At 36.0% G+C, this 140,925-nt stretch overlaps 4 protein-coding genes across 4 annotated transcripts; 2 read left to right on the forward strand and 2 right to left on the reverse strand.

Moving 5' to 3' along the window:
* Window positions 1–12,049: 12,049 nt before the first annotated feature.
* On the forward strand, window positions 12,050–13,519 carry LOC125236587. The gene has a single exon (XM_048143445.1). It carries the CDS (start codon window positions 12,242–12,244, stop codon window positions 12,560–12,562), a length of 321 nt encoding a protein of 106 aa, XP_047999402.1. The 5' UTR covers window positions 12,050–12,241; the 3' UTR covers window positions 12,563–13,519.
* A 4,715-nt stretch (window positions 13,520–18,234) lies between these two features.
* LOC125236240 (aldo-keto reductase AKR2E4-like) lies at window positions 18,235–28,623 on the forward strand. The gene is made up of 7 exons (XM_048142926.1): window positions 18,235–18,261; window positions 18,932–19,015; window positions 19,809–19,973; window positions 21,196–21,312; window positions 21,999–22,166; window positions 27,189–27,389; window positions 27,869–28,623. The coding sequence occupies exons 1-7, from the start codon at window positions 18,250–18,252 to the stop codon at window positions 28,055–28,057; spliced, it is 936 nt and encodes a 311-aa protein (XP_047998883.1). The 5' UTR covers window positions 18,235–18,249; the 3' UTR covers window positions 28,058–28,623.
* Window positions 28,624–29,103: 480 nt separating this feature from the next.
* LOC125236239 (alpha-tocopherol transfer protein) lies at window positions 29,104–69,781 on the reverse strand. The gene is made up of 8 exons (XM_048142924.1): window positions 69,701–69,781; window positions 46,442–46,600; window positions 34,052–34,214; window positions 32,072–32,130; window positions 30,904–31,100; window positions 30,362–30,472; window positions 30,021–30,123; window positions 29,104–29,667 (listed from the first exon to the last, which is right to left on the reverse strand). The coding sequence occupies exons 2-8, from the start codon at window positions 46,593–46,595 to the stop codon at window positions 29,516–29,518; spliced, it is 939 nt and encodes a 312-aa protein (XP_047998881.1). The 5' UTR covers window positions 46,596–46,600; window positions 69,701–69,781; the 3' UTR covers window positions 29,104–29,515.
* A 3,137-nt stretch (window positions 69,782–72,918) lies between these two features.
* LOC125236767 lies at window positions 72,919–115,963 on the reverse strand. The gene is given in 17 exon segments (XM_048143692.1): window positions 72,919–74,070; window positions 75,387–75,489; window positions 76,065–76,175; window positions 77,212–77,408; window positions 78,323–78,381; window positions 79,064–79,223; window positions 81,223–81,371; window positions 85,621–85,792; window positions 93,174–93,323; window positions 98,036–98,098; window positions 98,101–98,137; window positions 100,448–100,558; window positions 101,290–101,486; window positions 101,842–101,900; window positions 103,551–103,710; window positions 104,281–104,433; window positions 115,801–115,963. Coding segments are annotated over 16 exon segments (2,019 nt in total). The 5' UTR covers window positions 104,420–104,433; window positions 115,801–115,963; the 3' UTR covers window positions 72,919–73,918.
* Between the last annotated feature and the right edge of the window lie 24,962 nt (window positions 115,964–140,925).

Below are 140,925 nucleotides of genomic sequence, written 5' to 3' on the forward strand. Positions count from 1 at the left end.
ATTCATATCTTACAGTAAAGATAACTGTAATTTTGTTCAACTTGAAATATTTTCAACTTTTTTAAGGTCATTGACTCATAGTTTTGAAATAAAAATATAATACCTATATAAAGTTGAATAAAAGCATTGCCTCTAATTTGAGGTTTTGACAAGATAAAAAATACAAAAGTCATTACGTGTGCTGATTAAATTTGACATTTTCCCTTGGATCTAGTGATGGGGTCCATGAGGAATGGACCCCATCACTAGAACTCGATCTTGTCATAAATGTGAATTGAAAACTCAACATGCTTAAAAAACATAACGAAGACAATTATACCTGTAGCTGTAGAGTTCCGTTCTGATCATCATCAGCAGTTTCACTTCATCAAATGCCACTATTTAAGCTCTTGATTCTCTGATAAAAATACATGTGTCAATTTAAGTGTGCCGTTCAAATTTAAAGAGTTTCCTTGATTCCGTCTGGACTCTTATATACTCCAGTAATGTTACTGCCTAATCTGTCCCCTCCCAATTTGTACATAAATTAAACAATAAATAAAAAGGTGCTATAGGTACAAAAGCATGCAAAATTAAACAAAAATTACAACGGCAGTCTTCTGCGCCTGCAAAGCCACGGTCAAAAGCTAGTAGATAATAAAAAATAAGTTATAAGACCAAAATAAGATATTCTTAGACTGTGTCATGTGTCATGTGTTGCCCACCTCTTAGACAACGATAAAGCAAAAAGGATCGAGTAATAGAGAGTTACCTACTGTCAAAGTAAGATGTGTAATCACAGTGCATAGACTGCCATCTCTCGACACAGGCTTAAAACTTTTGAACCTCAGTTTTGACCTTAAACAAAGGATACTATAGACTAGACAGCCAAATAATAATACCACTACCTAACGAGATGGTCACATACAAATTATAATAAGAGTGACAGAGAGCAAAATGTTATTGTTTGTCTTTGTCATAGTTTCACTTTTCCGCCGCTGCCACAAACGAGTTGGTGGCAAACAATAACCCTTTACCGCATATTATTCCACATTTGGCCGTTATAAATTCTACTCTACTGACAACTGTTATAGTTCAAATTTGAACAAATATTGTATACGTCACATGCGGTAAGGGATATGTACGTGACGTCAAGCTTATTATCCGCCCAGATTACGTAGGTTGTTTATGGTAAACTGTTAGCCATTTTTAAAGTACTTCTTAATTTCGCTCCATTATTCTATATCTGTCCCTTACGGGTGTACGCTTACGTCAAATCTATAGTATTCTTCATCTGAGGTTTTGACAATTTGGCCCATGTTGTTAGCTTGATATGTGTTCAAATGTGAAATATTAATATTGGCGCCATCTAGCCGAGCGTTCCCCAAAGGTGTAACGCCATCTAGGCCACCGTACCTTTTCCTATATGGTTCTGAGGTACGTTTTTTTCTTAGGCTGTCTATGCGGAGTTACATATTATTATGTCTTTGATAATATATGATATTTAAATACTAAACTAGGCTAGATGGCGCTAATAAATAAGAGAGATAAATAGCTACAAAACAAATATTATCGTGAGCGTTTGTGCATTTGGCTACGCAGCCTGATTAGAATTATTATTTATCGAACTGTATGTGTATCTTGCGTATTTTTGCTATTTGAATTCAGAAGGCACTTGTCACACATACCTAAGTTCAGTTTTGAAATAGATTCGAGAAAAACATTAATAATACTTTCAACTAAAAGTATTATAAAAGGTTATCTCCAAAGATATGACATTCGAATTCAGGTTAAAGTCATCGAAGTGCAGATAAATAATATGAGCCTTTTGGTAAGACCTACGCTTCACTGCTCGTTTAACTATAAAGGAGCGATAATTTTTTGAACATTGTATAACTAGCTTTATTAATAGTGTGTGAACCTGCCTTAGAAATCTATATTATTTGTGGTCATGGTTCGTTAATATTTCTTGTAAGTGGGTAGCTTTTGCACATTTTAATTTTTCCTCAGTCACCCGTTGACCACGAACGCTGTAAATTAAGAGTTCGAAACGTCGGGATGTATTTTAAATTCATTATACGCGATTTAATCCGTTTCCATAGTTTTATTTCATGAGTAACTATCGCGGTAACCGAAGACAATATTATAAAGGAGCGTTTCAGTCGGGGTCACACCCACAATCCACACTAATATTATAAATGGGAAAGTGTGTGTGTCTGTTTATTTGTCCGTATTTCACGTGAATTGACGTGATTTTTAAATGGAGATAGTTGAAGGGATGGAGAGTGACATAGACTACTTTTTGTCTCTTTCTAACGCGAGCGAAGACGCGGGCAAAAGCTAATACAACATAAAAGGTGCAACCACAAACACTATCTGAAAATATAGTTGATTACCAGCAACTTTTACTATAACAACAGCTCTAAAATTTAGTTAGCTTGATATGTGTTAAAATGACAAATATTAATATTAGCGCCATCTAGCCGAGCGTTCCCCGAAGGTGTAAAGCCATCTACCCCACCTTACCTTTTTCTGTAGGGCTTTGAGGTACGTTTTTTTTAGACTTTATCCATCTGTCTATACGGAGTTACGTATGTCTTTGGTTATACTGAACATATTTCTTTTCACCTCACTAGCTCGGAATGGACTTTTTTATTCTTTAAAAACAGATCGCAAAATCGCAATTTATCCACAAGAGTGCAAAGAATATTTGAAATCCGAACGTGTTATTAGTTACTTTTTTAACACTTTCGAAACCGGGCTCTACGCGGCGCTACGACATTTTCGCTACATACGGGGAAACCCATGTAATCGGCTACGCTTCTACGAGCGGTGTACCCGACAGTCGGGTTCTTGGTAGCGAAAGTGTTAAATATAATTTCTTGTAAAGGCATGTCCCAGACAGGACAATTTTCTCCCTGTGCTTAAATTGGTGTGTGTGTGGATTGAGTGAGCACCTTCCGAAAATAAAAAAAAATATGCTGATCATTTAGTAAAAGTTCTAAAACAATTGTAAAACGAATCTCTGAATTTGTAAAAAGATAAATCAAAAGATACAGCCATTAACATGTGCTCACTCAGTTCTCACAAACTACCAACGAAAACAGTGAATATATTCATTTAACATATAATATTTATATACTAACATTTAGTAAAAAATAGGCCAACCTACCTCTATAAATATTAGATCACCTAGTGACGTATTAAATTTTTTACAAATAGTTTCTTATGCTCACTCAATCCACACACTTTTGAAAAGCCGAATTTTGATGAAAAACATAAGATTTAGACCGCTATTATATGTGTATAGTTTAGTAAAAGTGAAATGGGAATTTGTAAAATACAAAACGAACCACTAACGTGTCAGGTTTTTTTATAATAAATTTTTGTAAGTGCTCACTCAGTCCACACGTTTTGAGAAAGTTAAAAATGTAAATATCTTACGATTTGTAGCACCTAAGACACTCGAAAGTACTTCAACATTTAGTAAAAATTTTTACTAAATATCCACCATCTAATATTTTATATTCGTTGTCTGGTTTTAAAGATATTCAGACATAACTTTTCTCATACAAATGTATCAAGTAGGGTGACCACACTATGTCGGCTCCTGATTTTCCCCACCTTCCCATTGTCATATTGAGATTGGGGAGTTTCGTTCAATTTTGATAATAGTTTACCGGATTTGTAAGTGGGAGCGAGAAAAGAATAACTATTTCTCGCTCCCACTTACAAATCCGGTACGCTCATCTGTTAGCGCGATTAGATTACCAGGTTCTGGTTTCTTACTAGTGAAGTATTATATTCTTTGTTTCTTACCAATTATCATTCATGTCCTTTTTAATGCATGCATGTCGATATGGTTATTATCCTGACGTCGATAAAAATTACACAATACACATCATCACTAGGCCAAGAACATAACCTAAAAACAGTTTGCAGATGGATAATTAATATGGTATTAGTTTAATATTATCAAAATTGAACGAACGAAACTCCCCAATCTCAATATGACAATGGGAAGGTGGGGAAAATCAGGAGCCGACATAGTGTAGTCACCCTACTTGATACATTTGTATGAGAAAAGTTATGTCTGAATATCTTTAAAACCAGACAACGAATATAAAATATTAGATGGTGGATATTTAGTAAAAATTTTTACTAAATGTTGAAGTACTTTCGAGTGTCTTAGGTGCTACAAATCGTAAGATATTTACATTTTTAACTTTCTCAAAACGTGTGGACTGAGTGAGCACTTACAAAAATTTATTATAAAAAAACCTGACACGTTAGTGGTTCGTTTTGTATTTTACAAATTCCCATTTCACTTTTACTAAACTATACACATATAATAGCGGTCTAAATCTTATGTTTTTCATCAAAATTCGGCTTTTCAAAAGTGTGTGGATTGAGTGAGCATAAGAAACTATTTGTAAAAAATTTAATACGTCACTAGGTGATCTAATATTTATAGAGGTAGGTTGGCCTATTTTTTACTAAATGTTAGTATATAAATATTATAATATGTTAAATGAATATATTCACTGTTTTCGTTGGTAGTTTGTGAGAACTGAGTGAGCACATGTTAATGGCTGTATCTTTTGATTTATCTTTTTACAAATTCAGAGATTCGTTTTACAATTGTTTTAGAACTTTTACTAAATGATCAGCATATTTTTTTTTATTTTCGGAAGGTGCTCACTCAATCCACATACACACCTTAAATTGTCTTAACAAATCTTGTGATGCGAACGTAAAAATAATTTCATATCGAATTAAGAATCAAGAAGAAAAATCTATTTGGGTGCGTTCCGTTTCACGCGTTTTGAGATTGCAATGTTACTTAAGGTGCGTTCTGAATAAGTACAATGGAAGGGTCAAAAATACAATTTCTTCTACGATTTCAAGTGTTTTACGGTAAAATCACATAAAAACCCGTCCGGTCCGTACCATAATGTAATGTTAAGCCTGCCATTGAAACTAAAAGGACAATGGGCATTTTGTATGCACTCATGGGACACCGCCCTACAACAGTGCCCATTCTCCTTTACATCCTGTAAGTATATAATTTAGGGTACGTTCCATTATCAAAAACGCAACCGTTGCGTCCTACATAATTATAACACTTTCTCTGGCAGGCCGATACCGATTCGGAATCGACAAGTGGATCGAATGCATCGATTAGAAATCAAGGGCTTGCCTTTTGGGGAATCGATTAATTCGACATTTGAACTCTTCCCACGTTCCGTGGCGCATCATAGCTATTTCTCTCTCTATCGTTCTTTCACACGACGACAGAGTCAGTTGGCTATTGTCCGCCACGTAGCGTCAACGATTGTGGTTTTGGCTACAGACCCTGTGCCTTTTAGATAATCGGTTAATTTGACATTTGAATGCAACTCTTTGATTGATCGTTGAATTTTTATCGATAAAAGTTTTGCGTGTAATGAATATTATTATTTTAATATATACAGGATAGCAAAGATACTGTTAAGACGATTAGTCATACATGTATAAATTGTTCATTAATAGTTTCAATTAAATTATTAGCAGTGTTTGTTATAAACTTATAAAATTCAATTGACTAAATCTATTTACACGTTGTTAAAACATTATCTAGTAGCCTAAGCTACCCAATTACCTATTTATTAAGAACAAAAACCGATTTCATTTACATAATGAAAGCTTAAGGTAACGAACCCAATCATGGACAGTTTAAGAAAAAAATTCGCCTGTTTTTGATATTTCACTGATAAATGTAAAAATTCTACCACTAAGCGTGTTAAATCTTGAATGTCCTATCCTTCTTTTACATTTCAAGCGTATTGCAGAATAGATACTCCTGTTGGTTTCTTTATAGTTAACAAATTAAAACTAGGTATTTTTTCTCCAATTATGGACGGCAGTTCTCCAGTAATGGATCCCCCATTATGGACAGTGAAATAAATTTAAAATTTTACTTTTAAAGCCAACTGATACTCAATCAGTCAATCTTATATACCATAAATAAAATTAGTTTATGTTATTTTAACATAGGATTGTTTCTTGTAAATTTTGGTTTTGTAAATAAATTGTTCCTTGTCCATTATAGGAGATACGCAGTTTTTCGGTTCCAGTAATGGACACTCGCAAAATAACGCTGTTTCTTTATATCTTTGGAGCAACAAACTAGTATGTTTTATACCTTATTTCATGCTTAATTCACTAAGTAAAACTCATTCAAGTTTACACCGAGTACTATTTTTTAATTATTTTATACATGAACTCAACTCTCTTAGCAACATTACTAAGAATTCGTCATGATATTTTTTTCAGTAAACTGGTGGTGGTGGTGGTGTCGCCAAATCCTTCAGAAATAACCGAATTAATTGAAAATTCAAAATGAAACAGCTCTACAACTCTAGTTTATGGTACATTGCCGTCAGTTTTTAGAAACTAATTTAAGATACTTATTTTTAAGGATTCGTGTTTTTTTGTCCATAATGGCATCACCGTCCATTATTGGGTATTTTACATTATATTAAAATGTAGTAAATAAAATTGTCAAAAACATCCCAAAATGAAAATATTCAGAAAGGTTTTTACGAAAGCGACTGCCATCTGACCTTTCAAGCGATGGGTAACTTATATGTACTGTAACTATAGGCTTTATTGGGATTAGTCCGATTTTCTTGATAAAATTACATTTCCCATATAAGTTCCGAAGAACTCATTGATACGAGCCGAGGTTTGAACCCGCGACCTCCGGATTTAAAGTCGCACACGCTTACCGCTAGGCCACCGGCGCTTCGTTGTTATCGTAATAGCTATCTCTATCTAGCAATGCACGGACGAGAAGTTTCCAAAGTTGCAGAACTTTCCTCATGAGAATTTTCGGTAACTTCTGAGAATGTTCTCGAGAACGAGAATTTATCAGAATACTTAGTAACTTCGTAGTTTATACCATGATTTCGTCGTCCTCAGAAAGTCAAGACGTAGTCCCGTGGTAGTGCGCTGGCTTCGTATGCCGATGTTCTCAGGTTCGATCCTGACAGCGATCTTTTTTTTTTTTTTTTTGACATGACCAAAGATCATGACAGGCATCAAGAAATAATAGTTCGGTACCTAATTTAAAAAAGTCAGGACTAAAACTGTGAAGTCTGAAAGTCGAAATGTTCCCTGAAATATAGTGAGAATTTAAGCAACTTATTGGTAACTTAATATCACTTGTCAACAAAATAGATAACTCTAATAGACAATATTATATGTATAATAACATATAGTTTTATATTATGCCCATTTAAACTTTATTTCAAGTATATTCTCTCGTTTAAACAATAAATTTCATGTTGCAGGAATGTTCTGCAAATATTCTCAAGAATGTTTCCGCTTTTTGGGAATGTTCTGCAATTTCTACATTACTATCTCTATCGCTTTTACGTGTTGGCGCGATAGTGCCTGATTGCGTTTCGTCTACGATTGTCATTTCGGCTATGCTAGCTGGCCTCTTATACATAGAGTATATTGAATATAGTATGGTATAGAGTCATGTCATCAGTCAAGATTTTCGAATGCAGCGCCATCTCGAATGGCGCAGTCAGTAGTGACCCTGCCTGCTGCGCCGCGGTCCCGGGTTCGAATCCCGGTAAGGGCATTTATTTGTGTGATGAGCACAGATATTTGTTCCTGAGTCATGGATGTTTTCTATGTATATAAGTATTTATATATTATATATATCGTTGTCTGAGTACCCACAACACAAGCCTTCTTGAGCTTACCGTGGGGCTCAGTCAATCTGTGTAAGAATGTCCTATAACATTTATTTATTTATTTATTTATTTATCTATTATTAAGTTACAACAACTTTCCATGTGACTGTCCATAAAAGCATGTTGACCCTTTAAACATGGAACGCCAACGCCACATATTTATGGCGGGATTTTTAAATAGGTTTGATGTACTCATTCATCAACCAGTGACATACATAACTATTTCTAAACGGACTTATTTGCCAAAAAAGATAACAATAACAACATTAACAATTTTTAATTACATATAATTAACCATAGAATGTCGTTCGCTAGTTTGCAGATGGTACAGCGACATCTAGCGAACAATTTGAACATCAAAAAATACTTATATATTTTACGACAACAAGTCGTTACCCAGTTTGCGGGGGTAACAGTGTCATCTAGCGAACAACTTGCACTACGGCATATAATTGTTTTTCACGCCCTCTATCGCTAAATTTCCTAAACATATCCTAAGTACAGCGGATTTATAATGAATTTTATAATATGTATTATAAATTCAATAAGCGCAATTTTATTTTAATATGTTTTCATAGTTTTATTTCATGAGTAACTATCTAACCGAAGATAATATCAAGCAACTGATGTTCTTGTAAAAATTGCTATCCGTTTCGTGTTAATCAGCAATTAAACGATATTTATTAAAGAATTTCACTACTTAATGTTTAATTATGATCATTTTATTAACCATTTAGAGCATGCGTATCATTATTTATGTTTAATACACGTAATTATGATAAGTTGATAAGAATGATAAGTGATCACAACCCACTTTCGAGTAAACATTTTCTTTAGCTACCCAGGTATTCTAGATTAATTGAGATTGTGATCGCACTATTTAATTGTGAGAAAGATATTTAATTAGGCTATCGTCAACTTAATAATTTTGTTTTAAAAATAACTACTGTGAATATTCGATAAGATGTAGCCCTTAAAATTGTTCTATTCCATTTGTATTTTTTTTCCGATTTTTTCCATTTTAAAATTTTGATTACCCTCGAAAATTTTGATTACAACGATTTCTTAGTACCAGAGAACAATTTGAGGGGGGAAGACATAGACCATTTTAACTTTGATAAAATAAGCAACACCCTAATATTCGGCCTTACTATGTTTTTCATTGTCTCCCGATTGTTTCTATAATTTTGAACAACATTTTTAAAGCTATTGGTTATTCGTCTTTTTTTATCTACTTGTTATTTGTTGTTGATTTCACCTTCCGTAGATTAAGGTTAAAACACTTAAAATAACATAACGATGCAGTAGGTACTAGCTCAACCCACAAACTGCTTTCGTAATTACCATACCTTCAAATGGTCTTTACATATATTGTCATTGCCAACTTTCACCTATCACTGTGATAAGCGTAGTAAATAGATAATGATGATTGTACAGTCAATCAATCTGAATCCTAGGCCACTGAAGAACCCTTTCACAGTAAAAGTTAAAGTGACTGCGAGTGAGTGAGTGTAGTGAAATAAAGCACGGTGTCAAAACGACAGGGTTCTAGAGTGGCCGAGGATTACAATTGGTTGACTGTACTGTACCAATAATGTTATAATTTTTTTTTAATTATAAACTGGCCAGTGATTGACCTTAGTCGCACCTGATGGAAAGTGACGGCAAGGCCGAGGTTGTAGCTCACTGGTTCAGTAATCCAGAAAAGTTTATATGGTGGTCAGTAATATACTGTTAAAATCTTTCGGGTTATTCAGGCCCACTGTGTATTGTAGCTGCCAAACTCACAAATTTTAATATCGGAACCTCTAGTGCCTGTTCCAATATTTGTGAGAGCTTTGGCAGCTTCGATATATCTGGTGGCGACTGTATGGTGCATTGGTGTGATTTTGAAAGTCACATAAAAATCACCATTATTTCCATCACATCAAGATTCGGGTTTCGAAATTACCCGAGCATTTCGTGCTTCGATATTATCCCAATGCACCTATATGTTGTTCTTAACCGTGGATACTAAATAATGTACTAATGTCAAGCCCAATAATCTGGCTCAGCGCGAAGGCACGCAACGCTTGATCACCCATCGAAAGTGGATTTATGAAAATCCGATGTTTCCAGATTTTTTGTCAGCGTATTAGCAAGTGAGATCATTTCACCGTGTCTGACACTTTCTTCGTTAACATTGTTTTTAAATTGATACTAAAGTAATATTGTCTTCGGTTACCGCGATAGTTAATCATGAAATAAAACTATGGAAACGGATTAAATCGCGTTTAATGAATTTATAATTCATCCTGATATTTCGAACACTTTACAGCGTTCGTGGTCAACGGGTGACTGAGGAAAAATTACAATGTGCAAAAGCTACCCACATACAAGAAATATTAACAAACCATGACCACAAATAATATAGATTTTCGGGATGAATTATAAATTCATTATAAGCGATTTAATCCGTATCCATAGTTTTATTTCATGATACTAAAGTCTTTTTTTAATCGACTTCAATTTTTCCAAGAACAATCCAAGCGTAGCGTAAACTCGCCTCATTCGGTGACACGCCTAATTCGGTGATACAAGCTTTGAAGCACTATTCCGAAAGACGGTTTTTGGTTGTTTCACCGAATTAGGCTGGCGTGTCACCGAATGAGGCAAGTTTACCCTAAGTCCGTTTTCACATTATCCGATCCGATATCGGATGTCGGAAGGATTTCAATGGAAAAAATCCAGGATGGCGCCTGTAATGTAAGGGATATCGGTCCCACATCCTACATCGGATCGGATAATGTGAAAACGCACTAAGGAAGGTTATGTTTATTCTTTGCGAAGCTTAGATTTTCTGGTAAAATCAAATTATTATAGGATTAATCTTTTATTAAATAAAATACTTAATTGTAGATTAAACATACCATTAAACCTGTCACTGCAATGTCACATTTTCGATTTCTTTCAACCCCTTTTTGCCAAGAGTGGCACTGAAGCTTTAGTAGTTTCATGTGCTCTGCTTACCCCTTCATGGGATGCAGGCGTGATATGTATGTATGTACATACCATTAAAACTAAAGTTAAATATAAAAATTAATAAAACTACATAACAAACTATACCTACATACATATAAAAATACTTAGGTACATACCTACAGTAATTACCTAGTTACAAAGAAAATACCCCTTCCAGTAGGTCTGCTTGCGGCATGGACACCATGACACTGGCGGCGTTACCTTATATAGGTATTTTGTTTGGAAGAAATTACTATGCGTTTGTCTTCTATTTTTTTCTGATGAGGAGACCTAATAAACAATAAGAAACTTAAAAATGTTTCCAGGCATATGGATTTGTGTCTTGAAAACTAACAATGTACCTATGAGTTCTTGACACTTTCTTCAATAGCTAATACAATGCAATGATTGAAGTGTGTACCGTGTACCAGTCAAAAGTTTTGTATTTAGTTCCGAAAATCACATTAAAACAATAGCTAGTTTTATTAAGAACTCAACTTACAATGAGTATGTTATATTGCGTTCAAAGTGGTACACTCATGGCGTATCTTCTTGATGTCTCGGCAGGTTGCAGTAGGTCACAGTCAAGTCACGCCCGTGATCAAGGCCATGTTGAGACAACGAAATGGTAGAAATCATTATACTTATTCTTTAGAAAAGCCTTCATACTTTATAATAGAAACCGTGAGAATAATGTGTAGATATATACTTTATTGTGTAGATATTGTTAATAATTAAAGATAAGTAAGTATCTATGTATGTATAACTTGGTGATCAAAATAAATTGCAATAGAGGTCAGAGGGACAGTAATGCAGGAAAAATTAAAAAATGGATGTTTGTGTTAATATTGTTTAGGTAATATTATTTTGATTGCGTGATTGGGGCCTTGATAAACTATTAAAAAAAATCGAAAAAAAATTGATTTTTTTACGTCGTTAAAATATTTATTTTTAGTAAGTATAAGGGATTGTTGCCTAGGTACGTAATTTTACAGCGAAGAAATTATCAGTTTTGGAATATAATATAAATCACATTCTTTGTCACTGTACAAATTAGTGGAGTTGGAGAAAACATTCTTGCCCGTACATTCCTACGCAATGGGAAAGTAAAAGTAACGCATCGCTCATCGAAATTTAGTAAAAAAGAATACAAACATTGACAGGCGGACAATATTGACCGTCGGCTTCGCAAAGAGAAACGAAAGAGAAAGAGTACAAAAAGTAACCAATCGTTTACTCGTCTCATGTACATAGATAACGGTAAGCGTTTCTTTTTGCGATCGCACGTTTTGACGACAGTTATCCATACATATTGGCGGAGCTGACACACAATGGTTGCGCGGGCGCCGGCACGCGAACACACGACGCAAAAGTCATTCCGTTAGTCGGCTACTGAGACGGCTTCACTTTCCATCAAGCATCTCGGTCAACGAAAAAAATCGAAATATTACGAGTCTTATCTTTGAACGCATCGCAACTTGACGTTTGTTTCGGCGGGAAAATTTTCAACAAATATGAAAGGATTAATAATTCTTTTAACCCTGTGCTTGGTGTTTACATCCTGTGAAATGAAAAAGAAAAAAGTGAGGGATTATCCAACGGAGAAGCAGTTGACATTGCAAAGAAAGGAAACGACGCCAGTGGACTTCACGAGGCTACTGGTGATGAGAGTTGTGTATGGTGTGGCGAAGATGATGGGCTTCCAAGAGCAAGTTGGTGACGTGTTGAACGGTGCTTTAGTTCCACCGGGTGCCGACGATGATGACGATGATGACGATCTGTTTGGTGATGACGACGATGAAGGCGGTATCTTTGGTGGTGATGACGATTACTAGTAATTTGGAAAAGCAGTTTTTATGCATTTGATTACTGTGGTTATAGTCAACAAACATTAAGTACTATACTTATATTGACCGAGATATAGACCGTGAATACTATTTTGTTTTTTGTCAAACTTAAAACATTAAAGTTATTTGTTTCAAAAGTGCTAATATTGATGCCCGGTCAAGCAAAAGATTTGTAAGTATAGCGAACTCCGAGCGTTGCGAGTGGTTAGAAAAGTGGAATCTTGATTGTGTGTTAAGTAAACGTATAATAACGTATGATGTGTTAAATAAAATATACTATATCACTAGAAAAAAAAATGAAACATTGTCACCGAGTGAACACAACATTGTTTACCACAACAACACAAAAAAAATATTAACTGTAAAACACGAAACTAAATAAAATTCATCAATTTAACAGACATTCATGATTCCAAATCTTCATTAAAATGTCAATTGAATTAACCAGCTTAGGACATCAAGTAAAATTTGCATGAAATTACTTTCGACTCTTGTGGATAAAATGAAGCGTTCTCAGCGGTTTTCGAAGTATCAAGAAACCCTTTTCCGGTTGGTCTGGTGAAAACATTGTTTAAATATATAATTGTATAACAAATAACTATTTATTTTACAGGATTTTTTTTTTTTTTTGAAAACGTAGTAACTGTACCTACGTTTTACACACAAAAATGATTGCGTCTTTTTTATAATCATTTACTTACAATTACCTCATAGTTATAGTATTTATTTTTATGAGGAAACCGAATTATTTTAACAGCGTAATCCTCATCATATTAGAAGAGTGAAATATCATATAAACTTTTCTTGATTTGTGCCTAGAATGTGCCTATACATATTTCATGAGTATAATATAAATATAATTTGAATCTTCATCATAATTAGAATCAGGATTTTGAATCTTCATCATAATTTGAATCAGCATTTTGAATCTTCATCATAATTGGTGTCACGTGCGCGTTGCCGACCCATTAGAAACTTGTACACTCCTTTTTTGAAGAACCCCATACTGTAGTTCATCGGGAATACCTCGACAGGGAGCTCATTCCACAGCCGGAGCGTTCGTGGGAGGAAATTCCTCTGAAACCGCACGGTGCGCGACCATTTAGGTTGCAAGGTGTGTGGATGAGCGCCCTGTCGATGGCGAGCGGTGCGATGATGAAAAGTGTCCGTTGGCATCATGTCAAACAGTTCTTCAGAACACAACCCATTGTACAGGCGATAGAACACACATAAGGAGGCGAAGTCCCTCCTTAGACTTAAGGGTTCAATACCGCCTGTGAGTTGTATTAAAAGAAAGTAATTGATCACTAAAATGTATCGAAATCGATGTAAGTACTTAAATCATATATATAATATGATCATGTATATACCTAGAGCACGAAATTATTTTTATAAGTACGAGTAATACCATATCATAGATATGTTTGTAGCTATAGATTTACTATAGCAAATCTTATTGTAAGTGGCATTTATTTTATACCAAAACAAGACATGCATTTATAATTTTATTGGTTATTTATAACTTGTATATAGAATTAAGATACGTTACCTTGTTACAATTATGTCTAAGTTGTTGTGTACCTGTTAGTTAATCTTATTTATTTAATAAACAATTTAGAGAATTTTACAATGTGTATTGAATTTTATAGATCATTCATCGATGAGTAACTTATAACCCAATATTTTACGATTAAGTACCTAAAGGCAACTTCATATCTTATTTAAATATTTTAATGCAATATCTTCATACATCTTCGTTGATACCTACTTAGATAAATATTGCCTTTTCTACATATACCTTTTAGTAGGAGGTAGGGCATAGCGAATTATATTCCGCTTTGTGTGGTAGGGTAGGGTACAGCACAGCGGATATCATCTCGTTTGAATCTATAGCAGAGCCCAACTCTGGGGAAGTACCTCCGCCTTACAGAAGACCACAGCCAAATAGCACTAGACCCAATTCATAGTGTTGTGTTCCTGCCGATGCCGGTGAGTAAGGCTGCCAGAGCTCAACGAGGGTGCGGTGTGCTGGTGACGGAATGACCTACGGATCTAATTTGTTCCGTCTATTGTCCTTTGAGTCGTCGGCAACCCAAACCCTTCTAGGAGCTTGTATAAGGTACAGCGGGGAAAATATCGACTGGGGGGCAATTGTAACTGATCCATTTTTTCCATTATTACACTATGATGTTGAGTTCTACATGTATCCACTGAACACGCCTACCATATATAACCGGTGGACACTCTATTTAATAATGCAAACGTTATATAACATGGAAAAAATGGACCAGTTACATTTGCCCCCCAGTCAAGATTTGTCCTGCTGCTGTACCTTACTCTTTTTTGCTGTGTACTTAACACAGCAAAAATGAGTGTGCAAGTTTCTAATGGGTTGACAACGCGCAGTTGACACTCCTTGTGTTGCAGGCGTCCATAGGTGACGGTGACCGCTTTCGAGATATGTAGTCATATAGTCATTTTTTTCTTAGGGACATAATACTCGAACGTCAGTATTTGCCAGCCATTTCCAGGGTTGGAACAAGCTTGCATGATCTTGGCAGAGACCAGGTTTGGTAGGTATGTCATAATTAGAGAGCGGATTCCAAGTAGCGATTTAAATAATTAATATGGATATGAGTGCAATTTTTTTAAATACATGTCATGTGGTTTATAATAAGGTATTTTATTCTATTATTATAACATCGCAAAACGCAATCTGAGCTGAATAGTTACATTAAATTAATGTTATTTTTGCAACAATGTTCTGTGAGCATTGTGGAAGCGAATTATTTTCATTTTTCTATGTTTTGTCAGTCATCATTAAAGATTTTACTGTGCAAATCAATGTGCAGAAGAAATATTAAAGAAAAGACCTTAAATGAACTATTAAAAAAAATCAACATACAGTTTTTTATCATAGTTTTTGCTCAGTATTCACAAAAGCATCCAGAAAAGGTTTTACTTTTATGTTCCGATACATTTTTTTTTGCATGTAGAAAAAATAATAAATTATGCCAGTCATATTCATATTAATATTATTTAAATCGCTACTTGGAATCCGCTCCCTAGTCAAAATACTCATAATTATTAATGAAAATTGGTTGGTATTAATGATGACATTTTAGTAGGTAAGTACTTTGCTTTTGAATGATTTTTTGATATCAAGCAGAGACTGCTGTCACTGAAATTCCCTCTGCATTTTGGGAAGTCATAGAAAAAACAGCACAACTCTTGTAGAACTCTGACTTAACTGACTAGTTAGGCCCACTTGAAAAAATCATTTTACTCGGTGTTAGTGGGCTGTCATCTGTCAAATTCCATACAAAATGGTGCGTTAACCCTCGGGTTAACCCTCCATTTTCTCCATTTCGGCCCTTAGTCAGACTGGCTGGACCGGTCCGGTCGCGGGTTCGAGTCCTGCCGCAGGTGTTAATTTTTTAATTTTTTTCTTCATCTTTTGAATAATTCTACAAGAAAGACAAACATTTCTCACACCAAACTAACTTGAAATACCTACTATTGACCCTAGCAAATAAACAATTGATAGTGTGTGAATATGATATTAGAGCATGCATGATATGATATTATGCATGGAATCAGAGTATTTTCCTCTGTGTATGTGTCTCATACCATGTTATTCTTGTAGCGATTACATTATTCCACCTAAACCTGTTTGACTTGAATGTAAAGTTTTTGTCTTATTTACACATTGCGATCCATAATGAGTAATAAACAATTTAATTGATCTCAGATTTGATTTGAAGAGAATGATATCACCTTTTTGTTTTCTCTCTGCACCATTTGTATTGAATCTCTGTTTGGCCCTATGGTTGACTGGTAGAGAATGCCTTTTGGCATTAAGTCCGCCATTTGTACATTTTTGTATATTTTGTGCAATAAAGTTTAAATAAATAAATAAATGATATGGCTCATGTAACATAGGAACCACTTTTTTATTTTTAGTGGCCAGTGCTCGTGCTATTTTGAATATTACAACACAGTTAAAGTTCAATACATCACAAAATTTATCGTAATTGCACTTATACCGATTTTATTTAAAGCTTTTTGGCGACATTATTTTTACACATACTTGTGAGGATACAGAAAATCGTGTAAATACCGGTCTCATATTAAGATAAGATAAGATAAGATAAGATGCTTTATTTGTTAAACATGAACAAAATTAAAATTTAGATGTTATGTACAGGGTAGTCCTTCATGATATGCCTCTTGGCGTACAAATGCTTATTCTACATTGGCTATTGGCTCATAAAGTTACGAAATACATTATGTTATCCTTCGCATACATACCTAGTCCATGTGTAATTTATCATCTATATCTATCTATACGTATCTATATAAACAGTAACTTTCATTTGATGAAGCAATTACAAATTATAAGCACATGGGATTCCCTATAATTAGGACTCAATTATTGTCGACATCATAACTAATTATTCTACCGGTTTGAATTTATATATAGTCGTGGACGTATCTATGTACCATCAAGCCTAGGTACAAGACGCACCAGCCTTAGACGTTTTATCAAACGCTTTGTTTCTTTATCAAACCGTTTGAAGTTTTTATATAAAAATTATTGACGTATCGTAAACTGTGGCCAACAATTTTTGTCACAAGACGCACCAATCGTATGGTCGTTGCTTTATCACACTTCCATATAGTCTTAGTCGTGGACGTATCGCAAATAATATCCTGTTTGATTTATGTAAAATCGTGGACGTATCGTGAACTGTGACCAAGTATTTTGAATAAGGTGCACACATCCGTCGTTGCTTCATCAAACTACCTGATGATATACTTAATCTGAGTCGTGGAGGCGCAAACAATATCCCACTGGTTTGATGTAAAATCGTGGACGTATCGTGAACTGTGACCAAGGATCTTGGTCAAGACGCACCCGTAAGGTCGTCGCTTCATCACATGTAGTCTGAGACCATCTTTGCGCGCAAAATGATCTCGGGTCTCGTGTTGTTTGTGGCCATTGGGACGCTAAACGTGAGTTTTTTATCTATTGATTAAACTGTAAAAAAAAACTTATGTAATTTATCTGCGATTTTAGGTCACTAATTTCATAGTGGTTAAAGTTACATTCTGGTGTGTACTATTTTTTGTAGATTTTCCTTAAACAATTTGTAACTTACTTTCGCATTCCAAAAGGAGACAATGTCAGATTTGGCTTGAATTTGATTGTTTTAAAAAACATATTTAAAATGTGACCACCAACAATATTCCTTACTTGAATAAATTTTTCCCCTATTGGATTCATATTTTGTATTCCTTAGACTTGATTTATGAAACTACTTATAGTTTAGTAAGTACTTACTTAATTATTTCATATCAAAGTAAAAGATGGCCCAAGTTAGACAGCTGGAAATTCCCGGAGCTTCCAACGCTTAATTTTTTCTGTAGAAAAATAAGATGATGCACCGGTATTGTGAAAAAATCACCGGAAGCTTTGGTTTATGTGAGTCATATTTAATTCAAGATACATGAATCAACAGGTAAATCACAATTGTTATTTATTCTCAGCTTGACCAAGTTAATTTTGCACGCAATAATCATAAAGAAAAATATCAAAGCTGAGACGCTTGTGTTTGCAACCTGATGATGTTTCTATGGCCCCAACAATAAATTTATGTAATCTATGTGTTGTAATGGGACGACAGGTTAGACCATCTACCTTTTTAAGTTTTTCGGGAACAGTATCATCATCACCAATGATTTTAAGGAAATATTCCACGAACAGCCACGTTTCCCAAGAATTCCATGCGTAGGGGCCGACGTTTTTTTGAGTTTCGAACGCCGTGAGACTCAAAAATCGGCCCCCAGGTATCGAATTATTATTCGGCTTAGGACTTTTCATGGCATACCGTGGTTCTAAAATCCGTGGAGTCGCCATATGAACAATTTTCAAAGTCAAACTCAAAGTCCAACAGTATGATGTCACATTAAATAAAAATATTATACACACTGTCACATCGTCACTGAGTTCATTTTAATTGAACGTAGTTGATTTTATCTTAATAGTAATTTTTTGGTATTATTATATAGGATTATGATAAAATTTACTAATAAATAACTTTATTAGTTAATATTAACTACGTTCGATTAAAATTAACTAGGTAACGTTGTGACAGTATGTATAAATAGTTATATTTAATATGACATCATACTGTTGGACTTTGACTTTAGACTTCGAAAATTTTTCATATGTCGACTCCACGGATTTTAGAACCACGGTATGCCATAAAAAGTCCTAAGCCTAATTATTATATACCTACTTATTTGCGTTTTTAAAAACATGAGCAACTGTCGTGCATCTATTCTCAATTCCAGGCTGCCTCAGCGGTGCTGGCTCCAGTAAAAGTGCTGAACGATGGCAATAAGATGCCAATGCTTGCACTTGGGACGCATAATTCAGTAAGTATATTTAACTAGCTTTTGCCCGCGGCTTCGCTCGCGTTAGAAAGAGACAAAACGTAGCCTATGTCACTCTCCGTCCCTTCAACTATCTCCACCTAAAAAAATCACATCGATTCGTCGCTCCGTTTTGCCGTGAAAGACGGACAAACAAACTTAGTATGGATTATTAATTTATCGTTTTCTTGTGATTTACTGACACTCGTATAACCAATAATCGAAAAATCTCAATAATTGAACACCTAAAACTCGCTCGGTGGGTTCACTATTCATATTCGTAGTACGACTACTCCACAAAATGGGAACAGTGGTATTTACTAAATCACAGACCTTACTTCAAAATTGGTTCAATTGTCCTTCACTATAATTGTACTCAATATTTTTTGTCTTATTTAATCCTTTGGAGTGCTACTGCAAGACATTGGCTAAGATATACTTGGTTTTCACAAGCGCTGGTGGCCTAGCGGTAAACGCGTGCGACTTTCGATCCGGAGGTTGCGAGTTCGAATCTCGGCTCGTATAAATGAGTTTCGGAACTTATGTGCGAAATGTCATTTGATATTTGCCAGTCGCTTTTCGGTGAAGGAAAAAACATTGTGAGGAAACCGAGCTAATCCCAATAAGGTCTAGTTACCCTTGGTTGGAAGGTCAGATGGCAGTCGCTTTCGTAAAACTAGTGCCTACGCCAAACCGTGAGATTAGTTGTCAAAGCGGACCCCAGGCTCCCATGAGCCGTGGCAAATTCCGGGACAACGCAAGGAGGAGGATGATTGATGACACTTGGTTTTCACAGACTAAAGAAGCAGCGGTTACAGCAACTATCTCAGCCATCGAGCTTGGTTACCGGCACATTGATACTTCAGTCATCTACGAGAATGAGGAGCAAATAGGCAGAGCCATCGCTGATGTGGTGAAGCGAGGGATTGTGAAGAGAGAGGATCTTTTTATTACAACCAAGGTATTTAGAGGGTTATTAAGAATACTTTAGTTTTTAAAGTTGGATGAACGGTGAACAGGGTGTGCAGCCGAATGGCACAAACGCTCACGAAACGCTCATGAAACGAACCGCTAGCCGATTGGCACAAACGCTCATGAAACGAACCGCTAGCCGATTGGCACAAACGCTCACGAAACGCTCATGAAACGAAACTAGATATCTATCTCTATCGCTCTTGCCTATTGGCGCGACAGAGCCAGACTACCTTTCGCGGCGTTTCGTTTTCGTTTCGCGTCGGAGAAATGCCATTCGGCCAGATGATGTTTTTCGGACAAAACTGAGGAGTGAGGGTGTGGCGGATCAGGTTTGTATTTATTTGGTTATTAATAAATTATACACATATGACTAAAATATTCAGGAGTAGAAAAATATTATGTCACCTCCCGTCTAGACGATTCTAAAATTAATCATTAATTACGTGTGTTCTTTATTCAATTTCAACCTAGACTTTAAATAATAGTAATCAGTAATCACATAATGTTAGACTTTTTAACAAGATGGGGTTATAATAAGCAAATAAAACATTTAAGGGGAATTTTAAGAAGATAAACACATTTTGGTATCTACTTATTAGAAATAATTAAGTTTTCATTTGTCGGCTATGCAGTTTTCCAACCAGTTAGCAGATAGTTAAATATCGACAGAAAATGTAACTATTGTCAGCAGCGAATTATGTATAGGAGGTAGGGCATAGCGAATGATATTCCGCTTTGTGTGGTAGGGCACAGCATAGCGGATATCATCTCGCTCGAATCTAGAGCAGAGCCCAACTGGGGTAGCACCTCCGCCTTACAGGACCGCAGCCAAATAGCGCTAGACCCTACTCATAGTGTTGTGTTCCGGCCGGTGAGTAAGACTGCCAGAGTTCAACGAGGGTGCGTTGTGCTGGTGACGAAAGGACCTACGTACGGAACTAATTTGTTCCGTCTATTGTCCTTTGAGCGGTCGGCAACCCGAACCCTCCTTAGAACTTGTACACTCCTTTTTGCTATGTACTTAACACAGCAAAAGGGAGTGTACAAGATTCTAGTGGGTTGGCAACGCGCATGTGACACTCTTGAGTTGCAGGCGTCCACAGGTTACGGTGACCGCTTTCCATCAGGCGGACAGTATGCTTGTTTGCCACCGACGTATTATAAAAAAAATTAAGGAGAGGACTGATTTTATTTATTTATTATTCTAGCTTTGGAATGACAAGCACTCCAGAGAAGACGTAGTTCCAGCGTTAAAAGAAGCTTTGGCAAGGCTCAACTTGACTTATGCAGACTTATACCTCATACATTTCCCCATTGGTGAAAAGGTTCGTTTATTTCCTAATCCACATCACTTTTTTTTCAGTATACATACATACAATCACGCCTGTATCCCATAAAGGGGTAGGCAGAACACATGAAACTACTAAAGCTTCAGTGCCACTCTTGGCAAATAAGGGGTTGAAAGAAAACGAAACTGTGACAGTATACATCCTAAATACAAAGAATGGACGACATAAGTAGTTAATCGTTACATTTTTGGACAAACCATAATGTTATTTATTTAGCAACAGCGACTACTGATTGCAGAATTGTTTTTTTCGGTACAACTAAATACAACTCATTACCTACGTCTCATAAACTTTACATACTGAATTGACAACTATACGTCTCGATTGATAGAGACGACAACCCCTTTAGTTATCTCATGCATTCTTGACATAGGTAACCTATTCTTCCTCTTACCTACCTAATCTTCTTCAGCCATGCTTCCAATTTTATCACTTATCCACGTGGATAAGACATCTGTCACTCTCACACTGACATACTTGCTAAAGCGTGACAGACGTCTTATCCACGTGGATAAGTGATAAAATTAGAAGCATGATACGCCGGCTGGATCTAAAAATCAAATATAAGATTAATGAATATACTAACCATAACTTTCATATTCATATATTTAGGCTAATGATAAACTGGCGGATATAGACTACCTTGAAACATGGATGGGCATGCTAATGATAAACTGGCGGATATAGACTACCTTGAAACATGGATGGGCATGGAGGACGCGAAAAAGCTAGGGCTGGCTAAATCCATCGGAGTGTCCAACTTCAACCGCGAGCAGATAGACAGGATCATCGCCAACAGCCACACGATACCTGCGGTGAACCAGATAGAGGTACTACTAATGAGGTTATGGAAGATAGTGAAAACTTAGTACTCACTTTCTTTGGATAGGTCAAAAGATATCGAAAACATTGATATATGATTTAATGTACCTTTTGGATATTTGATGGAATGCTCTGTTTTAACTATCCTATTTTTTTTGTAAAGGACAGGGATTAACTGTTTGTAAAGGACAGGGATTAACTGGTTTATATAAGTACATAACAGATTGTGTAAAAATATTTTCCAAAAGCTTTGCTAAGTGAGCTGGGCCAAGAGTAGGTGATGAGCCGTGTCTCATGCTTTTTATTCTGTTCTTCGTTCTTCTATGTAAATGAGGAGGCACACTGACATTTTACCCCGCCAGGCGGCGCCTATGCAAGAGTCTAGGCATGTCACTGTCATTCATATGTGTGAGAGAGAGAAAAAAATAATAATTATCAGCTTCTCGCTCTCACGTCTCACGGACTAATAGGGTGGCGCCATCTGTCGTATCCTTTGAGTGTTCCTCCTCATTACATGCCTATTTCTACATAAGTAATATTTTAGGTAGATTAAAAACAGACGTTTCCCACGGATAATAAAGTCTAAAGTAATTTAAAAAATTACATATTTATTTTAGGCATGCGATTTGACAGTCGTCGAAAAGAGTATATACTTGTCAGTACATACATCTATCTCACGTTTTTCTCTTCTACCATTTGACAGATCTCCGTCATATTGTGAAATGTATTCTTCCATTCTTCAGAATCGTTGAAGCAACGCTTGTTACAAACACGCGAAAGCTATGCAAAGTCTAATTTCGACCCATATGTCACGGCCAGGTATAGCCCCGGCGATTATCGTTAGACTTACAAGCCACAGGTCACAAGTTCAAATCTCAGTCGTCGCATACGTTTTTACAGCTTTTTTAATTCATTTTTTAAGGTTTTATTTATATTATAAGTTGATGAGTACAAGCTACTGCAATGACATTAAATACAAGGACGCACAATTCATAACAAAAATGTTTTAAAAATCTGGGTCTAAATTGCATTTATAACATTCTTGTTGATGCTAATAACGTTAACTTCTTATCTGCTTAGGAAAAAAATCGTTCATGCCATAACCAACATAGTGTATAAAGACCTAAGTATCAAAATTGCAAATGGAACTGCGACACACTAAAAACTCTTTATCAAAATACCTTTTGTCATAATATGCTCAAATGACTTAAATGTCAAAATGAATTGCGAACGAATATTAAACGAATGGAGCCGCTACCAATATATAATAAGTATGTAGGTATTAGATATTTCCAATTTATTCCATAAATAGAAATACCTAAATTATACCGGTTCGATCAAAAAAAAAATTTTGAAAATCGGTCCACGATTCTCGGAGATATCGAATAACATACATACAAAAAAAAATAAAAAAAATAAAAATAAAAAAAAACATTCAGTCGAATTGAGAACCTCCTCCTTTTTTGAAGTCGGTTAAAAAGGCCGCAATTTTACTTCTTCATTACATAAACTTTAAAATACCCTACTGTATCATCTTTATCTTGGTCACTTGTACTCATAGATTTAGAATTATTAAACTAGATTGTTTAGTTAGGTCAAAAAGTGTGTCCACATGAGAGGTAATTGTTTGGGCTGGTGTCCCTCTCGCACTTGCTGACAATGTCAACATTATTCAGTGACGTCATCACTGTCATAAATTGGGGATACCAGTCAATTTTCAAAGTTACTACTAAATCTACTAACACCCAATTGAAAGTATTTTTTAATTATACAAATCTTTGATTTACTGGCATCAAAATAATCACATTATAATTATTTTCAAATTTTTTGAAATATATCGAAACCCTAGTTTGAATATAACATTAAAATAAAATAAGAATTTATAAAGTCAGGTAATATACAGATAAAAATACTACTAATATGGGAACCTCATTAACACTGGCAACACGTGCGAGAGGGACACCAGCCCAAACAATGCCCTCTCATGTGGACCGTTGTCGCTAGTCTGATACGATCGACTTTCTGTTTCAGTAATAAGGTTTAATTTCGTATGGCAAAAAATGTGATTGAGCTGTCCCCTGTAAAGGTCTTTGCTTGTACTACGTTTATTACAATAAATGTATGTAATGTATGTATGTGTAAATTTCCTGACATGACATATCTTGTTGTCACAAAGAAAAATTTACAGGGCTTCCAAGAATCTCGAGCTGGAAGGATACAAATTAAAATATTTTCTATGAAAATAATTAAATTCGACAGCAGACAACCCAAATTTTAATCGGATTTATTTATTATAGGCATTTGTTTTAAATTAAATACCAGTGGCTCTGATCTGATAGTGGGATATTCTTTAAAATTTATTTTCAAAAGGAGATTTAATGTTGGTAATGCCATTCAAATAATATTAGAAGTGTCTACGCGAGTGTCCGAATTTAATTATAGGATAGCACATATTGAAAGTACTGTAATATGGGTACAGAAGCCTGCCTATTGAAATATAAAATACATAGCAAAAAGTATAGAAAGAACCTACTACTTTTAGACTTTTTATTTACACTACATACCGACCATACAACTGACTCTAATTAATCTTGGTTTTCAAAAGTGTAAAATGTAGACCTAAGTGCGTTTTCGCATTATCCGATCCGATATCGGATGTCGGACCGATATCCCATACATTACAGGCGGAATCTTGGATTCATCTATTGATATCCTTCCGACATCCGTTATCGGATCGGATAATGTGAAAACGGTCTAATAGCGACTCAATTAGTTTTTGTTCCTTGACGGTCATTAAGTTGAACTAATAAAATTATTTATTTAAATCTATACAATTACAACGAGTATTATAATGTATTATACATTCATTTTGTAATGTAATCCAACGAAATAACTTATAGAAATATATTCTACCCTTTTTGCTTGTTTTCCGATTACTATTTAGCCAATTTTTCATTGAGTCATACCATGGACTTTCAATAGGGACTGAGCTCACACTTTTTTTGCCATAATAAATTGAACTTTATCACCGGTGCAGAAAAACGTTCTTATTAGGATAGTAAAGGTGTATCCACATGAGAGGGTCAAAGTTGGGGCTGGTGTCCCTATCGCACGTGTTACCAGTGTTAAAGAGATTACTATAGTAGTAGTGTTTTTACCTGTATGATAACTAAGTTAATAAACTTCTTAAATTATTTTTGTATTATATCGAGGCAAGGATATTAATACCTTGTAGCGAATTGGTAAGTCATTATTATGAAGCCATAAAACCAAAGATTTGCGCAATTAAAAAAAACCTTTAGTTTGGTATTAGTAGATTTGGTAGTAACTTTGAATATTGACTGGTATCCCCAAATAATGACAGTGATGACGTCATTCAAATAATTTTGACAGTGGCAATAAGTGCGAGAGGGACACCAGCCCCAACTTTACCCTCTCATGTGGACACACTTTTTGGCCTAACAACTCAATCTAGCTTAATAATATATAAATCTATGAGTCATACCGGACAACTGTCACTGTACATTTGTAATCCTTATTACAAGGGCATAACGTCTAGCGATGGTTAGCTAAGACAGAGTATTGCGGTTGCGGGGAGGAACGATGTTGAACCTTAGGTTACCTTCAATCAATACTAATACTGAAATACAGTTTTCGACCTTATTGCATTACATGTGTCTAATAACATTTTAAAATGGCTAGAGAATTAAATATCTTGACTGTACCTAAATTACTCACAGCATTAAATAAAATGTTATATACAACAAAAAAAAACAATATTTTAAATAAAGGGGGTAAAAAGGCGGTAAAAGAAAAATAAAATAAAAATAAAAACCAAAAAAAGTTCATTTCGACTGCCGGGGATCGAACCCACGACATCAGGACCGTCCGTCATTTTACATTACGCTAGTACAACCTGAGCTATTTAAGCGATAGTAGTGGCGACGAAATATATTATTATACCATGATGTAATGAAAATGCGGTTGAACACATGAGTCACTTTTGAAATAATGCAGGAAATTACATCGTCAATGGTAGAGAGTTTGTAGGTAAGAAGAACATGAAAATACTTATTTCAGTACGTACGTATGTGGTTTTAGCGCTTCTTGGCGAGCATTTAAAGGTGGATTAATTTTTATTCTTCTTTATTATGATCCTAACGAAAAGTCTGTTCCAATTTTTTTGCTTATGTAATTTTTGCCGTGAATGTTATTCCGAGCTAGTAAAATATTGAACATCCGTCTTGTTTTTGGGGTGGTTTCAGTTTTCATAGTGTTTCAACACATAATGTATATACAAAACAACCATAACTTCACTTGTCCTTTTATTGCTTGTGTCATAACTGATTTAATTAGTCCGCTTTTTGCTACTACGAAGTATCATTCACAAAAATAGGTGGTTTCTTAATGTGTTATAAAGGTCATAAATTAAAGTAGTCGAATTTAAAACAAAAGTCCTGATTCCATTTTCGCCTGATTTTTAGTGAATTAAAATATATTTTTTTTAATTCTATTATACGTTTTTTGTCACAAATTTTGGTGGCTTAACTAAAAAAACTATTTCAAATTACCAAAGTTAATTTTTGGTGACATAAAAAGTACTGTTATAGAATTAAGTTATTTTCCCAGTAGTAGCAAGACCGGATGGTTCCTAGGCTACTAACGATAACTATCGAGCATCACAATTTGGTTTGTGTGGAGAAACATTCTTCAAATTACATTAAATTTGTAAATAAAAGATGTACAAAATAAATATTGTCCTCTTAGGGTGCCTTTCCACTAGAGATGCGCTATGTGTTTGATATCCACCAATCAGCTTAGTTGAACCCGTTCCCACTAGCGCTACGCTAATCGGTTCGACTACACATCCACGTAGCGCAATCTCTGGTTGAAACGAACCCTTAGAAAGGAGCCTAGTAAAAAGGCCATTTTTCTGAACCCCCTGTTGATCATAATTACTCTAGGTACTTACAAATCCTTTAATGCATTTTCAGAAACGTTACTCAAAAATAATTCCTTTCAATTCGCAGGTGAGTCCATCTCTGACGCAAGAATCATTAGTATCCTACTGCCAGAAGAAAGGAATCGTGGTCATGGCCCACAGCCCATTCGGCTTCATGGTGGACCGAGAGTCTCTGGAGTCCCCACCTCCTGCAGCTGATGACCCGGTGCTGACGAAGATAGGGAAGAAATATGGAAAGACTACGTTCCAAGTGGTGCTGCGGTATTTGGTAAGTCCATTTCCGTTCAGTTAGTTTTATTTTCCAATTCCACATCATTTGCATTCTGATACTTGAGTAGTTTACTTATCTACCTACTTACATTTGTGTTACAAAATATTGTTGACTTTGACGTTAATTAACAATTGGTCTACAATACTTCATCATATGCTGCATGACCATTAATCTACAATTGGTCTACAATACTTCACCATTGTAAATGTTTGATGATTAATAACTTTTCTGTGTCAAAGATATTTGTGCGTTTTGCTCGGTTTTTTTATTTTTTCATTTTAAGACTTCCAACGCTACTCGAGGTAGACCAAACTTAGAACTTTGTATGTCACATATAGTAGTGATCAGAAGAACTATGAAAAATTTCCTACCATCGGAAACGAGAGGGAATTTCTCACCACCCTTTTCGAAAGCTAGGTACTCTTTATTTACCTATAGTTAATTTAAATTAAACTATTTACAAATTTTATTTAAAGGTTGATCGTGGAACAGCTCCTGTGCCCAAATCATCAGACAGGAATCGCCAAAAGCAGAATATCGACATTTACGATTTCAAACTGACAGAAGAAGAGATTGCAGCTATCAACAAATTTAACAGCAATACCCGAGTTATCAAGGGTGTATTCTGGTTCGATCACCCGTATTACCCTTTTAATAAAGATTAGATTAACTGATGTGAAATAAGTAGGAATAAATATTAACCAGGCGCATATGAATTAAACATATTTTCAAACTCGTTAACCCTTAAATGTATAGTGATGTATATATGCATCATGCATTTTTGACTCTATTGGCAGCATGTCAGAATTCAAATTTAAATAAATCTTTGTCAAGGTCATGCATTTAAGGGTTAATACTGTACTTTGTGATCCTTTGTGTACCAATATCTATAGAATCAGCACCATATTCGTAGTAAATGTAACGAAAAATTAGATTTTAATTTTTGATTTTTGAGTTAAACATACTATATCAGTATTTCTTGCATCATAATTATGATGCTTAATGCATCATAATTATAATGATTAACCAAAGTGTTAATAGAGTTTTGCATTGAGTTACTCAAATCGGTACTTTATTAAATATTAAGATATCGGAAATAAAACACAAGAGTAGGTACTCAAAATAGTAGGTTCCTCATTAAAATATTTGTCAATTAATTGTATTATTCTAGATTTCCCCATTTGTAATTTTAACTTAAATTACTTATAACATTATAATTATAAAATACCTATTATTTTGTTTTCATAAACGTAGTTTATCATTAATCTTATCACATTCTACGACAATTTCTGCAAGTCCACTTAAATATCACATATTGTGTGATACAGAGCTACTGCAACCCAAATGCAATTTGTATGGCAATTTAGCAGTTTTCATACAGTTTTAGTACAAGTTCCAATACAGTACGCCAATTTCAAAGTTACCATACTAAATTGACATTTATGTACCTACTATTAGGTAACCTATAAAACAACGTAAACAAATAGTTACAACATTTCTGCGTTAACCAACCATACAAAAACCAAGCGGAGAGTGACCTATCTCTAACCTTCTTATTTGGTTAGTGTTTGTTTTCAGCATGATCCTTTTGAGGGTAGATTTTGTTTACATTTATTTTAACCACACCAACTGGTAAATGCTCAATTTGCTATTCGAAAACAGATCGCAAAATTGCATTTTATCCACAAGAGTGCAAAGTAATTTCATACAAATTTTAACTTGATGTCTTCAGCTGGCTGGTAGATCATAAATATTGAATAAAGTGATGGATTTGATTTAGTTTGGCGTTTTATAGTCGGTATTTTATTCGTGTTGGTGTGGTGAAAAATTTTGTGTTTCACTCGGTGGCAAAGTTTGTTTAACCTTCGTGCCTTGAAACCCTCGCAACGCTCACCGTTCAATATTGGAATCTTTCGCTTACTTGGGTATCAATATTGGCACGTGCGGTTAAACAACAATTTTGCCCCCTTGTACCTAAAACAAATAACTATTAAATACCTAAACAATCTAAACGTACATATTAAAGATGCGTTTTGGGCTTCAATGCGTCTGCACCAGCCCTTATGACCTTGACAAGTGACTTTTTGTTTCCATTGTATTGTTCAAAAGGTTAAAAGTAAATATTAATCTATAGACAGTTGTCTGAAAGTCCCATCAATGCCGAAGAGTTCATCATAGTTGGTCGGCCGTCCTGGTCGGAGTGCCTCGTTCGCTTTTATTGACTCTTGCGCAGCGAACCAGTCACGATACTCTTCTATCTTAAAGCGCCATTGCTCTGGAAGGATAAATGGTGATAGACTTTAAATCTACTTGACCATACGAGTGTACCAACGGTGATACTTGTATGTTTTTATGTGAGCATGGAGCAAAAGGCATCTGCAGTACAAATATTTGGGTTTCTTACCTTTTAAATGACAAGAGAGAATCATCGTGAATCTTATGAAATAATGAAATTTTGGGTGGTCTTCATCTGACTTTGGGAATTGATATTTTGTCCGAATACATTAGTGTTACTGTAAGCATTAGCGGAAGTCTCCGTTCCACCTTCAGCAAAAGTTCTTTGGAGTAATCCGAATTCTACAGTTAGTATTCTGGAACTGATTCTTTTGAAATGTTGAATGTACTCACCATGCAGATCGTCCATGCTGGGACCTTTGCCACCATATTCAGTTGGCAGCATGTCCAGAGGGATGTGTTTGCCGAGCTCTTTCAAACCTTTGTGGACATATATCTGTAATGCAACAGAATTGGTTTCTATTTAATATTCGAAACACGTAGTTTAATGAAAAACGGGGCTTCTCCAAGACCACGACGTGGGCCGAGTCGGGAATTGAACTTTGTTTAATAAGATTCTTTGACCAAAAGCCAAAGCAAATATGTCATACGAGTGTCATGTCCATTGCCCATAGGTTTTCTGTGACTATAGTAACATATTTTTCGCTATGCCTACAAGTGTACATAAATCTTACCCTTTTCCTGATTTTCTCTTTGAGGAAGGGTTTGATAAAGTTGACAAAGCGTTCAACGATTGACGATGTGTTGATGATATGGACTTCTTTCAGCTTAACTGGATAGGCTTCCTGAAAAAAGTACATCATTTCATTATTAGCTAGTAAGAAATGTATAACATAAAACATATAACAAAATAAATGTTATTCTTCCAGTACATTCTTTACGCTCCGCGCACACGGATGCAACAGTTGCACGGCGACATTTTTTGTCTCTGTCGTCGTCTCTGTCGGCCCTTAGATATCTTACATAGATGTAATCGTACATACATACTTATTGGCGCAGAATGAGTCTTGGCCTCCGACACGAGTGCACGCCAATTATCTCGATCCTTAGCAACGTCCCTCCAGTTGTGTGCTTGGAGATCGTGCAGATCCGCTTCAACGGCATCACCCCAACGATATCTAGGTCGTCCACTTGGCCTCCGTCCTACTAAGAGACCTAGGTAGGTATGCCCTTTTCGCGCCACGATTATCCTCCAAAACGTGGATAGAAATCTTACCTGAACACAAATCAGGAATTTCTTGATAACGCTAGGAGATAGTCTAGCCAGCAGACTAGGTCCCAAGACACTGGCGTCTATTATGTACACGTCTCCAGCCACTCCTACTTTCTCCTCCGTCAGTCGGATGTCTCCAATCATGAGGGCCAGTTTCAGAACGTCTGTGATCTGCTTGGAATCGAGGTTGGGATGGGTGCCTGGAATTATTTAGATAAAGGTTAATAATTTAATGAATGAATGAATGAATATTTTTATTTCGTGTAACCATGGACACATATGTTATTAGTAGGACTTACAAACTAAGGGGTTAGTGCATACAATCTTAAATTTAAAACAACACAACACTCATTGATTGGGGAATGCAATCCCTCGCAGTGCGCTAAATAGGGACAGTCAACCCTGCCCGCTATCATTTGTAGGATGCTGTTGGGGCTGACGCGCACCCTGCGCACCAGGGATGCTGCACGCGCACGCTTGGTTGTATAGAAACAGTCTACGCGCGCCGCTGTGAACATCCCCGATGCGCTACAGAAACGAGGCAGCCCCATCAACACCCGAAACGCATTATTGTACTGGACCTTAAGAGCCCTGTATGCCCGTTGCGTATACGACGCCCACAAATTGCAGGTATAGAGGGAAGTGCAAAACGCTCTAAACAATGTGACCCTCACCTCAGAGCACCTAGCAAATCTGCGGGCGATCATATTTGCCCGGACAGACAGGGCCCTTCGTTCTCGCTCCATGTCCATGTCGTCTTAATATATAATATATTTAACAAACAGTGACGCGCTTTATGATATATGTTTCAAATGTGTTTAGACTCTTGAAAACTTTTTTTAGAAAAAAAAATCTCATAATGACAGATGCCATACAAAGTTTGTTTTAAGTTTAGAATAGTTTAGGTGTTTCAAAATTGGAGGCTTAATTGGAGACCAGTAGCACCGATTGAAGATGATTGCTTGATAAAAAAGTGAAGTTGTTTCTTATGCATATTCGAATATAGTATTTCTATGATTTAAACTTCATAATTACTTATAGTTATACTTTAGATGTTGTTAATATATTTCTCGACCCGTTTAACAAAATATGCTGATGTTAATAAATATGCCTTAAATAATGATCTGAAAAGGAGATTATTTCAAAAAGCAAGGTTTTGATGTATGCTTACCTCTGATTAGTGTGACTCTTCTTCCATTCTCTGTTAACCCTGGAAGTGGTGGGCCTTGTCTGTAATGTACAATTTTGAAATTAAATTTATTAAGTACCTACGTTTCTTCCTACTTAACTCAATATATTGATTTACATTAATAAGTTTTACTGGTGCCCAATATACGATTGGTTGCTGAGATTGGGCGCCGGTTGAGGGACAGAGGGGTCGACTCCGGGCTGGATCTTATCTGGTTCAACAAATATCCCTTGCCATTCAGCGTGGAAACGCAGCTGGCATATTTGGGACTTTTTAGCCAGGGAACAATTCGGGGGTAGTCCTTGGCGGGATTAATTCTAATATCATTTTTCTCTATATAGGTATAATTTTAAGTTCCTGTGTGGTGACGGGTTAAGAATTTCACCACCCCCTTTCTACCCGTGGGTGTCGTAGAAGGCGACTATGGGATATGGGTTAAATTGTGGCGTAGGCGAGAGGCTGGCAACCTGTCACTGCAATGTCACAGTTTCGTTTTCTTTCAACCCCTTATTTGCCAAGAGTGGCACTGAACCTTTAGTAGTTTCATGTGTTCTGCCTACCCCTTTATGGGATACAGGCGTGATTGTATGTATGTGTTGTATGTATGTATGTAATTTTAAGTTCATTATTACTAGAAAACTAAGACTAAACTTAAAAGCTAGCTAATATCTAAAATAGACCCTTGACGCATTGTACCAAGGATGCTGACGACATTTCCTCGCTGTATCGCAATTTTGATAGGTTGTGCGAGGAAGTCGCAAGCTCTTAGGTCACCAGTTACCTCAACCAGACGCTTCGCGATTTCAGTAAACAACTTGTTCGCGCTGGGACCCCATGGACCTAGAGTTTTTACGCCAAAAGGTACAAAATGGTACTCTTTGCCTTGCCAAGGCTACTTATACTTAAGATTTTCATTAAAAAAACCGCGAAACACATTTAAAAAACTTTCATAAAAATGATGGCATTATTACCAGGAAAAATTGCAGAAGTTACAAGCAAATATTATCTTCATTATCAAAGAGATAATACGTATACTCTAAAATTTTAATTTAAGACGAGTAATGTAAGTAAACCTCTATACGCGAGGCTCCACAGTAAATATTGGCGAACGTGGCTTGACCACTGGCCTTGATCAAAGGTCAATTCCGAATTTATCTTCCGATAGCAATAAGTACTATGAATATTACGGTGTTATAATCATAGTTCATCTTTAAAATACCAATTCATTTATTAAGTAGCAGTAATGTTGCAGCATACGCATTGTATGGCGTGTAAAAAGAAGAACATTAAAAAGTTATCAAGGTATAACAGTCGCAAAAGTGTCGAACTGTTAGCGTTAATTTGTAGCTACAGATATCTCTCTTGACGACTGGTCTGGCTCAGTCGGTAGTGACCCTGTCTGCTAAGCCGCGGTCCTGGGTTCGAATCCTGGTAAGGGCATTTATTTGTGTGATGAGCACAGATATTTGTTCCTGAGTCATGGATGTTTTCTGGGCCACCAAAGGAATGATATGAATGCTATTTTCCGTGACGCTATCGACTAACATATCAAAAAATAACGCGACAGTGTGACAAAGAAATCATTTTGCAACAAAAACTCTGCCACATCCGCAATCTCTGATTAAGTTTAATTGTTAATAATTACAATTATAATAATCATGATTTTTCCGTGATGCGGATGAGAAGGGTTGCACAATATCCCGGTTATTAAGACCTTGATTTAAGTTAAGATTATTAGGTTTTTTATACTTAATGCATTGTCATTATCATTATAATGGTTAGGTACATATGACACTCTATTTAATAGTTATAAAAACAATTTGAAATAGCCCCCAGTCAGAATTTCCCTGGTACATCCGGTAGACTAAGCCTATTGTAGACTTATACCTACACAAATTATTCTTTGCTACAGACTTGTGGCCAAGAGTAAGCCCATTTGTAATAATAAAATAAAATACTCACATTTTCGTATCAAAAACACTTCTAAGGGCCGGTTTAGTGATGTCCCTCTCAGTGAAGAATTCAGGGCAAGCGGCTCGCATGGTGAAGTACATGTCCAGTTTTCGCTTGCACTTCTCCAGGGAGTAACTGCTGCCGCGAAGGAAGTTGAGGAGACATTGGTAATCTGGAAAAACATAAATTTATTTTTTTTACTAGAGAAAATTTCAATAGGAAAACTTTGACGAAAAATGATTTGATAAACATATTAAGTTCATCAAATCATTATCCTATGTAATTTAATTTTAAATCGAATTTTAAAACATTACAGAATGCAAGTAGGTATATTCGGTCACCGGGTACGTCAACCAAACCTTTCGCGATTTTTGCCAAAAACAAATGACCGCTGCCGCCTGAGACCATAATTCTGGATGTGGAGTTTTTTTTAAGACGCTACGGGAGCGAAAATGCTAAAATGGAAAGGAGTCCCCCTTTCAATTTGGGAATATTATCGAAAAAAAATCCATTAAGGTTAAAATATATTACAAAATATTGTGAAAAAATCTTTAAAATCGAGGTTCCGCTCTCGACTGTTTCCTCCTTCAAAACTCATTTAAACCAAATTTGAGAATCTGAATAACAATGAAATAATCTGTGTCGGACCGTTTACATTTTTTGGCTAATTGTTACCGTCGTTACCGATCTTGAGTATCACACATGAAAAAGGCCGTTTTTAGAAATATTTGATTGGCTCTAGCGTTTTTAACACGCTTTTATTAGGTCGTCGTGTATGTAACTATGTATGTAATGGAATCTAAGGAAGCTAATTTAACCATCTTCCAGGAGTCGTAGCGTAATGAAAATTGGCAGATATATGTAGTTCCGATGACAATACAATAATATGGTACTGTTGAGCTGATCTGATGATGGAGTCGGAAGATATGAACTGGAACTACATGATGGAACATCGTATCATAGCCGTTTTTGGGTTTCTTAGAAAAGTCTTGTAATGAACTTTGACTACAATTAGGTTTCAAGGTCTGATGATGAAGCCGAAAGATATGAACTGGAACTACATGATGGAACATCGTATCATAGCTGTTTTTGGGTTTCTTAGAAAAGTCTTGTAATGAACTTTGACTACGATTAGGTTTCAAGGTCTGATGATGGAGCCGGAAGATATGAACTGGAACTACATGATGGAACATCGTATCATAGCTGTTTTTGGGCTTCTTAGGAAAGTCTTGTAATGAACTTTGACTACAATTAGGTTTCAAGGTCTGATGATGGAGCCGGAAGATATGAGCTGGAACTACATGATGGAACATCGTATCATAGCTATTTTTGGGCTTCTTAGAAAAGTCTTGTAATGAACTTTGACTACGATTAGGTTTCAAGGTCTGATGATGAAGCCGGAAGATATGAACTGGAACTACATGATGGAACATCGTATCATAGCTGTTTTTGGGTTTCTTAGAAAAGTCTTGTAATGAACTTTGACTACGATTAGGTTTCAAGGTCTCCCGCATAAAAGAAAGATTAACGTAGTATTTAAAATAAGTTGGGTTAGCGTTTTCTTGTGACCTTTCAGAGCAAACAAAGGGGGGCTCGAGAGGCGAAGCCCCCCGCATAAAAGAAAGATCAACGTTGTATTTAAAATAAGTTGGGTTAAGGTTTTCTTGTGATCCTTAAGAGTAAAGAAAAGGGGGCTCGGGGGCGAAGCCCCCGCATGAAAGAAAGATCAACGTAGTATTTAGAATAAGTTGGGTTAGCGTTTTCTTGTGACCTTTAAGAGCAAATAAAGGGGGGCTCGGGGGGCGAAGCCCCCCGCATGAAAGAAAGATCAACGTAGTATTTAGAATAAGTTGGGTTAGCGTTTTCTTGTGACGTTTAAGAGCAAACAAAGGGGGGCTCGGGGGGCCCCCCGTATGAAAGAAAGATCAACATAGTATTTAAGATAAGTTGGGTTAGCGTTTTCTTGTGACCTTTAAGAGCAAACAAAGGGGGGCTCGGGGGCGAAGCCCCCGCATAAAAGAAAGATAAACGTTGTAATTAAAATAAGTTGGGTTAGGGTTTTCTTGTTACCCTTAAGAGTAACGAAAAGGGGGCTCGGGAGGCGAAGCCCCCGCATAAAAGAAAGATTAACGTAGTATTTAAAATAAGTTGGGTTAGCGTTTTCTTGTGACCTTTCAGAGCAAACAAAGGGGGCTCGGGAGGCGAAGCCCCCGCATAAAAGAAAGATCAACGTTGTATTTAAAATAAGTTGGGTTAAGGTTTTCTTGTGATCCTTAAGAGTAAAGAAAAGGGGGCTCGGGGGCGAAGCCCCCGCATGAAAGAAAGATCAACGTAGTATTTAGAATAAGTTGGGTTAGCGTTTTCTTGTGACCTTTCTGAGCAAACAAAGGGGGGCTCGGGGGGCGAAGCCCCCCGCATGAAAGAAAGATCAACGTAGTATTTAGAATAAGTTGGGTTAGCGTTTTCTTGTGACGTTTAAGAGCAAACAAAGGGGGGGCTCGGGGGGCGAAGCCCCCGCATGAAAGAAAGATCAACGTAGTATTTAAGATAAGTTGGGTTAGCGTTTTCTTGTGACCTTTAAGAGCAAACAAAGGGGGGCTCGGGGGGCGAAGCCCCCCGCATAAAAGAAAGATCAAAGTTGTATTTAAAATAAGTTGGGTTAAGGTTTTCTTGTGATCCTTAAGAGTAAAGAAAAGGAGGGCTCGGGGGGCGAAGCCCCCCGCATGAAAGAAAAATCAACGTAGTATTTAGAATAAGTTGGGTTAGCGTTTTCTTGTGACCTTTAAGAGCAAACATAGGGGGGCTCGGGGGGCGAAGCCCCCGCATGAAAGAAAGATCAACGGAGTATTTAAGATAAGTTAGGTTAGCGTTTTCTTGTGACCTTTAAGAGCAAACAAAGGGGAGCTCGGGGGGCGAAGCCCCCCGCATAAAAGAAAGATTAACGTAGTATTTAAATTAAGTTGGGTTAGCGTTTTCTTGTGACCTTTCAGAGCAAACAAAGGGGGCTCGGGGGCGAAGCCCCCGCATGAAAAAAGATCAACGTAGTTATTAAGATAAGTTGGGTTAGCGTTTTCTTGTGACCTTTAAGAGCAAACAAAGGGGGCTCGGGGGCGAAGCCCCCGCATAAAAGAAAGATAAACGTTATATTTAAAATAAGTTGGGTTAGGGTTTTCTTGTTACCCTTAAGAGTAACGAAAAGGGGGCTCGGGGGCGAAGCCCCCGCATAAAAGAAAAATCAACGTAGTATTTAGAATAAGTTGGGTTAGCGTTTTCTTGTGACCTTTAAGAGCAAACATAGGGGGGCTCGGGGGCGAAGCCCCGCATGAAAGAAAGATCAACGTAGTATTTAAGATAAGTTAGGTTAGCGTTTTCTTGTGACCTTTAAGAGCAAACAAAGGGGAGCTCGGGGGACGAAGCCCCCCGCATAAAAGAAAGATTAACGTAGTATTTAAATTAAGTTGGGTTAGCGTTTTCTTGTGACCTTTCTGTGCAAACAAAGGGGGGCTCGGGGGGCGAACCCCCCGCATAAAAGAAAGATCAAAGTTGTATTTAAAATAAGTTGGGTTAAGGTTTTCTTGTGATCCTTAAGAGTAAAGAAAAGGAGGGCTAAGAGGGGGCGAAGCCCCCGCATGAAAGAAAAATCAACGTAGTATTTAGAATAAGTTGGGTTAGCGTTTTCTTGTGACCTTTAAGAGCAAACATAGGGGGGCTCGGGGGGCGAAGCCCCCCGCATGAAAGAAAGATCAACGGAGTATTTAAGATAAGTTAGGTTAGCGTTTTCTTGTGACCTTTAAGAGCAAACAAAGGGGAGCTCGGGGGGCGAAGCCCCCCGCATAAAAGAAAGATTAACGTAGTATTTAAATTAAGTTGGGTTAGCGTTTTCTTGTGACCTTTCAGAGCAAACAAAGGGGGGCTCGGGGGGCGAAGCCCCCGCATGAAAGAAAGATCAACGTAGTTATTAAGATAAGTTGGGTTAGCGTTTTCTTGTGACCTTTAAGAGCAAACAAAGGGGGCTCGGGGGCGAAGCCCCCGCATAAAAGAAAGATAAACGTTATATTTAAAATAAGTTGGGTTAGGGTTTTCTTGTTACCCTTAAGAGTAACGAAAAGGGGGCTCGGGGGCGAAGCCCCCGCATAAAAGAAAAATCAACGTAGTATTTAGAATAAGTTGGGTTAGCGTTTTCTTGTGACCTTTAAGAGCAAACATAGGGGGGCTCGGGGGGCGAAGCCCCCCGCATGAAAGAAAGATCAACGTAGTATTTAAGATAAGTTAGGTTGGCGTTTTCTTGTGACCTTTAAGAGCAAACAAAGGGGAGCTCGGGGGACGAAGCCCCCCGCATAAAAGAAAGATTAACGTAGTATTTAAATTAAGTTGGGTTAGCGTTTTCTTGTGACCTTTCTGAGCAAACAAAGGGGGCTCGGGGGCGAAGCCCCGCATGAAAGAAAGATCAACGTAGTATTTAAGATAAGTTGGGTTAGCGTTTTCTTGTGACCTTTAAGAGCAAACAAATGGGGGCTCGGCAAAAAAGAAATACTTAAATTTAGTTTGAATTAGTTGAAATGTGACAATATTTTCTAATCGAGTCAAACAAAATCCCACTAGCTGAGAGCTTCAAAACAATGTATGGCGAAAGTATGTCTCTCTAATGTCCTCAAAAAGTCCGCGATGCCACATGTTTATATTGTCTATCTTTTACGGATAACTTACTAGGTATAAACATTTTTATGATAATACCGTAATAAGAAGGTAGCCGCTAGTTATTATTAAGTAGCAATGAGCAATAAGTACACGTTAAGCCACAAATGGCACGTAAAATCCGCCTACTTGAAATAAATTTATGTATAAATGTTAAAAGTATTTCATTATTAATGACTAAAAAGTATAAAATAAATTAATAGTTTAAAAAACACTATAAAACACGCTTTTATAAATGCACGTAAAAGCCAAAAATAAATTATGGATCGTTCAAGTTGTCTCTATTTGTGAGCTGAAGTTTAAAAACTATGTGCTTTTAATTATAATATTTGATTGTAAAAGCGTGGGGCGCTGGAACAGGAAAGACTTTCTTGTAAACAAATACTAATCCGAAGTTCCTGGCGAATGAAGTTGCATAAGAACATAACGTTTACATAATGCCGCCTAAGGGTTACCAAAGAGAACCAAAGATATCTCGTCCACGAACAAGAACTCTGCATCCTGTCACTGTAGACACTTTCCCCTTTTGTACTTTGATTACCGGAAAAAAGCGGCGTTCTAAGTGTCGGTGACTGTCGACTCTCCTCGCTACTAGCGCATATTTTGTCTGAGTTCGACAAACTGGTACCTACTTTGAACACTGACTTTTAATTGATTTGACTGTTTAATGTAGAACCTACTAGTCATGCTGCAACTCCAGTTAGCGCGTCAATCTGTGTAACCTCCTTCCCGTAACATAGCATAATTTGATTTATCAGCAAGTTATACAAAAAGTCTTTCCTGTTCCAGCGCCCCACGCTTTTACAATCAAATATTATAATTAAAAGCACATAGTTTTTAAACTTCAGCTCACAAATAGAGACAACTTGAACGATCCATAATTTATTTTTGGCTTTTACGTGCATTTATAAAAGCGTGTTTTATAGTGTTTTTTAAACTATTAATTTATTTAAAATAAAAATAGCAAATAAATCAAAACGGTCCGACACAGAGAAAAATAATAATAATCTGTGTTGAAAAAATTCATTGCTCTATCTTCAAAAACCAGCAAGGAAATAGTCGAGAGCTTTTGTATGGAAAATTGGCCTGTCTTAAATGTAAATTTAAACGAAACTGTCGCCAAGATATACGTATTAGAAATAAGACAATAGATGCATAAGTATTTGCTTTTGTTAATGACAATAATGCAACTATATGAATATAATGGCTCGAGAAAACTCAAAAAACAAATCATTCGGTGGTCAAATAGTTTTCAACCTTAGTGAAGATAAGAATATCATGTTTTTTAACGGTTTAATGCCCAAAATTTCTTAAGCTAGAGAGAAGAAGAGAGTCACGAGTTTCGTCTATATTATCTCCTAATATAATGATAAATAAATCTGTGCTGCACTCTAAATTCATATTTACAAAATTAATAAATTAATAGTTTAAAAAAAAAATAAAACACGCTTTTATAAATGCACGTAAAAGCCAAAAATAAATTATGGATCGTTCAAGTTGTCTCTATTTGTGAGCTGAAGTTTAAAAACTATGTGCTTTTAATTATAATATTTGATTGTAAAAGCGTGGGGCGCTGGAACAGGAAAGACTTTTTGTATAACTTGCTGATAAATCAAATTATGCTATGTTACGGGAAGGAGGTTACACAGATTGACGCGCTAACTGGAGTTGCAGCATGACTAGTAGGTTCTACATTAAACAGTCAAATCAATTAAAAGTCAGTGTTCAAAGTAGGTACCAGTTTGTCGAACTCAGACAAAATATGCGCTAGTAGCGAGGAGAGTCGACAGTCACCGACACTTAGAACGCCGCTTTTTTCCGGTAATCAAAGTACAAAAGGGGAAAGTGTCTACAGTGACAGGATGCAGAGTTCTTGTTCGTGGACGAGATATCTTTGGTTCTCTTTGGTAACCCTTAGGCGGCATTATGTAAACGTTATGTTCTTATGCAACTTCATTCGCCAGGAACTTCGGATTAGTATTTGTTTACAAGAAAGTCTTTCCTGTTCCAGCGCCCCACGCTTTTACAATCAAATATTATAATTAAAAGCACATAGTTTTTAAACTTCAGCTCACAAATAGAGACAACTTGAACGATCCATAATTTATTTTTGGCTTTTACGTGCATTTATAAAAGCGTGTTTTATAGTGTTTTTTAAACTATTAATTTATTTTATACTTTTTAGTCATTAATAATGAAATACTTTTAACATTTATACATAAATTTATTTCAAGTAGGCGGATTTTACGTGCCATTTGTGGCTTAACGTGTACTTATTGCTCATTGCTACTTAATAATAACTAGCGGCTACCTTCTTATTACGGTATTATCATAAAAATGTTTATACCTAGTAAGTTATCCGTAAAAGATAGACAATATAAACATGTGGCATCGCGGACTTTTTGAGGACATTAGAGAGACATACTTTCGCCATACATTGTTTTGAAGCTCTCAGCTAGTGGGATTTTGTTTGACTCGATTAGAAAATATTGTCACATTTCAACTAATTCAAACTAAATTTAAGTATTTCTTTTTTGCCGAGCCCCCATTTGTTTGCTCTTAAAGGTCACAAGAAAACGCTAACCCAACTTATCTTAAATACTACGTTGATCTTTCTTTCATGCGGGGGGCTTCGCCCCCCGAGCCCCCCTTTGTTTGCTCAGAAAGGTCACAAGAAAACGCTAACCCAACTTAATTTAAATACTACGTTAATCTTTCTTTTATGCGGGGGGCTTCGTCCCCCGAGCTCCCCTTTGTTTGCTCTTAAAGGTCACAAGAAAACGCTAACCTAACTTATCTTAAATACTACGTTGATCTTTCTTTCATGCGGGGGGCTTCGCCCCCGAGCCCCCTATGTTTGCTCTTAAAGGTCACAAGAAAACGCTAACCCAACTTATTCTAAATACTACGTTGATTTTTCTTTTATGCGGGGGGCTTCGCCCCCGAGCCCCCCTTTTCGTTACTCTTAAGGGTAACAAGAAAACCCTAACCCAACTTATTTTAAATATAACGTTTATCTTTCTTTTATGCGGGGGCTTCGCCCCGAGCCCCCTTTGTTTGCTCTTAATGGTCACAAGAAAACGCTAACCCAACTTATCTTAATAACTACGTTGATCTTTCTTTCATGCGGGGGGCTTCGCCCCCCGAGCCCCCCTTTGTTTGCTCTGAAAGGTCACAAGAAAACGCTAACCCAACTTAATTTAAATACTACGTTAATCTTTCTTTTATGCGGGGGGCTTCGCCCCCCGAGCTCCCCTTTGTTTGCTCTTAAAGGTCACAAGAAAACGCTAACCTAACTTATCTTAAATACTCCGTTGATCTTTCTTTCATGCGGGGGCTTCGCCCCCGAGCCCCCTATGTTTGCTCTTAAAGGTCACAAGAAAACGCTAACCCAACTTATTCTAAATACTACGTTGATTTTCTTTCATGCGGGGGGCTTCGCCCCCCGAGCCCTCCTTTTCTTTACTCTTAAGGATCACAAGAAAACCTTAACCCAACTTATTTTAAATACAACTTTGATCTTTCTTTTATGCGGGGGGCTTCGCCCCCCGAGCCCCCCTTTGTTTGCTCAGAAAGGTCACAAGAAAACGCTAACCCAACTTAATTTAAATACTACGTTAATCTTTCTTTTATGCGGGGGGCTTCGTCCCCCGAGCTCCCCTTTGTTTGCTCTTAAAGGTCACAAGAAAACGCTAACCTAACTTATCTTAAATACTACGTTGATCTTTCTTTCATGCGGGGGCTTCGCCCCCCGAGCCCCCCTATGTTTGCTCTTAAAGGTCACAAGAAAACGCTAACCCAACTTATTCTAAATACTACGTTGATTTTTCTTTTATGCGGGGGGCTTCGCCCCCCGAGCCCCCCTTTTCGTTACTCTTAAGGGTAACAAGAAAACCCTAACCCAACTTATTTTAAATATAACGTTTATCTTTCTTTTATGCGGGGGGCTTCGCCCCCCGAGCCCCCCTTTGTTTGCTCTTAAAGGTCACAAGAAAACGCTAACCCAACTTATCTTAATAACTACGTTGATCTTTCTTTCATGCGGGGGGCTTCGCCCCCCGAGCCCCCCTTTGTTTGCTCTGAAAGGTCACAAGAAAACGCTAACCCAACTTAATTTAAATACTACGTTAATCTTTCTTTTATGCGGGGGCTTCGCCCCCGGCTCCCCTTTGTTTGCTCTTAAAGGTCACAAGAAAACGCTAACCTAACTTATCTTAAATACTCCGTTGATCTTTCTTTCATGCGGGGGCTTCGCCCCCGAGCCCCCTATGTTTGCTCTTAAAGGTCACAAGAAAACGCTAACCCAACTTATTCTAAATACTACGTTGATTTTTCTTTCATGCGGGGGGCTTCGCCCCCCGAGCCCTCCTTTTCTTTACTCTTAAGGATCACAAGAAAACCTTAACCCAACTTATTTTAAATACAACTTTGATCTTTCTTTTATGCGGGGGCTTCGCCCCCGAGCCCCCTTTGTTTGCTCTTAAAGGTCACAAGAAAACGCTAACCCAACTTATCTTAAATACTACGTTGATCTTTCTTTCATGCGGGGGGCTTCGCCCCCCGAGCCCCCCCTTTGTTTGCTCTTAAACGTCACAAGAAAACGCTAACCCAACTTATTCTAAATACTACGTTGATCTTTCTTTCATGCGGGGGCTTCGCCCCCGAGCCCCCTTTGTTTGCTCAGAAAGGTCACAAGAAAACGCTAACCCAACTTATTCTAAATACTACGTTGATCTTTCTTTCATGCGGGGGCTTCGCCCCCGAGCCCCCTTTCTTTACTCTTAAGGATCACAAGAAAACCTTAACCCAACTTATTTTAAATACAACGTTGATCTTTCTTTTATGCGGGGGGCTTCGCCTCCCGAGCCCCCCTTTGTTTGCTCTGAAAGGTCACAAGAAAACGCTAACCCAACTTATTTTAAATACTACGTTAATCTTTCTTTTATGCGGGGGGCTTCGCCTCCCGAGCCCCCCTTTTCGTTACTCTTAAGGGTAACAAGAAAACCCTAACCCAACTTATTTTAATTACAACGTTTATCTTTCTTTTATGCGGGGGCTTCGCCCCCGAGCCCCCTTTGTTTGCTGTTTGCTCTTAAAGGTCACAAGAAAACGCTAACCCAACTTATCTTAAATACTATGTTGATCTTTCTTTCATACGGGGGGCCCCCCGAGCCCCCCTTTGTTTGCTCTTAAACGTCACAAGAAAACGCTAACCCAACTTATTCTAAATACTACGTTGATCTTTCTTTCATGCGGGGGCTTCGCCCCCGAGCCCCCTTTATTTGCTCTTAAAGGTCACAAGAAAACGCTAACCCAACTTATTCTAAATACTACGTTGATCTTTCTTTCATGCGGGGGCTTCGCCCCCGAGCCCCCCTTTCTTTACTCTTAAGGATCACAAGAAAACCTTAACCCAACTTATTTTAAATACAACGTTGATCTTTCTTTTATGCGGGGGGCTTCGCCTCTCGAGCCCCCCTTTGTTTGCTCTGAAAGGTCACAAGAAAACGCTAACCCAACTTATTTTAAATACTACGTTAATCTTTCTTTTATGCGGAGACCTTGAAACCTAATCGTAGTCAAAGTTCATTACAAGACTTTTCTAAGAAACCCAAAAACAGCTATGATACGATGTTCCATCATGTAGTTCCAGTTCATATCTTCCGGCTTCATCATCAGACCTTGAAACCTAATCGTAGTCAAAGTTCATTACAAGACTTTTCTAAGAAGCCCAAAAATAGCTATGATACGATGTTCCATCATGTAGTTCCAGCTCATATCTTCCGGCTCCATCATCAGACCTTGAAACCTAATTGTAGTCAAAGTTCATTACAAGACTTTCCTAAGAAGCCCAAAAACAGCTATGATACGATGTTCCATCATGTAGTTCCAGTTCATATCTTCCGGCTCCATCATCAGACCTTGAAACCTAATCGTAGTCAAAGTTCATTACAAGACTTTTCTAAGAAACCCAAAAACAGCTATGATACGATGTTCCATCATGTAGTTCCAGTTCATATCTTTCGGCTTCATCATCAGACCTTGAAACCTAATTGTAGTCAAAGTTCATTACAAGACTTTTCTAAGAAACCCAAAAACGGCTATGATACGATGTTCCATCATGTAGTTCCAGTTCATATCTTCCGACTCCATCATCAGATCAGCTCAACAGTACCATATTATTGTATTGTCATCGGAACTACATATATCTGCCAATTTTCATTACGCTACGACTCCTGGAAGATGGTTAAATTAGCTTCCTTAGATTCCATTACATACATAGTTACATACACGACGACCTAATAAAAGCGTGTTAAAAATGCATTATGTCGTTTAAATTCAATCAATGTGATTGTTTTTTAATTGGTTATTAATACTCTTTGATATATCATAGATAGGTGACATGTTTTACAATAAAGAGATTTTAATTTTGAAGATATTTAGGTACCTTTGTAACTATTTATACATTTGTCTCTCAGTTGCGAAGTATATTTTGTAGGTGTACCCACGTAAAAACATATTCTTTGATGTTTATTTTTATTTACTTAATAGGATTCCCCTTGGACGCTTTATCATGAATGACTCGATTATTATGGGCATCGGCACTGAAATAAACATACATACATACATACAATCACGCCTGTGTCCCATGAAGGGGTAGGCAGAGCACATGAAACTACTCAGGTTTCAGTGCCACTCTTGGCAAATAAGGGGTTGAAAGAAAACGAAACTGTGACTGAAATAAACGTTACTGGAAAATGGCGTAGCTGCGCAGTTGAACTAAATAACAATAGAATGTAGAAAGAACAGGAGAAAAATCCGTAAAAGTACATTCAAAAGCAAGTATCCAGATGTCAGCTTTAAATTATAGTTACAAATCTCTCCGATGACGCTAGGGGATCATCAAGAGAATGACGTGAAGGGGACCATCAAGAGAATGATAATATGTGACATTATTACTACGCTGTCAATGATTTGCTCAGCTCACGACTCCCACGAGGGACGAGGACTTCACCACAGTGCCACCTATTTTCCTGACGTTCCTTTTTTCATTTTTACAGTCTATACTATGTAGCTTGAGTAGATCTGAATCAATCATATACTGTAAAGGATGGCTAGGACCATTTGAACACAACAACAATAACAATACAATACAAGAAAAGCCGTTTGGGGTGGAAACCCTTGGACCCTGGGGACCCGGAGCACACTCTGTTTTCAGGGAGCTGGCGAAGCGTCTCATTGTTGTTACGGGTAACCAGAGGGCTGGTTCATTTCTTGCGCAGCGAATAAGCATCGCGATCCATAGCGGCAATGCTGCCAGCCTTCTGGGCACCCTACCATCCGGCGCCGAGCTCGCTCCTGTATTTTATTTATAAATATTTTTATGTACATAATATTTATTCTGTGTTAGTTTAAGTTTAGTAGTTTAAGTTCTTTTTATGTTTTTTTTTATACAGATGTATTTTGTGAATAAACAATTTGGCGAATAACTTTAGAAGAAACTGACTGACTGACTGACATATCAACACACAGCCGAAACCGCTGATCCTAGAGATTCCAAATTTGGCACGTAGGTTATTTTATAAGGTGTAGAGGAGCACTAAGAAAGGATTTGGAAAGGAAGGGGGTGAAATGGGGGTCCAAAGTTAGTATGCAAAAACAAGATTAGATAAGAGAAAATGCTAGTATTTTGATATACCTTACCCCAGTCATCAGGCAGATGCGGCTGCTTCTTCAGCCAATCCCTGATAAGCGCCGCGTCCCTATCACAAGTCTCAAGGTCCTCCTTCAATTCTTCCCTGATTTTCTTCCACATCTCACCCGAGGGCTGTATCAGGAGTTCTGACTTTAGCTTCATGGTTACTGGAAACAAAAAGAAATGTTTCTAATTTAGATTCATGAGGATACAGCGCGCAAGTGTTTGCAGAAATCGCAGTGTCTTGACTTAGATAACTAACGTTGACCGACGAGACAGGAAATGTCACTAGCTTGTGTCTCTTTTGTGGAAAATATTTTAGTTTGGTAGAATACATTTTGCGAGTTGTTTGGTTTTCTGCTATTGATGCTGAGTATATCACTTGAAATAATAACCTAAATCCCCCGATATAGTGGGCCGATTTTCTTGAAACATGGTTAACCGACTAATTCAGCTTTGAAACAAAAAAATCTAAATCGGTCCATCCGTTCGGGAGCTACAATGCCACAGACAGACAGACACGTCAAATGTATAACAACCCGTCGTTTTTGCGTCGGGGATTAAAAATCAGTTAAGATTAATTTTATTTATTTATAGTATGGCAAAGTAAATACGACGTGAGATTTTTCAGAAGACAGTAGGGATGTTCATTTGTCTAAATAGCAACGCGATGAAGTACTTAGCTTCCAAAAGTTCTTGGTGCATTCTTCTTCGCACATTTATTGCCAAGCTTTAGGGCTAATTTATAAGGCATTTGACGAGTTTATATTAAAGGTCAGTGTATACCTCAAACACCAAATGAAGTCATCAACTATTGAGAACATTACGTAAAACATCCTAACCTTAAAGGTAATGTTTTCTATGGTCACTAACATCAGAATTTTTTCATAAACATTTTCAGTAATTTACGGAGAGTTTGAGCATGTTGTGTAATTTATATATTAAGTGCACCATAGGACCTAGGTCCCACCGCCAACCTACACGTGACCCCTGATTAGTGTTAAAAGTGCATCAAATTGGCAGCCATAATAATTAATGTCCATGTACTTGTACACTTACATTGTAGCATTAACAGTCATCTTCATAATTAAGGTTAAAACTTTGATGTAACTTTTAATCCCGGAGTTTATCATGATTAGGTTTAGGTATGACATGTTGCCCATTTTACACTGACCGCAAGAAGAGTAGGTATGTTTGAAAAGGTAATATTAGGGGCTATTTACACGGCGTTTCCATTCAATTTTAGTTTAATTGCCGACTTATGTACCTAAGTTGGTGCAGATTTACTTCCTACCTTCTAATCTCCTAATCTTCCCCTATCTTACTTTCCTTAGCAAATCAATATAAAAAAAACTACTTGTTATTTTTTGCACCTTGAGAAGACTACGAACATGTTCAAGGTTCTTGTACAATAAATACCTATATAATAAAATATAAATGATTAAACTTTTTTTTTTTTATATTACGTCGGTGGCAAACAAGTATACGGCCCGCCTGATGTAAAGCGGTCACCGTAACCTATGGACGCCTGCAACTCAAACAGTGTCACATGCGCGTTGCCACCCCATTAGAAACTTGTACATTCCCTTTTGCTGTGTTAAGTACACAGCAAAAAGGAGTGTACAAGTTCCAAGGAGGGTTCGGGTTGCCGACGACTCAAAGGACAATAAACGGAACAAGTTAGTTCCGTAAGTCCTCCCGTCATCAGGGTGCGTAGCCGAATGGCATTTCTCCGACGCCAAACGAAAACGAAACGCCGCGCCAGTTTGACTGGCTCTGTCGCGCCAATACGCACGAGCGATAGAGATAGATATCTACTAGCGCTTCGTTTCGTGAGCGTTTCGTGAGCGATTGTGCCATTCGGCTAGCCACCCTGCACACCGCACCCTCGTTGAGCTCTGGCAACCTTACTCACTGACAGGAACACAACACTATGAGTAGGGTCTAGTGCTATTTGGCTGCGGTCTTCTGTAAGGCGGAGGTACTACCCCAGTTGGGCTCTACTCTAGATTCGAACGAGACGATATCCGCTGTGCTGTGCCCTACCACACAAAGCGGAATATCATTCGCTATGCCCTACCTCGTTTATTCGCTATGCCCTACCTCGTTTAAACTAAAGGAAACATCGTGGTAATAGTCGTTGATAGGTTGAATATCTATTCAACTTTTAAGGAAATCTTACAACATAATATATAATCTGATTGTGGTTCTTAGTCAGGGTATTCCCTTGCCAACACAACACTTTTTTTGCACGTTAACAGTATATTTTTAAATAGATTCTTAATTACTATGATCGTCAGATTATGAAAATTCCTGTAACTTGTTTTTAATACAAAATGACAGTTTTATGGCAAATGATGGACAACACGGCCAACTAAAGCATGACATGATATATGACTATTGTCGAGATGGCGCTGGTTATTCTCATGTATGCGGTGACAGTTCAGATTAGTATGAAGAAAATAGTTCTAATGAAATTCCGCAAGATGGCGCGTAGTCATATATTTCTGGACAGGACTGTCTTGGAAATAAAATATAATAAAGATACCTACCATGCATGAACTGCAGCATCAGATCATTATAAGAAAAATATGGAGATTAGTTATTACAGCCGGCGTATTATGCTTCCAATTTTATCTCTTATCCACGTGGATAAGACATCTGACACTCTCACACTGACATACTTTATCCACATAGATAAGTGATAAAATTGGAAGCATGATACGCAGGCAGATACCTACCCAGGCAAGAATCTATATTCCAGTAGGTACGATACACACGATAGGAAAAAGAGTGGTGAAATTTATGACCGACATCACACGGGGAAAATACAAATTGTAATTATCTAATTATAATTTTTAGATTTTCAAATTTAACTTTTGTAAGGAAGACCGGTTGGGAGGCGGTCGTGCCATTTCCTCAGAATACAATAAGGTTTAAATGGGTGCCCTCTATTTCGCCTATCATTAATTCGCATAATTTGAATTCGCATAACAGATTTGGCATAACATAATTGTTCATAACATTGAATAAGCATAATATTAAAAATGCATAATTCTTATTTCGCATAACAATTGAAATTTGCATACTATTATTTCGTATAACTTTAATTATCCTAAAATGAATTGCCATACTTACTAACTGTATGGAGAAAGCGATTGTTTCAATCAGAGCCTGATTTTCCAATTTCGAGCGCTCGATTTTGAGTGTTTAATCTTATACTGTCTCACTTATTAAGCATGAAAAAAATAGGGGTAAGTAAGGTCTGCCGTGTCACGCCTATCTCATGTAACTCGAAAAACATAGTTTTGAGTAAAATCAGTTTAAAGTTTTTTTTGGTAATTCGATCTGCATTCAATACTGGTGTGGAAATATAAAGAAAAAACTACACAGTTACATTGTAGTAAGTGTAATGCTGATGTAGATGCACAAAAAAAACATATTTTTTGGATATATTTAAAATTATAGGCTATATAGTAGTTAGGCACGACAGGCTCCCCATACAAAGTCTGTTTTGCGACGTCTTGTAACTCAAGTTACAGTAGTTGGGCACGACACGTTAACTAAAATATTTTTCTCAGTTGGCTTAGATACAAGTTTATTGTTATAGTAAATGTTGTAATTCAATCAATTAATAATTATACATCGTGTTTTTTTCGTTTCCCGTTAAATTCAACACATAGTTAGGCCCATTAACAGAAAACACGCAGTATATAAAAAATAAATTCTTTTTCGTTTTTATACATAATAAATTAATTAATTCGTGTTAATTGTCGGACGGCACATGTCAAAACAAATAACATTAGAAAGTGGTAAATGTTGAACCACCCGTGTTCACTAATTTAATTATTTTTTGTGAATAAGAGTTAACACAGCAGTTTCTTAAAAAAATGTATTTGACCTAAACAAACCTTCCCTTAAAGTTGTCGGAATTTAATAAAAGCACGTTGTATATAGTATTTGAATGTTTGATCAGATAACTATATAGGTATGTAATCTAGATCTAGCCTTAATATGATGTTAAATTTATATTTATTACGTTCTTATAAATTAAGGCATAAATTTAACAAAGGATTGTATTACTGACCTAAATTGTAGATAAATAATGCACCTTTTTTGTTAGCAGGTTGACCCAAATCTTTTGTTATCTATCCGTACTATTGTTTAGCGAAATATGGGTCAGTGACCTCCTTATTACTACTGGCCTAGTAACCCACATTCAACAATACAATGGGATGGATAGATAATAAAGAAAGGAGCAATGACTCGTAAGCTGTTGCGTTTTTTGTCCTGTTCCAGTTTTTGTTTGCATGTTCTCTTGCTTAGCTAACAATACACAATGTAGGTTAGTTCTTTACAATTTAGGTCAAGTAATCCTTTGTTTAGTGCATGTCGTAAAATTTAGGTGCAGGTAAGGAACGTAATTGCGCTTGTATGCCGGCCGTGAAAAGGTACCATTCTGTCGGTTCTCGGTACAACGAGCCGTTTATTACAAAATAAAGATTAGTATAGAAATGACTCTTAACACCCCCGACACACTATTCTGTTGGCTTCTAAATACAAGGACAATATATGTTAAATATGGCTATGACTTGAGTTATTGCCTGAGCTATAGATGCAGTGTTCTCAGTACAGTTTATTACGTTTTATCAGTTTCATGAGATACGTAAACAACATTTTTGCCGTAATCTGTTAAACAAAAGCCTTTGTTTCTATTATTCACGTGGCTAAGTCCCTTTTAAACGGCACGCGCTAAAGTCTCAGTGTAGTTAAAAAACAATTACCGTATAGCAATAAGGTTCAAATTTATGGAACAGTTCGCAGTATGCAGGTAACTTTTTTCGAAGATGATGACAAAACGTGTTATCTCCGCAATGACTTTTTATGGATTTGAACCTTATTACTATCATGATAGTTGCTTTTTAACCCCCGACGCAAAAACGAATGTATGTCTGTCTGTCTGTCTGTCTGTCTGTTTGTCTGTGTGTGTATCTGTCTGTGGCATCGTAGCGCTCGAACGGATGAACCGATTTTGATTTACTTTTTTTTTTCTGAAAGCTGAGTTAGTCGGGAGTGTTCTTAGCCATGTTTCATGAAAATCGGTCCACTAGGTCGCGGTCGGGGGTTTTTTCAAAAGCTTCTTATCATATCGATAATATATTTGTCAATATTTAATTTTTTCAATCACTTTATTTTGCCACAAAAACTTCTATGTCTGCCTATAATATAAGGCAAAGTCTTCTATGACTGCCTATAATATAAGACTAAGTCTGTCGTGCCTAAGTACTGTAACTGAGTTCCAAATTGCTCGATGCGTAAAAGGCGTGTCGTGGCTATCTACTGTAACTGTTAGTTACGGGAGATAGCCACAGCTCACTAGGGCAAAAACGGAGTTACACGAGTTTAGTGACAAGCTCGTATGAGGAATTGGTAAGAGATTTATGATTTTTTTTTCACTTGGTAGGTAAAGACTTTCATAAAAACACGAATTAAACTTGTTACGCGTATATCATGTAACTCAAGTTACATGACATAGGTATGACACGGCAGAGGTACGGGCCAATCTCGAGTGGGGGGCAAATGTAACTGGTCAATTTCTTCCATGTTTTACAATGTTTGCATTATTAAAAAAAACTGTTTATTTTTAAGAAACATACATGCACTTATGAACTTATCTGCTAATCTTAAATTAAAAGGATTATTTGAGTTAAGGAGTCTTTATTTTATTTATACATTACTTATTAAGTTTTTTCGTTTTTCGTAAGTGTTTTTCAGAAAATAGAGTGTCTACCAGTTATGTAGTAAGCGTGTTCAGTGGGTACATGTAATAATGGAATAATTGCCTTTTAGTCTAGATTTGCCCCGCTGTACCTTACTAAAGAAATTGAAAATGGATAGTATTTTAAATAATATTATTTCATCGTTCAGATTTTCGCTGATCGCACGTGCCGATACTGATACCCGAGCAAGCGGAAGATTCCATAATATATACTCGCTACGCTCGCGGTTCAAAAAGTGGAATCTTGAGCGTTGCGAGGGTTTCAAGGCACATTAACCTTCGTACGGCACGTTAAACATTGCCACCGAGTTTGAAAACCAAATTTGTCACCACCCCAACTCGAACAAAATACTGACTATAAAACATCAAACTAAATCAAATCCATCGATTTCTTCAATATTTATGATTCAAAATCATCATTTATGGGTAAAATTCTATCAGCTAGCTTAAGACATCAAGTTAAAATCTGTATGAAATTACTTTGAACTCTTGTGGATAAAATGCAATTTTGCTATCTATTTTCGAACAGAAAAGTAAGCCGTTACCCGTTAGTGTGGTGAAAATATAATTTTCTTGTATGCCATTTAAACATTCTACGAAACAAAGTTATGCTTATTATACTTATACCAATTCATCGTTATAACAATTTACATTATGCGCATTAGCATTATACGAAATCTGTTATGCGAAATAATGATATGCGTATTAAACATTATGCGTAATAAACGGTATGCCAATTCATATTAGGAGTATTCAGTTATGCGAATTAATATAGACCCGGTTTAAATAGATTCAAGTTTTATTGGCATTCTATTATGATTTCACTAATATCCGGAATCTATTCGAAGAGGCCACATAATCGTAAATAGATGTAGTTTTTGTGTGTATATTTTCTTATTCAATATCGCTGATTCATACCCTAAAGTAAATATCTTTAATATGAAACTCTTTATTTACATGAACATATTTACATAATTATATAAGAAACTAAGACTAAACTAAAAGCTAGCTAATGTCTAAAATAGGCCCTTGAGGCATTGTACCAAGGATACTGGCGACATTTCCTCGCTGTATCGCAATGCTGATACGTTGTGCGAGGAAGTCGCCAGCTCTTCGGTCACCAGTTATCTCAACCAGAGGCTTCGCGATTTCTGTGAACAACTTGTTCGCGCTGGGGCCCCATGGACCTAGAGTTTCTACACCAAAGGGTACAAAAAGGTATTCTTTGCCAAGACTTTTGTATTTAATTAGATTACCAATACATTTTCAGTATTGCTTCATTTCTTGGCAGGTCGAAACTTCGGAGTGCCATCGTGTACTGAAAAACGTCGTACGATACACGTGCGAAAAGGAAATTCGTAACTCATGTCTATTTAAAACACTCCCTTCTGTCGTGTTTTAATTTATCACCACAAACCTCCTTTTTTCGCACTTGTATCGTAATTTTGTGATCATCTGTAAGAATGAAAAAACGGCCAAGAGCGTGTCGGGCCACGCTCAGTGTAGGGTTCCGTAGTTTTCCGTATTTTTCTCAAAAACTACTGAACCTATCAAGTTCAAAACAATTTTCCTAGAAAGTGTTTATAAAGTTCTACTGTTGTGATTTTTTTCATATTTTTGAAACGTGTGGTTCAAAAGTTAGAGGGCGGGGGCACACTTTTTTTCCCTTTAGGAGCGATTATTTCCAAAAATATGAATATTATCAAAAAACGATTTTAGTAAACCATTATTCATTTAAAATACCTATCCAACAATATATCACACGTTAGGATTGCAATGAAAAAAAAAATCACTCCCCACTTTACGTGTAGGGGGGGGTACCCTAATAAAACATTTTTTCCACTTTTTATTTTTGCACTTTGTCGCCGTGATTGATATACAGATTGGTACCAAATTACAGGTTTCTAGTGCTAACGGTCACTGAGATTATCCGCGGACGGACGGACGGACAGACAGACATGGCGAAACTATAAGGGTTCCTAGTTGACTACGGAACCCTAAAAAATCAAAAGAGTTACAAGTGAATACATTTTGGTTCTAATCTGTTAATGTAAGGTAAAAGTACCAGTGCTTGACACGCTAATAGACCCTATAGATGACTCCCTTCTGTCACATTTATTCACTGTGACTTAAAATTGAAAGAGGCAATTACTGGTACACTTTCGAGCATTGGTACCTTTCCTACCAAATTTTGACTAAATATATTTTTGACTTACGAGTATTTAGCTTTAACTGAACCATGCTGCGATGGCTAAAGCTATGTTGAAAGAGCAAGTTATGAACTTTGAAGTTTTTTTTATATATAAATCATTAACTTCTGAAGGTTTTAATGAAGGTCCGGTATGTTTTTGCGATATTTCGTACAATGCATCTTGATTATGACCTCACGTGTTATGAGTAAGTACTTACATGTGTTAATGGAGAATTGGCATAAAAAGATAGTTCCGTGATAATTATATTAATTAAACTACCACAAAGTTTTTGCAAGTGTGTAAGGATGTGCTATTTTTTTTTGTTATGAGTGCGAAGAAGTGACGTTAATTGTCAGAAATACATTTTGTAAAATTCATTATTTTTGAGCAAGTCTTTTGTCAATCCGTATAATAGTGTCTTATAGATTATTTATTTTTCAGCCATATGAACTATGAATGAGCTGTGGGATATGGGGCAAATTGTGGCGTAGGCGAGAGGCTGGCAACCTATCACTGCAATGTCACAGTTTCGTTTTCTTTTCAGCCCCTTATTTGCCAAGAGTAGCACTGAAACTTGAGAAGTTTCATGTGCTCTGCTTACCCCTTCATGGGATACAGGCGTGATAGTATGTATGTATGTATGTACGTATGAATGAGCTTAAAATTGTGTCCATATTCGTTAGCACTATAAACAAAACTTCAAGTCTATATTACAAGTGAGAAAAATATAAAAAAACCGGCCAAGAGCGTGTCGGGCCACGCTCAGTGTAGGGTTCCGTAGTTTTCCGTATTTTTCTCAAAAACTACTGAACCTATCAAGTTCAAAACAATTTTCCTAGAAAGCATTTATAAAGTTCTACTTTTGTGATTTTTTTCATATTTTTTAAACTTATGGTTCAAAAGTTAAAGGGGGGGGACGCACTTTTTTTTCCTTTAGGAGCGATTATTTCCGAAAATATTAATATTATCAAAAAACAATCTTAGTAAACCCTTATTCATTTTTAAATACCTATCCAAAAATATATCATATGTTGGGGTTGGAATGAAAAAAAATATCAGCCCCTCACTTTACATGTAGGGGGGGTGCCCTAATAAAACTTTTTTTTCCATTTTTTATTTTTGCACTTTGTTGGCGTGATTTATATACATATTGGTACCAAATTTCAGCTTTCTAGTACTAACGGTTACTGAGATTATCCGCGGACGGACGGACGGACGGACGGACAGACAGACATGGCGAAACTATAAGGGTTCCTAGTTGACTACGGAACCCTAATGATGGGCCACCTTAGGCACACCGGTGCTTTTTTTTTTTTTTTTTTTTTAAGGTACCGACCTTACACTTGATTACTTTACCAACGCACATCACATCATATACCACGAATTTCGAGTGCATGTCAAACAGAGGCCTCGTGTAGGTGCTAAGCTGTATGGTGTCTAAGCGAAGGTCAGGTGTCGCAAACCTTCGGTTGACGAGTTCAAGCCAAATATTTGATTTCTTTATGGCCAGGCAAGTTTGCTTTGATGTGTTCATTCTGGTCTGTAGAACGTGAATAATTTTAAAATATTCGGGTCAATTTTTTACAATATGCTAGTTTCCTATACTTAAAATAAAATATTTTATGCAGTGTAAGAAATAAACAACTACAAAAAAATACGGACAGTAGTCATGTTTAAACATATTTATTTAATTTATATTTAATAAATTAAAAATATAAAGATATAAAGTATATGAATTGACCGAGACGTCACTCCTCACCCTGAGTATTTCATACTAATTCCATAATTAGCAAATCGTTTTGATAGTTCTTAAAAAGAAGCTGATTTGAATAATAGGAAACCAGCCTATTGGTGATGAAAAGTTCATGATACTACAAATAATAAATAAATAAATACAAATATTAGCTCTAAATCCGATATGATCCGAAAGTGTCAAGTCAAAAGTGATGTACTTAAATAAAATAAAAACGTTTTTCTCTAAACGTCTAAACGTTTTTTCTTATTTTATTTCTTTTCTCTATCTGTCTTATTAATTTTTAATGTTCAACATAAAATCTCCATCAGCTAGATGTTTATATGAAGTCTGTAGATAATAATATATTCTTACATTGTTGTTTAGTCGATGCGCAATGACAATGATCTTGCCAACTTTCCGAGCGCATGCGTGCATCCTAACAAGCCTTAATAGCGAGTAAACCTTTCAAAACGAATAGTCGTATGTCACTGAGACAATACATACATATAGGGGCCTATTGTGCTTTATAAATGTGATATGATTTTCATCTAGTTTTGATATGATCTGCGATCGCGATTACACTGCGCGCGATTAGTCGCGATTGACAAGGGGCGCTAGTAATATTTTACACTACTATTATGGTACAAAAATTGTAAGACTTAATTTGTGTCATTATTTTTATTATAGCACTAAAACAGGCCAATAATGTTAATATAATAAACACTAGTTTTATGTTCAAATGAAGACAGATAAGCCGTAGAATTAGTCTCAAAACAGCGCTACAGCGCCTTTCAAATTAAGTTGATGTAGATACATAAGTGTCACTTGTCAGTCATTTAATTGACAGATTGCTAGATTGTTGCGTCGCTTACATGCTAGTCATTTACTTTCCATAGTGTTTTATATAGCATAGATTAATCCCATAGGTTAAAATTCGACCGTCTAAGAACGCGCATACTCTACACCACACATAGATGGCGCCACAAAAAATGCATTGTTGCCATTGATTATTTGTAGTTTCGAAAAACTGCGGGGCATTTCTGGACGAGATTAGCCCAGGACCGGGATAAGTGGCGTACACGAAGGGAGGCATATGCTCAGCAGTGGGCGATTAACGGCTGAAATGATGATGATGATTTGTAGATTGGCGTTAAATGTCACTTTCGAGACATACATCTGTATCAAAAGTGAAACTTAACGCCATCTACAAGTATAATCAAGAGCTACAAGACATTTTTTTGTGGCGCCATCTATGTGTTGTGTAGCGTATGCGCGTTCTTAGGCGGTCGCATTTTAATGTATTAGATGGTATGATCTTCTTATATTTTTCTACTCCAGCACTCAAATCTGCCAATGAGATTATTGTCAGCGGTATCCAAATTAAGTTCATTTGAGTAACGATAAGAAAGTCTATTTGTCTATAGGTTCATATGATTACTACTAGCAGTAATCATATGAATATAGGAGTTCTGTTAGTTTTTTTTTAAAACTCAACTTCCAGGTATGCAATTTATCAGGTATGTTTTCATTTGTAACTTTTAATAAATAATATGATGTTAAGGTTCATAATTTAAATCAAGATGAAAAAATAAACTGAAATGCGTTTTACATATTAGATATTGCAAAACAAAGGTAAAAATCATAAGTTTATCAAATAATTTTACATTCGACATTTAAATAGAGTTCTGAGAATCTTAGAGGTTCAATTCCCCAAGGTAGCGTCCTCGGATGTATTTTATTTTTAATCTATATCAATGACCTACCAAACGCAATAGAACATCATAGCGCTCTTTTTGCAGATGACGTTTCGGTGCTTTTTTCATGTTCTAATGAACTAGAAGCTGAAAATAAGTTAAAATCATCAATGAAAAATATCGAGAAATGGCTAGACCTTCATAATCTTCAACTAAATTTAGAAAAAACTAAAATAATTCAATTTAAGCCCTATCAAAAACAACCACTATCCATTACGTTTAATTATAATGATAAAACTTTAGAATCAGTAAACACAGCTACAGTATTGGGCATCGACCTCGACACTAGCATGAACTGGAAACCTCACATTGAGAGATTAGCAAAAAAGCTTTCCTCCTTTAAATTTGCCCTAGAACACCTCAAACGAACGACCGACTTCCAAACAGCTCTTTCTGTCTACTATGCTTATGCCTACTCTAGAATGTCATACGGTATCGTACTGTGGGGAAATAGCTGCGAGACAGAAAAAATTTTCATTCTCCAAAAGAGGTGTATCCGAATACTCTCAAACATAGCTCAGATGGAGTCATGCAGGCACCACTTCTGGGAACTTCAAACGTTGACCCTCACTTCCATGTACATTTTGGAATCATGTAAGAAATCAAATGAATTTATTTACTCCGACCACATCAAAAATGAAAAGAAATAATCGCGACTTAAACAAACTGAAATTGCCCCTCTCAACATTAAAAATAGTTACGTCAAGCCCCCCGTATATGGTTATAAAAATTTACAATCACCTACCAAATTCGATCAGAAGTATAGAAAAACTGCCACTCTTTAAAAAACGCTTAAAAGTATATTTAATTCAAAAATGTTACTATAATTTAAACGAGTATTTTGAAGACACAAACGAGGAGTGAAAATGTTGATGGCTCTCTCCCTTACATTAAAAATAATGTATGTGCATGTTAGTTTTAAGTATATTGCTGTGCCCTTGCAGGGTGTCACATGTATACCGCACTATCTATTGTACCACCTAATTATGTAATGTGATTAATGCAATAAAATAATAAAAAAAAAAAAAAATATATATATTCTTGAACGCAACCACATTTTTCGTAATTGAAAACCGGCTTATTTTCTATTTCTCTTGTCTATGGCATGTTTGACATTTGTAAACTTTTTGAACTAGTATTTTAGTGTTGTGTAGTTTATTTTAATTCGACGTTATTGTGCAAAAACTTAAGTAATTATAAGTGATTCTGGTGAACTATGTACTTCCGAAGAAATCAAGGCTATGGCGATCAAAGTGACTGACAATTCGTTACCTGAAAAGTCGGATAAGGAGCACCAAAAATGTTATGATTGTTTTGAAATGGAAATTGCAAAAAAATGTTTCAACTTTCTCTGAAACCGCGTTGTTGGCATATTTTGAAGAATTGTGCAACAAGTTCTCGCCATCAACATTGTGGACAGAATATAATAGTTAAGATCCACACAAATATTCCCATTCATTATATGAAGTAGGTAAGCAACCCATTTTATTATTCTCGAATAGGTATTTATTTGGCTGTCGTAGAAATACGGTCAAACAAGTATCGAAACAATATAAAACTCAAACCAATTTAATGGATCAGAATCGGTTTCAGAACAATAAGTGTACCTCTTTAGATTAAAATCGCCTGCGTCACGCCTTGTGACGTTACGGAACATATACGCAGTTACAGTGAGCAGGGCCTTAATTTGATGAGCGAAGCGTTCTATGGTTGATGCATTTATTTTTTTAGTGTACTTGATTACTGGGTTATATGTACATGTTATTCAATGGTTAACTCGTATACGGGTTTTCTGTACAAATAAAAGAATCTACCGCGAGATTTTTGAGGTTACTCAATCTCCTGGTTAATTTCGGATTATTACAAAAACACCTCAATTTAACAATAAAATGAAAAGTAGCTGATGTTTTCTTGTATTTTTTTGTAAAAATAATCGTTTAACTTTTTGAGAATGAAATATCAATATCATGATTTTAGCTCATTCTAAAATATGCCAAAAACTTGGCTTTTATTACTTTTCGCTGATTAAATTATTGAGATTATTTCGAACTGCGATTAAGATATCAAAATGATATTATTTTGCTATCACTCGCGTGTGTTATCACTTATAGATACTTATTCATAGTTTCGTGGGCGCGTACGAGACGCTCGAGTAAACATTATTAAAAATTAAATCAATTTGATTTAAGGATTAAAGTTCGAATTTGTCTAACAAGGTGCGGATACGGTCCATTATAATAATAAAGCTGTTATTTATATTATGTTCCTCGTGTCTCCATATTTAATACTCGTCATTCAAAAAAAAATACACAATAAGTCATTATGTATAAATTGATCGATGGGGAAAATGAGAAAAGTTTTAATATTTAGTTTCGTTAAACAGAATTTTGTCCAAGTGAGTGTAAACTCAGCTAAGACGGAAGTTAAACACGAAAATAATCACACAATCCCGAATGTACACTTCAAAAGACCAAGTTTTTTTTTAATACCACGTCGGTGGCAAACATTCACGCTATTTGACACAGTCTTAAGACGATACGGTAGGGGTCAATTCTCCATACAAACGCTCTCGACTATTTCCTCCCTGGTTTTTGAAGATAGAGCAATGATTTTTTCAACACAGATTGTTATTATTTTTATCTGTGTCGGACCGTTTTGTCTATACAAATAACCCGCATTTATTGATTTATGGACATTACAATTCTTTCCTTTAATTATTCCTCTATGGTAACATGCATATTTTGTGACGTGAATAAGTAAATCCACCATGTTGAGAACCCACTACAGCCTTGCTATGTATTTGCCCTGTTAGCGCAAAGCTAACACGACTGAGTGCGTCATATATATATATGTATACCAGTTTACTCTTATGATGACGGAATAGAGTTCCAAATGTAAACAATCACCTTGGACGATAAATAGACTGTCAGATCAATTAGCATCTGTATACAAGTAGGATTAAGTGTAAAATGTAGGCAATTTAAAAGCTAAAAATATACTTGTATCCGTGTTACGTATTGAGACTTTATATGGTTCATTATGGAGCAAAAGCCCAAAGCCGCCATAATAATGGGATAATGTTAGAATTCTTATCGACGTTTAATGTTTATTTAGTAGTTCGACTCAATGGCCATATTTCCGCACCAAAAAAACATACCCCTAACTTAGTTTTTGAAGGAATATTTTATGTAGGTATGTGTTAGAAAATACTGCTAGAAGTTGATAATTATCAGTGCCAGGCAGGGCATAATTATCAGGGCATGTTGCCAGGCAGTGATGGCAGGCGGACCAAAATGTTGACTGAATGGTGGCCGCTATCGGATGTAAGAAGCGCCTGGCATCCGTTGGCTCGTTGGGTGGACGACATTCGAAAAACTGCGGGGCACTTCTGGATGAGATTAGCCCAGGACCGGGATAAGTGGCGTACATGAAGGGAGGCCTAGGCTCAGCAGTGGGCGATTAATGAAAATGAAATGAAAATGAAAAATGAAAAATCGTTTATTGGTCACAGATATTGTGTTACAAAGTAAGAAAGGGTTGGGACCTCCTATTAAGTATATCAATACTTGTAGCAGGAGACCCCGATCTTCCAGCGGCAAGATAAGTTGAAAGTATAATTGTCTCGTCTAGGGAGATATTGAAATTAATATTTCACTATAATGAGATAGTCTAAAGTCTAGGCGAAATAATTATCTTACTACATGTTGGTAATAACTAATACTTTCAAATAACATAGGTTCATCCATCCAGGAGCTACGATGCCACAGACAGACACAAAACAAAATGGCTCAAATGATAATGATGATGATCAGTGCCAGACTAATTCTGCCGGTCGAAGTTTGAGAAAATAAGGTAAGTTGGAAAGAGTTTCAAGCGTCTGGTAAAAGTTACGGCCGCCGAAAATGGTCTATCATACTAACAAAGAATTAAGAAAACTTAAGAATTTAAGAAAATTCAGTGGGTATAGTTTCATCGTGTTTAATCCTTGAGACTGTTCTGGACTCTTATCTTCCATAATAATATAGTTAAAACATTTAAGATATGATATTGTCTTCGGTTACCGCGATAGTTACTCATGAAATAAAACTATGGAAACGGATCAAATCGCGTATTCAAAATTCATCCCGACGTTTCGAACTCTTTACAGCGTTCGTGGTCAACGGGTGACACCATTTCAACGGGTTATTTCATTTAAGACATGACTTTTATTAAATAAATGATCTGTCTACTATTTACATTTTTAACCCCCGACGCAAAAACGAAGGGGTGTTATAAGTTTGACGTGTCTGTCTGTGTGTATGTCTGTCTGTCTGTCTGTCTGTCTGTCTGTCTGTCTGTTTGTCTGTCTGTGTGTCTGTCTGTGGCCTCGTAGCTCTCGAACGGATGAACCGATTTTGATTTAGTTTTTTTTGTCTGAAAGCTGAGTTAGTCGGGAGTGTTTTTAGCCATGTTTCATGAAAATCGGTCCACTAGGTCGCGGTCGGGGTTTTTTCAAAATTTTAATTTTGTGGTTAGGTTATTATATTATCCCCTACCCACTGACGGTAGGGGATAGGGGGACAATACGGGTGTACCCACTGACTTTCTGTTTGACCAACAATATCAGTTTATCTCAATTAAAAGCACAATCTGGCAGTGTTGAAAATCCAACAGCCAGTGGGCCTCTTAATTTAACAAGTATTTTAGGGCAATATCCTTAAATATAAAATTAGCATTTATTTATTCAAAATTAAACGATAGGCCACTTCGAACATAGAAAACACTTGTATAATACAACGTATAACACGTTGTATTATACAATATAACATAGCTATCATAAAAATAGACTGTTTGCAAACCACAAAAAGAATTCCATATTCAAATATTAAATTACTTTTAACAGCCCCATTCGAAGTTTAAGTTACGTCAAATATTAGATCTAAATACGATATGACATGGATGTGTCAGCGTCAAAAATGTTGTTTTGTTTGAGGGAATGTCACTTTTGTCACTGACCAATCGGTGTCATATATCGCAGATTTACATTAATTTATACGACATATCCAATCGATATCTTATCCCAATCTAATATTTTGGCGCAAGTCGAGGATGAATAGGGCCTTGATAGGATGTAATTCTGATTTCCCTGCCGTATTTTGTTCTATTCTATTGGGATATTCTTAAATAATGTCCGGAAACGTAATCAAAAATCAAACAATGACCTAATAGACTTATATTGACCGGGATATAGATCGTGATTACCTTTTTGATTTTTGTCGAGCTCCCGATATTTCGACGCAGTTGCATGCATCATGATCACGGAAAACTGACGAAGGCGGGTGGATGTTAAAGTTGCATAGACAGCGCGCGATCTACCCTCCTTCTCGCGCGTCGGCTGCGTTCACTTTCAGCGTTACCACTGGTCGCATTCACACTCGATGAGTCTAATGAAAATAACCGCGAATCATTCAAAACTCTTAATGACCTAATAGGTTAAGGTCCAGACAATTTATAAGTTCACGGTTAAATATTCGACCTTGATGGGTTTATATGGAATATGTGAATTTTAATTCTTAGACCACCTTTTGTATTAAGGCGATTGGTTAGCACAACGATCTTGACCACACATTAAAACTATTCTGTTATCTTAAGAAACATCTAGTTACCATTTTTATCACTGTATATCGAAATTAATTTACATAGAAAAGGTGAATAACCTTAATAATTTATGGGACTACCTCTGCATTCCTAATGACGTTTGTTCGAAAATCACTTGGCCTAACTCATTTGGCCGAATTATGAAATGCCTAACGCTCTTTTGGCCTAACGATCATTTGGCATAATTTAAATTTTGCCCCAAAAATGACATTACCCAGAACCGATTCGCTGTTAGAAAGGTAGGTTTAGGTTAGGTTAGAACCGTGACCTCACACAAATCCGAATCGCTTCTAAAAAAGTGGGTTTTAACGGCGTTAGGCGAAACAATATTAGGACATTTAAATTAGGCCAAATGATCATTATGCCAAAAAATATTAGGCGATCTAAAAATCGAAGAAAAAACTTTAGGAATCTAGATATACATCCTAATTTGGATGGTGATAAGCAATAATGTGTCAACCCACAAAAACTAAAAAAATGAGATTTTAATGCCATGTTATAGCTGGATTTTTAAATTTCTATTTGCAAAAATGACCTTTTCATTTTGAAAATTTTCACTATCCCAAAAGTAAAAAAATAGGTTAACACAAATCCTTTATCGTGTGTTGCCTGTTTTGCATTAATGTGTCAAGAACCTTAACTTATTATAGTAATTGGCAGAAGACATATTTAAATTACAATAATGTGTTATGAGGGTTGACTCAACGATTTTTTTACACTTGACTCATTCTTGCAAAACGCAAAAAATGACATAGTTACCCACTATGAGACTTGAATGATTATTGCAAAATGATATTTTATTCGTTGCTTTATGCTACGACCCGTGTTATAAAACATAAGTCATTATTGTTAAATTATATTCAGGTCATAAATTGTTCGTTTTTGGTGTAAGTACCATGACACTATATTGTAAAATATAACTGTTCATATTAATTTATGTTTGAATAAGTTATGACTTAGTCCATTAGTATATTTTTGCACATGAATGGTAAATTCAGTACGAAATTGAACATTTTAAGTCATGAATATACATATTCGTTATTATAATTTGCAAACATTTTTTACAAGTACGTGTTTGTATATAAAAATTTAATATAAGCTACTATTTTTTTATAATTACTAATTACATTAAGACGTGTTAATGTATGCATAAAAATATTGTTTAAATTTTTGAATACTTACTGAATGGTAGTTTATTATTTTGTTAAAGATATTTTATGTTTTGTTCTTGTACAAGTCATGAGTTATTCATAATTTAAATGACTTAGTCTATTTCTTAGCGTAAAAAAATATTTTGTTGTATATTTTAGATAAGTAGTTTATTTTTTTTAAAGATGATTATTTGGTTTTTGTAACGATTTTTTGTTGAAAAAGCACAGATAATTTAAATATGTGTCTAGAAATTATCATTACTCTAATAGTTAATTTATAGTATTTTATTCAACTGGCGTTTAAAGGAGGTCAAGAAATATGAGTGGCGTACTTTCCACGAGTATTTTGGAGTCAGTTAAACACCATTGCATACAATACTTTTACAACGACCATGCACTTAGTTTTTAATAGTTTTTTTAAATAATTCTCGCGAAATTCACACTGTTTCCTGTATTGCAAAGGTTTGCACTGTCAGCTCAGCTGCCCAAAGCCTTCCCGCGCACGCACGCAGTATCGTTAATGCAATGCGTTGCCATGATTACAGAACCAAACAATACGTTTTCAGTTTTTTCGATACGCACAATCCTGTAAATGACGAATAACAGTTCGGGAGCAGAAAAATCATTAAAAGGTTTGATTAATAAATAATGTATTGATTCCTACATTCTAATAACATAAGTGACCATGACTGATAATGTTACTTAACACTTATAAAGTTAAAAATATGCATAGGTACAGTATTTTACAACAACAATTTATGTGCTTTAACATGTTTATTTAAGACTCATAGATATTTTTAAACAATTAGCAAAAGTGGGTTAAGTATCATAACACAGTCTTGAAAAAGTTTGACGTCGTCGAACAATTCGCAATAAAAGAAAAGGGCATTATTTCGTCAAATTGAAGTTTGTTTTGAAATTAAGCTACAATAATCACTACTACTGAACGTATTATAGCTGAAAAACACAACAATCTATATAAAAACAATTTTTTTTAAGAGAAACACAAAAAAATGAGAAAAAAATCTTTAGACGCCATTTTCTCAAAATGGTTGGCGTGTGGGTTGACACATTGTTGCTTATCAGCATCCATTTATCGTAGTAAAAATGTTTCATAGACTGCCGATTCAACATAACCTATATAATAAAGTAATAAAGGAATAGATAATTTCCTACTAGTCAAAACAGCTTCTTTTTAAGAACTGTCAAAACGATTTGCTAATATGGAATTACTATGGAATACTGAGGAGTGACGTCACGCTCAATTCATTTACTTTATATCGTTCTATTCGTTCTCATTGACTTATTAATTAGAAATTACGTTTAACAATAACTACTGTCCTTATTTTTCTCCTAATTATGTGGTGCTTTATTTCGTGCACTGCATAAAATATTTTATTTTAAGTATTCCAACTAGCCTATTGTGTTTTATTTAATAAATAGTATAAACTTCCAAAATGTATAGGTATTCGGCAAAGGTAGACGCCTCAACATTTTCAGCAGAACCCCGCTTCGAATACTAAAGGAGTCTCTAGGCAGTCAATCAGTCAATACAATGTTAAACTGCATTTGAACATTTTGAACCCCGAGAATTCCCCCATCCGTCTACAAACTTCACTGCAACTGGTTCCCTTTAGCCTTGCTCTTTACGCCTGTCCGGGCATTCAACCTGACTGCCCCTAGTACAAGGATGTAAAATTAATCATACCGGGGATTATAGGGCCGAGTATTTTTGTATCCGATTTTATGAAAAGGGCATGGAATGATTAATATCGTTGATATTTCATATGGTTTAAATATTTTTTTCTCAAACTGGTATGAAGTGTTGTCATGTTGGTTGATATAGGCTTCAAATAATCATCAACATCATACATTAATATTATGATTGTATTAAGAGGGCGTTACACAAATTTACTAATTATGTCCCATTATGTCTGGAAGAGATCGCTCTTTAGCGATAAGACCGCCTATTATTTTACCTCTTAAGTTGTTGTGTATACTTACTATATTGTTTCCTGTATTGAGGTGTGCAATAAAGAGTATTAGTATTGTATTGTATTGTATAATCTCAAGCAAGACTCAAGTCAAGAGACATTGCGTTGTGGTGGGTACCGTCAAAAATTTGTGGTTACTTTGTTGGTATTTGAACGGCTTTAAAATTAATATTCTTCATTATTTACTGAAACTGCTCGTGTAACTAGTTAGATCTTTCTTGTAAATCGCGAATTTACTTAGTATGACATTAAATCTAAATTTTCAATGTCGCCCCTGTGTTTTAAAGCCACCCGGGTTGACCGTACTTACACTGAGACAATGTACAATATATTACAACGATACTATAAATAATTAATAAAATAACTATGGCTCAAGAATGAATAGGTACGAGTATCCGTTTTCATCATAAAAACAAAAATACGATCACCGGGATTCGAATTACCAGTTCAATGCAAGACACTATAAACTCGTCAATAATTATTGACAGGTTGATACCGTCACTTGAACCAACCATTGTTACCTTTTTACGATACTGAGGACCTCTAGCTAATAATCATTGATGTTTCTTGGCGAAAGATACGTAACTGTCTCTGTCACACAACTATAATAAAGCGATAGAGAGACACGATACGAAGCGTCAAGTATCGTACAGTGTGACTGAATGCACAAACGCTCACGAAACGCTAACGATATATTATCTCTTTCGTAGCTATCTATCAGACTACATTTCTTGGGCGTTTCGGTGGCGTTGCGCATCGCAGAAATGCCATTCGGCTTCGCCCACTGTCTATCGCCTTTGACAAGTCGATATTATAGTCCAGCGAACTGATAATCTATGAGCCCTTTTAAAAATATATAATTAAAGATAATTATGCAATAGAGAATCGTTTGCTATAATATACCTAATTAGGTATCTGCATTAATTATGCGTTTGCAAAGACCAGTTAATAAGGAAAGATTGCTAACTTCAATAAATTATTAATGTCACATTTTTTATACAGTCACTAGCTTTGCTCGCGTTAGAAAGAGACAAAAAGTAGCCTACTCTCCATTCTTTCAACTAACTCCACTTAAAAATCACATCAATTTGTCATTCCGTTTTGCCGTGAAAGACGGACAAACAAACAAACACACTCTCCTATTAATAATATTAGTATGGATTATTTTGTAGGTTATGCTTTTCTTTCACTTTTCTTGTTTTTTTTTTATTCTTGCTGTTTGATTTATCTGCGTATCTGGAAAAACCTTTTATAAGGTAAAATGGCTGTGTTTCCGCGGAATAAATTTGAAATGATTAGTTATTAGAAAGTATTATATTATTAGTAAGTGACGGAAGACCAGCGCTGACCCTCGGGTAAGCATTTTATGCTGAGTCGGGACCATTTCGTGGTAACTTATATGTGTAATTTATTTTACTTGCTGTTTCTGTTTTCTTACTTAATAAATAATTGATTGATTGAATTGATTGATATTAGTATAATAATTTTGTATCACATGGACATGCAATATGTATGCAATTTTAGTTAAGTCAATGTAAGAATAATTTAAATTTAGGCACTATAGCATTTTGATTAACCTGTAAAAATAAATAGTTATATTAATAAATGAAAATATAGCTGTTACATGCACAGTTGATGTGAATTAAGGAAAACATCGTGTGGAAACCGGACTAATTCCAATTAGGCCTAGATTTTACCCTTCAGGTTAGAAGAGAAGGGAAGGTAAAAATAAAAACTAGTGCCTATGCCAAATCTTGGGATTAATTGTCAAAGCAGACCCCAGGCTCCCATGAGCCGTGGCAAGTGCCGGGATATCGCAAGTAGGATGATGATGTTTGCCATACATGAATTTATGAAAAAGTGGACAGTTTATATTTGAATACTAGTCTCTAGTATTACATATAATTATGATTGATATTGAAAAAAAATAACTACTTTATACTACCTACAATTATAAACATTTCATAAGAACTATAATTATAAGATTAATAATAATCGTGGGAATGAATACGTACGTCTTGAAACAATTAAATAGTTTTCTTTGTCTATCATAATATTATATGATACAAAATAAGCAAAAATAACCAATATAATTATTTTTACCGTTGTATATGCAAGAATTTGATGCATCAATTGTTAATGACTTTTTTCATTAATAAGTTATTTTATTCACCTGTTACCTGTTTTTATTAATTTAGAGGTATAATTTATCTAAGAAATTATTTATTCTTTTTTTATGCAAGAAAATAAAATAATTTCAAGAAAGCGGTATACCGGGTGGTTCCTGTTAGTGAACCTAACAACGTGTCAAACTGAAAACAAGAAGGTGCACCGTGTAGCTATAATATCAATAATTTAAAAGGAACTTAATGGTAAATTTACCTAAAGCATAGTTAACATAGTATTGGCACGCGTTTAGCGACGAATAAAAAAAATATATTTAAAAATAAAAAAAAACTGATAATCACGTCTTAATTTTAATACGTTGATAACTCTATATTAGAAATTTGGTTGATCTAACTTTTTGTGTTTGTAAGTTATTGATGATGGACGTTGACCGGCGAAAATGCACTGTGAACAAATACGTGAAAAAAAAATCCCCTTGGTCTGGGTCAATGATTGCTAAATTGTTGAATTTCTAGAAAACTACTAGGCAATAATTATTGCCCACATCATTATTTCATTAAAGGATAATTAAATAATAGTGGCAAAATAATTCAAAATATGCACTCCTTGCGGTCCACACGGAATCAACAGACAAAAAAGATGGATGATAATCTTGTTCAGAGGATGATGAATACTATTTTCAGAAAAGTCCGTAATTTTGTACATAAACATACTGAATGATTGAAATATATGTGATACGCTATAAATTAATAAACGATCTTTTATATTCTGCAATAAAAAATATTGTTTACTTTTTTCTTTTCATTTAAAAATTAAATTCCTCCCATCGCGTACCAATTCTAAATTAACTATGCTTTATTATAATTTCTAAACAATGAACAATAATTCATAAACTTACATAGTTACACTGGCTGGCACAAAATATCACAGACAATGTACAAACTATTAAAGGGCGTCCGTCTGTTCGCCTCACCTAGAGATGACTGACCGGTAACAGCCAACTCTACGCATTTGCTATATAATAGTACCGACCGAAACGACGTACCGTTCGTAGCCAAATGCACAAACGCAAAATATCGTTACCGTAGCTAGCTACTTCTATCGCTCCATATTGGCGCGATCTGCCAGGCTGCGTTTCGATTGGCGTCTATCGTCAATGATTGTCATTTCGACTAGGCTGGTTGACATGAAGCCGAGTCATCAATAAGTTGTTGGATTGCCAGTGTAAGAAGGACTTTAGACGCGTTCGAATAATATTTAAGTTGAGGGCAATTTTTGAATGGTTTTGAGACTAAAGTGAGTTTTAAGGATTTTTAATTTAATAAACTAGGCCGTTTAATTGACAATTGGGTTCAGTTAATAATTTTCTTAACGATGTATAAGTATTATTAGAAAACATTTATTTAGGAAAAATATCATTGCTTACGAGTGTATGTATGTTCTTATAATAGGTACCTAATTAAATAAAGGTTAAAGTTAAAATTGAAAAACGCTTTTTGTACAAACTGTACATTTAAAATACAAAGTTAAAGTGTAATTAATACACGCAAGTTTAGTGTGTTTGATCCATTTCTATTATCGACGTATTCGGCAAAAAAATATAAGATTGAAATAGGAAACTATACTTGAATAAATTAATGCGAATAATGCTAACGTCTCGGTACCCATAACCCATCGTTGTATTAATTTTATTTTTTCTCTTCAAAACTTAAAGTTTTGTTAATGGTAGATAGTCATTTTGTCACTTTTTACAGTCTAAATTCATCATCATCCTCCTTGCGTTATCCCGGCATTTGCCACGGCTCATGGGAGCCTGGGGTCCGCTTTGACAACTAATTCCAAGATTTGGCGTAGGCACTAGTTTTTACGAAAGCGACTGACCTTCTGACCCGAAGGGTAAACTAGACCTGGAATTAGTCCGGTTTCCTCACGATGTTTTCCTTCACCGAAAAGCGACTGGCAAATATTCAATCAGAAACAATAAAAATATGTTCTCTTGCTATTAACTCTTATCAGGCGAATCGTAGAAAACGCATAGAAAGTCTCCGTTCTCACAAATAACTAGCGCCGCGGATTGCCGCAGGCGTGTGCTGAGGAGTGTGAGAGGGGGGGGGGGGGGTTAATTTTTTTTTGTTAGCATGTCTTTTTTTTTTTGTACCTACTTATATGTGGCGTCAAATACATGTTTTCAAATCTATTCACACTATATTCACAGTCTACGAGACATTGTGATCGATAATCAGTATTCCAAATCTCGCAGGTTCATTTAAAACACCATGTTTTTAAATTAAACTATGCATTTTTCATTTACCAAGGCGCGTATTTTAGCTCTTATAATCATGCTATTAATGGCTCGATTTGATAAATCTACGCGTCATTATGAATGACACGATTTATAAAGGCCGTTCAATCGTTCGTGAGTACAATACTAATAGCGTTTTGTACAGTCGAGTTCATAAATATGTGTACATTTCTTCACCTTAACTCTATGCGATAAGGTGAAAAAATGTACACATAGTTATGAACTCGACTGTACTCAAATGTGTTGTAGTGAATTATTGAGACATGTTTGTCAAGGTATATACGAAGATCGTGAGTTTGAATCCTGGTAAGGACATGTGAGTTTATTAGGTACTTACTGTTCATAACTATTCATAAGTAACAGGGAACTCTGGCCTGTACTAAAAAAAATCATGCATTCAATAAAGCGTCTGATAATTATAAGAATAACATGAACAGTAGCTACTTTTAAATCCAATTGATACTAAATAAATAAGTTGGGTATAAAGCAAAGAGGATCGAGTATTATACTAGAGCGTTACTGTCGAAGTAAAATGTGTAATCATAGTGCATAGACTGCCATCTCTTGAGACAGGCTTAAAACTTTTGAACCTCAGTTTTGAAAATTTGGCCCATATTGTTAGCTTGATATGTGTTAAAATGTCAAATATGAATATTAGCGCCATCTAGCCGAGCGTCCCCCGAAGGTGTAACGCCATCTAGGCCACCGTACCTTTTTCTGTATGGTAGTGAGGTACGTTTTTTTCTTCGACTTTATCTGTCTATACGGAGTTATATAAGTTTGGTAATGAGTGACGTGACGTCACATAACTCGATTTCATATTAATTCCATAAGCAAATCGTTAAAATTCGTTTTGAGAGTTCTTAAAAGAAGCTGAAGGGAGCTGATTGATGACTAGGACGAGAGTGGCCTATACATATGTATAGGAAAAGGAAAAACTTACGTAAACTGATATATTTAAACAAAAACAAATAATTTCTGTTAGACTGTCTATTTATGTCACAGAATCCACGATTAGTTTTTTGCCTATTATGTGATCATAAAGTGGTGATTAGTTATATTACACATTTCTATTTTGAAGCAATTTTTTTTTAATTTCTAGTTCATAACCGGTTTGACTTGAAATCTTCTTATGTAGATATATTAATACTTTAAATGTTGCCTAGGCAGGTCTAGCCCAGAGGTTGGCAGAATTTTTGCAATATTTTGTTTATGGGCAATAGCCACAACTAGCAACCGCCACAATTTAGTTTTCTTTCAATCCCTTAATTGTTAAAAGTGGCACTGAAAAATTAACAGTTTCATGTGCTCTGACATTTACCTGTGATTGAATAAAATATATATATATTTTTTTTATTATTATTATAAATGGGCTTACTCTTGACCACAGACTAGCCAAAGGCAAAGATGTGGCCTACGATGGAGTGAGCTCGCCCAGAAGATGCCTGTTCACTCTTGATTTGAAGGTTGCCGGGTTATATGAGCTCGGAAATATAGCCGCCGGGAATTCCACTCCTTGGCAGTGCGCATAAGAAAAAGAAGAAGCAAAGCGTTCGTGCGGATTCGTGGAATATCCACCAAGTAAGGATGGAGACCTGCCGTGCGTCTAAGAGTCCGATGGTTGGAATAAGCTCGTGTAGCTCTTGAGCACACTCCCCGAAGTGCAACCTGTAAAACACCGACAGACTAGCGACTTTCCGCTTTACTTTGGTCTTTGATACTTTTACTTTTACTTTTACTTTGGTCAATCATAAAAATATAATAGTAACTAGTTTATGAAAGGAATCTGAAAATTTACAAAATAAAACAAATAATTTTGTAGCTTACCGAAATGTATTATAAAATTGAAAGTAAGTATATAAACTTAAATAGAAATGAGAATATAACTAATGATAACCTTATTTACCCACCTGAACAAACGCAATATACGTAAACCAAGGTAATAGAGACATGTAGAATTATTATAGTACTTATAAAATTAATATCACGAAATAAAAAAGAAAAATTATCGCATTTAGGCACGTAATTTGCCCAAGCCAAGGTACGTAAACCAACTGAGTACAAAAACTACATAAATATATTAGGCATCTAAATTTACATTTCAAAGCAAGGAACTATTATGTTTAATAATATTCCCTGTCCTACTAATACAATTGAAATTTATAAAACTGTAAAAAAATCGTCTCAATGTAAAAAACTTTTTTTTATATTTGCTTTTCATTATCTTTACACTTAATGAAGAAATATCATAAAAATCTGCAAAATTACTAGTGACAAACTTTTTACGCTTTTTACGTGTTTCTCATTATTAAATTGTATAATTCAACCTGTTTGTCGACAACCGTTCGTAAGATCAGGCAAATCGTTGTGAGGTATTTTTCGTTGTATTATTATCCCAGGTATCGCTGGGAGGACAGTGTGGTGGCGGATCTGCGTGGGCTTCAAGTCAGTCACTGGCAAGAGGCTGCGCAGGATCGGGACAGGTGGCGATCTCTCGTTTCGGAGACCAAGATTCACTTTGGATCACTGAGCCAAAATAGTTAGTTACTAATTAATTATTCACATTATTAAGCCAATAAGAAAATGTTTAGATTATTTCGATTGCTTCAGACGCCCGAAGGAATATGAGCCCCACATTGCGGGGTTTCGAGACATAAACATTCACGTATGTAATGTGTGTGAATCTGCCCAATTTTACGATTGGACGCCGATATATCGACGACAACAACGATATCTAACTTTAAGCCGTCACGTGGGAGAATCTTACTTCTACTTTACATATTATCTTTACTCTAAACTGCATCCAAACGACTTCTAGTCTATAGAGAGCTGTCTAAAGGAGCCATCGATGCCGAATAGCTCATCATAGTTGGTGGGCCGACCGGGCCGGAGCGCTTCGTTGGCTTTCACTGACTCCTGGGCTTTGAACCAGGCGGTGTATTCGATCAGCTTCGCGTGCCAGGCTTCTGTAAATTCAAAGATTGCACTATAGTTTTCATGATTAACTTTGTCGGTCACCTGGAGAGGTTGGGAGAGGATGGAACTCTAAGAAGAGCGTAAGCAGTATGGGGGACGCCGGATTAGAAAACGTCCGTCCGGGCGAGTGATCCCGAATATCCCGATACTGCTGAATTAACAAAGACCTGGAAGTCCTCGAAGTACTCAACTAGTATTAAGTAGCACAGAATAGAGAGGGATTGGCTTTTCTGGTCATCAAAGTCTAGGATTATTTTTGGTGACGACATTAATAATTATGTCAGCAGTAGATGAAAAAATTAACAGATCATATCGAACTGCCGTGTGGGTTGTTTATCGTAACGTTGCTGCAGACATTTTATATTCCAATTAAAATAACTGTGCCTATGTATGTTACATTTCATTCGATTATTAAATTTTAATTAAGTTATAATAACCATAGCTGGGCACCGTTAATAAAATAGTTAACTTCGATAATCGCTAATCCGTTACTATAAAAGTTAACTTCGTTAATCGTTAAAGCGATACATTTCAACAAATTTTACGGAAGTTAAAGTTATTCGATAATCAGTTAATCGTGATAAAAAAATTATTTTAGTGTATCTAGTTGCATCAGTTATCAACTATTTAGTATTTGCGTTAGTTTATATGTTACTGTAAAAGCCCGAAGTTCCCCAAAATCTCTTACAAAATCCCAGCTACCAATGCGAAATGTTAATAAATATTGTTCTCTTTGGACTTATACCGATGACGTTGGTTCGGTAAATCTAAGGTTTTACCTTGGTGACCTGTAGATATTGGGTCATTGATGCGGTCGTAGTCATGGTGCGTAGGTTTCTCGGATTGAGACACCTCTAATCGAAGTTGAGATCCCCGGTAACTTGGTAGATAGCGCGGCCCGCTTAACTCTGGCTTGATGCGTCGGTTGCGCGATTTGTATGTCATGTCTGATGATTTCCATTCTATTTCCCAGTTAGTGATGGGTGCAGTAGGACTAATAAACTTTAGTAGGTCTCGAACAAGTGATCTAAAGGCACCAATTGGTCTGTAGACTGTGAATTTACGGGAAAATCCTAGGTTTCGCCGCACTCCGGGCTTTTATAGTAGCGGTTAGAGCAAGTTTTACTCGGCGCATGTGGAACTAGATTAACGATTAACGGACTCGAAGAAATTAAACGGAAGTTAACGAATCCGTTAACATTTTTTAAAGTTAACTTAAAAGTTAATCCGTTAACCAAAATGTTAACTTCGTTAATTATCGATTAACGGATTAACGAGTTAATGCCCAGCTATGATAATAACTTACTGTTAATATCAGCCAAGGATCCTCCATTGCCACCATATTCTTCCGGAAGCATTTCCTGGGGGACGTGCTCGTACAAAGTCGATATGTCAGTGTGGCAGAAGATCTGGAAATAAATAATAGTAGTGTGAAGCTTCTTATTATGTATGTGACGCAAATACCCAGGTATTAAACATTAATGAGGTAATGGACATAATATAATTAACCCATTTAATTCAAAATTCCGTCAATATTGTCCTTTTCGGCATTTCATTATTTAATATTCCATGAAACGGCTGATTAAAAGACAAAACGTGTATATACTTAATTATGTGATATCATCGGCAAGCGCTCAAGAATAATTATTATATCAAGGGGCTTTCATAGTCTGAGCTATCAAATTCGCTGCAGCTTGGACCGTTTCTGCCTTACTCGAAAATGAATGAAACAGCCTTAATGTGTTCCATTTATATGATTACATCGGACCCCTTAACTTCAAACTCGAGTAAATCGATTCTGCTATAAGGTTAATTATTTTTCAGATTATAAATATTTTTATACAATTAGGCAACCTTAAAGCAGAAAGTCACACTTGTTAATTAGTACGTAAGTCTGGTAGGAAGGCAATCATGTCAACCGTGGTCCGTGGTAAGCCCTCAGGTTGCCGGCCACAATTGACCTTCTTTAAAATGCAGCCCTTACCCGTTTTCTGATCTTCTCCTTAAGGAAAGGCTTCACGAAGTTGATGATTTTGTCGATGAGAGGCGAAGCGTTCACGACGTGCACCTCTTTCAGCTTTACGGGGTAGGCTTCCTGAAATATTCAATAAATAATAGATGGTCGTTGAATTGTCCAAATTTTTTAAATTTTCCACAAAACCCAGGCAAACGCCATAAAATTAAAATGTACCAAGATAAAAGGCTGCAGTGATTGACACATGAATAGAACATTTATACAATTTTGATAATACACAGAGAAGCTCAGAGTGGTAAAATGTGATAAGTATATTATTTTCCGAAAAGAGTAAAATAAAATTTTAAACGAATTTTATTTTTCGATAATTTACAACTACCATCACGAAACATTACCATGTAACTTACAGAGTAACATTATTGTAATTTAACCAAAATGATTATAAACTATTGTAACATATCCCTCTAAACCTTCACAAGTCTAAAATAATGCTAATAGCCACTTTTTACCATTCACATCTAAATGACCATCAGAATGTGTAATCTTACCACAAATTTCTGTCTCACCTTGAAACTAACTCTTAAGTGCGAGTTTCGCAACCAAGGCCAAGGCATCAGTTAAGAGTTGCACATGGGCACTTTTCTCGCTTTTACCTTGGAGTATATGACCGGTGGTTATGTCAAGGTTGGTATTGTTATGAATGTTATGATGTACTTAATGGGAAATAAATGGGATACTAAATTTATGTTTTGCAAAATTTTAAAAATCTTTAAATGGTTTTCTATGTAGTACTTAAGTATCCCTTAAAGATCATCTTTGTAGGTATTTCACTTTTCCTACTTTTAAGTTACACGTAGTTCTGCACAATACAGAATACTACCTACTTCTACTAGGTATTGATTGATATGATATACTTAATAGGCATTCATCCCAAGGAAGCAAGGAAAGTATCAACCTTTGAAGGTTTGAGATTCAGACTCATCCGGACCCGATTTAGCGTTAGTCATAAATTCATTGGCTACAAATTTTATTGAGTCAAAGTTTTCAAAATCAAAAGAGGAGTCTAAAATTGTGTTTCAGGTATTTCTCTCTATGCCATCTTTGTCGCACAGTAAGTTGAACCAAATTACAACAGTTTCATGATTTACATAATTACCTGCACGCAAATCAAAAACTTCTTGACAGCGGTGGGTGAAATCTTGGCCAAATGGCTGGGAGCCACAACAGAAGCGTCTAGAATGTAGACATCCCCTCCCACTCCCTCTATCTCCTCTTTCAGTCGCACATCACCAACCATCATTGCCATCTTGAACGCATCGATCAGCTGGTGAGTATCAACGTTCTTGTCTATTCCTGGAATTGTACAATTTTACATTTAACAAAACAATAGGAAGTTTGTATACCTAGTGTGTAACTGAGTCAAAGGTGACAAATAATCTTTAGGTAAGCATTTGCGTCGTTGCCTGTTTGTCAATGGTTTTCTGTGAAGACAAATTTTAATATGGAGAATCCCTAGAGTCACTAGATGTCATCATGACACCACTTTTCCATTACAATAATATTAAATATGACCGATAGCCAGCAGCTCACCAAAGAAAAGCTTAGAGAGAAAAAGCGGCACCACGGTACTGATTGAAGATTGAGAAGAGTAGCAATATCGGTATCTTTCAGTTTATGGTATACTTTATCAGTGTACAGGATGACATAAGGTTCTTTAGATCCTGCTTACCGGTTATATTTTTTTTATGTCTATGTTTAGCACAATATCCATCAAAATCATCATTAAGTATAGACAATTGATATAAGTGAAGCGGAAAATTGCTAAAACAAAAGAAGTCATTTGTGAAACGGAGATTCTACCCACTCGAGAATTTTGCGCAATCGCAATATCTTTAAACCTTGACTCGTAGTTTGGAGCCATGGCATCAAAAAAAAATATTTTTCAATGTCATAAGGGCCGTTTTTGTTATAAATGATGACAGTGGAAAATGTAGTGTAACAAAATAAACAAATACGAATTATGTGTCATAACAATTCTTGTTTTTCATATTTGATAGAAAAAGTCATGGCACAAACGAATTTTAAAATAAGTCAAAATTTATCTGTGATTGACGTTAAATTTAAACATATGTTACTTTTGACATTGATATATCCAATCCATATAGTATCAAGAGCTAATTTTTGTATTTAAATCAGGCATTTGCATTTGGGGGACTAAATTTGTAATATTGAAATTTTTTATTTTTTTTTTAATACTTGTGTCTTACCTCTGCAAATAGTGACACGACGACCATTAGGGGTCAGACCTGGCAGCGGTGGTCCTTGACTGAAACGCAAATTTCAAAACTGAGTATTTTCTGACATTTTCACTACATTGCCAACATGACTAATGTTTGTTTTGGTATTGAAAAACCTAATAACCTCAAATTTAAAGTAGATATTTCTGATCCACAATGGTTTTCTACAATAAAATCCTTGTGAGCAATTCAACCACTTGTTTTCTAACCTTTCCTTTTTGGAACTGATATTGTCTTTAGGTTTTCATTTCATTTATTTCAGCATAATGCTCTTAGGGGATTCGAACCCTGTTAGCTATTGTACTTCAGGTCGACTCATGTCCATGTTGCATAAGTTTGAGGAAATACATTTTCGTACCTTTGGTCTTCCTAGGGAGTAGGAGCAGCCACGAATGAACTCACATTGACCAAGTATATTTATAAACATTTATTACTCAAGCGCTGTTAGGAAAGTCCATCAAGTTTCTTCTGCAGAAGTATGGTGACGTTCATATCCAAATTGTCTTTGGTCTTCCCAAAGAAAAGCTTGCACCCACCAAGGAATTGACATGGTAAGAATATTTGTATTGATACTCATGATCTGTTAGTAAAGTCCATCAAGAATCTTCTGCAGAAGTATGGACAATATTCTTGTCCAAGGAACCGCTGTAGCCACCAAAAGGACTCAAATTAGAGTCACAGTCAATAAGAGAAGGGTATTTATATACTCACGCTCTGTTAGCCAGGTCCGCCAACTCCGGCCGGCTCATGTCCCGATTGCAGAAGTACTCGGGACAAGCGGCCCGCATTGTGAAGTACATGTCCAGCTTACGCTTGGTCTTCTCTAACGAGTAGGAGCAGCCACGAAGGAAGTTACGGAGGCATTGCTCATCTGGAATATTACAATAGAATATTATTACACAAGTATTTATTATGGGGAAACGCAGAAAATATGTGTCAAGAAACAGCGGCATATCAGCATATTTCTTGTGAGTTCTAATGATGATTTTTTAATGTTAGTTAAGACGTAGGTCTCAATTGGCTAGGACTAATGAGGCCGCAAAGTTCATGCACATCCATTTTGTGAAAAATTTGAGCTTAAAAAAAATCGCGCAGATTCCATCAAGGTGCGTATATAAAATTGCGAAAAACTTCTACTGTTACTACGGAATTAGTTTTCATGATTCCAGCATTTGATCATTACGTCAAACACTGTTGTAAATGTCACATTTTTTCAGAGAATGGAAATGGTAGATTAGATAAAGTTAACATGGCGATAACAACTTTCGATCGATGAGCAACACAAGTGAAAATATTCTTTTGCAAATATTTTACTTAAGCCGTATTACTTAGCTTTGTTATTATTTTATTCAAAAAGTCTTTTTATTCCGATAATTCTACACAGCCAGCATTTAAATTACGTTCTCACTTTCAAGATAAATATCAGATTTTATGTACCTGCTTTGCCTTGTTAATAATTTTAATTACATAGGAAGATGAGCGTAGTCTGTACAGTCATGTTTCATGTCATAGATGAGTTCAAAGTACCAATCCGGTTTTACAAGTTGAATAATATGGATAATAACAAACCATTATTCCATTACATTCGTACTTACCTACTGTGTTGTGTATCTATAGTATTTTTTTTAAGTAAAAATAAATTTTACCACTTGACATTGTTTTCTAACCAAACTTAAGTAAACTCTAAATTAAATTTCGATAGCTACTAAAAAATATTCGTGAGATAATGTCGTAATGAAAAGTAATAGGATACTACATGGCACATAAATATAATAGATTTATAAATTGGAGCCTGAGAAGTCATACATCAACTTCAAATATTTTATTTTTCAAAACATCACAAAAAGAACCTAAGATTTTGAACGGTAACCTTATAAACGGTAATCAACCAAATGCATTGAAATATGAAAAAGAGCCTGATACGAAGTTCAATAAACGTAATGAAGTTGCTTTACATACGATACGGATTGGATAATGGATAAGTCACTTTGATTCAAACTGCAGTTTCCGCTTTTATACTATCCATATCTTATTGATATCAAATTTACGACGTGATTTAATTCGACTAATTCAAGTGAGGCGGTAAATAACGTCTTGCAAACTAATTTCATTGATTGCTATCGCGTCATTCATTGATGCAGTCGACAACTCCTCCATTATTTCTTCGACATTAAAATTACGTAATGGAATCGGAACGTAATCATTCTTGAGAAAGCCTAACAGCAAAGAATAAAATAATGATAAAAGGGATTTCCTTTAAAACCTATGTTTGACAGATTCATGGACGATTTCTAATGATTTTGTCTTGGCCATTTAGGATTCTTCAAATTTAATTGTATATGTGGTAGTGTTTGAAGTGCAGCAAGCAGATTTTTCTACTCCCTACTCAAATGCCAATATTGCACTTTATAGTGGCACCTTAGACTGGTAACTCAAAAGAAGAAACTTGTGCCCAATGTACGCACATGCCTGCTCTCATAAGGAGGTTTGTGATGCGACAGACAAGGCGATAAAAGTTACTACTTGTGATCCCTGTGCAGCCATCGAAATGAGAAGAGGAGGAACAACTTTTTATGTTTCTTTACCTTTATTTCTGTTGGGTAAATTGTAACTAGTACCTATACGATACAGGCGCTAGCTTAGTGCAGGGCCCCTGTCACATTATGTAATGTAACTTTTGGAAATAAAGATTTATTTATTTAAACTTAGGTACTGGACTCATGTGGCAGATGCAGCTGCTTTCACAGCCACTCTTTGAGATCAAGATTGCGTTCTTATATGTCCTGGTCTTTTTGGTAAAATTATGATGAACCCTAATAGTTCTACAATTCAGATGGTAGTGGATATCTTATGATCAAAGGTCAACTTACCAAACTCATCCGGCAAATGCGGCTGTTTCCTCAGCCACTCCTTAATGATGTCAAGGTCGCGGTCCTTCGTGTTCTGGTCTTCATTCAGCTCGATTCGGGTCTTCTTCCACAGCTCACCCGTGGGCTGGACTAAGGTGGCTGCCGTCATTCTGATGATAAGTAAGTAATATTATCGGTTAGTAATGTAACCCTTAAATGCATGGTGATATATATATGCATCACATATTTGATGGTCCATGGCTCGATATGTAGCTATCCAATACTAAATACATTCAATAATATAATGATTTACTATTTATTATTTCAGAATTAAGATGAAATGGCGGAAAAGTGTGAAAAAACAGGACGATGGCGATTTTTAGTATGTGATTTAGGCTGATTTTTTCGGAGTTAGTAATTAGTTTATGTTTAAACATTTCATCATAGAGGTTCCACAAATAGTGTACCTTTTTAATAGTAGTCATTTTTTTTTAAATAAAACTTACCAATTACGATATATTTATATAAATAAGATTTGGCCTATTTAACTTCTAACACTGATTTAGTATAAAAATCGATCTTAAATATTTTTTTTATTATTTTTCCCAGAGTCAGAAAACCATTGTCTATCACATATATTAATATCTCGTTAAAAGAAAAATTCATGCATTTAAGGGTTAATTCTCTTTATAGTATTTTGTTCTCTCTTTAGGTTTAGCCGGCTTCAGCGAAACAAGAATCGTTGACACTAAGTGACGATTGAATCGCAACCAGGGCCAAATACACAAACGCTTACAATAACCCTTAATCAAACAAGGGGAATATATTTCCCACCACCATATTTTGGTCTCTATCATACAATTTGCATGGTTCTAATTTCAATAATTTTGACCACCTGTCTATCCGATTAAGAGATAATATCGTCTTGAGGGCGTGGCAGTCTGCGTTTTGATAGACGTCAACGATTGTCATTTCGGCTAGGCCGGCTAGCTCTTAACAATGTTACAAATTAAAATACGTCAAATGTTAGCTCTAGAAACGGTATTGATCGAATTTGCCAATGTCAAGTATGATAAAAACGTCACTTTGGTCACAATCATCCATTTCAATATTCAGAGCTAATTTTAAGTTACAACACGCCGTTAGTAGATAGTAGGAAAAAATGTTACCTTTCTAAGTACGGATATTTTAAAGGATATCCGGTATGTATGTATGTATGTATATGTCGAACCTAACATTTCCTGCAAAGTGTTGATTGCTTTAGAATCTGATAAGATCTTCAGTCATACTTGTAATTGTTTTGAGAACAAACAGTGACGTCTGTTTTTAGTATCTCTTGAATAATGCAAGTTACACAATAAAAATCACCTATATATAGGATATAGGTTGTTTTTTTATAACTTTTTTTGCATAAGTACCGCATAGGTTTCTTCACAATGTTCACCTTCATTAAAAAGTTAAATATTAAATGATAAATACTTACATCCCCTTCAACCCCTTATTTGCCAAGAATGGCACTGAAACCTGAGTAGTTTCATGTGCTCTGCCTACCCCTTCATGGGACACAGGCGTGATTGTATGTATGTATGTATGTAAATACTTACATTTTGAAAAAGTCTTATTGCTACAAGACAGGATTTTGATCCCGCAAATTTTGAATCTAAAGTCGGGCGTCATATTACAAATAATAAACACGGCGACCAACACCACCGCGTCAATTTCTAATAAATAATTATATTCGTAGCTCGTATCGTTCCATACTGCTAATATTTGAAATATTTCTAGGTTTGTCTATGTCCTTAAAGCATTTCGCCATAGTAGAATGTTGCTCAAATTTCCAAGCCGCGAGTTCGAACCAAAATGCCGGTTCCTGGGCAATGTAGGTCGAGGATATATTATCTTGTTTGAGATTTAATTTGCTTATTCGGAGGTCAGAAAAAATGCATTTACTTACACCAATACCACATAATGTTAAGTAGTAGTTCTTGACAATTTAAATTGTAAATGAGCGTAATTATTTGTAAAATATGGAGTTTGTTTTCACTTCTACAAATCCCATGAAGTATTCATAATGCGAGTTTTTCACTTGTGTTTTGTTTTTATGAATTAAAAACCTTAATTTATATAAAATGGGTTTCTAGGTCTCATTGAAAGATAATGGCCATAAAGAAAGCACGTCGGTCTTAGGAAAGAGACAATTAACGTCACATATTTAAGCAAAAAAGAGACAACGCACCGATGTGCAGTCTTTACGGTCGTTTACTGTACGAGTACATAAGTCTATAAACCTTGATTTAAGTATAGACTACATATGGAAATAAATAAAAAATGAGAAAAATAAAGTACTAAACCTACTAAACTTCAATACAGTGCGGCAACACCACAAAAGAAGTCGTATTTTTGCAGGATATTCAGAATATTTTTGTTTTTCATGTTCTTTCCTAGACAGTAGAATTTGTTCGGAACGAAAAATATCGTGCCATGTATTACGAAAGAGACTACACATTTCTACCTATAAAACCTACCGAGATGACTAGGACTTTAAATAAAAACTTTGTAAAATCTTTATGAGACACTGTAAAAATTAAAAAAATATTGACATGTTGTCAGTGTCACAATCGACCCCAGAAGTAAAATTGTGATTTGTTTCATTGAATAATTTGCAACTGTAAATAGTTAAATATAGGTACTCCTGCAGTGGAACAACATATTTTTAATAATTTAAGTGATATCTGAAAGTGCTAAAACTAAGATTGTAACATTTTGGTATGGTTCATTATGTGTATTAAGTAATAATGAAATAGGATTCCGTGAGACTAGTGAGATGTGAACTAATTTATTGTAAATATGATTTTTTGGAAATATTATTCGAAGAGTAGGTAATGAGACCAAGCGGTATGTACATTAGACTGTTCATTTTGTAAAAATAGGTAGCGTATTGTTTGTCATATTTCCCGTACTATTAGATATAACTTTATGCGGCACACGTTCTTATCTTGACAAGTAGTATTTTATGTTGTTTGAATTCCTGTACTGTGCATTAGATGCGGTTTTATTATGCCGCACGCATATTTTCCGTTTGTTACATCGAAACTTTGTATAGTTTTTATATTAATAATATTATCTAAGTTAGAGCGTTACAAATTTCGACTGGGGGGCAAATGTAACTGGTCCATTTTTTCCATGTTTTACAATGTTTGCATTAATTATTAAATAAAGTGTTCATCGGTTATATAATGATAGGCGTGTTCAGTGGATACATGTAGAACTCAACATCATAGTGTAATAATGGAAAAAACCGGCCAAGTGCGAGTCGGGCTCGCGCACAAAGGGTTCCGTAGCAGCAAATATAATAAACTTATTATGTCAATTTATACACCTGCCAAAATTACAGTTAAATCAACCTATCTCAAAAACTATAAGAGATACTTTGATCAAACCAAAAATCGTTGAAAGAGTTAATTAGCATGCATCACCTCTATTTTTTTTAGAATTTTATACCCCGTAGTTATAAAAATAGAGGGGGGGGGACATACTTTTTACGACTTTGAGAGCTGATATCTCAAAAACCGTTCACTTTAAGAAAAATGTTTTTTAGAAAACTTTATATCATTTTAAAAGACCTTTCCATTGATACCCCACACGGGTATGTACATCGAAAAAAAAATTTTCATCCCTCAGTTACATGTATGGGGGCCCCACCCCCAATTCTTTTTTTTTACTATTTAGTGTCATAATTTTGTAGCGGTTCATACAACACATATTCCCATCAAATTTCATCACTGTAGTACTTATAGTTTCCGAGTAAATCGGCTGTGACAGACGGACAGACGGACAGACGGACAGACGGACAGACGGACATGACGAAACTATAAGGGTTCCGTTTTTGCCATTTTGGCTACGGAACCCTAAAAATGGATTAGTTACAATTGCCCTCCAGTCGAGATTTGCCCCGAGATTTGAGATTTTTTACAAAGTAGTTATAATGAAAATGTTTTTTATTCGATGTTTTTCTCATTACGGAAACTACGTCCCTATTGGATATTTTGGACCTTTAGGGGAAGTGCGCGAATTTGAAGTCAACACTTAATACCTAGGTCACCCTAGGTGCTGTGTTGATTCTTTAATATAAATAAACATAATAAAGCCTAAATAATTAAGCATCTATGTTTAGGCAATACATTTCTTTAATTTTCTAATTTAAATAATAGTCGTACTGACAATATTTTCAAATAGTTAATTCACAAAAATTATAGATATCAAGTTACTTATCTTTGCAACCACAACAAGACTATCGAAGAAAAACATTCCATTCATAAAATCTATTTTCCTCTTACTCAACCTTGTCGATCTGCATTGTTTTCCCGACCAACAATTTTTTTTTAACTACAAAATTTAAGATTATTCAACTTGACTTACTTTTGACCGGTCGTCCTTGCACTTAAAAGGTGAAAAGTTGCGAAAGTTTGATTTCGTGAGGAATTGAGACGTGCGCCCGGCTCCGTCGGTCGAGTCACACTGAGTAAACTGGCGAGCGCGCTAAACTCTTGTTGGGCAACTGATCGGGCCAAATGAACTATGGCAGTGTTTAGTTACTGGAAGTAAAGAAGCGTCTACAATATAGATAACATATTTTTGTAACATTTTTATAAAAACATCAAAACGCTCCCAAGTGGAGTTGTCAGAAATTTTCAGGTTTTTGATATATTGCCTATCTGTAGTCTCTGGGCTAGTCTCATCCAGTTCCCAGGACCAGGAGAAGTGGCGTACTAGAAGAGAGGTCTATGCTCAGCAGTAAGCGATAAACGGCTAAAGTGATGATGATAATGATGAGTGTCTACTTTAGATTAGAAGGTGTTTTATATTATGTCTGCTGACAACCTGTTAAATATATTCTTAAACACATATAAAGTGAGCTTCTATCTGTACACTTGAGATACAATTTTGGCAAAGTGACTATGTGGACGGTTTCAAGGTTTTTGATATAATGGGGCTTATAAATAGGGGCATTTTCGCGAGAACAATCACCGAAAATATTGTTTCCAAGGTAGGTACATTTTATGTTTCTCCTACTCAGAATCACAAGCCATTCCGACCTGACAAAAAACAAGAGACAAAAATGATCAGGTGTGATTGTGGTCAAACGTCTACCTATTCATACTAAAAAAAAAAGGTAACGAAGTGGAAAAAATAAATTTGGAATGTTTTTTCCGTCCTAGTGGGATAAAAAGGTCTCGTAATTCAGAGTAGGAAAGACATTAAATTCATTAATCTAAAAAAAGTTTTTAAATCTTTGTTAGCGAAAATGCCCATAGGCAAATTCCGTCTTGTGGACGCGGCTGCACTTACATCCGCAGGTGGCTGCCTCGCAGGCCTTGCGGATTGCAACATCGCGAGAAAAATGCGCGAAACTCGACTGCCACTACTGACTTACTCAGATCGAGCTCTAAAAGGAATATACTTGTCTTGCCTTGTGATTAAAGGGCTTGAATTGCCGTTGGCTAAATTAAAAAAAATCTGTAGGCAGATTTTGAATTGTCGAGTGCATGATTTCGTCAGTCAAAAGATCTGTGAAAAATGGCGAAATTCTATTAAAACAGAAGGACTAGAATTTTGGAATATTTGTCCAAGTCCAGGTATTATATTTTTAGTTTAGAAGCTCATATGAACACCGTGTTTTTTTTTTGTTTTCCGTTAAATTCGACAGGTGGTTAGGTTAATTATCGGGAACCACCCTGTATATCACTTTTAGTTAAATCAGCAAAAAAAAATTCATAATTTTCATACAAAATAAATGAATTTCTTAGTGTGAGAGACCCTTAAGAATAACATTAAAGTTAGTGTCAAGTGATTGACGGCACATGTCAAAACAAATAACATTAGGAATTTGCAAAGGCTGTCACACACATGTTCAGTAATTATCTTAAATTTTTTATTAAGTCGATAACCGTAAGAGTTAAGACGCTAGTTTCTTAGATAAATTAATTGTATTTGATCTAAATAATCCTCCTTTAAAGTTAACGGAATTCAATAAAAAACCGGCCAAGAGCGTTTCGGGCCACGCTCAGTGTAGGGTTCCGTAGTTTTTCGTATTTTTCTCAAAAACTACTGACCCTATCAAGTTCAAAACAATTTTCCTAGAAAGTCTTTATAAAGTTCTACTTTTGTGATCTTTTTCATATTTTTTAAACATATGGTTCAAAAGTTAGAGGGGGGGGGGGGACGCACTTTTTTTTCCTTTAGGAGCGATTATTTCCGAAGATATTAATATTATCAAAAAACGATCTTAGTAAACCCTTATTCATTTTTAAATACCTATCCAACAATATCACACGTTGGGGTTGAAATGAAAAAAAAATCAGCCCCCACTTTACATGTAGGGGGGGGGGGGGTACCCTAATAAAACATTTTTTTCCATTTTTTATTTTTGCACTTTGTTGGCGTGATTGATATACATATTGGTGCCAAATTTCAGCTTTCTAGTGCTTACGGTTACTGAGATTATCCGCGGACGGACGGACGGACGGACGGACAGACAGACATGGCGAAACTATAAGGGTTCCTAGTTGGCTACGGAACCCTAAAAACAGGTTGTTTAGCATCAGAAATTATGAGAGCAAAAGTATTTAAGTGTAATTACGGTTAGCCGTTATATTTTTGTTTATATAGTTTCTGATTTAACAAGATTTTACTTGCACGGTGTGTCTGTACGACTCGAATCTTTCAAGTTCTAGACCAGGGGTTCCCAGACTTTTCTAAGCACGCCACCCTGTTACCTAAAAGGGAAATGTCCACGCCCCCCACCCCCGTGACAAGTAGATCACACATTACTGAACTATTAGGTGTCACATGTCCCACGGGCCTGCGCCCCCCTTAAAATGTTACATGGTTTGGAAACCCCTGGGTGCGTAGCCGAATGGCACAAACGCTCACGAAACGAAACGCTAGTAGATATCTATCTCTATCGCTCTTGCGTATTAGCGCGACAGGGCCAGACTACGTTTCGTTTTCGTTTGGCGTCGGAGAAATGCCATTCGGCTACGGGGCCAGTTCTAGACATATTTCGCGATTCTCGATGAAGCTGAAAGTTTGCATACTGGGGGGTTACCATGACGTACTAAAGACGTTCAGTTTAGGTTGAGAGAAAGGGACACAGCTATAGCAGTTACATAGCTCCGTCCCTCTCTCTCAACCTAAACTGAACGGCTTTAGCACGTCATGGTAACCCCCCTGATCTATGTACTCAGTTCATATGACAGTTCAATATTATCGTACTATAATAGAGCTGGGGGGCTACCATGAAGTGCTAAAGCCGTTCAGTTTAGGTTGAGAGAGAGGGACGGAGCTATCGAACTGCTATAGCTTCGTCCCTTTCTCTCAACCTAAACTGAACGGCTTTAGCACTTCATGGTAACCCCCCTGATCTAATGATTTGATGGCGAGATGAGGTTATATATTGAAACATCAGCCCTTTATCGCCCACTGTTAAGCGTAGGCCTCTCATCTAGTAGGTAAGTAAGGTGGGGAAAAATTGTGGGGCTTTTCTTGAGGGATAAGATGATTAGGGATAAATATGTTCCGTATTATGAAGCACCATGGCTGGCTTTCCATCTTAACGCGCAAGAAAAACCCTTCGATCTTCCCCACCTTACCTTACGCCACTTATCCCGGACCTGAGCTAATCTCATCCAGGGTTATCACCGCGCAACCTTATTTTCAATAGATTTTATAAAAAAACAAGTTGTCGAAAGGAAAGTACAGTCAGTGATATTTTTTTACAAAAATACCGACTATTTGACACAAATTGTCGTTTTAAGATCAGCTTAAACATACATGACTGAAATTGTTTTCCACGGTCGTCTACTGTCATAATTCTCCTTTGATTATTTTAGCTGAAATCTTATTATACGTTTCATTATCTTATCACCGTTTTCAGGTGAAAGCGCGTTGTATTGTCAATTTGTCACTCGTTATCTAATGTTATAGATAATGTTGTTGATTAAACTGAACCTACGAGTTTGTATGTTAACTACATAATATTCACGGAATGCTCCAATTTAACCTATTAAAAAAAAATTAGTAGACTAATGTCAAAATACCATCATGAATAAATGTTGTAAATTCTTAGTTACGTATATCCTAATTCATTCACGCTCCATTTACTATTGCAATAGGACGACCAGCATCATCCGGTAACAGTTGCGATGGAGTTTCGAATTATTGGTTAATTGCGTGCAAAATACTATTGAAATTGAATTAAGTAATTTAATTGCAATATGGCGGGACGGGATGTTGCCCATTATATTTTTATACTACGTCTGTGGCAAACAAGCATACAGTCCGCCTGATGGAAAGCGGTCACCGTAACCTAATATGGACGCCTGCAACTCAAGGAAGTGTCACATGCGCGTTGCCAACCCATTAGAAACTTGTATACTCCTTTCGCTGTGTTGTACACAAAGTCCGGTTTCCTCACGATGTTTTCCTTCACCGAACAGTGACTGGCAAATATCAAATGACATTTCGCACATAAGTTCCGAAAAACTTACTGGTACGAGTCGGGGTTCGAAACTGCGACCTCCGGATCGAAAGTCTAAGAAAATGTGATGACGGACGGGTAAAGGTATCTCATGGCGGTAGGCACTTATCGTCGCTGCGCGTGCAAATTTCGCTATGTGTTTTTAACCTACTTTACAGGAGACACAAAAAACTGTTTATTTCGGAAATTATTGAACATAAACAAATCAATATTTTTATGGAATAAGTATTTTCACTTTTGCATACATTAAGAAATTACTTGAAATTATATTTTAGTTATTATAAGGTTAAAAAAATATTTTTTTATTAATATGTTACATAGCGATTATAATTTGAGTCGTAAATAACCGGTATGTGTCTTACAATCACATAACTAGATTTTATTCTTAAGGAACAAAATACAATTTGTGCACTTTATCGTCACATAGTTATTTAATCATATGATTTGAATTAACTATGTTGTTGTGTATTTGTAATTTATCAATTCATTTTCGAATTAATTATTTCAGAAAAACGACGAATTAGAACTATACGCTTAAATTGTGTATTAACTAACCATAATAAAAAACTCGATTAAATTAATATATTACTAGTAATATATTACAACTATAATAATATATTTATTCCATTATTTTTTATGAATGGTGGTTATTTCAGTTACAAAGTTGCTCAATGCGGTATTATGTAAACATATAAATGTTTACATAATACCGCATTGAGCAACTTTGTAACTGAAATAACCACCATTCATAAAAAATAATGGAATAAATATAATACATAAGTATTGGAAAATACATAAGTATTGAATAAGTTTTCATTATGCATGTTTAACTTGAAAAAACCGGATAATGCTAGTCTGGCTCGAACACCGAAGGTTACGTGTACATTTTACTATTTTTTTTCTCACAACTATATTAATAATCATGTACTGATGTATGGTGTAATACGATTTATTTCCAAATTTCATAGTTTAGGTCAACCGGAAGTACCCTATTAATTTTGATTTCCTTGAGAGTGTAGTATTTTTTTCAACTCAATTAACCTATGTTGTATTTACCTACTTAAAAATGAGGCTTTTTTACAGCTTCAAGGAACGGTACAGTACAGTACACTTGAGTATAGGGTTTTTCCGAAATAAAGAATATTGACATATAGATAAACGGATTGACAAGAAAGTACACAATTGTATAAGGGTTCCATTTTTCCCTTTTGATCCGAAAAAGATAAAAAATCTTTGTCATTCAAAACTTTATGTGATTTCTCAAGTCAGCGTTTTTTCATTTATTAAACATTTCATTTTCATTAATTTATTTTAAAATGTTTCCAGAAAGGATAGATAGATCTTATCACACAAAATTTCATACAAAACGATGTCTTACAACTTCAAGGCAATGTTAAATCACTTAGCATAAATTTATCTTATTTCAATATTTTGTAATATAAGTACGTTTACACACACTGAACCCTATACGAAATTTGTCAGTATACTAAACACTAATAAATTTCTGACAGATAATCTTAAAAATCAATTTGAAATGATTTATTTTTAACAAATATTAAAAAATAACTATTCGGTCAGAGTGAGCACTTTCAGACATAGTCTCAATAAAAAGGGAAACTACACTCTATCTCATTTATAGAGGTTATACTTGACGACAAACCCACCTACCATACACCATTTAATCAAGTTTTAAGAGAGTAGGCTAGATTTTTATAAGAAAAGCCTGCTATGTGACGCAAAACACACGATCTGGAAACATTCACGATTTCTACAAGTAGTACAAAATTATCGCTATGTATGAGATTGTACAAATCGGGCACAAACATCTAACACATCTTTTTATACAATATTTCTGAAAATATAGCTATGTGTCATAATTCACATAGCAGGCGCTATTCCAAAACTGCTGTTATAAGAAGATAATGTAGTTATGTGATTTATTGCAGTTAGCGATTATAGGAAGAACATTCAATGTATGGCATCACATATCTACTTTTGATAAAACCTGTAATACTGAAATGAGCTCGACGCTGTTTTTGGAGCATATGTATTTAGAAATAAGGTTTAAAATGGCATTGAAAACGAAAAATCGCTAAAAATCACATAGCGAATTTTGCACGTGCAGCGACGTTATGCTGTTATTATTAATATGTAACGCTCGCATTTTGCTGACGACTAATATCTATCTGGCTTAGCTGACCACTTTTCCGTTGACCATAGTGCTCGGTTTAAATTACTCGTATACCTAGTCTCCGACTAATCTTTTCAGTAGGCCTAGCACATGATTGTAATGTTTTAACTGTAATGACATAAGGACAGGTAGTCTATCTCACGGCGACATACACTCGCAATATTTCCATAAAATAACTGTAATATCTGGCCCCGCAGCCGAATGGCATTTCTACGACGCGAAACGAAAACAAAACGCCGCGAAAGGTAGTCTGGCTCTGTCGCGCCAATATTCTAAGCGATGGAGATATATATCTACGAGCGTTTCGTTTCGTCAGCGTTTCATGAGCGTTTGTGCATTCGGTTAAGCACGCAGTTTATTCTATTGCCTTTTACAAGTTCTTTTAGAATTTAATTAGATTTTTCCGAAACTGAGCCTTCCTAAGGCTTTATTCACATTTATGGGGAATCGGTCAACATTCGTGATGGCATCTCTCGGTATCTGTAAAATGAAAGAGACAGAGTCTCTCTATGTGTTGTCATAGCAAAAGCAAAACTTTGAAGGGGCTTAGGGGTAAATATATTTACAAGTAGTAAAGAAACAACAGATTATAAAAAATAGAGTATTTATTGGTCCAAACGCCTAAAATATTCAAAGCAACCATCAAACATATCACCGCAAACATTGAGCAAAGACCTTTAGCTTTGGTCCACATAATATTTGGTCCATATAATACAAGAGCACCAATTAACTAAATGGTAACTAAGTAAAGCGACAGTAAAGAGACGCTAATACATTGCCAAATTAGAAAGACATCAATTTGAGTATTATTTTTGTGCGACGAAATCTTTTGAATCTGGCTGAGTATTAAAAATTACGAAGCCAAGCACGAATGGTGACGGTCCTTTTTCAGTAAAAGTCACTATTGGTTGTCATTAACCAAAATATTTGGTCATTCTTGTTTTTACAAGCAACCAACCAGAAACTTTTGACTAAAATTATATTTATTTATTTTATTTATTTATTTTCGGAACACCAACAGCTATAAATAACATTATGCTAATTTAAATAATAACACAAAGCCAATTACAGGTATTCACAGATAGAATTTACGTAGTCATCTCTGATAAAAACCGTTCCCATTCGCCGTTTGGCTATTCTAACTGAAGCGACAAACACGACAGAGTGACAAACAGCTACTATTGAAACTGTTCTCACTTTTGGAGATCACATGTCGCTTTCAGCTAGCTACGTCTACATATTAGTCGATGACGAGTTGACGGAAGGAGCCGTCGATGCCAAAGAGCTCATCGTAGTTGGTAGGTTTGCCAGGTCTGAGAGATTCGTCCGCTTTGATGTTTTCGTGCTCAGCGAACCAGTCTTTGTACTCTTCCAATTTCTTCACCCATGAATCTGTGGAAAAAAATATGTTAAACTATTGACTAAATGTTCGTCTTATGGCATTGTCTTGCATAGAATAAAAGATAAGTACGGGATCCATTGATACACATTACTAATTGATACATATCAAGGAAGATACAATTTAGTACATTGTGCAGCTTGAAGCGAAAGTTAAATATTGTAAACGAAAGTCCTTGCGTTATCCCGGCATTTTGGCCACGGCTCATATCGATACCTTTGGGTTCAATTGGCGTAAAGGACAAAATGCAGGTTTTCAGGAGAAGCAAAAAACAACTTTTTTTTTAGAAAAATGTTTATATCTTTTTTGTTTTTTGACCTATATTTGTGACGTATATAGAAAAATATGTAGATTTTTAGTATCCTTAACCTAGTGTAGCAACCGTAGTGATAATCTAAACGGTTTAGAAGTTAGATGGTTGTAAAGGACACGTCAAAATGCTATGAACGTCCTTTACACCCACGATTTTTTTGAACAATTAGAGTTGATAGGGTCGTAAATGACGGTCTTAGATGATTTTTATACAAATTCGGGGCGTAAATGTAACCGGAATGGTACAAATGGCAACTGTTTTTAGCTTAGTTTACAATTGAGAAACTTGAAAAATGTATCAAAACGTAGTTAATATGGCATAGAATAGCCACAATAGTGTTACAGTGTATATTTATCTAAATATTTAGCAAAGACAAAGAACAAGACTATTTTATATCCAGTTTTGCAATAAAGAAACAAAATTTGCTTAAAAACTATCTAATATTTTGGAAAGTTATTATTTTAGTACTCGCCGCTGTCTCAATAAGTTACGCATTCAGTATTTAATTCTAGCAGGGAAACGCTTTCGTAGTTTAAGTAAATATAAAAACACTAATGGTAATCACGTAAACTTTAATCAGCAACTGTGAACAGTAGACTATATTTAATACGACAGTAATTTTAAGTCTAAAGAGAAAGAAGTTCTAAGAATAACTAAAGAGTTAAGTACCTATTTATAAACGCAAGTTAGGACGCGTATACAAACTGTGACCAACTAATAAATAATAGTAACTGTAGTCAAGACTACCTACTATGTTGATTCATATTTTTGATAATTTTAAAACAGAAGATTGTTATTTAGTCTAAAACCTGTTAAATAAGAATAATCTTAATTATGAGTTCAATCCTAGAAATATTATAGTCAATGCTTTAAGTACCTGGGTACATAGCCAAGTCACCAAACGCTAACGCTCATTCGCTAGCGAAACGCACCTGTTATTGTCGCACTAAATGTTAGTATAGTCTACTGTTAAAATTTACTGCCGGCGTAGCTGAATGGCAATCGTCGACGCCAGACGCCGACAAAAATGCAGTCTGGTGCAATACGCAAGAGCGATAAAGATATATAGCTACGAAATAGATATTATCGTGAGCGTTTGTGCATTTGGGTACGTACCCTGATTACCATAGTGTTTTTTTTTATTACCTACATCTCGCCGCAGTATAATAATACTACGAAAGCGTTTCCCTGCTAGAATTAAAGGCTGAATGCGTAACCTACTGACTATTCAGACAGCGGCGAATACTAAAAAATAACTTTGAATTTGTTGCCAAAGTATTAGATAGTTTTTAAGCAAATATTGTTTCTTTATTACAAAACTGGATATAAAATAGCCTTGTTCTTTTTTGTTGCTAAGATAGCTTAGATAAATAATACACTGCATTAAACTAATGTATCTATTCTATGCCATATTAATACGTTTTGATACATTTTTCCAGTTTTTAATTGTAAACTTAGCACAACATTTGTAGTACCATTTCGGTTACAATTACGCCCCGACTTTGTATAAAAATCATCTAAGACTGTCATTTACGACCCTATCAAATCATGGGTGTAAAGGACGTTATAGCATTTTGACGTGTCCTTTACAACCATCTATCTTCTAAATCGTTTAGTTTATCACTACGGTTGCTACACTAGGTTAAAGATACTCGTAATCTGCATATTTTTCTTAACACGTCACAAAAATAGGTCAAAAAAACAAAAAAGTGGGTTTATCTTTCTCTTGGAAACCTGCATTATATGTCCTTTACGACAATTGAATCCAAAGATATCGATTACAGTTGCGGATAAAATATTTTTAGTGCTGGTCGTAAAGGACGAAGAACAAAAAAACTTGTCCTTTACGCCCAACTTTACCACACTACTATAGAAAGTGATCCTTAAAAAGTAAGGGCTTAAAGGGCAACAATATAATATCAAGGTGACTTACGACTATATTTTTATTTGTAGATTTCCTTTACGACACAAATAATAATTTATAATTAATGACTTGATATTTACGCCCCTTCAGAAAGGCTATTTTTGCAAGTCCATAGTAGAAAATCTTGGTCGTAAAGGCAACTTTTTAAGAGATATCGAAATTTTAACTACACAGATCGATAGCGCTTGAAATTCTGAACAAAACTGTATATATAACTCATTTTCGCCAAAATGTCCTTTACGCCAATTGAACCCAGAGGTATCGATTATATTTCTAACACAATACGAAATTAATAAAATTACAGAAGTTTGTGAAAAATCGATGAGACTCAGAGAAACCGCTGATTTTCAGTCCCCAACCAAAAAACTTAAATTTAATAGTAATTTGAGTTACTTAACTAAATAACTAGCTTTGACAACTAATGCCAAGATTTGGCGTAGAGTTACGGAAGCAACTGCTATCTGACACGCGTTAAAGCGCGACGGCTTTCAGAGTGATTTAAAAACTCGAGTTTGCGATGTTCTTACGTTTCGAGTTACACACATAGTTTTTCATCACACTTTCAATATAAAAATATGTTTTCTACTTTCGCTCCGCCTGCGTTACACATTTACTGCGATAGTCTGATAAAAAAAAAATACACTTGTCAATTACTTTTAATTGTCTGTCAATATGTCTCCTTTTGCATTTGAAATTAATGAAAATTACAAAAATATTTCATTCAAGAAAGACTTGTTTCTGGAAAACAACATTATTTTAACGACTTACGTCAGAACGGCATTGTTATTGACGGAATATACCTAAATTAATTATTATTGATACCTAAGAGAAATTGAAGTAATTTCCCTTTGAAAAACTAAATTTAATTATTTAAAACCGGCCAAGAGTGTGTCGGGCCACGCTCAGTGTAGGTTTCCGTAGTTTTCCGTATTTTTCTCAAAAACTACTAAACCTATCAAGTTGAAAATAATTTTCCTAGAAATTCTTTATAAAGTTCTACTTATGTGATTTTTTTCATATTTTTTAAACATATTGTTCAAAACTTAGAGGGGGGGGCACACACACTTTTTTCCTTTAGGAGCGATTATTTCCAAAAATATTAATATTATCAGAAAACAATTTTAGTAAACCCCTATTCATTTTTAAATACCTATCCAACAATATATCACACGTTGGGGTTGGAATGAAAAAAAAATCAGTCCCCACTTTACATGTAGGGGACCGTACCCTAACAAAATATTTTTTTTTACTTTTTATTTTACCACTTTGTCGGCGTGATTGATATACAATATATACATATTGGTACCAAATTTCAGCTTTCTAGTGCTAACGGTCACTGAGATTATTCGCGGACGGACGGACGGACGGACAGACAGACATGGCGAAACTATAAGGGTTCTTAGTTGACTACGGAACCCTAAAAACAGCAATTATTAATAATGTTTAACACTAGACTTATATTGACCGGGATATAGACCGTGATTACCTTTTTGATTTTTGTCGAGCTCCCGATATTTAATAATGTTTAACACTGTTTTTATCATTCCTTTATCTTTTCTCTTAGGCTAGGTTTTTTACAATATGAGTATAAAAGTAAAATAAATAAACACAAAACAATATAAAACATATAAACACATTATTAAAAAGCCTAACCTAGGGTGCCTCCAGGCATTAATAATATTATTATAATATCAATAGACGTAAATAAATAGCTGTTTTAATCTTCAAAACTGTATTAAAGGGGTCCATATTGGCTCATATAAAATTATTTGTTATAAAATTATTGTTTATACCGATTAGTGCTCCGAATGATCATTTCTCATAATTTTACTTTTCGTAATTTTATTTCATTATTATCAGTAGTACTACTATCACTGTTCATAATAATCATTTAGCCGAAAATTTTTAATCATAAATTCTATACAAACATTTAATAACATTCATAATTTTGTGTTTAAGAAAATCATTCATCATAAAATTATTTAAAAAGTTTTGGGGAAGTTCTATGAAAAACTTGTGCCATTTATAGAAGCGCGCTTGGGGTTTTAACAGTGACATATGCAATTTACATTAAAAAGTCGTTTCTGGTTTGCTCACGGTCAACCTAACACGCTCCTCCTCGCTACGCTCGTCGTCGCACCTAACTGGACTGACACATGTGATTTCTGTTCTGTTAACAATAATATAACTATAAATTATATTACTCGCAATCGTTATGATAAATAAGTATATAAACATTAACATTAGTATAAAATGTATTTATGATGAATGACATTATGAACATAAGTCATTCGAAGTTACGATAGTTATTAACATAAAATTGTTATAAATAATGATCGTTATAATGTAAAATTGTATGAGAAACATTTTCGGACTACCAATAATCTACATACTAATTTTATATGAACTTTGGCGCACCCTTATTAAAGGTATTTAGGTAATTCAATATTTATCAAAATGTAACTTACTATGCAGATCAGTCATGGAGCCGCAGTTGCCGCCGTATTCTGTGGGAAGCATTTCTTGGGGACGTGCTTGTAGAGTTCATTGACATCAGAGTGGAGATGAATCTGTAAAACAATTGACAATCAGTCAGTGAAGATTATGTGCAAAATTACCACTTGAATTTAAAAGAATCGCATGAACGACGTTCTATGGTCGACCCCATTAGCACACCTCGGACACTGGCGATCAAATCCATCCATACTAATATTATAAATGCGAAAGTAACTCTGTCTGTCTGTCTGTCTGTCTGTCTGTCTGTCTGTCTGTCTGTCTGTCTGTCTGTCTGTCTGTTACGCTTTCCCGCTTAAACCACGCAACCGATTTTGATGAAATTTGGAACAGACAATCTTTAGACCCTGAGACAGAACATAGGCTACTTTTTATTTCGAAAAAAAGGGATGAAGGGGTTGAAAAAGAGGTTGAAAGTTTGTATGGGATTTCTTAATTTTAAATGATAAAACCATGAAACTTTATATTTTAGCACTTGATAAGAAATCATTAAACATATATTTAAAGTCACATACAGGTCGAACGCGATTAATTAACATTATTTTTACCTTTAAAATAAACATGGTGGGAAATAAACATTAACTAAAAGCGGGTAGATTATATTTATTTGTCTACCCCGAACATTTATATAAATTAATATCGGGTAGTTTTGTGTTGTTTACATCTCCGGTGACATTTTGCTGGGACGTCAGTCTTCCGCGACCACGGCCAGTGCAACCTGGCCGAAACGTTGGGAAAAAAGGTAAAAATAATGTTATTAATTAATCCCGTTCGACCTGTATGTGACTTTAAATATGTGTACAAAGCGCGAGAACTTAAAGTGTTATATCATTAAACATCTTGATAAGGGATAGGGATAGGGATAGCGATAGGGATAGCGATAGGGAAAGCGATAGGGATAGCGATAGGGATAGCGATAGGGATAGCGATAGGGATAGCGATAGGGATAGCGATAGCGATAGCGATAGCGATAGCGATACGGATACGGATACGGATAATATGGGTATCTTTAGAGGGATACGGATAATCGATCGGCGGTCTCTTACAATCAATGTGCTCTAAGACGATCGTTGTTTGCTTGCTTGAAGATTACGTTTGCGATAAGTATAAGCAAAATGTAAAAAATTGTAAGGGATAATAGAAAAAAGTACTTTTTACCCACCGATCATAGTGTCGAAATACGGGCTATGTGGGATGTTTATAAAGGTTTCCCCAGCGTATATAGAATTACCTACGCTGTGGTCGATGTGTAATATTTCTACAATCATTGCAAGCAAAAGTATTATGTGCAATCGAAATAATCGCAGATAAATATACCTACAGAGAAACCTACGGTCCCTACGGATCCAAATGAAAATCTTAATGAATACTTTTATTACGCGGGCGAAGCCGCGGGTAAAAGCTAGTATTATATGAAAGAGGCGCGTTCCTAGCACACAGTCTAACCTCGTGTAGGTGAACGCGTACTATGCTTGTATGAGTGACATATGACAGGTTGACTGTTCGCGTTTTTGACAGGCGGTAACTGTGAGGTAACCGAGACGGGGTGGGCTGCACTTTCAGCGGGGAGCGGGAGTGGCCATACTGTACGATAGTACTCTTTATTATACTGTGCCATTAGTGAGCCTTCTAGTTACAAAACAGTCTGTTTTAAATAGATATACAGGCAGAGTAAACCCCGCCTTGAAAGAGTTGAATATTTTGAGTAATATTAATTATTTCATTCCAGTTTTTTTTTCAGTATTTCATTTTCACAAGGCTATTAAAATCGATGACAACTTAGACTTTATGTATATGGTATGGTGTTCCATTCTATCATGAAGATACATACATACAACATACATTCAATCACGCCTGTATCCCATAAAGGGGTAGGCAGAACACATGAAACTACTAAAGCTTCAGTGTTACTCTTGGCAAATAAGGGGTTGAAAGAAAACGAAACTGGCATTGCAGTGACAGGTTGCCAGCCTCTCGCCTACGCCACAATTCAACCCATATCACATAGTCGCCTTCTACAACACCCACGCGAAGAAAGGGGGTGGTGAAATTCTTAACCCGTCACCACACAGGCATAAAGATATGATATGAAATAACATATTATATTGAATGTTTCATATCAAATAAGGAACAAAAGTGTATCAGAAAATTAGATGAAAGTTCTTCGCTATTATGGAGGGCCACGTAATGGGCGAGGATGTATTATTTAATATAAATTTACACAATAATTAATTGCACACACAATTTATTTAATTGCAAAGTTAAAGCTTTAATTAATTGGCGAGTTTTAGATGCAATGACAGCTTCTTTGCTACTGAATAGGCTATTTTTCAATGAGATTTAATTTGTTGTTATATATTCCTTACCCTGTCTCTGATCTTTTCCTTGATGAAAGGTTTGACGAAGTTGACGATTTTGTCCACCAGTGGCGACACGTTGATCACATGTACCGCCTTCAGCTTGACTGGGTAGGCTTCCTGTAATAAAATATGATCTTATAAGACCAGTGGGTTACACCACAGCGACATTGATACTTGACACTGACAATTGTGTGCCTATTTCTGGGTCGATAAGTAACATTGATACGCAGGGTAAATATTCCCTTGTTGAACAGGCAATGAACGGCTAAGTCTCACTGTCAGCCGACAATGTCGCAGTTGTGAAATGAGCCACAGCTTACTAAAAAGTTTACCACAATTAAAACCATAATCATCCGAGTGAGTGACATAGTCGACTTTCGAGAATTTACAGTTCACTTCGGAACGAAACTTCTTTACAAAACCAAGGTTTCTTAAAAATGAAATACCTAAGTACTCAATAGTGAGCGATACCAGGTTTACAAAGAAGATGATCAATATCATGAAGGAGGAATGAATATCTTCTGGGCGAGCTCACTTGCAACCTAAATGGTCGCGTACCGTGCGGTTTCAGAGGAAGCTCCGGCTGTGGAATGAGCATGCCGAGGTATTCCCGATGAACTACAGTATGGGGTTCTTCAAAAAAGGAGTGTGTGTACAAGTTTCTAATGGGTCGGCAGTTGTAGGCGTTCATAGGTTACGGTGACCGCTTTCCATCAGGCGGACCGTACACCTGTTTGCCACCGACGTGGTATAAAAAAAAACTTCATGGTAAGCCACGTAGCCTTTGGCTAGTCCGTGGTCAAGAGTAAGCCCATTCATAAAAAACAAATTAGCAGAAACGTTCGTACCTGTACACACACGAGGAATTTCTTCACCAGCGTCGGCGTGAACTTGGCGAAGTGCGTGGGCGTGGCCACAGAAGCGTCTAGAATGTACACGTCTCCAGCCACTCCCTCTTTCTCTTCGTTCAGCCTCACGTCTCCCAGCATGAGTGCCAGCTTGAAGGCGTCTGCCACGTTCGGGGTTGGGATGTCTTTGTCCATTCCTGGGTGAGGAAAGAGGATGGAGTTAGTCAATGATGGAACAGTCTTCCAAATGTCTAGGGATCTGTTTCACGAAGGTGACAATTTTGGGGATATTTCTGGATCAACATGGTACTGAGCGTCAATATTCAATTGTTAGACAAGTAGGTATTAGTAAATGGCGAAGTATCATTTATTGTCGCCGTGGTGAAACAGTGATGATTTGAAAAAATATTGTCTTGTAATATTTGAAAATTGTATTTCCATTTTTGTGATTTTTTGCTTTCGTTAGTTTCCAATACTGGGGGTTACAGCAGCAGCCTCTAACGGTCTGTATATACCTTTCTTGTCTGTAAAAATACATAAATCGTTTTTTACCTCTCATTAAGATGACTCGGCGACCCTCAGGAGTAAGTCCAGGCAGAGGCGGCATTTGCCTAAAAAAAATAAAGTTTGTTAATATCCATATTTTGTACATAAAATTTTTATAAGGGTGATTTAAAATGTAAAATGAATCACCTTAGACCTTATTTTATTTTGATAATTAAGTATAGTCATTTACAAATAGTTTGCGGTATGCTGGAAAATATGCCTTAGAGGATATAACAGAACCATGGTTAATTATTTATTTGAATGATAAGTATAATAGTCTTACTAAGATAAAGTTGCAGACATATTAAAAACTATTCATGTACTCAGCTTACACTACATGCCTATTATTACATAATTTATGCATATTGTATTGCACAAATCTTGGAAAGAACCTGAAAAGTTGTTATGTAAATAAATACTTTTGAAAATAGAAAAAAATGGAATGTTATGACAAAGTGCCGTAAAAAATCTAGGCAAGTACGCAATTAGACAAAGCTAATTTTAAAGACCCAATACAACCAGACCCTAAAAGAAGGCTCTAGTTGTTTTGTAAAATCGTGGTAACTTATGTTTCCATTGAAGTATTTTAATTATTTTAATAATTGATTCATTGATGATCATATTGATTATCGTCGTCCGAACCGTATCCGGTAATGGCGACTCCTTGTTAGTCTATGTGGTCTGATTTTTGGTTTTGGTGGACTCTTTAAACGACTCGCAAAACCGAACTTAGTTTTAAACATGCGATTACACGGAGCACAATATAGCTGGCCAGCTGAGTTATATGTGTAGATGTAGGAGGGCTTTGGTCTGGTCTTCCGAGAAAAAATGTGTAAAATGAAAAAATATATATGCATAATATCAACGTATTAAGTTTATTATTGCAGCCAAAGGAAATCCCATAAGTGCTACGCTTAATTTGAAGTACCTAGTTAAATGCCATGATTCAATTCTTATCACGTACAGCTACCGTACTATGCATGGAACATGTAATTGGTTTTTACATTGTAAAACTTATTATATTCATGGAGAAATCAAAGTAGGTACATCCACGGTACATCTATTTTGAAGTGGTTATAATAAATATCGTCATCTTCCAACGTCCCATTAATTTTGTCACAGCCCATTTTAGACGACACACAGTTAGGTTAACACCCATAGGTATTTAATGATTTTTTACGCTCGCGCTGACTGCTGACTGCGTTGAGCAGTCGAAGAACAGTCTGGTCACTTTGGTCAATCAACTGAAACAGTGAACACCTTCGGTTGGTCATTCAAACATACCTATGCGCATAGACTGGAGGTAGATCTCCATGAGACTAACTTGGAAGACGTCTGGCGTGACGAAAATTGCGAATTTGTATGGTAAGAGTTTGTGTGGAAAGCTTCCACTCCCCCTTTTTGTTGAAGTAGGGTTAGAAAGAGACCAAATGTCTATGAGTAGCCTATGTTACTCTCCATTCCGTGAACTATCTCCACTTAATAAAACACGTCAATTCATCCCTCCGTTTTGCTGTGAAAGACAGACAAAGAGATAACCACACTTTCTTATTTATAATATTAAGTATGGGTTTACAAGTGCAATGGAGAGACAATAGGTGCCTACGTCAAACGTAATTAGCGGTAGGCCCTCAGGATCGATTAAAAATCAAAATATTCAAAATGGCGTGCCTTGGAGCGGAGACAAATCAAATTCTTATAAGTAAGTAACTTACACAATATTGAGGATCTCCTGAAGCTCAGGGCGGGTGACATCGCGGTCGGTAAAGAACTCGGGCACGGCCGCACGCATGGTGAAGTACATGTCCAGTTTACGCTTGGTCTTTTCCAGGGAAAACTTGCAGCCGCGAAGGAAGGTCATGATGCGCTGGTCATCTGAAGATGCAGATTAATGAATCAGTATTATACTTAATATATAAAACTTTGTGACATCTAACTTATTAAGAAATGATGTTGGAGAACGATTAGAGTAGACTGATACAATAAAAATATATCTTTCCCATCACGGAACAATGGTGTTCTGGACCTTTGGGAGGCGTGCGCGGGGCCGAAGCCAACACGTAGAGGCCTTTTTGACACTTTAATGAAATGTATTATTGTTAAATATCGTGCTCGATGGTTAATTTAAACTTTAAGTTGACGTCTCGAGGTAAACTGTTTTAATATTACATTTTTGGCAGACGAGACACCGTTGACACCTAGTGTCGAGTACTGATAATTTACGCTAGTTGACTCGTGATTGAAGCGTGAATGACGCTAGATGTCACTACAAATAACTTGCATTTATTGATATATGGAGTTACAACTCTTCGCTTGCTTATTCCTCAATGGCTAGCACAGAATTAAGAGACCCGATGAGAGCCTATACTTAGTCTCTCCGTCGCATTGAGCGGCACACTCTAGACCTACTCGTATTTTATACACGCAGAAAGCATAACCCCTTACCGAATTCATCAGGAAGGTGAGGTTCCTTCTTCAGCCACTCCTTAATATGGGCGAGGTCAGCATCCTTAGTATCCGCTTTCTCGTTTAACTCCTCGCGGATCTTCTGCCACATCTCACCGGCTGGCTGTTCTAGAGTCATCTTGGCTTCCGGACCTGGAATTAACAAGATTAGGATTTAGATAGAGAGTAATTTAATGTATTTTTATTAGTCTAATTTAGTGCACTACTTCAGGACAAGAGCCACCCCTCGCTTCTTCCACTCAACGCTGTCATTTATATATTCCGGTCAATCCGGATGAAAATGGGTCCAAGTCATCCCGCCATCTCTTTTTCGTTCTACCTGAACCCCGGCCTACACTATCTACGTGTTTTTTTTGCAAACTTGTCAATCTATCAAAATTAGCAATATAAGTGCATAAACTATAACAAAATTGACTCAATTTTGATTGTTAACTGTAACTTCATCGTCTTATTAGACAACTATTTATCAATTTGGATATTTTGTATAGTTATGACCAGTGATCAGAACTATGGAATTAAAACTTTAACAAAACCTTAGAGCTGACATAAATTTTAAATAAAACCAACATAATTATTTTCAAATCAGTGTTAAATTTGATTCTATACCTGAACCCAAGATTTCCAATACATTACTACAAGGATATTAATATTTTCATGGCTGTAAGTACTCTAAAATGTCCACTTAGCAAGTTTTGTTAAAGTTTTACTCCCATAGTTCCGATCACTGGTTATGACCCAAATTGAACTTTATGATTAATCAAAAATGTACTCTAGATACGATATGCATTCAAATACGTCATTGCGAATTCTCATTCGGAAATAACGCAAGCGTCTTTCTCTCCCACTCTTAGAATACCTATGTGTACACTTTCCGTATGTTGTAAAAACGTTGCATTAAAATCACTAAACCGAGAAACAGAACACAGCATAGTTATTTACATTATGATTACTGTCCGGAAACATTGAATTATATACGAAATGACTGTCATCAAGCACCATTATCACAAATCGTTAGTTTTAATGTTTTGGCCAGCATTGCTAAAGTGATTTTATTACCAAAATGGTGGCCCGGCTTCGCTTGGTGTTAAACAATCCATACTAATATTATAAATGGGAAAGTGTGTGTCTGTTTGTTTGTCCGTCTTTCACGGCAAAACGGAGCGTCGAATTGACGTGATTTTTAGGGTTCCGTAGTCAACTAGGAACCCTTATAGTGTCGCCATGTCTGTCTGTCCGTCCGTCCGTCCGTCCGTCCGTCCGTCCGTCCGTCCGTCCGTCCGTCCGCGGATAATCTCAGTAACTGTTAGCACTAGAAAGCTGAAATTTGGTACCAAGATGTATATCAATCACGCCAACAAAGTGCAAAAATAAAAAATGGAAAAAAATGTTTTATTAGGGTACCCCCCTACATGTAAAGTGGGGGCTGATATTTTTTTTTCATTCCAACCCCAACGTGTGATATATTGTTGGATAGGTATTTAAAAATTAATAAGGGTTTACTAAGATCGTTTTTTGATAATATTAATATTTTCGGAAATAATCGCTCCTAAAGGAAAAAAAAGTGCGTCCCCCCCCTCTAACTTTTGAACCATATGTGTAAAAAATATGAAAAAAATCACAAAAGTAGAACTTTATAAAGACTTTCTAGGAAAATTGTTTTGAACTTGATAGGTTCAGCAGTTTTTGAGAAAAATACGGAAAACTACGGAACCCTACACTGAGCGTGGCCCGACACGCTCTTGGCCGGTTTTTTAAGTAGAGGTAGATATAGTTGAACGGATGGAGATTGACATAGGCTACTTTTTGTCTCTTTCTAACGCGCGCGAAGCCGCGGGTAAAAGCTAGTAACAGATAAACCTTACTTTAGCAGATTTATCAACGTAACATGGTTTTGCAGACAGGATGCATCAAAATACTTAGGTATCCATTAAACGCTCGACATCTTTCGATAGTTTTTTTAAACAATCGACTAAAGAGGGTCGTTACACCATGAAGAGGATGCTCGAGAAATTTATGTTTCACTTAAGTAGTTTTTTTTGTACAATTTTAATTTTTTGTTTTTCAATAATTGATCCCAATTTTTTGTTCAGTGTAAAAGATTTCTGCACCCCTATTACTCATAAACCTGTTAATTAATCAATAAATTAACGAACCATACAAGAACTGTGCTTGCGCATACACAATACACATACAGTGTGCAATCCGCACGATTAAGAAACTACAAGTACGCTTTCCAACCTTGCGTGTGACGACACAGCTATCAAAACTATGGCCAGTGATGACTGAGGCGTGACGGTGCATGCATTATTATTAATAATAATTATGACTCAGTACCTAGTGTTGACCCTTGTGATGAGCTAGGAATTTCACTACCCACTTTCCTTGATGACGTAGAAGCCTCTTGGATTGGGACTAATGTGAGGTGGGCGATGGGCTAGTAACCTGTCTTGTCACTGCAATATCACAGCATCATTTTTCTGTCTACCCCGTTCAGATTTACAAGCGTGAATTTTTGAAGCCCCGAAGGGAACGATTGCACCCGTATGTGGGTAGTGTTCCATTAGTCCGATCAACATGATTTGCCTCATCGCTTGTGATGCCGACTGCAAAGGAATAGAATGCGATCCCACTATAGGTGATCCCTGAAAAATACCACCTCGGTCTCTTTATAGCTAGAGTGAATTGAATAGGCTATTACTGAATCAGTGAGCTCCATCTTAGACTCTGTCTTCACTTTCCTTCAATGTGACTAGGGTCAATCATTGCCGATTAGTCTACAATTAAAAAAAACACTATAATATCTCAGCCTCTCTCGCCTACAAAGAATATTATAAAACTCATTTTAACTTTATCAGTTTGCGTTCCTAATTTATATCGTGAAAGGTATCTTGTGTTCATAATAGGAGTTTTTAACAATCTGGTCCGAAGTTTATGTACCGTAACGGTTTTCGTGAGGCAAAAACTGAATTCTGAAACTTTCATCCTGTTATATATAGACACACAAGAAATTAACTTACTTACGAAGTAAATTCTTTTTGAATGTTGGCATAATAAATAGGCACTGGTTTCTGATTATAAGTTGACATTTGGCAATTTTTCTTTTGTTTGGCTTAGCAGTGCCGAAATAGTGATTTTGCTGACAAAATATAACCAGGCGTATAAATAATTATAATTTCTAAAAATTCCTAGTAATCATTATTAATTTTTATGTGTACAATATTGTTAGAAAACGTAATTTATAGATCGATTTAATAAGGTACAATATTGTGACGTACGAGTAGCTACCATGACTTTTGTGTTTGGGCATTTTCAGAATTTGGGTCCCCCAATTAGCGTAAGTCGTTAACAAAAATTAACGCGCTGTCAGTTTTGTGACGACAGTTGAGCATAAAACATGTCTAAAAATGTACTTTTTTCACATTTTTAATGTATATTATCGCTTAAAGTTTATGTAACAAACACAAAACTAATATTTTTATTGAAATTCATGCTTAATTATCGTCACAAAATTGACAGTGAGTTAATTTTTGTTAACAACTTATGCTAATTGGGGGGTTCCAAATTCTGAAAATGCCCGTTTGCACATTTATTTATCAAGTCTACTGCTAAAGAAAAATACTACACATCATTGCAAATATGTGCGACCCCGTTACATAGTCGTAGTCATCCTGAGCTTTAGCTTTAAGTACTTAGCCGCCCGCCCAGGTACATGAGAAGAGGAAGATTCTTCAGAAAACCCTATGTTCTTAATGAGAGACAACTGGGGGGTTACCATGACGTGCTAAAGCCGTTCAGTTTAGGTTGAGAGAGAAGGACGGAGCTATGTAACTGCTATAGCTGTGTTCCTTTCTCTCAACCTAAACTGAACGTCTTTAGTACGTCATGGTAACCCCTCTGGATCCACATCATCATCGTATTTTAAGCGTAAAGCATCCTCATCATCATCCTCCTTGCGTTATCCCAGCATTTGCCACGGCTCATGGGAGCCTGGGGTCCGCTTTGATAACTAATCCCAAGATTTGGCGTAGGCACTAGTTTTTACGCAAGCGACTGCCATCTGACCTTCCAACCCGAAGGGTAAACTAGTGGAATTAGTCCGGTTTCCTCACGATGTTTTCCTTCACCGAAAAGCGACTGGCAAATATTAAATGACATTTCGCACATAAGTTCAGAAAAACTCATTGGTACGAGCCGGGTTCGAACTCGCGACCTCCGGATCGAAAGTCGCACGCTCTTACCGCTAGGCCACCAGCGCTTAGCGTAAAGCATCCTACGTGCTGTAATTAACCTCAGGTTTTGCCAAAACGTAAGGATATGTATTATGTATGCTTAAAATGCTGTAACTAGCCACAGAATTGCCAAATATGCAGCACTTGCACCAAGGGCGGCTCACTCCGCGATTCTATCGCCGCGCTACAAGTACATGCCGGCGGCCGCGAGTTCGCGGCCTAATCAGGGGTGGCGCGCGTTCTCACGGAACGCACGTTCGCACTTTCTAATGTTACTTTACGTCGCGAGTTTTTTTTAAGGTTCATATGCGATGTCCGCGTGTGGAATGGCTAATAATGCTTAGTTAAATAGATATCATGAATAAAATAAATACCATGGGACATGTTTACACAGATCTACTATTGATTAAGGCCCCGAAAAGATTCAATAAGGCTTGTGATATTGGAACTTAAACAAAAATTTATAAATACTATATATTTATACCTAGAAAGTACCCACGACTTGAATATAATAGTATAACATTTTATCTGAGTATTAAATCGTTTTAATCCGTAGGGAACCCTATCGCCGGGCGTCGCGCACGTGCGGCTCGTTTCTTTGTTAGAATTTTGTAGGCATTTAAAAAGGCGGCATGTCGTGAACATCAAAGCAGTGGGCCTTCTGTACTTGTACTATTATATATTCTGTGCTTGCACCTCAAGCATGAAAAACTCGGTTGCATAAAGTTGCATGATAAGTGCGTTTTAGCGTGATGACACGATGAACTTATATTTGATCGAGTTAGTTCGCGAATTTTAACTGACACGCGATTTTTTTGCGTAGCTGTGGTTTTTGCTCCACTTTCCAGTTTAGAAATTCTAGCGATTGAAGTGGCATGACATGATGGTTTGATTGAAAGTTAGAATTTCAATATCCTACGTGACAATCCATACTTAATATTATAAATGCGAAAGTGTGAGTGTCTGTTTATTTGTCCGTCGTTCATGGCAAAACGGAGGGACTAATTGACGTGATTTTTTAAGTATCGATTTCAGAAGGGTTAGAGAGTAACATAAGCTACTTTTTGCCTCTTCCTGACCTCCCACTTCCGTAAAATGGGGGGTGGAAGTTTGTATGGAACATTTCGCAATTTTCGAATTTCACGCGAACGAAGCCGCGGGCAAAAGCTAGTTCAGAATAATAAATAATAAATAAATAAATAAATAAATAAATAAATATTATAGGACATTCTTACACAGATTGACGGAGGCCCACGGTAAGCTCAAGAAGTCTTGTGTTGTGGGTACTCAGACAACGATGTATATAATATATAATATATAAATACTTATATACATAGAAAACATCCATGACTCAGGAACAAATATCTGTGCTCATCACACAAATAAATGCCCTTACCGGGATTCGAACCCGGGACCGCGGCGCAGCAGGCAGGGTCACTACTGACTGCGCCAGACCGGTCGTCAGAATAAGAGCTTTGAATGATTCACGATTTGACAACTTTGCTATCTTCAGTATCCCTTGACCATGATGTAAGGTCAGAAAATGAAAGATCTTTAAGCTTAAGAGGTACCTAGAGGGAAATGCTTAGAACACAACTTTTAGCTTCGAAACTTTGTTTAGACTACTTAGGAGATAAACATATCAAATGTACACTAAACAACAATTTATATTGTTAGCTACGATATTTAGAGTAAGATGTTAATGATTATTATTGTAGACTATTTGAAAGTGCTTACACTGTCTTTGAACCAAGAGCTTAGCAAGTTTTACTTTCACTCTAGAGTGAAAAACAGCTAGCTGTAAAAAATGTCAAAACCGACATGTTTCTCTATGACAAAATAAATATATCTGCGCCGTCAATTTATTTTGAAATTAGCTTCCATTTCCACGGTTGCCATCTTCACGAGCATACATTTTTGTTCATTTTTCGAGATACGTTTTTTCTCAAACTATTTACGATATGTTATACGGAGTAGATAAGTATAAGCAACCTATTTAAAACGAACGTGTCAATAAAAAAAATGGCCGAATTCCATAGCTAATACTTCTTCGTTGTCGGAACTTTCCAAATAATTGCACCCATTCCACTATAATAGTCTGTTGTGCTATTTCTTAACAATTACTACTTGCGTTTTTGCTCTCATCTTGTTTCTATCACATCTCCAAAGAGACGTAAGATTAGTAAAACTTAAGGTGCAGTAGGTTCAGTAAACTGATTTTAGTGAAGTCGTAAAGGTTTTAATCGATAAAAAATTTGAATAAAATCTACTAATCTTCAGGCCTTACTCCTCTGATGGATCGAATCGAATCCTTTATGACTTTCGAATATGGCCTACCTGCATGTATAAAAAAAACTTTTAAAGAAAAAACATCGATTACTTTTCTTGTATTAAAACATACAAAAATAAATAAGATCAATCCCCGATTAAATGGGTCTTACGAAGATATTTTCTAAACGGAATACAGTCATTTAATAATCTCCACTACTAACGATTTAAAATCTACTAACAGAATCGAAAACGAGTGGTAATTAAGACTAGATTTCAAATTACTAGCCGTTCTTTTTCAAAACTAGCATTTCGTCGTTTTCCAAAGACTTTCGAACAGCGAATTCAAAAATCGGTCCCCTGGGTACTCTCATTTCGTTCGCCCTTATACGCGGTGAATGGAGAAAAGAACAAACTCACGTCACCTTAACTCTCTTTACAGAGTACGTAGCCGAATGGCACAAACGCTCAGGTAACGAAACGCTCGTAGATATCAATCTCTATCGCTCTTGCGTATTGGCGCGACAGCGGCGTCGTTTCGTTTTCGTTTCGCGTCGGAGTAATGCCATTCGGCTACGGGGCCAGTGTGCATAGCCGAATGGCACAAACGCTCGTAGATATCTACCTCTATCGCTCTTGCGTATTGGCGCGACAGAGCCAGACTACCTTTCGCGGCGTTTCGTTTTCGTGTCGCGTCGGAGAAATGCCATTCGGCTACGGGGCCTGAACATTCTAAATGGTTTTTAAGGTGAATGCTCTCGCGCGTGATCGCAATTCGGACTGTTTTATTCATGTTTTAAGTACCGTTTGATACATTTCAGGGGTAATGGTTGGTTTTTATGCGGACTCCGGGTTTTAATTTATGTTATTAAATTTGGTGTAAGAAGAAACCGTTAAAATGTTAACAAAGTTCTTTCCGGTCACTTTTGCAAGTGGATAGTTACGTATTTTTGCAAGTTTTGCAACTTTTCAAAACTTCTACCTTTTATCTTCTCGTACATTTTACGTATATACTTGGAAACCCATGTCACTTATTAAGTTCACTCTACGAAATTGAGTGTAATTGAATTTTATGTTAATGATATTTTTTGTGTTCCATAATATTTTAAGATTTCCTTTTTGAAATCATTCAAATCATCATTCGCTTGCCCTTATCCCGTTCACTTAGAGTGAACGGAGACACATGCATTCTTCTTCCATATATTTGACGACCGGTTTGGCTCAGTCGGTAGTGACCCTGCCTGCTGAGCCGCGGTCCTGGGTTCGAATCCCGGTAAGGGCATTTATTCTTGTGATGAGCACAGATATTTGTTCCTGAGTTATGGACGTTATCTAAGTACACAAGTATTTGTATATTATGTGTATCGTTGTTGTCTGAGTACCAACAACACAAGCCTTCTTGAGCTTACCGTGGGGCTCAGTCAATCTGTGTAAGAATGTCCTATAATATTTATTTATTGCATTTATATATTTCTTTCACCCGTCATATCATCATTAATTCCTTCCTGAAATGCTCTTGAATTTACTATCTTAATTTTTTTAATAGTTTGACACACGTAAGTCCAAAATTCCTACGATATTATTGTTTGTCCAATCTCCATGATTATTATTATTTCCCACTTTTGGGCAAAGGCCTCCATCCACTTTTTGCTTTCCTCCCAGTCTTGAGCAGATCTCGATCAGTCTTCCAAAAAGAGTCTAGCTCGTCTTGTCATGGCTTAAGTGGCCTGCCTCGTTTAGGTTTTGGTCTGAGTAACTAGCCAACTTCAGAATCGTTTTTAGGGTTCCGTAGTCAACTAGGAACCCTTATAGTTTCGCCATGTCTGTCTGTCCGTCCGTCCGTCCGTCCGTCCGTCCGCGGATAATCTCAGTAACCGTTAGCACTAGAAAGCTGAAATTTGGAACCAATATGTATTTCAATCACGCCGACAAAGTGCAAAAATAAAAAATGGAAAAAAATGTTTTATTAGGGTACTCCCCCTACATGTAAAGTGGGGGCTGAATTTTTTTTTCATTCCAACCCCAACGTGTGATATATTGTTGGATAGGTATTTAAAAATGAATAAGGGTTTACTAAGATGATTTTTTGATAATATTAGTATTTTCGGAAATAATCGCTCCTAAAGGAAAAAAAAGTGCGTCCCCCCCTCTAACTTTTGAACCGTATGTTTAAAAAATATGAAAAAAATCACAAAAGTAGAACTTTATAAAGTCTTTCTAGGAAAATTGTTTTGAACTTGATAGGTTCCGTAGTTTTTGAGAAAAATACAGAAAACTACGGAACCCTACACTGAGCGTGGCCCGACACGCTCTTGGCCGGTTTTATTACTTTATAAGAATGTCGTAGCGTAGCTATCTCTTCCTATCGCTATTATAAGTGGCACAACAGTGCCAGATTTTGTTTTGAACTTCGATCGCCGTCGTCAATTATTGTCACATCAGCTAGGCCGGCTGATGTGATGTCCTTTTTTTGCTCCATGACTTAGTGACATCGTGACCAAATAAATCGTAAATACATTAAGTAGCACATCAGGTACATTGTGACCCCATTTATTGGTGTGAGGCAAGTCACGGAAGTCACGTTCCATTTCAAAAGGCGTCGCTTCATTTGTGAAAATGGTCGTTATGGTGACACTTGTGATAGTCGAATAATGTCGTATGTCGTGTCGAATGAACACACGCATGTGACATTGTGATTTTTACAATGAACGTTTGAGGACTGATTCCTAATTTAAATCGGGAAAGTAGCAAGTTAAGTTACTCGACATTTTCTTTTTTATATTCGCTTATGGTTGTAGGTATGCAATAGCAAAAAAATATTAGAAAGAGTCAAAGACGAATTTATTAACACTTAATATATGCTATCACGCTTAATGACACTTGATAGTTGCCTAATATCAGATTTATTATTATTAATTAAGTAGTTATAATGTTGGTTATTATTGAGAGCCTACCGCGAATACCACTGTTTGCACATTGCCGACGTCTTTTTAGGGTTCCGTACTAAAAGGGTACAAACAGGAACCCTTATGGTGCGACTCTGTCCGTCTGTCTGTCCGTCTGTCACTTTCCTAAATATCTCGAGAACTACTAATGCTATCAACTTGAAATTTCGAATAGTTATGAACATTGTAAACCTCTACAAATAGAAAGTATTTTTTTTTTAATTTATTAATTTTAATTGTAGAAAATGGCCAAAATGAATGGGGGGAAAACTGTAAATTTCAAGTTACTAGGTCAAGTGGGATATCGTTAGAAAGAGCGCAAATTGAACATAAGTAAACTATTTTTTATAATTTTTTTGTTGTGGAAAAAAAAAGAATTTTGAAGGAAAATGTAAAAAAAAATACCGTTCCCCGCCCCTTATCTCCGAAGTTTACCAACTAAAAATTATGAAAATTTTAGGAAACATTGGTTTTATGCTAAATATTACAGGAAAAATATAATCGTGTTTGTATCTTGGAAACTTTTTTTTTTAAACACAAAAAACTTTTCATATTTTTACTTTCAAGTTACCCACCCTTGCGAATGTATATCGTCCTTCAAATGAATACGAGATGTTACGTAAACCGTCTTCTTTCCAATAAAGTAAAAACTGTTTAAATCGGTTAACATTATAAAGAATTATCTCTGAAAAACCAACATAGTATACAGGTCGCGCAAATTAGTTAGCGAATTCACCAAGAGATGGCGCTATACACAATAATGCTCATTAGTACCTATACTTTTGTCTTCTAGTCAAGTCATTAGAGTTATATGAAAACATGAGATTATTTTAACTAGGTAGTTTGAAAGAAAGTTTGTACGGGACCCTCGGTGGGCGAGTCCGACTCGCACTTGGCCGGTTATTTTTTTTATTCCAAAGAAGAGTAATATATAGAGATGCAGGATGCATTTGCAAATTTCGTCCTCTGTAGTTCCTGAATATTTGTATGTACAACAGACCTACTATATGACGATGAGTTTTACATTTAAATCAAGGTGAATCGGTTCGTGGAATTTTAATATTATTTTTTAATTATTTTTATTGGTTTATGCAAAAAACTGCGCCCTAAAATTTCAGTCATTTTCGGCCAATTTATTTTTCTGAATAGCCTATAAATTTTAATATAAAAAAATGCACGAAACAATTGCGATCGGTGCATCGCTGAGAAATCTCCGGGCATCTCGAGTTGCATGCGATTTCTCTAGAGGCTAATGCCCGGTGACTCACGCTATACACAGTTTATGAAACGCAGTCTATTAACTTCATTTTTAAAACGGAATAGTACTACTTTGTGGTAAAATATTGTGGTAGTGTGCAATGTTCTTCCAACAGAGTGCAGCACTATCACACAACCTCTACAGAGGAAGAACTTATTTAACACTTTTTCGTCGCAGTCCGATATATAAGACATACAATATTCAGCTCATTTCGAGAAAAATCTTCGTATAACTTCTAATGATAAACAATTTCGAATATAAATAATTTCTAACCGAAATGAAACTTATTGTAAAAAATCTCTATCAATTACAATATTGAATTTGATAATTATAAAAAGTCAAAATACTGTTGAATAGGTACTTATACTGTTGTGTGGCTGCATGGCAACCAGTACTTATAGTGCTAAGTCAAGGAAGGCTTATGACTCAAATGTATACAAAGTTATAAAGGATTTTGCCTTTCAGATATAATTTATGTTAAAGTATATAACAATTTAATGACACAAAAGGCGGAGTTGGCAAAAACAATCGAAATAATAAGCAAATGTTTTTTGATAAACATGAAATATATTCTTACTCAATTTCAGTTTGTTAGATAAAGTCCCTATTAAATTGTATTGTAGTGCCAGGAAAGGTCCCTCTTTATAATGAATGTCAAGTTGAGAAAATGTCAATTCCAATGAAAACATTCATTATTAAATGTAGAACGTTAAATGTAAAACTATGGTCACCGAAAACTTATCCTAGTATCCAGGATGCAACCTTCACCACAAGCACATCACAAAAAAAATAAACACACCTTTAAAATGAAATATCAAGTCACACGCCAAAGTCTCTACGATGAACACACTGGCACTTGAACGCAACGTGTTTGTGGTTTTCGAACACTTTTAAAAAGATAGGTTTGAATTTGGAACAGTTTTTTTTTTCGAATCGTGGCGCGTGGCCGCGCTGTTTCGAATGCGCGGGATCCAGCCAGTGCGCCGCTTTTATTATTTCGTCACGCGGTTTGAGCGCGGTTGCAAGTGCAGGTTGGGGGTAGATGGCACTCTTTTGATGTTCTGTGGTTAGTGCGTTCCGTTTTGGTATCTTGGATTACGGTAAATCTTTAGTTAGATTTTAACAAAGTAGGTAAGTATTATATGAATCTATTAAAGTTGAAGGAAACGGGATGAACGAAATGAACGAAGAATACGATAAGGGTCACTTCCACCACCCGCTTACTCAACTGTCAAATTCCATATAAAATGATGGGTTAACCTCAGGTTAACCCGCCATTTTCGGATGTGCAACTGACCCTAAGTAATAATGGTGATGCTTTAGGCCTATGACCGATGTCGGCCACATAAGTCCTTTGCCCTATATCCTTTATATCAAGCGTATGAAGTAAACTTAGCACCAAGGACTTTCGGATCATTCACAAAATAAATATCATACAACTAATAAAATTTTAAAATTACTTAGGTTGATCTTTTTTGGACTCTTTTTGGACATTTTATTCAGCTGGCTGTTATTAAAGGTAAAGTCAAAAACTTTTTTTTTTTAAGCTTAACCTAATTTCTATGTATATCTACTTTTCGTAGTGGAGAATGCTTTTGACTTATTCAATAGATCTTGTATTTACTAATTATGATAACATTGTTAATTATAACATGATTACTCATTGTAAGGCCGGATATTGGCCGGATAAGTATCCGGTAAGCGATCGATTTTAGTACTACATTATTGTTCTTAGACCGGTGTTAACAGTTTTAGTTTCCTATCCATGTAGGAAACTATAGTAGCTGGCACAGGATGATTAGAAACTTTGGTCAAGGTGGTTTTTAAATTAGGACAACGATAGAACTATGTAATACCTAATATACTTAGTTGTGTTACGTCCAGAATTCCTATAAGGTACAGTGGGCCGAATCTCGATAGGAGGGCAAATGTAACTATTCCATTTTCTCCATTATTAGTTATTACACTATGATGTTGAGTTCTACATGCATCAACTGAACACGCCTACCATTTATAACCGGTGGACACTCTATTCAATCATGCAGACATTATAAAACATGGAAAATGGACCAGTTACATTTGCCCCCCAGTCGAGATTTGCCTGTTTTCCTGTACCGTAGCTTATCGTGTTTGTTTTAGATTGATGCTCAATAACTTATTGTTATTTTGTTTTGTTTAAAATCATTGTTTAGAATAATATCAATTATTTTTCTTAAATTCAAAAAATCATTAATTATTTTTTTCGATACCAGTCCATGGCTGATATTAACAGATATTATATATTACTATCTTTTGCCCGCGGCTTCGCTCGCTTTAGAAAGAGACAAATAGTAGCCTATGTCACTCTCCATCCCTTCAACTATCTCCACCTAAAAAATCACGTCAATTCGTCGTTCCGTTTTGCCGTGAAAGATGGACAGACAAACAGATACACCACACACACTTTCCCATTTATAATATTAGTATGGATATTAACATACTAAAAAAGCTTTACTTTAGTTTGAGTCGAGCCAGGCAAAGACCATGTGATGGTCGCGCGATACACGATAAAACATCGGGCCGTCCCTATCGCATTTACAAATAGTGCGATAGGGCTGGGACGGCCTGCTGTTTTATCATTTATCGCGCGACCATACTTGCCTGCCAAATCTATTTTATGACTAGATTCTAGAAGAGTAAAGAACACCTTTCAAATATTGGGCACAACTGGTAACTGCAATAGCGACATGGGTAAAATTCAAAGTAATATATATTTATAATATTTAATGTTGTGCGTGCAAAGCATCAATTTGTAAACGTGCAACATAAAATAATAAAATAACCAAATTGTGCAATATTCGATGCAAAGTGGATAACTATTATTGTTACTTGCATCATTTTTTAATAGAGAACTCAACAGTAACGTACTGGAAAGGAATACACCTGAGAAATGCGGTATGCGTCATCGAGTGAAGCAAGCCATGCGGTCTGGCCCAGCGACCTTCTATTCGCTGAACCGTCCTGTCATGACAGTTTGAGCCACTTCACACTAACTCACTACGTCTCCCAAGCGTCTTAGTCTAGTTCTAAGGGTCTTTCTTCTTTAAATCCTGTTACTCTCTGCTGGGGTTTTGGGCAACTGGAGGTATGGCTTACTTTTTCTTAGTGAATTGCATTTATTTCAGTATAAGCTAGGAGCATATTCTGAAACCTTTATATCGATAGGAGGTAATAGTTACGCTAACCCAATCGCTTCTACGTGATGTTATAAAAATAATGTTGTGGTAAAAAATCTTATAATAACTTGAATCACGTACACTAATTTTTATTTAGCGTAAGATTTTTAAACATCTAAATTTGCCACTAAATTATATCTTAGATAATTTAAATAGTCACGCAATTCAAAATGACTTCAGTTGCAATTTTAATGCCCTCTTTGCCAATTTTAAGCAATAAGTAGTAAGCTTTTGACCGCAAAAAATGGAGAAACTGCCAATTGATGACATAGAATAAAAAGAAAATGTAGAAATTATTTCTGGGTCACATTCATGAAAGAGAATCAAATTTAGATTTATTTGAACGTGAAATCAATTATTTAACATTAGATGGGGACCGTTATTCAATCAGTAGTAGTAGATATTAATATTAAACTGAAATGGGGTGACCTACCGGAGCAAAAGTGACCAAGCCCTTAGCAGGCTTCTAACGATGTAAAACTGAGATTATGTGGACAACTGTTAATTAACTACACGTAATTAATGGTAATTATTTTCTTTTATTGTTGATACGTAACTTTCTGCATATAATTTTGAGTTCACCGCTCTTTTGAAGTACTTTCCACAGGTTTCATAATAGTCATATCAAATTTTGCAGTTTTCATTTACATTGCATTATGCACATCTAAATTTGGAAGAGATAGTTAAGACCGCCTGTTGTCACCTTAAATAAAGCTAATGACGGACGAGACGATAGACGCATAGCCATCATAGCGTGAAGATATACATTATCAAATATTGATACGGAGCAGGGTACTTTTTTATACGTATTAGTACCTGGGCGTTCTATTTTATTATATCACGTCTTCAGATAAAAAAAACTCTTATAAATAGAAAAAAAAACAAAAAAAATGTTTCTTGCCGGGATTTGAAACCCTTGACACACCTTGCAAATATTAGACCGACCCTCTTACACCGGAGCTACGCGATGCCGATGCACGGACGACGAAATTAGCGACCATATTTAACGTTTACTAACGCGAAATAAAAACGCATTAAAACTCGAAATTTAGCGTTTTCCGGGACTTAAGGCTAACCTAGATCGATTTTTCACCTCCGAAAACCCCCACATAACAAATTTCAGCTAAATCGTTAGAGCTGTTTCCGAGATTTCCGGTATGTATTATTATATATAAATTAATAAATAAATATACAAGAATTGCTCCTTTTAACGTATAAGATTATGGTAAATATAAATATGGACAACTTTATTTATTTATTTTAAATGTGCTTGATTTGAAGGTTTCCGGGTTATATGATGAAGGTAAATAATAGGTGCTTTAATTCATGCACTTAGCAAACAGGGTCAAACTAGGTATATTTGATGATAACATTATGATTATAAGTATCTACGCAATAATATACATAAACACAAATTAAACAAAAATATACAATTATCTACATATACAATTACACCACATCAAGATGTATGTACCAATTTCCCGCCATTTTCGTGTAACATTGCATCAGTCGACTTGTACAACGAGCAACGCGTGCATCTTTTATGCATCATAATTAGAACGTATTAAGGGCCGTCTAAATGCTAATGTGTTGCTGACTGTACGTCTGCAACGATGTTATGATGACGAAATCGGATTTTAAACCGTATTGCCCGTATGTCTGAAATGCTTACTAAATATACTGGCTTCAATAAATTCATACTATTTTTATGAATGGGGTGACCATGCAAACATTTTTTTCTGGAAATTAAATTGAAATTACTCTGATTCCAATACAGTAATTAAGTATGAAGTAGTTATATACGGAGGTACTCTTATGTAAGTTTAATGTTATTTAGAATAATCTTAATAAAATTAGAATGGGTACTTTTGTTTTTGCATTGTTTCAATCAAACCTAAGCCGCATGGCCTGTTAATCAGTAATTGCTTGGTTTCCACGGGACAGGCTTTTCCTAGGACCAAATTTTATGTAAATCGTTGTATTAAATCAATATTTTATTTCATTTCCTGTGAAAACCAAACGGCGGTAGTGATGTCAATAAGAAGTGACAAGCGAGATTTTCAAAGTTGTATGCAATTGACATACAATTCGGAATCTGATATTCGAATAGAGGTCATCTCGACTGATACTCGAATAGAGGTCGAATCGATTACTTATTTCGTTTATTCGTTTTTAGCTATGCTGGCCTAAACAAGAATTGGTACTTAAATATCTAACCGAACTGAAATATTTGTTGAAAATTTTAACCTAGAGGTACACAATTCGTTGTAATAATAAATAACAACGCCAAGGCCGCAAAAATATTAGGAGTAATTCCAATTGTATAAAAGAGAGAATCTCACATTTTCACGGCCTTAAAAGCGTAATAACATAAGTGCTAACGAAGTTGACATATTGAAAAAAAAAAAACGGCTAATATGAAATCGGAAAGTGTTGGACACCCTACTGTCATTACTAGTGCGCGACGCGTTGCGTGTGGCTCCACATTCGCCGATTTGTCGGACTCACCAACATAACTGTTTGTTTTAAAACTTTTCTAAAACATCAGGCCACCACTCGCAGGTGCATTCAAAGTCGATTTTCACCACCCCTTTCCTCCTGTGGGTGTCGTAGAAGTCGACTGGTGGACACGGGTTCCATTAAGGTGAAGGCGATAGGCTGGCAACCGGTAACTGATGTTACTTTTTTTTTCAACCTCGTAATTGCCAAGAGTGGCACTAAAACTTGAGCAGTTTCATATGCTCTGCCTATCCCGTTTGGAAATATGAATAATATGTTACTCTTCAAACACAACCAACAACGGACACGATCTATACAAATAAAATCGTCAATTAAGTTTTGTGTGAGACTTGAACCTACCATACCACCCTGATCAAGAAATATTTTATCTACTTTGAAAGTAGGATTGTATCAGATATTTTGCGGCTTTCGTTGAATATATATTACTGTAGGTGACTGTAGTAAAATACAGTTCATCTAGCTTTTTCCCACATTTGAACAAAATATTGTGTTGAAGTACGAGATTGCTAAGAAAATGGGCAATCTACTTCTCTTTCTAGCTTCTGTTCTGAGATATAAAGACCAGACTAAAACAATCTAAATAGCAATCTGAAGTATCTTCAGCACATTCAGTTGTTTGTGAAGTCAGTGCAGAGCTAAACATTTGAAAGCAATAAAAGTAGTTATGCTGTCGTCTGTTTTGCAGTTAGGACCTGCGCTGACTCTAAATGAACTGTATTTGAACTTTAAGATATGACAAATATTAGCTGCAGATACGATTTGGAATTATGGATAGGATATTAAGGTTTCAGGAACTTTATTTTTTTCAAAGTGACGGTCAATAGTCAACGTTTTTGTTTGGAAAATATAATGTCTCTTTTGACATGACTGACATTTCCGACTAGATACGTAGATCGTATATTTCAGTGTCGATGGTAAACATTTTTTTAAAGAAAATAACGTCATTTTTGACACTGATATGTCCAAATGTCCGATCCATATTATCGTATCTAGAGCCATATTTCCATATTCATATTAGGCATTATCTTAAAATCTGAAATAAATTGACATTTTATTTATTTATGCACTAACCACACTGATTTTTATAACGATTTACTCCACAAAACTACGAAATTAACTAAAGTTTGAAATAATATATCTTAAGACTGCTAGCCAAATGAAATAAGCAGGTTCTTTGGCATTCAAAATGCAGATTCATCTTATTTTATCTGTAGGCAAAGTAGATGTTCAGACTCAGCTTGGCACTTTACCAGTTTCATTATCACGTGTCTTCTTGGCAACGAAGTTAACAAGATGTGGGCTCAAGTTTACTGTACACGTTCGTACAGTCAAGGTAGTAAATATGAGCCTGGAGAAAGCTTCAGAAATATGTTTAGGTCTCGACCTAACCGACCCTAAGACGAACATATACATTTTCTTAGTTCTACGGAAGTGTTGAACATTTAAACATATTTTTTTCTGTGATTTGTATCTACAACCTAAGTTTTTAGTCTAAACACGTACGGCTGAGGAAATTGATTCTTTAGCAGTTAACGGTTCACTTTTCATTTGACAGCTCTTAGCATAAGTATGTGTCAACCAAATTGACTTGAACCAAAAATTGCTATAGAATCAATATCATATCATCAACCGTACATACATACATACACAAACTCACGCCTACCTTAGGCAGGCAAAGCACGTGAAACTTGTCACGTTTCAGAACCACTATACGCTATCAAAGGGTTAAATGAAAACGAAACTGTGATATTGCATAGGTTGTCTTCTCAACGCCCATAATCCCCAGTCACTTCCTACAAATGGGGATGGTGAAATTGTTAATCCGCTATCACACAGCGTATCTAAGTAATGAAACTGAGCTAAACTACTGCTCAAAGTACTCATTGTTATACTAATATTTGAGCTAAACTAACTTTGCAAAGCATTGTCGAACGTGCACGTAAATAATGACCGTTTTCTCTCGGCTTTTCAATATCGCGATTAGAAAGCGCGGTCAGAGCGGATCAGCGCTCATTATCTCAAATTGTTGCTTTTCCTGCGCGTGGCGGTTGGTAGAAGTGTTCAGACGAACCAATGTAAGTAGTAGCAACTGGAGCAACAAATGTGGCAAGTTGATGTAACAGTGAAGACAGCAGCAGGGCAAGCACATGATGGATGCTACAGTTTTTTTTATACCACGTCGGTGGCAAACAGGTATACGGCCCGCCTGATGGAAAGCGGTCAGCGTAACCTATGGACGCCTGCAACTCAAGGGGTGTCACGTACGCGTTGCCGACCCATTACAAACTTGTACACTCCTTTTTTGAAGAACACCATACTGTAGTTCATCGGGAATACCTCGACATGCCCATTCCACAGCCGGAGCGTTCGTGGAAGGAAATTACTCTGAAACCGCACGGTGCGCGACCATTTAGGTTGTAAAGTGTGTGGATGAGCGCCCTGTCGATGGCGAGCGGTGCGATGATGAAAAGTGGCCGTTGGCATCATGTGAAACAGTTCTTCAGTGTCAAACAGTAAGGAGGCGAAGTCCCTTCAGAAGGGTTCAATACCGCCTGTGAGTTTGGGATCGTCGACAATTCGTACAGCGCGTCTCTGGATCGAGTCAAAGGGTCCAAGCTGGTATCCAGGTGCTCCTACCCAAAGGTGACAGCAGTACTCCATAGGGGGTCTAACTTGCGACTTAAAACTTACAGTATCTCTCTCGCGAGTTACCTGTCTCCCAGTATAATGAATAACTACTAGCAGGACAGGTAGAATCTCGTCTCTGCTTCTCTATCTAGAGGTAATGTACTCTCTAGTGTCATTCGCTCACGCTGCAGGACACCATCGCGAGCGCAGACTTCTGGCCGAAGGTGTGGTATTTCGGCGGTTCCTGGGCAACCTGCCGAATCCTACACCAAGTCAGACGATGCAACGAAGCCACGCTGTTACGTCATCGCCCAAATCTAATGTTTAATTTGTATTATTTTCGGTATTATTTATCGTTTATGTCTTGTTTGGTATTTTTATGTGCCTTGGTGTAAATTGTACTGCTGTGTTACTTTTTAATTAAATAAATATATAAATAAGATTATCTTAATGTTCTAATCTGGCAGTCAATCAAGATTCAGTAGATTCTTTTAAACCTCATGCCATGTAAACGCTGAAACGCATAATTGCTAGATTAAGAGGTAATCGCTCATAAAGCTCATGAAGTAAAGGGTTAAGGTAAGCTAGGTTTTGGCTGCCATGTATACGTATATGTACATGTGTGTGTGTATGCATAGCAAAAACTTATATATATATATATATATATATATATATATATATTTATATTCCGTAAACCATTTGGCGTCCCACATGGGCGAAATTCCGTTTAAAGTGGCGTCCACCTGCTTTTGACGTCCGGTATACGGACGTCAAATAGGATTACCACTGAAACATAACTATTATGACTATAGTACTACTGTGGACATCGACTTAAAAAAAAGTTATGGATGCCATTTGCATATCAGATTGAATGAATTTGTATTTCAATTAGTTCAGGTTGTTTCCGTTTTAGCGCGTAGCGCTGACATCGAGTTAAATATACACATTTGTATACTGGCTGTACGTTATTAGGCAAATTTGGCGTCCTCATGCGACGTTGCCGGTTTGATTTATTTTGTCTTATAAGCGAATAACGGACATAAAGGGTTCTTTGAATTAGCTTAATAACAATGTGTCGTTTGCCCTGCGTTGCGCTGTTGAAACTTTAATTAAAGACTAAAGCCATTTACTAACCGGCGCGTATACTGTTAGTACGTGTTCATAGTAGTTCGGCGTCCCCTTGACCAGATATTTATATAATTATATTTTCCAAACTGTGACTTAAAAGAAAATGCCAAAGGAATCCAAGCTTAAAGGTAAGTCATTTTTATACTTCTAATGCAGCTGCTGATATCTGCACCTGCTGTTTATTTAATTACTTATAGTTCTATTATGTTACCGAGATTAGGTATCAGTGGTAAACAGGAAGTATTTAAGTTGTGTTACAGTAAGTAAGAAGTTGAAGTATTTAAGTATATTTGAGTCATGCCCTAGCATCCAGTCAGAGAAAGTACTTATTAAAGTTACTACCTGCTCTCTTATACACAGTTCTTGGTGTTTTTGTAGTGGTTGAACTCTTAACGCATATTTTCGCAATTATGGTTCTATATATAGACGTTGATCAATTTTTGACTATATCTATGTTGGAAGAATCTCTTCATAATCATTTGATTTGGCCATGGGATATAACACATTTCGTTTTAAGATCATATTGTATTAATAGTGGAATTAATATTAATAATACAAATCTGCCACAACATTTTATATTTGATATAAATTTTGGGCACAATGTACTCACGCTGCGCGCTGCTTCAACAACCATTTTTTTGGTGTAGGAACTGTACCTACTGCATAATTTTATGACCATTACCCACAAGATGAGTGCATTCATTGTCACACATGATTGATATCTAAGTACTTATTTAATTTAAATACAAATTTTCGTTCATATTTATTTCAGTGCGGTTTTAGGTAAGCAGTTTTGTCAAGTACCGGCCAGTTCAATATTTTTCATTTTATATTTTATACTAACTGTAACTGTACTGTACTGTACTGTGTAACTGTGTGGTGACGGGTTAAGAATTTCACCACCCCCTTTCTTCCCGTGGGTGTCGTAGAAGGCGACTATGGGATATGGGTTAAATTGTGGCGTAGGCGAGAGGCAGGCAACCTGTCACTGCAATGCCACAGTTTCTTTTTCTTTCAACCCCTTATTTGCCAAGAGTGGCACTGAAGCTTTAGTAGTTTCATGTGTTCTGCCTACCCCTTTATGGGATACAGGCGTAATTGGACAGTGTTATGGAATAAGCGATCAAGCGACAGTTAGTTGAAATCGAGAAAATGAGCTAGAAAGATTTGAAATTTGAATCAGTTGTTGTAAGTTCATTTATAAAGTAAAAAAGTTAATTTTGACATTGAACCTATAAAAGTGTTCATAATTTAAATAGATAAAAAAAATAACACCATACCTATTCAAGTTTCGAAATTATTAACGTTTTTCCGCTTGATTCTTTATTGAACTAATACTGGGATGAGGTTAATTTATTTCGCCGTAGCGTACTATGAGACATATTTTGTCGCTTGATTCTTTAATGCAAATTGTTAGAGGTAAAGTGAATACTGGAATAAAATAAAATTTCATATATTTGAGTAAATAGTGCTATTGTAAATAAATCAACAACAATGTTTTCCTCCACAATGATTAGGACTAATCCGTCTAACAATTTAGTTTTGTTCTCCAATCAACTTTTTTTAATAAATGTCAAAAAAATCAGCATATATGGCAAAATTGGCATTGTAACTAATAATAATTCATTAGTACTAGCCAGGATTACACACATAAGATATTATGATATAACAAAACCTCTTGATACTTAGTTCTCATTAAGCGAAATATCCTGCAATTTCAAATATGTAACAACGAATTAAACGACACTATTAGGGCGGTTAAATCGATATTGCGTTTATAAATCATCAAAACTTTAAACCAAAACGAATTAATAACATTTTTATGGCGTTTAACTCGATTTTGCGATTTAGAATATACGCTTATTATAATTTGTAAAAGTAAATTTGGCGTTCAATTCGTTTTTACGTAACGACTTAGTACACAGGACCATACAAATTTTAACGTGTCGCTTGATTCTACCCCTTAAAATAAGGCTGTAAGCATGATTTTTCAACAAAGAAATAGTCAATACTATAGATTATCACATTTATATCCGAACTGCATTCATAACTTTTTTTTCGGATTTTGGCGCTTAGTTCGCTATTCCATAACACCGTCCAATTGTATGTATGTATATTTTATAGATTTGTAGCACCGTGTTGTCTCGGGTCCCTATCCTGTAGGTATAGCACAGGGGAACTCGATAAAATGAACAATTATTTATTGAGTAGGTAATATTAAGCATTCGTATTGAAATGCCGAATGGACCCTATTACATTAAAAAAACATTTTTTAGTCGTCTGTATCTTTATCATACAGCAGATTTTTCTAAATATATAGAATAACCGGTTATAACCGATTAACCGGTTACTTTTATATCGTAACCGATTTAAATACCCGGTTATGAAAGCTGACCGGTTATTGCATTCCCTACCAGTTACTAGTCATGGTTAACCTTAGCTTGTGGTAAAAAATTTTTATAACTACTGATTTATTTCAGGTTGAACCAACTGACCGTGACACGACTGCGACTGCAACCCCGGTATTGGTAAACAGAAATCTCAAAACTTTAACAAGTTTGATTCAAGACCACTGGAAATTTGACGTCTCTAGTCAGGCAGCTGACGATTTAAATATGAATAAATATAATAAAACAACTATAGTTCCCTTGGCGAGTGATTTGAAATGTCTTAAAGAACATTTATGTAAAGCAGCTGCCCGATCATCAGCTATGCTGACTGGGTCGCAGTCAACATTAAATTGTCTTGCTTACGATAAATTGATTGAAACAGTATTCTGTCGCGTTATTTTACTCAATCGTCGACGGCCAGGAGAACTAGAAAGATTGCAGTTGAGTTATTACCAAAGTTATGATTTGAAAGATGATGAACAAGATAAATATCAAGAATTTGAAAACGTTCTGTCTACAACTGAAAAAATACTTGTTAACAATCTCAAACGAATCGTAATTCGCGGTAAAAGGGGACGGGGAGTTCCTGTTTTATTTAGCAGTGATGTGCAAAAAGACATTGATATTTTGATGTCTCAGCGTCATAAATATATAGATAAAAACAACGACTACATGTTTGCTAAAAGTGGAGGATCCCTTTTGTGTGGTTATAAAACAATAACAAAATACTCAAAGTTGTGCGGAGCGAAAAATCCTAAAGCACTGACTTCCACTCGCTTTAGGGAACATTTGGCTACATTGAGCCAATTGTTTAATATGTCAGAGAATGAAATGGAACAGTTAGCTTCATTTATGGGGCATACTTTGTCGGTCCACAAACAAAATTATAGATTGCCAGACGATGTGTATCAAACGGCTAAAATATTTAAACTTTTGTTTCTCATGGAGAGTGGAAAAGCTGACATCTACAAAGGGCAATCGTTGGATGATATGGATGAAGACATCTTAGATTTTGCTATGGAGGAACTTGATTCTGCTGAAAAACCTTTGACAGATTCAACTACGACCGTAACATAACCCACTCCATCTTGCTCAACTACTACATGTCAGCCAAATAAAAAGCGAATACTGGTTCCGTGGACTTCGGAACAAAAAAATGTTGTACTAAAATATTTTGCAACACATATAAAAAGAAAAACACCACCAAAACGTCATGAATGCAACAGCTTAAAGAACCAACATCCTGATTTATTGAGTAATAAAGATTGGCTGAAAATTAAGGTGTTTATTCAAAACACATATAGTAAGAAATAAAATATGTGTAACAATTTTCCATATTAATTAACTCTAACATAAATTTTACACGTAATTACTAGCAAGCAAGTTAAATATTACGAGTTGAATGATTTATATAATCATCCCGGCCTTTTGAGAGCGGCGTTGCTCTTTTGGTCCTGAAGAAAAAAATACTCACGGAGTCTTTCTCCAGGACCAAGAAACCAATGTCAATTTCAAATCGTCGGAATAATTATTAAAGTTAATCTACTCGCGATTAAATAGACGCTCATTACTAATACTATTCTATATGTCATTTTTGTTTATATTTTTCGGGTTCCGTACTCGAAGGGTGCCTAACGGAATCCTACAGGTACACGCGCTTAAACATTGTACATATGTTCATCGTAGACAAAAGCTCTTGACTAAGGCCATTTCTTATTATTATATTACAATGTATTTGGTATGTGAAGCCAAATATTATTCCGGAAGTCTTTAAGTACATAGCGAAGGTACGACACCTTCATTCAGTGGTTAAAGCTCTTTCTGAGCAATCGAGTGTATTAAAATAGTAAATAGAATAAATATTTTACATGGCGTCCGGTGGGAATACACCAGAAGATGATGGATATGTGGATATGCAATTACTTGCATTTCGACTGCCGTCTTATGGTACGTTTAGATAAAAACTTTGTGATAAAAAACATACCAACTATAATGTGCACCCTTTTTCACGATTTAAAGTTGCGCCCTCGTAATTTTTATGCAAAAAGTATCTAATAGTCCGTACCGTCAATACTCGTAACTTCGTGGGCACTTGTAACTGCATTTATGGTTGTCAATACGATTCATTTAGAGTTATACGGTCAGCGTCAAAAGTAAGTGATAATTTTCGTAGGTATTTGACGTAAATCAGTACTAAAATTGTCAGTTACTTTTGACGCTGACTGTACATACCTAGTCATATAATATACCCGCAGATCAGGCATATATTAATTCATCAAAATGTAGTTTCAGAAACAGAAATTGATTCACGAAATACCACTCCTACGCCTTCTCATATTTCTCTACCACCACCACCACCCGAGCTACTGATGTCAACAGATTCGGTTGAAAGAGCGGAAATGCAGACAACATCCTCTCAGTATGTGTGGCGAGGATCCGTCGGTTCCGAAAATGTAAGATGCGTAAGCATCACTATAACAAAAAGCCAATTGTTTAAAATTAAAGTAGCGATAGCTGTAGGTATTTGCTATGCAGCTGTATCCATGTTGTTAAATGTGTGGATTTTAATGTTAATGATACGTTAATTTATTATTAGCGATCCATAAGGGAATCGAACCCACGCCATACGGCCTAAAACAAAGCACAAAGCACGCACGAATGGTGGGTTTTGTGGGGCTCGGATCCCACAGGGTCGATTCTTTTTTACTGTTTTCGTTATTTGTTTGGGTTTAACCTTTTGAACGCCAGCATACGAAATGCACACAAAGCAGAGTAAATTAAAAAAATAAAGATATTGCGGAAATGCATAGTGATTGTAATAAAATCGTGATATATTGCGAAATAACTACATCTCAACTTGGACACCTTTAGGCGTCGTTGGCGTCATGGACACAACAGCGAACGACGCCTTTAGGCGTTCTTGGCGGTCAAAGGGTAGTAGGGCGTCGAGTTGATGCTACCACTTAAAAATAAAATTAAAGATTTCTACAAAGTGTAACAAAAAAAGTGGGGATCCGTTTAAGGGCATATTTGGTATCGTATTTACGATAATTTTTGTACGGGCCTCGTGTCGTTCCAGCAGGTACCGTCAATACAAAACCTAATTTTTTTTGGCGCCATAAAAATTTTTCTTCTAGTTTTTCCTACCCAAAATACGGATACCTTATATGCCCTTAAACAGATCCCCACTATTCCTGTTACACCCTGTATGAATAATTGAGGGGACCCCATGTTAGTAATACTGTTATTGTTTTAGTTTTCAAGCAACATGCCTTGCTATTTACTTGCTAGGTACTTCTTTTCTTACCAATATGAACTGCACTTGAACAATCGTTAAGTACATAAGCGTTCGTGACTTAATATTTAATATGACCTATCTTGTCTTAGCGGGACCGTAGCATATGATTGGCGCGACTGTATTTCGCCAGCGGGATAGATATTTGTCACTTCCTCACAGTTTTCACAAGAAAGTGACAGTCACGCCAATCACGTGCTAGAGGTACGTTAAAAATATTATGTCTTCATGAAATATTTTCGTTATTGTACCGTCTGAGTCTGATTCTATTGTCTTCTTGTCGTCGCAGTCAGTCGTAATCTGTTTTGTCAGGGTCAATTATTTTATCGTGTCGATTTTTAATTTAAAATTGTCTATTCTGAAAAAGTGTGTCAGTCAGCCAGTCTGCCAGAAAGTCTGTCTGGTCGGCACGGGGGTCAGAGTCTTCCAACAGTTATCGTTACCGCTCTCAAAACGCGCGGGTGTGACCGGCCCCTAATTGGTGTGTTAAATAGGTATCAAAATTTATTTAGGCACAGAAAGTTCATGATTATGTATCAATAAAGTGTATTTTTATCATTTTAGTACTTATTAAAATTGTTTATGTCTGATTCTTTATTTTATTTCCTTATGCCCAGTCCTCTTTGTAACACCAATTTTTAAAATATTTTTTTCTCAGAATTCTCAGATAACAGAGATCTATGGTTACACATAATTTTAGAAAACGGGTCTTGCACGTAATACGCAAGACCCGTTCTCAAAAATAATGTGTGAAAATCATGTGAATTAAAATCGGTTAGTTCAATATTTCAACTACTAAACTACTAGCCGTTTTCAGTTACTAGCCACGTACTGAAAAACGAATTCTGTTTAAAGCTGAATAGAACTCACTTAATAATAGGCGGCCGACAATAGAACGAGTGGCTCTTAGGAAAATCCCAATTACTGACCATTTTTTTCATGCTGAAAATGAGTTTTATTCGCCTTTGAATACAGTTCATTTTAGTACAAGGTGGCCAGTAATTAGAATGTGGCCAGTAATTGAACTTTTACTTTATTTTATACCTTGTACCTACTAACATGAACTTTGTTCAGCTATAAATAGAACTCACTTTTTTTGTTGAAACGGCCAGTAACTGAAAACGGCTAGTACTTCATTGAAATTATACCTACATTTACACCGGTCAAATCTTACATGAAAATCGGCTAAAAAAACAAAGTGTGATGTAAAGCTGGATTTTTGGTATGTTATTTGGAGTCCTTGGGGGAATGTAAGACTATATTTTGCAAGCAAAAAAAAAGTGTGCTAAATTCGTAATTTAAAAAAAAAGTAAAAAAATCGGACTTTTTTTGGTTTTTATTTTTTTATTAAAAAACTATGCCTTTTTGGTCAAAAGTTGCTTTGTAATGTTGAAAGCGCATTAAATTTCAAACAGTTTGACATCTTTTTTATCAATGTCCGTCAAATAGTTTTCGAGATATGAAGCGTCAAAAAAGGTTAATTTTTGACGCATTTATAAAATGTAGCGTTTTGCCAATATTTTTAGACAAATATCTGAAAAATACTTCATGATATGATATATATTGCAATATAACATTGTATAAAATTTATTTTGCTTTAGTTTTAGTGCAAATAAAGGTCAGTAAGACGAATAGTTACTTTGGTAAACAAAAAAAAATCTATAAATAGAGAAGCCAAGAGTCTGGTCGATTGGTTAAGGTAAAATAGTTTACGCTATAAGTTTTAGGTTGAAAGTGCAGCTATCTATTCGATCTTACTTTCTTTGATATCCGTTTATCTGAAAAAATTGTCTAAGCTAACTTTGCATCGATTTGACTATTGATAATGAAGAAATAAAATACAGTAAAATTTTGAAGTTTAGTAAATTAGAAAAACAAAACAGAATTTGTTACATTTTAATTTTTCCTTTTTGAGGGTCCTGGTTCTGCATCTTGATGGCACAACTCCTGTAGTGATAGAAACTCCACTTGAGTTGTATTTGACCACCAATTGCTGTGGAATAAACTACGGGAAGGGAAAGCGCCCACGCCAATTATTAAGATACTGGAGAAGTGGTATTCCCAGCAGAAGAACGTAGTAAGATGGAAGTCAACTCTGTCCACAGCCAGCGGGCTAAACTGTGGCGTGAGACAAGGAGGCAGTATGTCTCCAGCTCTCTTCAGCGTGTACATGGATGGGCTGTCGCAGACTTTGACCAGTACCGAGGTTGGCTGCTCCATCAATGGGCAAATGATAAATCACATCGCATATGCAGACGATATGGTCCTACTAGGTCCGATATGCGTAAGTTACTTGCAGAATGCGAGAGATAGGTACGCCAGCCAGCATAACATGAGATACAATCCGGACAAGTCTGAATTTATGCTCATGGAGGCAGCACATATGCCCACACATGTACCACCTCTTTTGCTTGATGGAGTTCAATTGCGGAGAGTACACGAAGTCAAATATCTTGGCCACATCTTGTTGTCCCGTTTAAAAGACCAGGAGGACATAGAAAGGCAGAGACGAGCCACCGCAGTAAGGGCAAACATGTTGGTTAGAAGATTCGCCAAATGTAGTGACAGCCTAAAAAGACAGCTTCAGCAGCTCCTCAGTTCCTCAGTTTTTGTACTTCGGTTTTTGTACAAGCGTGTATACTGTCGAGTTATGGTCCGACTACACCTGCGCGGCGGTGAGAGACCTGCGCGTGCAATACAACACATACTATGTACTCATATTTCGTTAAACGGAGAATACTATGATTCGGGCACGTTCAGGACAACGCTCGTGAGATTGCATCGATGTTATTGACCCTCAGTGATATGCTTTAAAAACCAGTCCGTACAAGAACAATTTCGGAACAATCTGATTCAATTAATGAGGGTTTTCTACTCGTAAATATTTTTTTCCGCCAAGCGGCGATCCTGAGCTCTTTCTGACCGTAAACTTAACTTACTAAATAAATGTTGATTTGATATACGCAAATATGTGTCTGAGTAATACTTGAACAGCCCCCAAATAATAATAATTCGTTCTCCGCTACGCCTCCTGTAAATATATGTAAATTATCCCATTTAGCCATTACCATCCACCGATTATTTCTGATCCAGTTATACTAGACTTATGATATAATCCTATTTTTAGGATTCCGTAGTCAACTAGGAACCCTTATAGTTTCGCCATGTCTGTCTGTCCGTCTGTCCGTCCGTCCGTCCGTCCGTCCGTCCGTCCGCGGATAATCTCAGTAACCGTTAGCACTAGAAAGCTGAAATTTGGTGCCAATATGTATATCAATCACGCCAACAAAGTGCAAAAATAAAAAATGGAAAAAAATGTTTTATTAGGGTACCCCCCCCTACATGTAAAGTGGGGGCTAACATTTTTTTTTATTCCAACCCCAACGTGTTATATATTGTTGGATAGGTATTTAAAAATGAATAAGGGTTTACTAAGATCGTTTTTTGATAATATTAATATTTTCGGAAATAATCGCTCTTAAAGGAAAAAAAAGTGCGTCCCCCCCCTCTAACTTTTGAACCATATGTTTAAAAAATATGAAAAAAATCACAAAAGTAGAACTTTAAAAAGACTTTCTAGGAAAATTGTTTTGAACTTGATAGGTTTAGTAGTTTTTGAGAAAAATACGGAAAACTACGGAACCCTACACTGAGCGTGGCCCGACACGCTCTTGGCCGGTTTTTTTTAATAACTGGCACTCTTTTCGTCTTAAATGAAAGCTAGTGAAATTTTCTACATTTTTATTTTACAATTTATGTAATAGCCTGAGTTGTTTTGCTGATAATATATCAGTCTCAAAATATGAGCAAAACGAATATTTTCATAGAAAGGGGAAAAATGCTCTTTTTTTGACGCTTCATATCTCGAAAACTATTTGACGGACATTGATAAAAAAGATGTCAAACTGTTTGGAATTTAATGCGCTTTCAACATTACAAAGCAACTTTTGACCAAAAAGGCATAGTTTTTTAATAAAAAAATAAAAACCAAAAAAAGTCTGATTTTTTTACTTTTTTTTTTAAATTACGAAGTTAGCACACCATTTTTTTGCTTGCAAAATATAGTCCTACATTCCCCCAAGGACCCCAAATAACATACCAAAAATGCAGCTTTACATCACACTTTGTTTTTTTATTTCTCTTTTTGACCAGTGAGGATAATTGAAAATACAAAACACAAAATAGAAATTAAGTTAAATAACTATTAAAAACATTAGCCACAAGTGTGTATAGCTTACCGATACACACTTGTAGCCCTATACCTACTTACCGATACCTACGACTCTCAGTGCACAACATACTATGTAATGAATAGGTAATCAATCCCAGAGTACTTTTCAAAATAGTAGATACTTCGTTTTTAATAGCACTCGTAGCTAAGTTGGTAGTAACCCTTTCTGCTATGCGGAGGTCCCGGGTTCAAATCCTGGTAAGGGCATTCATTTGTGTGCATAGTACAAATATTTGTTCCTGAGTTATGGGCGTTTTCTGTGTGTATTTGTCTATATCTATTATACATATACTAGCGGGCGCCCGCGGCTTCGCTCGCGTTAAGAAGTATAGTTTTCATACAAACTTTCAGCCCCTATTTTATCCCCTTGGGGGCAGAATAGATCAAAATCCTTAGCGGATGCCTACTTCATAAAATCTACCTGCATGCCAAATTTTAGCACTATCCGTCCAGTGGTTTGGGCCGTGCGTTGATAGATCACTATGTCAGTCAGTCGGTCACCTTTGAGTTTTATATATATATAGATCGTTATGAATGTTGATGATGATGACGCAAAGGTAATCAAAAGCTACAGATAGTTTAAAGGGTAAGATGTACAGTCGACCAAAAAACTGGTCTACCACTTTTGGACCTTAATCTACAGGTAATAGAGTCGAAAAGTGGTAGACCAATTTCTTGGTCGACCGTACATAGAAGTTCTAATCATTAGCTTTTTCCCGCAACTTTGTTTGCGTTGAATTTGGAGCTAAAAATCACCTTATGTCCTTTCTCGGGACTCACAATATCTATATTACCTTTCATTTAAACCGGTTCAGCGGCTTTTTAAACATGAGGAGCTAACATAAAGACTGACAGAGTTACTTTTGCCTTTATAATATTAGTATGAATTTATTGTCCTTACAAAACTAAAGACAATAAATTGAACTAGGTAGGAATGGCTTTTTTTTTTTCAAGAATACAAGCCTTAATAATTATTATTCTACTTTCGTATATAGAGTGTATTCAGTAAGTGTAGCCACGTGATAATTCCATAAATATAACAAATATTAGGAAATTTCATACTTACTGTTATCAAAAGTACGTTACTTAATGAGGAAAATTACATTAATGACTTTTTTTAATAAGAGCAAAAAATCCCGAACATTTATTTTGAATGAATGAATTAATGAAATTCTTTATTTCGGACAAACAGATTAATTATCCATAGTTTGTTAGTATACAATCAGACATTGCTTAGCCTAGTGTTAGTATAAAACAATAAATAACACAGTACATTTAACAATATATTAATTGGTGGTAATAATTTTTATCCCTCCCATACACTTAATACGACGTATGTTAAAAGACTAGTTTTTACATTTCATGTTCGATTGTTTTGTTTTATCCACTTATTCATATCAATTAACCATCACTTTAAATTATTATTACAGTTTATTCGTACAATTAATTAATCTCAAGTAGTTTTTATCTCTTACGACACCGATGTTCTTTATGGAGTCACTCCTCATACTAGAATGGGAGCATTTAAATTTAATAGGTACTTTTAATACTACAACTTTATTTTAAAAAGTTACTAATGTAATTTTACTCATTAGGTGACGCACTTTCAATCTGAATTTGAAGTTTTCCAATACCTAGTATATTTGCGGAATTATTGATTGGCTACACTCAGCAAATACATCCTTCATGTATAAAATACAAGCTGGTTTTGTTATTGAGGCTATTTTTCCTTTACAATCAAAGATACACTCTCAATTTAAATAACGATACACTAATAATACATGTTACGTACATATTACGTACCCTAATATACAGAGTGGGGCCTGTAACAAAGGCGAAGAATTGAACTGTAGGATATTCTCCTTATACTGATCGACATTTGTTCAGTGACTTTTAAAAATTATGATGTCTTTAAATTTTTAATTTTTCATACAAAATAAATATTAGCTTCAATGTACGCCATTATTGTTGTCATTGACGTTGTCTGTCACACTTTAAACTTAACAGAATTCGCAATACATTACCTCTTAGAAAAAACTTTCAAGGGTGATAAAAATTAAAATACAAGTTATTTTTAAAAGTCGCCGAACAAATGTTGATCAGTATAAGAAGAATAGCCTAGAGTTCAATTTTTCGCCTTTGTTACAGGCCCCACTCTGTATAAGTATAAACCCTAGGAACGGGCCCACAAAGGATTAATTTGTGTTCTTTTAGGATATTGTTTTGAAATCAGAACATAACTGCATAGCTATGGGGACAGTTGCTTAATTGAAACAGGAAAGAACTAATCGGAAGTAGGTTCGTAGTAAAACAAACATATACATGATTATAATATGAATTTTACATTTTATTGTCATGAACAACATTAACGTGTTAATGAAACATTTTCATAGTTAAATTCTAAAATTTCTGATTAAACAGTTTAGGACACGATAACATCAGAAAGCATTTCGGCCACTACAGTATTTACTTTTTCTAAGGAAAACCTGAGAAGTTCCACAATACTTGATGCATGACTAGAATCAAAGTCCGTGCGGTTGCTCGGTGATTCCAACACTGCTGTCCACTCCTCTTCCCCAGTTGTACAATGATGAGTGCAGACGCGTGTTTCACGCGAAATAAGAAAGTTTAATTTACAAAGGAAGTTAATTTTCACGATATTGGGTACGGTTCCAAAGTCTCTGCGTGGGCATCCAGGAAATACACATTCTTCATTGTTTTCTGGTGTTCGCAGTAATATACCAGGATCATTGGACAAATATATTAAATCTTGCGAGGTCGTAGGTTGGATTTCTCCATTGATTTCAAATGTACTCATGGTTACTAGTAATCACGGGATTAGTTTCCGAAACACTAATAAAAATTATAATGCTATGAAGTCATTGTATGTTTAAAACAAGAGCGGTATTTTATTTAGCAACAATGTAACGAAACAAATTAATGTTAGAATTGTTCGAATTAAAATGTTCTATCCTTGTTTATTTTAATCAAAACAAGAAGTATGGCAACGTTGCTTTTGAAACGGAGCCTGTATAGGCGTTAAAATTGATTGTACAATAAAAATATACGGGGTAGCCACACGGACGTCAATATGAAAGGGAGCTTAAATTGGTATAAGAAAATATGAAAAATGAATATAATGAATAACAGCATTTTCGAAATAAAAAACACATCGCAGTTTTAATTATCGACTGGTATATCTGTATTTGTCATAATAACAGTGTATACACGAGCACGAAAGGTGGACGCCACAATGATGCGAAATGGGAAGACGCCAGAAGTGCATGGTGATGTAAATATATTTATATATATATATATATATATATATACACGGTGTTTCCGGTATCACTCAAAACCTCAGACACCCCAACAGATTTTTATTTTTTTAAACTCATCTAGAGTATTCATCTTTTAATCTGATCGTTACTTTTTTTTTAATTGAATTTTTAATTTTCTGTACAGCTCTACTTGACTTTTAGCTCTACACTCAATAAAATAATTGCTAACTACCATCATAAACCATAAGACTATTTATTTGTGTACGTTACTGCAACGACATAAGGTTTACCAATAGACAGCTAAGATGTCACTGTAAAACACTTTAAAGCTTTGTCACAGTAAACTTCAAATTGGACAGGTAATCGCAGTAAGCAAATAAACTCAATATTCAAAATGACAAGGTTGTAATTAGGTACGAGTTCAATTTGTTATGACTTATGATAAACATTAAGATTAAACTGACAAACAACGTCAAACTAGTAGCGGAAAAAATAATCGTCCAAGTAACCGGCCAGTATTAATACCCCTAAATACTGAAAAAGGTAAACAACCTCTAGCAATGCGATATACACAATGTTGTATTACGAGTACAATAGAATGGGCACGTAAAAAATAACTAATAATACTAATTTAAATAAAAATATTACCCCCATCAAGATATAGCTCAATCGATTCTACTCTCGATTCTGAACAAACTGTTTTCAGGTTTTTAGTGTTAAGTGAAACACGGTGTATATATATATATATATATATAAATATTATACATATGTTTAGAACTAAACTCACTTTATTAAAATTGAAGCTACAAAATATACTCCATATATGAACTTCTAAACATAGGCAACTATATTATAATATATAAATATAAAAACGTTAGAAATGTTAGAACCAACGCTGGTTTAATTTACTAACTATCGCGCCAATACTCAAGAGCAGTAGAGATAAAGATCTACGAGCGTTTCGTTTGCGAGCGTTTGTGCTTTTGGCTACGTACGCTGAAATCGCTGCCAAGTTTTTTTAAATTAGTGCTTTAATTTTTCTAAAACCTATACTTTTAAGATCTTACTTACCTAGATCTTACCTAAACGATATAATTATGGATTTACAACGCCAGGCGAAGTTAGGTATTGTAGTCAAAGAGACGGAGTTTACAGTATGTAATTGCTATCATGTCCGGGTCTGTGTGCTGATGACGGAAGGACCACCGGAACTTATTTGTTCCGTCTATTGTCCTTTGAGTCGTCGGCAACCCGAACCCTCCTTGGAACCTGTACACTCCTTCTTGCTGTGTACTTAACACAGCAAAAGGGAGTGTACAAGTTTCTAATTGGTTCGCAACGCGCGTGTGATACTCCTTGAGTTGCAGGCGTCTATAGGTTTGTTTGCCACCGACGTAGTATTAAAACAAATGTGGCTTCACTGTAAATATCTACGCTGCGCTTCGCAGTATCCAGGAGCACACTTTCAGACGGTTTCAAGCGTTCCAGATAGCATCAAACTTGCCACTCGGCTGTCAGACGGTAATTGGAGAAGTTTTTACAGCTAAAAATTATACCCGTGCGTAATTAAATGGATATTTTTGGTACGATGTTTTGTTATGAGAATCTGAGTTAGTCTCAGTGAAATTCACACCTAGGTACTGTAAGTTCTACGAAAATTTTGTAGGTTGAAGTAAGTACCTTGCAGGGCTTTAATATCCTTCAGCCACGACATTGGTCTAAGCGCGACAGCGGTGAGCGGCGGCCATACATCGGAGCGAGACACAGCGATGGGACTTTTCATTCGCACGTATGGCTGCCGCTCACCGCTGTCGTGCTTAGACCAATGTCGTGGCTGGGCCGTAAGACATTAGGCTATCTGCGTAGCCCAAGAAATGCACAAACGCTTAGAATAGAATAGAATAGAATAGAATAGAAATATTTATTTGCATGAATACGTTACAATAAGATCTTATAAGTAAAATATTTAGTCACAGTATCCCGTCGACATAACATCAACATGCAAATTATTTACAGTTTGTACATGAAGGTACGAGTACTAATTAACTAACTATGAGCATGCAATCATTATACAATAAAAATATATATATATATATATATATATAAAAATGACAGTAAAGTAGAATTAGGATAGTCAATGAATGAAAAGTAATAATTATAAACTAGGGTATTATTCCAGAATTGTCAAAAGCTAAAGCAATAAAATAATTTATGTCAACACCAAATCAGCAATCCTCATTACATTCCAAATAATCCTTAACTGAGTAAAAACAGTGTCCAAGTAGCCACTCAGTCAATTTTATCCTTAACTCATTTCCGTTTAACATTCTTAAATATTTAGGGAGGTTGTTAAAAATTACAATACACATGTTAAATGCATTTCTCTTATATACATCAGAGTTGCATGCTGGTTGGTAAAGAAGATGTTGGTATTGAGCCCGGAGTTGTCTTGTAAACATTACTTCACGCTTTGTAAAATAATCCGGGTGGTTAATTGTAAACAGACTCACTTTCAAAATATACATGCAAGCTAGTGGGAGAATGTGAAACTTTTGGAATAGAGGTTTACATGGGGCATCAAATTTAGCGCCAGCCAATGCTCGTACACAAGCTTTCTGGAGTATAAAAGCCCTCTGAACTTCCACAGAGTTACCCCACAATAATAGGCCGTAATTCAGAGTAGAGGAAACGTATCCGTGGTAAGCTGTTATTGCGGCTTGTGCGGAAACTGTATGTGTTAGATTTTGAGGGCAAATACAAATCGCGCTAGTTTAGAGCACACTGCGTCGACATGGTGTTTCCAGTTTAAATTTTCATCAATTGTCAAACCTAAGAATTTAGCACTATGAGATTCTACAATTGGAACATTATTCAGACTAATAGCAAGATTGGCAGTTAAATTTGAATTGTGATGGTGAAATTGTGTAAACAAAGTCTTATTAACATTAATATGGAGGTAATTACACTCTGACCATGTATTAACATCTGCCAATGCTTTATTTATGTCCGCTTCGTAATTATTTATATCACTTCCCTTCACTATTAAAGTAGTGTCGTCTGCAAAAATGACGCATCTTTGCGATGTTGATAGTGGAAGATCATTTATATACAATAAAAATAATAAAGGGCCCAAATTACTCCCTTGTGGTACCCCTGTTCCATTAACCCGATACACAGATCTAAACTTTTTCTTTAGAAGGTTGTTCCCTTCTGTGACCATTCTCGTAATTTCCGTACAC

This window comes from Leguminivora glycinivorella, chromosome 19, assembly GCF_023078275.1.
Source record: "Leguminivora glycinivorella isolate SPB_JAAS2020 chromosome 19, LegGlyc_1.1, whole genome shotgun sequence".
Taxonomy (NCBI): domain Eukaryota; kingdom Metazoa; phylum Arthropoda; class Insecta; order Lepidoptera; family Tortricidae; genus Leguminivora; species Leguminivora glycinivorella.

Bases quoted from the DNA above. Each gene is read 5' to 3' on its own strand.
- LOC125236587 (XM_048143445.1), top strand. From the start codon at position 12,242: ATGAAAGGATTAATAATTCTTTTAACCCTGTGCTTGGTGTTTACATCC.
- LOC125236240 (XM_048142926.1), top strand. The intron at 21,313-21,998 runs GTTCGTTTATTT...ATGGATGGGCAT, and splicing joins ATTTCCCCATTGGTGAAAAG to GCTAATGATAAACTGGCGGA. The intron at 27,390-27,868 runs GTAAGTCCATTT...TTTTATTTAAAG, and splicing joins AAGTGGTGCTGCGGTATTTG to GTTGATCGTGGAACAGCTCC.
- LOC125236239 (XM_048142924.1), bottom strand. From the start codon at position 46,595: ATGAAGCTAAAGTCAGAACTCCTGATACAGCCCTCGGGTGAGATGTGG. The intron at 30,124-30,361 runs GTAAGATTTATG...GTTGCATTACAG, and splicing joins AAGAGAAAATCAGGAAAAGG to ATATATGTCCACAAAGGTTT. The intron at 29,668-30,020 runs GTGAGTACATTC...TTATCCTTCCAG, and splicing joins CAGCATGGACGATCTGCATG to AGCAATGGCGCTTTAAGATA.